The 118,686-nt window shown below is 38.5% G+C and overlaps 1 protein-coding gene across 1 annotated transcript; it reads left to right on the forward strand.

Moving 5' to 3' along the window:
• The first annotated feature begins 18,125 nt into the window (after positions 1–18,125).
• LOC124125291 (deleted in malignant brain tumors 1 protein-like) lies at positions 18,126–105,173 on the forward strand. Its single transcript, XM_048398135.1, has 6 exons — positions 18,126–18,549; positions 59,901–60,067; positions 61,214–61,355; positions 83,309–83,641; positions 103,338–103,504; positions 104,614–105,173. Exons 1-6 carry the CDS (start codon positions 18,162–18,164, stop codon positions 104,761–104,763), a joined length of 1,347 nt encoding a protein of 448 aa, XP_048254092.1. The 5' UTR covers positions 18,126–18,161; the 3' UTR covers positions 104,764–105,173.
• The last annotated feature ends 13,513 nt before the right edge of the window (positions 105,174–118,686 follow it).

Below are 118,686 nucleotides of genomic sequence, written 5' to 3' on the forward strand. Positions count from 1 at the left end.
TTGTACAACTCTGTAAGACTGACTGTACACCCCTGTAAGACTGACTGTACAACCCTGTAAGACTGACTGTGCATCCCTGTAAGGCTGACTGTACACCCTTATAAGACTGACTGTACAGCCCTTAAGACTGACTGTACACCCCTTAAAACTGACTGTACACCCCTTAAGACTGACTGTACAACCCTGTAAGACTGACTGTACAACCCTTAAGACTGACTGTACATCCCTTAAGACTCGCTGAATACCCCTTAAGACTGACTATACAACTTTGTAAGACTAACAATACACCCCAGTAAGGCTGACTGTATACCCTTATAAGACTTACTGTACAACCCCGTAAGACTGACTGTACAACTCTGTAAGACTGACTGTACAACCCTGTAAGACTGAGTGTACAACCCTGTGAGACTGAATGTACAACCCTGTAAGACTGTCTATACGTCTCTGGAAGACTGTCTGTACAACCCTTAAGACAGACTTACACCATGTAAGACTGACTGTACAACTCTGTAAGACTGACTGCTCAACCCTTAAGAATGACTGCATACCCCTTAAGAGTGACTATGCCCATGTATTATTGGCTATACAACCATGTAAGACTGACTGTACATCCCTGTAAGGCTGACTGTACACTCTATAAGACTGACTGTACATCCCTGTAAGGTTGACTGTCCACCCATAAAAGACTGACTGTACACCCCTTAAGACTGAATGTACATCCCTTAAGACTCGCTGAACACCCCTTAAGACTGACTGTTCAACTTTGTAAGACTAACAATATACCCCTGTAAGGCTGACTGTACACCCCTTAAGACTGGATGTACACCCTTAAGACTGACAATACACCCCCGTAAGGCTGACTGTACACCCCTTAAGACTGGCTGTACAACCCTTTAAGACTGACTGTACGCCCTTAAGACTGACTGTACAATCCTGTAAAACTGACTGTACAACTCTGTAAGACTGACTGTACGCCCATAAAAGACTGACTGTACACCCCTTAAGACTGACTGTACATCCCTTATGACTCGTTGAACACCCCTTAAGACTGATTGTACAACCCTGTAAGAATATGCAAACCTGTAAGACTGACTGTACGCCCCTGTAAGACTGACTGTACAACCCTGTAAGACTGACTGTGCACTGTGTAAGGCTGACTGTACACCCTTATAAGACTGACTGCACACCCCTGTAATATTGACTGTACAGCCCTGTAAGACTGTGCAAATCTGTAAGACTGACTGTACACCCTTATGAGACTGACTGTACACCCCTTAGGACTGACTGTACACCCCTTAAAACTGACTGTACACCCCTTAAGACTGACTGTACAACCCTGTAAGACTGACAATACACCCCTGTAGGGCTGACTGTACACCCCTTAAGACTGACTGTACACCCTTATAAGATTTGACTGTACAGCCCTGTAATATTGACTGTACAACCCCGTAAGACTGACTGTACACCCTTGTAAACCTGAATGCTCAACCCTTAAGATTGACTGCATACCCCTTAAGAGTGACTATGCCCATGTAATATTGGCTATACAACCATGTAAGACTGACTGTACATCCCTGTAAGGCTGACTGTACACCCTATAAGACTGACTGAACATCCCTGTAAGGTTGACTGTACATCCCTGTAAGGTTGACTGTACACCCCTATAAGACTGACTGTACACCCATAAAAGACTGACTGTACACCCCTTAAGACTGACAGTACATCCCTTAAAACTCGCTGAACACCCCTTAAGACTGACTGTACAACTTTGTAAGACTGACAATACACCCCCGTAAGGCTGCCTGTACACCCCTTAAGACTGGCTGTACACCTATGTAAGACTGATTGTACAACCCTGTAAGACTGACAATACACCCCTGTAGGGCTGACTGTACACCCCTTAAGACTGACTGTACACCCTTATAAGATTTGACTGTACAGCCCTGTAATATTGACTGTACAACCCCGTAAGACTGACTGTACACCCTTGTAAACCTGAATGCTCAACCCTTAAGATTGACTGCATACCCCTTAAGAGTGACTATGCCCATGTAATATTGGCTATACAACCATGTAAGACTGACTGTACATCCCTGTAAGGCTGACTGTACATCCCTGTAAGGTTGACTGTACACCCCTATAAGACTGACTGTACACCCATAAAAGACTGACTGTACACCCCTTAAGACTGACAGTACATCCCTTAAAACTCGCTGAACACCCCTTAAGACTGACTGTACAACTTTGTAAGACTGACAATACACCCCCGTAAGGCTGCCTGTACACCCCTTAAGACTGGCTGTACACCTATGTAAGACTGATTGTACAACCCTGTAAGACTGACCGTACACCCTTGAGACTGACTGTACAATTCTGTAAAACTGACTGTACAACTCTGTAAGAGTGACTGTACGCTACCTTTAAGACTGTCTGCACAACCCTGTAAGACTGTACACCTCTGTAAGACTGACTGTACACCCTTAGCACTGACTGCTCAACCCTTAAGAATGACTGCACACCCCTTAAGACTGACTATACCCATGTAATATTGGCTATACAACCATGTTAGACTGACTGTACACCCTTAAGGCTGACTGTACAACCCCATAAGACTGACTGTACATCCCTGTAAGGCTGACTGTAACCTTATAAGACTGACTGTACATCCCTGTAAGGTTGACTGTACACCCCTTGAAGACTGTACACCTCTGTAAGACTGACTGTACACCTCTGTAAGGGGTCTGTACAACCCTTAAGACTGACTTAGACCATGTAATATTGACTATACAACCATGTAAGACTGACTGTACACCCTTAGCACTGACTGCTCAACCCTTAAGAATGACTGCACACCCCTTAAGAGGGACTATACCCATGTAATATTGGCTATACAATCATGTAACACTGACTGTACATCCCTGTAGGACTGACTGAACACCCATCACAAGGGTCTGTCCGGTTTGGAAAAAAACCGAGGCTCAGACCAGGCGCCGGAACGGACCAATCAGGGACTGTAGATCCCTTAGGACTGACTGTACAACCCCGTAAGACTGACTGTACACCCTTGTAAGCCTGACTGTACAACCCTATAAGACTGACTGTACACCCTTTAGACTGTCTACACATCCCTGGAAGACTGTACATCTCTGTATGACTGTCTGTACATCCCTGTAAGACTGACTGTACACCTCTGTAAGACAGACTGTACATCCCTGTAAGACTGACTGTACATCCCTGTAGGACTGACTGAACACCCATCACAAGGGTCTGTCCGGTTTGGAAAAAAACCGAGGCTCAGACCAGGCGCCGGAACGGACCAATCAGGGAGCAGGGTTTCAGTGCCTCTCCTATAAAAAAAGGCACCAAGCCACGCACACCGTCACAGTCCTAGCACTGAATGAGAGATCAACCATGTCGTCTCGATACACCTGTCTGAAGTGCCAGACCATCAGTCTCAGTTACCTGTACTGTCCTGAAGTGACATGTACCGATTGCCTCACTCAACAATGTCCGTGGCTTACGTGTCAACAATGTCCGTGAATGAGTAAAGTCTATTCGTGGACAATAGTGGCCTACCCACCTAATGAATCGGAGACGATCATATCACAGATCCCGTACTGGTTTAAGAACAAGTTTGAGGCTATTGCAGCATTACAAAGAAATATACAACGCGGAATTGACGTACCCAACTGTTGGAGTGGACCGTATTATTATCTAGTATCTAGATCAATGAAAGTAATGTAAAACAGAGACAAGCCTTGTCCAGTTTGTATCCAGTTTGTTCCCAACGGGCCTTTCCAGGGCCACACATCTCTCCCGAAAGAACGCTTTCATCATTGCTTTACCTACCCACCACAACAAAAAAGAACCCTCCTCCTCCTCCAGACCAATCAGCGTGCCGCATGTTGGACTATCAGCGTGCAGCAATGTTCGATCCGCTCCCTGCATTCATACCCAACGTCCATGTCTGTCCATGTCGGTTCACCTTTAGAATTCAGGCGTCCGTTCCACAACATGATCGTAGCGCTAAGGTGATCGCAACTCACAAACTTTAACTTAGACGAACGACTGTCATTGTGTTACAATACAATCGCCTTGTGGAACGAGACTTTGCACCTCAAAGTTTACAATCACGTCATAATACCCGATGACGTCATTTGTGGAATTTTCTTGCAAGATCTGGTCTCAGTGATCTATCATCTCCACACGCAATCGGCACACACCCTGCACACTCCTCCCTCCTCCCTCCCTCCCTCCCTCCCTCTTGGAGGCGCACGCCTCCCGGAACCGGAAGTGCCGTCCTCTTGGAGGCGCACGCCCTCCAGGACCCGGAAGTGCCGCCCTCTTGGAGGCGCACGCCTACCGGAACCGGAAGTGTCGCCATCTTGGACCCAGATGACGGCATTTCCGGCTACCAGAATCTCAGGGATCCAAGATGGCGGCACTTCCGATACCAAAGAGGGGCCCTTAACTACTACCGTACTCACTCACTCAAAGGTATTTTTATCTGTCCATGGAAATCAACTGTATAGTCTGGAAGGTAATTGAAGGTACCGACGTTTACTACAATATCCGAAAAACTATTGGACCTACTCCAGTCAAAGCTGGTATGAGATTATTAAACATTCATACATAACTGGATATTACATTTAAAGACAATCGGTGCATGAATAAAAAATCTGTCTATTTTAGCTATCACTATATTTCATCAACAAACAGACCTGTTCGTCACGGTTGGAACGAGCATTCATTGAAACAGCCATCTGCATAATGCTACCCCTGCGTCACAGGGCCATATGACACAGTTGAACCAATCAACTCAACTCGAAAGGGTGCACGGGAATCACGCACGCACGAATACGGTGTTAGCGTTGGGCGTCTCAACGTGCGTGATTCCCGTGTCAAATGGCCCTGTGACGCAGGGGTAGCATTATGCAGATGGCTGTTTCAATAAATGCTCGTTCTGTCGTAACTGCTCTCGGGCGTCCAGTGCGACCCTAATACAGTTACTAAATGTACTGCCGTTCCTGGTCCTCGTGGTCAATTACGCCCTGACATTGCCACTCCCCTTGTCCGCCGCGGCTCGGCTCCGTCAAGGAGTGATTGGTCTAACGACGCTTACTCCAAGTTGTCTCTATCAGCATTCACACTCGCATACTAAAGAAACGCAACACCAGCTTATACTCACATAGTTTTACTTACTCTCAGCCCATCTATCAATACAGGACAGGATCAGACCGGCCAGACTCGTCACTAAATTTGGAAAACTTAGAACGATCAGGATTCGACTCGATCGATTGCAAACCGCGCTCTCCTCTCCTAATGTTTAAGGTATCATTTTATAGTGTTCGGGCCTGTCCTGTCTTTGTCACATGTCACAATAGCTCATTTTCATTCGTTAAAAGTTAGATCTGACCATGAACTTATGTGTGTCGTCATCGGAAAAAATACCAAAGCCTACGTGCCAGATTGAGCATCTCTCTATTGATTTCGTGACTTACTCCGGACGTTACAAATAAAAATTGTCCTGCCTCTCTCTGTTTGTTTCATTAACTAATGCACGATAACCTGGAACCATTCCAATGATAAATATGAAATGTCCAGAACACCTTGTGATAAATGTGAAATGTCTTTTATCTATTGATTCCTCTCGAACTAAAAGTTCTGTCACAAACTACATCTAATGCAACTCCTCATTGCAGCTATGACGGTTTTATTTGTTACCATTTTCTAATGTTTTTTAGATGCATTTTTAACCTTATAACAGTTCCACCCCTTAAACTGCGACATGGAATCTCAGTGTACTAGCCATATAAACCGGCATCAGTTCGGACTAGTACAAACAGCCACACAAATACTCACACGTGCATGCATGTCGCTATATAAGTGCAATAATCTTGGACGCGACGTTAAACCCAATTTCACCTCACCTTAAATATATATTTACGTGTACATACATAACAACTTTCATTCGTTGACAGACCAAACTGAAACCGGTTGCAAAATCTGGTTGCACATGAATATTAATATATGCCCAAATATGGGCATTGTTGACATTTCTCTGCATATGCATTAACAACATGCGCCTGCAGTTATGTTTGCAAACAAAACAGCACCGACGCTAAAGATCCTTTTGGAAGATTTTCTTCAAATTATGGTAATCCAAGCGCCATGTTGTTAGTACGCAGGACACCTATAAGAAAATTTGGAAAGTCACATAAGTGCAGAGCTTTGAGTATCGGACCAAAAGTCGGTCACTCGCATGCGACTGCTGGGGTCCCGGCTGTGCAATCAAAATGGTTCAGTTTCCATGATCTATCAGCCGATTTAATATGTCCGTACCATTTTGGAAGAGGGAAATCAGAGAGTTCGCCAAAGACATTCATGTTAACTGTACCACCCTATACTGAAGACGTGAAAATCAACAAACTGTAATCTGCTTGCATGTCATTGACAGCTTCGAACGATCGAAGGGCAAGGCCACCACCGGAATAAGAAAAGACAACCGTGATCTACTCACAGCGTTTTACGTTAGAGTGAGTGAGTGAGTGAGTTGGGTTTAACGCCGCTTTTAACAATATTCCAGTTATATTAAGGCGTGTCAGCTTAATGTGGGGGGTAAGCCCGAAGTGATGCAGGTCTCAGACGTTGACCACTTCGGTGAAACCCACGAGCACGGGTATGGTGCTGACAAACCTAGAAACATAATCGGGGCGAACCGGGATTTGAACCCACAATCATATGTTTCTGGCGTGCCCAAGGGACGCAACTCTGCACAGCGAATCGCGGCGCCTTAGACGACTGGCCACCCGTGCCCCCGTTTTACGTTAGAGATAGGGAATGTTATTGTTCACATTTGGGATATTTGGGGCCACATAATCAGAAGTCAGGCTCACTTCTACGGAGTTTTCGAATGATTTGTATCGGAAATGTTCACTTTGAGTGATCTGGTCGTGCAGTCGTGAACAAACAACTCCCGAAACAGTGCCACAAAATACGTTTCGAAGGGGACACTGAAGGCACAACCGTCCACATAAGTAAGTCTAGATATCTGACCAGATAGTTTAAACTAACTTCATTTCACCACGCTTATCCTTTTATGTTAAATCAAATTGTAAGTAGCGAAAGTGGTCAGGTGCGTCACGATCATGGGGACCCTCGATCTATTGATTGGTAGTCGTACATTGTAAAAGGATATAGCTCGATTATATAATGTCTGTAGAAGCTCTATGCATAACTTATATAGAATGCAAACCGAATTTGATGCGTGTGACTATCTTGTTTTGTTTAATAAAGTGTTTGTAAATATCTCTCGCTCTCATGAGATTGCTTCAGTTCTGCCTTGTAGTTGCAAAATGAATGACGTCTCGCGTTTTTTTTATGAATGAAAAAAGTAGTCTCGGTGTGACAGAGGTCACGGTTATCCAATCAAAACGAATAATACAAGGTCAACCTTGTAGGACACACGTGTGACGTTCGGATTTAGTATCTTACCACCTGTATCTTCACCACATGGGTAATAATGCTGATTACAAACTCAGGTCTTGTTACATCCACTGAGTCTACATAACCTACTGAGGATTCCAGATATGATTTGTTCCTGATATGATTGTTCATGAATAAATCTAACGCCTTTAACTGTTGGAATGCTCAGAATGTATATTAAAATCATCCCCGGTGGCCTTTATGGTATATGGTACTTCAGGTAGTTACCCAAAAGTATCAAATAATCAAAACTGTGAGGAAGAAACATATTCTCAATCAAGTCATGCATGTCATTATTTTGGTTAATGTAGCTGCATTCAGCAATATTACAGCTAAATGACGGGTCCATTGTATCAAGTAATCGAAACTTAGTCGGGTTGATTGATCATAATTGTCAAGCACTGGATTGTCTGGCCCAGACTAGATTATTTACAGAATGCTTTCATATACCTAGAATCCTACCGAGTATGGCGTTAATTCCAACACCTTCACTCTGATGTCAAGGATTCAAATCAAATTGATGAGTATGGACGATCTGAAATCAACGTACTTAACTTTACAGCAGTTATAGCCAAGGTCAAATCTGATCAAATGAAAAATTTATTTTTTGAAGCTTCATAACATGAATATGTCTTAATCACACAAGAACTATTTTCCAATTAACATGATACATGGTAATACTAGTTGCTGATAGTAAACAGAAAAGCTTCATAGTTACCATTTTTGCAAATTGACTGCCTCATTACCCTTTCAAATAATCATACTCTTCTGAAGCATGTTATGTTGTCTATGATGCAATGGGCGATCCTTTTTCTTCCAAAGGGCAATAACTCTCATTTTGAAATGATATAAGCAACGGTCCAACCTGTCGCTTCCGGTCTGGTTCCCGGATAAATGCGCGCTGCGACAACTAGTGACATGTAGAGACGGAGCCAAGCTGAAGAGTTACCCTGCACTTTCGTTCAAAAACGGTCGTTTACTACTGCATTTTTTTAACTAGCAGATATTTTGTAGTGATTATTAGTTTATAATATCAACATTTGTTGAGTCTTCAACTACAAGACGAATTTTCACTATGGAAGATAGCGGGACAAACGTCATGAAAAACAGTATATTGCCACGGTATTTACCACGTCAGAAAACAGCGAGGCATTCTGTCAGTCTGGGCTAACATATTGCATCGATGAAATAATGCAGACTCATTTTATTTATCAGCCTTTGTGTTATTTCCCACCACAATTCGAAGCATTCAAATCTCAACAAATACCACCATGGACTCCAATTTAATAAAATTAGTGATACGCCTACATTTGCAGCACACAGACATCTTTGACAGGCCTTTACCAGTGATCTATAAAGTAAGTATACATCCGTGCCTTTACAAATATTTTGTTCAAAATAATAAAACAACTGATTTTGAATGTTACTTTTTATATCAAAATCAAAGTTTCATCTGAATATTTAAATTTATATATTATTTTTTAGAAATATGCCAAATGAAAATCTACCATGCATCTATTTAGCACTCAGTTACTCAGTTGCAATATACATATTAGTAATTATACTTTGAAATAAGAGATTTACCCATATTATTCTGCCCCTTATAACGTGTCCCACCATTAAGTGCCATTGAGTCATCATAGGTGTTAATTAATTCATGGATCCATCATTTCTTACAGAATTCTGATACTCATTCACTTAAAATTGTAGTAAATTACAGAGATTTGTCCCAACAAACAACAAATTATACTGACTACCCCCACAAGATGTGTATGATGCATAAATAGATTTGCTTGGTTCTTGGTTCTGCCTATAGCTTCAATAACCAAGAAACGTGGCCAATAGTCGGATCGAATTGGCGTAGTAGTTTCGTCAGATTCTACGAGCGAACAAATCATCTCGATGGGTGCTTTTTAAAACTGAAGAGACTTGGACATGGCCATCCAAATCCCCTACAGTTAAACAAACACAGTGGGGATTACTCCTTGGCCAGCTTCTGGACGTGCGTGCGTGCGTGCGTGCGTGCATGCGTGCGTGCGTGCGTGCGTGCGTGACTTTCAAACAGTGGACGTTTGGAATTCAAGTATGGCTGTCAGGTGTATCATTGATTAAAAACATGTAGAATTCTAAACTCTTCTCAAAAACATAAAGGCCTAAAGGCCTGAAACTTCGTCGATGAGATGGACACCTTATGCAATAGTCACTTTGTTCAAAACCTCTTGATCGGAAATGTTAAATGCCATGGCAGTGAAAAACAAATTGGCAACTTCTCATACATTTTTGTTTAAAATGCCATTATTAAGTGTCGATTCCCAAATTGAAACAATATGTTAACCCAGAAATCTGTTTGTAAAAGAACTTAGTGTGAAACCAACAAACAAACAACAAATGCTATACGATCAACAAAATCACTAAGTGTGACAGTTTTAAATATGAGATGTGGCCATTAGTAAATACAAAAATACAGTCGTGTAGCCAAATTCAGTGATAATAGTTTATTCACCCAGTTGAGACAGTGGTCAAGCTTCCGAGATGGGCGAGGCAGGGATAATGAGCGATCCTCACATGAAAGCTGGTTCTGAAGCGAGGAAAAGTGTGACAGGACAAATGTGTAAGAGATCCCTAAACACGCTCTAACAAGATACTGGAAATTGCAACATATTTTATCACACACTATCACCGTCCGTGGGAACCAGAAGTTTACACAGAAGTGCCTTGAGTACTGACAATAGCGCCCTATGTCAAGTAAATGGCAGGAAATTCAAACTAAAACTGTTATGTTTCTGTGTTATGGGTCTAAAGAGAAGCGGAACGTGACGACTGACTTTCGGTCTGTGATGTTGTCATTTGCAGAATGCACAAACTGAAAAAGATGAAACGGAATTGGAATAAGCCCATTCTGTCCCAGCCAGTTGTCATCCAAAGTCTGGCCTTCCTTCATGACAACTTTGTAGTTGTTCCCACTGACAAGGCTTCAAATAACATAACCATTATATGTGAGCATCCCTACATTTTCTGTTTGATCAAAGAACTTGGTACAAATGAAATATCAAATAATACCACGTATAAGGCCAGTATGTGAACTGAGGAAATTTGCCATAACCATAAATCAGTTCTATCAACTTTTGACTTGACTCTAAAATCGGAAGACTTGTCCATTCCTCTTTTGTACTTGATTCCAAAGCTCAATAAAAATCTGTACAAAGAGAGATATATTGCTAGGACCAGCAAATGTACCACAAAATCCCAGTTTTAAAGATTAACCATAATCCTTAATACAATCAAGGAAGGACTATCTTTATATTCACAGAAAGTTTTTGACGTGTTCGCTCGGCACGCCGAAGACCCAGGTTCAAATCCTGACATTGGTACAATGCGTAAAGCCCATTTCTGGTTCCCCCTGCTGTGATATTGCTAGAATATTGCTAAAAGCGACGTAAAACCATACTCACTAATACCATTTGGATTCTCAAAAACTCAAAGGATTTGCTTGACCTTTGCAATCTCAGAAAAAAAGTTCAATTCTGTCAAAACATTTTTCAACTTTGTACACCACTATCCCACATGACAAACTTAAGGAAAAACTTCATTCCTTGATCCATTGGGATTTTGTTACAAACCGTTGTGACCACACATACAGTTACATATACACTGCTCAAAAAAAGATTTGTGTGAGGGAGAAAAATACATTTATAGGAGGATCCGTACAAGGTATTGAGCCAAAATGTTGTGGAGAGAACACTTGGTGATCGTAGTCATCTCAGTTATTGGTAAATAGGAAAAGTCGAAGGTGAAGGTCAGCTACCATCAATAACACGTATGTCCCCCGATAACGGCCTGAAATCTCCTGCCCAGGGAAGAGACGAGTATGCGAATCACATCCTGGGAAGCCAACTGCTGCAACATCTGGGATGTGGTTGACATCAGCGTAGTCGTCTATCCAATTCATTCCACAGGTGCTCTATTGGGTTCAAATCAGGGGATCTGGAGGGCAAGGGGAGAACATCCACGTTGTTGTTGTGTAAACAGGCTCTTGTGATCAGAACTGTATGCGGGTTGTCCTGCTGGAATACACCGTTGCCGTTGGCTGCAATTGGGAGGACGTGCTGTAGGAGAATTTCGTTGATGTACCATTGAGCCGTAAGATTGCTCCATATATGGACCAAATCTGTCCTGCCATGATGAGTGATATCCGACCACATCATAACGCTAACCCCACCAAACCTGTCAACTTCCTGTACGCAGTTTCCGGCGTAACGTTCTTTCCGAAATCTTAATTCGTAGCTGAACCAGACATCAATGCAGTCGTTGTTGACGATGTTGTCGACTCAATATGACGCTTCGAACAGGACGTCTTGCTCGTGGACCTGCTGCTCTTAAAAGGTTTCGTACGGTCTGGTCAGAGATTCTGCGCAGTCCGGATATTTGGGATACGGTTGAGGTGGCTGTGTCGTCCTTTCACGTAGGTGGCGCAGTCGGATGTAGCAATCTTAGGCGGGGGTGGTTACTCTTGGTCATCCCGACCTTGGCCGAACACTTGTTGACCTGTGCAGTTGAAACCGATCATAGACTTGTGATGGTGCTGGTCGCTACATTGAAAAACGTTGGCTACAGCTGATCGGGATTCCCCTGCCTGCAAGTGGCCTTTGACATTGTTCCTTTGCGCTTCTGTTAATCTTGACATGTTGTTGAAATGTCACTGTTCGATTGACGCAGATACAAGGCAATCAAAAACCCTGCACTTTAGTACCATTCAAAGTGCTGCTGCACGTGCAGTGGGTGCAGCTCCATGGCCCTTTTGTTAATGCACTGGGTGCATTTTTTCGAATCGTACGTGTTTCCGACTAATGGTTTGCATGTCCTTGTTGTGATCATTTTGATCCGGGAAATTTGTCACTGACACTATTACACATTCAACCTCTTCATTTTGCACCTCTTGGTCCACTAATTTTGCTTTTATGGCCAAAGATATCCGTATTGCGTTTCTTTTTTGGAAGAGTATATATATATTGTCACGAATTAACAATGTATATATATATATATATATATATATATATATATATATATATATATATACATTGTTAATTCGTGAAAAATGAAAGCAGTTGCTTTGTGAAGTTTCATATTAAGATATATGCATAACGATTCAGAGTAATAAAACACTATCCACAAGCCTTTTTGACAATAGGGATGACTAGTCAATTTTCCCTTCGTGTCGAGTTATATTCCAGCAGCTCCATCCTTTGGTGTTTACATTTCACACCTTTTGAGATACATTCGAGGATCTCAAAAAGCGTCATACGTCTGTTGCTCAGAAGTTGTTTGATTAAGGTTACAACATTCAAGGCCTCAATAAAGCTTTCAAAATGTTTTATGGTAGACATGTTGGGGACAGTTCCAAATATGATGCATCAGTGACAAACTGATGTTCGATGCACTTCTCTGTTTTGATTTGTACCATATGTTCCCGTGTTTTTTCAGGTGAACAATTGACTTGGGCAGGATACGCTCACCTTTTCGCGAACACCTGGTGTCATCACTATTTGATAGTGAGTCATAAAGACATGCTCATGATATAATCGGAATCGTACAATCGACTCTGCATTAAGCAGAGATTTCTATTGGATATGGAATGGGTTTTGTCGCTTTATTCAGATTTCCAGGTACTGTCAAAATGTAAGCGAACGTTCGGCCATCGCAACGTGAATCGATCGTTCCACATGGCACTGCAAACACGAAAACGTCGGTTTTTATGCCATATTTCGGCACTGAACGAGCTGCTCTCACAACGACTTGTCCTTTTGGCAACTACACCCGGCAATGATCTAACTTGAAAGTGGAACCATATTCCCTTGGCATCAACCCAGGCGCTTATTGGGAGCATGAGACGATGGTTCCAGGCTCTGATCGCATCACATGGATCACATACATACGCTTTTAAGTTTTGGTCAGATACTCTTATTTTGACAGGTGATCTAACTGATTATTTGTCACATGTTGTTTGTTGGCATTGTTTGGCGCGTGAAAACGGACTTTTGTTCATGAAACACGTCTTCACGCAATATTGTCTTTGGTTGTTTCAACAGATGTACACAAGTATACTTACTACCTTTTCAAGTGGTGATCCTTAGCAAACTTTGAGTAGTGTTTGAGTTACCAAACTGTATGAATGTCGGAGATTGTTTTTGTTTGTTTGTTTCTCAGCTATTTGAAATAGATTGATAGATTTAGCTGAAATTGTGTCTATGTTTGTTGATATAAGAGGCTTAAAGTTTGTTCAAGGCATCAGAAATTGAAATTTCACTATGTAGCCATCTTTGAGTAAAAACTTGTAAGATTAAAAGGTCTTCTTCTTAAATGCTTATAGGACCAGAGGCGTGAAACGTTTGTCAGGACATCCGGTAATGTAATCCCGAGATTGGTTATTTCGTCGCAAAGACAAGTTGTAGGCCAACCCATCTTTCCATGAATAACATAGCATCCCCGTATAAAACATTGAAAACATGTAATTTATTCTTGAGGCATTTATTGAATGAAGCACAGGTTGTTGTCTCCGTGTTCATGTTTTCTCACACCTTGCTGGAAAAAAGACGATGGCTGCTTTTCTCCAGCAGCTTCAGCTTTGGAAGGATTAGATCGTTATTGTCTTCCTAAAGTAGGGAAGATCAGCAGTTGACAAATAGAATCATGCTTAACCCCCTGCATGCCACAGGGACATATAAACTACATTTCCAAAGTTCCTTACCCTGTATCGTGAAAATAGTTTTGCGATACGTTCGCAAAAGTGCCGTGAATGTATCTCGAAAATGGCTAGAAAGTGCCGCGATAATACCGCGAAAGTTTCTAGAAAATGCTGCGAAAGTGGCGCATAAATGGCGCGAAGTATCGCGTTAGTGGCCCAGAAGTAGAGCGACAGTGGCGACATATTGTAATACAAAACTTTAGATATAATATCGTGTATTGCTTCCACCCATGTCGGATGCGAAGATGCAGATATATATGCAGTTCAACATGGAGATATATTAAGCATGTTGAAAATCATTTTACATTGTATGTGTGTTTCTCATGTTTAGAAAGGTGTAACTGGTCACATCTATTAACAGTATCTTGAAAAATTGTCACAGACTTAGCACGGTTGCGCTTAGTTTAAAGGACGTATTCTGATGTGTGTATTTGTAACAACCAAAATGAATCTAAAAAGCGCTAACGAGGTGGCGTGGCTTAATTAGCCTGTAAGCTGATTTGGCATTGGACATTGGTACAGAATATATCTGGATCGTTTCATTTGTTGTTCGGACACCTGTGTTGTATATATAGTACCGGTATGGATTAATTATGGGTCAAGAGTATGGCTATTGGGGGCGTGACAAGTTACCTTGATTTAACGTCAGTTATAAAATTTGAACATTGTAAGGTTTGTTTTTCAATTTTAGGGGCGTGGGTCCCTTCTCAAACCTTGCTCTTTCAAAGATAAACAGCGAATGATCTTCAGAGACAATTCGTGCTAATTAACCAAAGAAATTGTCCATTTTCTCACCTGCAGTCACTCATCTCACTACAACTGCATGTACCTGCAGTAGATTGTTGCATAATGTATTCCAGCAGTCCATGTATCATTAATCACTCAGCCATGTGTGTTGAGTAATGTTACACGTTAGCAAGTGACACGGATTCACAGAGTTTTTGACATGTCACTTCTTGCCGTAAAAGGCGACTATGCTTATCATAAAAGGCGACTAACGGCATCGGGTGGTCAGGCTCGCTGACGTGGTTGATGCATGTCATCTATCCAAATTGCGTGGATCGATGCTCATGATGTCAAACAATTGATTGTCTGGTCCAGACTCGATTATTTACAGACCGCCGTCATATAGCTGGAATATTGCTGAGTGCCTCTTACGACAAGCACAGTCGGTAGCCTTTAACGACAAGCATGGGTTGCTGAATACCTATTCCACCCCGAATCTTCACGGGCCAAGTGAATTTTAAGTAATGCTCAACTTTGAGATACGCTGACAGCATTGTATTTAATTTTACAAGACTATATGATTTAAGTATGTACATTTTAATCACAATTCATGTTCAAAATAAATAAAATGTAATAAAAAAAATTCTAAATAAGAATAACGATAAAAAAAGAAATGTTTACATGAACGAAAGATTTCGTTTATATATATTGAGAAGTGTTCTTGATACGATTAGTTGAATATAATATTTCTCATTGCATTAATTAACTGATCCTTTTCGTTAAGATTTCTACAATGTGGAATACTATTACTTGCTTCCAAAATTAATTCTTCTTTCAAATCAAAATACAAAAGACAACCAATTAAAAAGAGCCTCTCATCTTCAACAGAGTGAATGTTAAAAGAGTTAAAACAATGTGTACAAATCATATCTGCTGAAAGGCAAGAGGCAGGAAATCACATCTAAACATTGCTAAAACTCGGGGCTGGTCTCTAAAATATATATGCAATACATTAGGTTCAATGGTATTAAAAGATTTAAACTGTCTTTATGTTCTTAGTTTGTTGCCAATTACTGACCTGCGATAATCCCATTAATCATTTATCCAGTTATTAACGTCGTAAAAGCGTTGTTTAACCAAAATATTTTTTTGCAAATTTTGAAATATAAAATATTTTTGAATTGCAGCTGTTTGCTTTTTGTCTACTCTCCTGGCTGAATAATTACAGTCATTTTAGACCAATTAAAAACCATAGAGCAAATTCTGCCTCATGAATCTTCTCTTAAAACATTAGTATGATCTATATGAATAAGTAAGGCAAGCCCAATGCACCATTAACATAAAGATTGGAGGTGGTGTTATGTACACTTAGATATTTTCTGTGATATTAACTTGCAAACATTTGTTTATACCCCATATTTCTGATCCATAACACACGACTGGTTCAACCAGAGACTTATAGTGTTTCCTAACAGTCTTGCCTACATCTTAGAAGTAATTGAACCATAAGCCAAGATGTCTTTAACATTCAACATTCTGTAATGTGACATCATCACAATTCAATTGAATTCTGGTCGTGTTACAGAAGGACATCTAAAGTGCACAATATTTATCTTGCTACCATCTATAGTTAATTGCCAACGTTTGCACCAATCATTTAAGACATTAAGCATAGATTGTAGAGACGCTTCATCTGGAGCAATGAGCGCGACATCAGCAGCATGCAACAACAATGATAATATTACATCGTCTATTTGAACCTCACAATTGAGATTATTAATACATTCAACCAAATCGTGAATGTACACAGAAGATAAAGTAGGGGAGAATTTACAGCCGTGTTTTATTCCTTGATAAGCAGGGAAACGTTCAGTGAAATATCCATTCAATTTGACAAAACAATTTACATCACGATATAGAGATTGTATGGCGTCTAGTATTTTAACTTTTACACCCGCAGATTGAACTGCATATTATCTCTTTTAACAGTATCAAATGCCTTTTTTCAATCATTAAAACTAGCAAAAGTTGATTGTTTTCAGGTTTTTCTATTTTGAATTAAAGTAGATAAAACCTATAGATTTTATCTCTCTTTCGGAAACCATTTTGTTCATCAGCTTACATAGTATTGCTCTCCAACCAACCAGACAGTCGAGTATTTAATAAAACTGCATATATTGGAGGCTTTGTATATCCTTTGGTGTCCTACGTCAGTCCGTTTTTAGTCTAGTTTCTAGCTTTGTGTTTTCATTTGTTTTCTGAGTCCCTAAAATCTCATATGTGAATCCTGTTGAAAGTGGTTTGATCCCGAACGGGCCAATATTGGAGTCCTTGGTATGAGAAGTAAATAAGACTAAAACACCTTGATAGTATGATAGATGTCTCTTGTGAAAAAATCAATTCTAATCTCAATGAAAAAAACCTAGTGTATTTAATCAACCAATATTATACCATTATCTTTCTTCTATGCCATTGTGTTCTGTCAGTAGTGAGCACATTTTGCACATTTATCACTCTCCACTTTCATATGATCATAAGAAATCCACTTTCATATGATCATACGAAATAAGATCCTAGTTATATCAAATAAAATATCAATAGATATTGCCTGTCCAGCTGTTCATCTCTAATGGGGAATGAAAATCAATAAATTTTCAATGACCCCAAAATCTGCCTAATTTAACACCAGTACCCTTTGGGATGTCTAAGAAAAGAGAGGAGTTAAGAGTTGTGTGCAATTCTAAACATTCAGGGTAGGATAGATATGGTCACAGAAAGAAACAAGAAACTGAACAGGATATGATGTGTTTAGAATATAACGTGAATATATACAAATAAGCATGAACATATTCTATCTCCAGTTGTAACATAGTAAAATAAATACTAGTTTAACTATTTGAGAATATTTGGTGTTAACATGTTGTTTATACTGTGTAAACCCAGATGACGAGGGTGATCTGATTAGATGAAATATACGAAGATTGATAGAAGGTCCAAAGCCACCAAGAAACTGAAAGCAATTTGCAGTCATCAAATATAACAATTTCGAATCTTTCTGAACAACTTGACGGAAATTGTGAGAAAGTGTCTATGTTGAAAAATAAAGTACTGAAGTATGTATTTGTGTTTGTTGTTTGTATATTTATAATCTGGTGTCACTAAAAGTTACATTGAAAAACAGCAAAATGAGACAAACCGATTAATTTTGATGGTCAGTTGGTTGATTAACCAGTTCCCAAAAGTACAGACGCTGTGTTGTGTTTCAGCTGCTGCAGTGGTATATGCTCGCCAAGGAAGTAATGCAACCTTGTCCTGGAGACTACCCCAGCCTGCTGTCAGGGAGTTTACAGTGAGACGTTATTCATCAGATATTGTGATCCATGTGACAAACTACAACAAGGTGGACATCACTAGCACGTACAGGACAAGAGCAGAGTTTACTGGGAACATTGACTCGTCAGGATCTGGTGTGTTCAGTTTCCTGCTGTATGATGTTGTGTGGAATTCTGACCATGGTGTCTACAGTTGTTACAGGGGTTCACCAGGCTCTAGAGGGGATCAGATGTCTGACTGTGGACAGGTGCTTGATGTCATACGTGAGTATATGGCCCCACTGATTGTACAATACTATTTGTAAAAATGTCATTATAATGTATTTGGAATCCATAAACTGATACGTTCTTTCAATCACATTTCCTCAAACAGTTTTCATTTCACAAACAAAACAGGATTAACTCTGTGCTTATAATTGTCTAACAGAATTTGGAAATATTGATAAGCGCAAGTTTTGAAAAACGAACAGTTAAATCAGGTACAGTGGTGACAGTTAAGTGAATCTGAATATCAATATATATATATATATATATATACTGAACAACAAAAGTTCCTGTGACATTGAAAAAGATTTAATGCAAAGTTATGTTGTTTACCAAATCTGAAACAATTTCGGTTTGCTACAGATAAAAGGCTCCTGTAAGTGTTCAAATGGTTTAATTTGCCATACTAACTTCAGAAAATGCGTGATTACATTAAAAAACATGAACATGCCAAAATGTCAATTTACAAATCAATAGCGTGTGTGTCCATATCTGGTTGCGATGCAAGCAACACATCTTCGTCTCATGGAATGGACCAGGCATTGCACAAAGTCCTGTGGGATATCTGTCCATATCTACTGGAGCATGTTTCGAAGTTCCTGGAGTGTCTGTGGAACACGTCAAAGGCTCCGATCCATCTCATCCCACATGTGCTCGATTGGTGAGAGATCAGGGGAACAAGCCGGCCAGGGGATGACATTCATGTTATTTTGTTGAAGAGAATCCTGAACAAGTCGAGCAATATGAGGCTGGGCGTTGTCATGTTGAAAGGTAATGTCTGGGCCATGACGACGCAAAAACGGTATAACAACAGGGCCGATGATCTCGTCGCGGTAGCGCTGTCCATTGAGATTTCCCTCTACCACTATCAAACAGGTCCTCTGTCTTGCTGTAATCCCATCCCATACAATAACGCTGCCGCCCCAGATCCGATCTTCCATGACCCAATGATTGACTTAACGTTCACCTCGACGTCGGTACACTCGAATCCGTCCATCGCTGTGGCTGAGGTGAAAACGAGATTCGTCAGTGAATAGAGCTTGTCCCCACTGCATGGCCGTCCAGCGAAGATCCTGTCTGCACCACTGTAGACGTGCTAGACGGTGGTGTCCTGTCAAAATGGGACGTCTGGCGGGTTTTCTGGCGACAATTCCTGCACATATCATGCAGCGACGTACGGTTTGTGAAGATTTATGTCGAAGGACAGGGATGCTTCTTGCAGTCACTGTTGCTGGCTGGAATCAATTTCTTGGGTGTGTTGTTCGAATCCAGTTGTCTTGTCGATTATTGGTTACGTGTGGCCTGCCACTTCGAGGATGGTCTCTGACCGCATTCGTCTATTGCCAACGTTGCCACAAACACCAAATGGTGTTTTTGTGGATGTTAAATTGTCTTGCAACATCACGTTGACTCGATCCTGCTTCAAGCATACCAATGGCTCGCAGACGCTCATTTTCGGACAGGCGTGGCATTTCGTAATGTTGAATAATTGCGTAATTTTGTTGTTTTTCTGACTGGTTGTTGTCAGCACAATGCTAAACAATGCATATGGAATCCCGTTAATGCACATGTTTTATACCCATTCTTGGGTAGTGAAATGCATGGGGCTTGCATAAAAGTCGAACTTTTGCATGGAATACATGCTTTTCTGTTGCAGTTGCGTTTTTGTGACTTGATTCCATACATGTACTACAATATTGAAAACCAAACTTGCTTGTTTGAAAAATACACTAAAATATTGGTGTCACAGGAACTTTTGTTGTTGAGTATATTTCACTGAAAAGACGCATTATCAGAATTAATGAAACCAAAAAAACAAACTTTACTGTGCAACACACACAAACGTTTTTATGCAAATCATGTGAGTGGCCCATGCTACCGGTAGGGTAGGATATGCTTACCTTTTTTGTGAACAGTTTCCGTGATCCACTCATATTATTTTCACCCCTGTGTTGCATTTCACACACAATGAAATGTGTTTCGGTGGATAATCGAGACTTGTTATTCTCTGGCGTTGACGTTTTATGCTTTACCACAAACGCCATTGTTAGTTCTTAGTATAAATACCTGGCTTCATCTGTGCACAAAACAGACTAGTCTTCGGGATGGGAAGGATCACCTGTTTTTTGTAACTGATTTACTAATTTTAAGTTTTGAACATCTGACCTCTTTTTCTTATAAAGAAAAACATAAAATAACGATCAGAAAGTATTTCTATAAAATACATGAAAAGGCAGTGACGTAAAATGTGGAATTCACTATCACATATTACTCAGAAGCACAAGTCTATTGTTTCAGTTATAGATGTAAAAGTGTATTGTCATAATTACAAGTGTCTACTGGGAAAGGTGTTTCATATGTGAATGTGGCCAGTGCATGTCAGTGTGATCTTAATACATTGCATTCTTCACCAAAATATTGCTAACACTAGACTGTCATGTTATTGATGGTATTACCATTGCCAGTACACACTGCATGTGTCCAATAACTAGGATACCTGTGAAATGCAATCTCTCTTAGCTCTTAAAAAATGTTGACAAGAAAATATGTTCATTTTGTGACATTTGTTTTCCATTTGCTAGAATGCTTCTCAAAGAGATAAATAAAACAGTCGTGTAATCATTGTCTAAATAAACATTATATCCTGAACTTATAGACACGCAACAGTATCAGCTGTTTGTTGTGGAATATTATTATTCCATGAGTATTAGTCTCTATCACATAAATTCATGACGTGTGCCAGAAAATGTTTTTAGAAGTCACGTTTAGGTGATTATCTCAATTTTGATTAATTTATTGTTATATTGTTGAAATATTCCAAAATAGCATTAAAAGGCATCTATAGCAAATGTGGGACTGAGGCTATATTTAGGTCATGTGACTTCACAACTACACCGATCTATTTAATTCACTTTGACATTAACCGGAATTGAATGTCGGTCATATCATGGGTATTTCAAACGTAAGGAAACTTTGTATTACTTTCTTTTGGACACCATAACGAAACAAATAAACTTTCTTCAGGGATTATACAAGTGTAATGAGGGACAAATTATCTCATTTAGAAACAGGTTAATTGTTAACAGTTTTTGCACTTGCACCGACAAGAACATTGAGAATTTATTCTTCTGTCCTCCAGTTGACCCGGTTCAGACGAGTTGTTACTGTTGGTCACTCATGCGTTAAAGTCTCAAAAGGAAAAAAACCAAAGTGACAATCCTTATTTTCATGAAAGTAAAAAGTGGAATCCAATGGAGAAATATGCGTGGCCATCATAACGATTCCTTACAAAGAGAGGTACTTTTCTGGGTATGCAGACACTGTATTTTCACATGGTGTGGTAACTGAAGTGACAGCGCTTTTTACAGTTTATCTAACATACTATACACAAAGGAATAAAAGACATTTAATATGGTATGATGTATTTGGTGCTTGTTGTGAACTCAGCCATCAGCATAATAAATTTGTTTTATTATGTTCCATAACCTAATCTGAAGTTGTCAACTGTTTTAAATTCAAAATGAAATAAGTGAGAAAAACTAAGGATGTCATAGAGAGAGCATTACGTGTATAGATTGTATGGTTATAACGATTTGAAAGGTGTGTTTGATTTATGAAGCATGATCTATGCCAGTATTTATGTTATATTTGATGTACCAGATAATAGGTTACAAGGTAATGTGCAATATCTTGAATTTATCAGGATAATTATTTTTTTCTGTGGTACAGCATGTGAGTTACACATCGGTGTGTGTTGATAAAAGGGATCAAATCATGTTCATGGTCATAAGTAATATCAGCTAATAACACTGCCCACTGTAGGATGCCAATCATATCATAAACATGTGGCACCCATCACAAACACATGAAAAGGAAGGTCAATTGTTCACCTGAAAAACACGGGAACATATGGTGCAAGTCAAAAAGGGAATTGCACACTCACATACAAATACCAAACAATGTGTTTGGTTATACCGAATACAAAATTGGAAACTGGGACAAACAGTATTTTAGACAGTATAACAGCTGTTGTCTAATATGGAAGACATTCACAAGTACGGGTATCCAGGCAGACACTCTTTCCACTACACCACGGTGCCAGTCCGGTCCATCATTGTACGACCTTTTAAGAGCAGATTTCGAATTGCCAAAAGTTTTTTACACCAAAAATCAGGTCTGATGTAATAAATTATTATTTTGATAATAGTCATAGATTTAATTATTGTTTTCCTCGTTCAAAATGGAAATGATTAGATAATATATATCAACTTTCCAAGTGTATGTATATTTAGTTGATAATATGAGGGAAAGGTACAATATGCCTGTATCAATACTCTCTTGTATTGCATTCTATGTAAAAATATATGGGGGTGGCAGATGTTGGGGCTAGGATTTATTTGTATGTTTATGGAAACACACTAATATGAACCATTTCCTTAAAACATAAACATACAAGTTCATAACACAACTAAATAGTTATTAGATTATGTAAAAAGGTCTGTAGTAAAGTGGATCTCCTCCCATATTAACTCATATTAACTGACGTGGTTGTTGCACTATCAAGCCAATGTTGGCAACATCATGCAGTTATATTACATGACCATTGAAATATGAAACATGGGATCAATCTTAACCCTGTCATACCGCTGGCATTGTTAATCAAAATCAACTACACGCTTGGATGTTACTTGCTATTTTCTATGGCTTATGGGTTGCAGCATAATCAGCCACCTTTTTCCAGGATCAGTGCTACCATTGGTTTTACAGTTTTACAGTTTTACAGTCTGAGACTTCTATGCCAATGACATCATCTACACCGGCCGCACCTTCTTTCCCAGAAGCTGATGTGAACCTCAGTTCTCCTGCAAGGTCTGTTTTGGAGATTGTGAATGACAAGGCACTTATGGCCATCGCTTAGGACTTGTTATCAGCATCCTTTCAGGTAGCTGCATATATTGTGAACATGTCTAATATTTTGAACATGACCTTTGACCATGGCCATGTCCATGTCTGCCACTACTTCAAGGATCATGCCATCCTGTTGGCCACCTACATCGCCATTCTTCTCGGAAAGTAAGTGGCATGAGAAAATGCTCTGGGCCAGCTTACGCCAGGCTATTTCTCTAGGGTATTGCTTGTTTCCAAGAATTTCAACAGGATGTGAATGGATTACAAGTTATAGATTTTTCAGCCAGCTGTTCTTCCATACTTCAGGATGTTATCTCTCGCTAACCATACATCTGGTGGATTTCATGGCATCATTGAAGCACAGGAAGCATACCGGCACCTCCCTATTTATTGTGAAAACCAGCCATTTCTCACAGACTCTAAGGCAAGACTTTTGCACATAAGCAGCCACGAGTCCTTGGTTGGGATATTGCTAGAAATCACTGAACACAAAGCCATAAGGACGCCAGACTCCTGATCCCCACAGCCAATTTCAGTGGTTGATTACATAAACAAGGTGAGATCAACACACTCCAGTTGTCCGTTGGACAGAAGTTTTCAGTTCTTCAAGTTTGTTGTCAGCTTGCCACTGACTATAGGATTGGCTACTGCAGCTGGTATTGGCGAAATACTTACTTTAGACAGTAACCCAGATAAAATGTGATAGAGGACCAGATGCCGAATTTCACATGGGTCTCATTTGGGATTCTGTGGACAAAAATCAACAACATTGAGAAGATTGGATGTTCATGATATCTTGAGTTTTTGACTCCATTGCGTGCTCTAAGACTTGAAAGTGACAAGAACTTCCTGGAGACAGAGCAAGAGGTTGTATATAGCTGAGGTCACAAAGAATGCGATTGCGTTTTGGTTTAGGGCGACAATTCTGCAGGTGTATCAACATGCAGGTTTAGATCTGCCTCATGCACACAATCAATACGAAATCAGGTCTCTGGTGTCCTTGATGGCACAACAAACCAAATGTTTAGTGGGTGACTTCCGGTTGCACATGATTGGCTGCTAACTTGTTTTTCGCTGTCTCACAGAGGACACATGGATAAATCCGAACAAACTAAATACTACCTACAAACATCAGAATACACAGGAAGTGGGGTCAACAATTTACTTTGGTATCTATTTCTGTGATTTTGCTAAATCTTATGACTTTTGATATTTCTGTAAAACAAAATACATGTCGGTTACACAGCGCCTTACAGTAATGTGGCTAGCATGAAAAGAATGTTCATGCTTCTGAAAAGAGACTTGCTGGGCTAATAAGAAGTACAAAAGAACTTGACGATTCCAATAACTCTTTAAAATGGGAAGTTTTTGACATGAAAGAAAATGTGAGGGGAATTGAACATCACCTTGCAAATCACGATAGCGTAATCAAGGAACAATGTGAAAAGCTATCAGCCGAAAGAAGCCATCATATTCAGCTAGACAAACAAGTTACCCTCAAGGAAATCCATAACAAGAAGCCAAACTTGCTCATCTATGGTATTCTAATATGCTGAGCAGAAAAGTACAAAACGGGTGGTTCGGGCTCTCCTCGTCAATAAAATAAAATATACTTTCAGGTGATACATCGTCTCCCCGCATCGGATTATCAGAAAAAAACCACCACCCTATATCATCCCATACAATTATGCAGAGATTGGGAATGTGTCTTTTGAGCCAGGACACTAGCAGAGAAACCGGGATCAGGATTCAAACTGATCTGCCAGTCATGCTAAAGAAGAGACATACAATTCTGAGTAGGGAGGCTGCATCAATTCGTGACGCTGATAACAAGATCCATCTTCCCGAGGCAAGAGAGTAAACTGACTTTATAAGTCCAGTTTCCACCCTTGACTGTAATTCCTGTGCTCTATCGTAGCGCCACCAGTGGCTATTACGAGTTATGTCCCTTCTAAGCCTCTCCTTTAGACCAGTCAGATTCCACCTCTCGCATCACTTGCATTTTCTTCAAACAAAACAGTGGCGCCCAGCCAAGATGATCTGATAGATAATCAAGGTCTATATTGTCATACAACCAGTATTACAGCGCGAAATAAAGTCACGTGAGCACCTTGATTAAAAACATGAAAAGATTTGGAAAATATCTGTTGACAACGAGTTGACGGTGCACATGCTTTGCAAATCCTGTAATCGATCGAAATCTGCACAACAGTTTACGAACCGGATTTCGAATTCCTTGCGCGATTTTGATTGGACTATGCATAGACTCGTAAGCTGAGCCAAAATGTAACTCCATAATACCAGCCTAGACCAGCAAGGGTGGAAACTGGACTTTTATAGTAAGTTAACTCTCTTGCCGCGGGAAGATGAACAAGATCTGGACAAGGATGAAAGTGAGTTTCAGCCGAAAGAATCCTGGACACCAAAGACACCAAGGAACCAGGATCCTCATGGTGCAAGGGTGACCAGAAGACTGCTACATTAATAGGACGTGAACACAGGATGACTCTCTGTTTACATGTAATCACTACTGATAATGTTATTACGCAGACTGTAAATAAACTAAAACCTCAGGTTATTATTTTCATGGCATATATAAACTGTACAATGTGTACTATATATGGACTAAATTATTCTTTACATGTTTAGTTTAATTGTGAATTAATTAATTCAAAAGATAACATGAGGCACACTAAGTGGCAAAATACAGGCGCAGCTTTATTACATAACAATACAGGCGGAGGTCGTGACAAGCAGTATTACACAGTACACAAAATACGCATTGGAGAAACTACAAAATCATTACCAGATCGGTCGGAAAAATACACATCATGACCAAATGGGCTGGGACAATACACATTGTTACCAAATGGCCTGCAATATACACGTCATGACCATGGAACATACACGGTACAGTTCGTCTGTGGCTTAACACAACATGAGGCGTGAGTGAGTGTGTGAGTATGATTTTACGCCGCTTTTAGCAATATTCCAGCAATATCCCAGCAATATCACGGCGGGGGACACCAGAAATGGGCTTCACACATTGTACCAATGTCGGGAATTGAACCCGGGTCTTCGGCGTGACGAGCGAACGCTTTAACATGAGGCGTGAGCTCCAGTCCATCCTGTGTAATTACACACACTGCCATCCTCTGTGGTTTTGGTACACTTTATTTGCAGTATGTACGTTGAGGACCAACCACTCCCAGTTTATGAGAAACCTACCAAGACCTCCGCCACTGATCTTGCTTTATGGTAAGCTCTTTCCCCTGTGGATTAAGGATTAGATCAGAAATGCAAAATGACACAAGATTGGAAATGATCGACGCTGCGTCCAAACGCGGACAAACCAGCAAATACCTAATGACCCTCCTCAAATGGGTAAACAAAAATGTCATTGCCAATGTCTGACATGTGGGTGCCAAACTGAAAAAAATTGTCGGCTGTGTTAATTATATTGTGCCCGTGAACACGCCCTCCAAGGTCTAGGACACCTTTCTTCCGAATTGGTTAAATCTCTTCCTTTGCACTCTATCACTCTGCCGTCTGGTATACCCCATCATGTGAGTCTATGCAGAACATCTAACCATATGATGTGCATGTGGGCATCATGTGAAGTTTAGTAAGATCCCAACTCACCATTTGTAGCACATCCAAGAGGGCATTACCTCTCAAATGAAGGAGGGACCAAGCTGGTAGATGACTGCGTCTTCACTTTTGGTGTAGGGATGGCAGCAATGAGCTCAACTTCTATTGTCTCATTTCGTACTATTTTAAGCTGAGTCAATACTTCTGAAGATTCAGGTCCAATCCCTCTGGCCTCAAAACGGTTCTCCGGTGAGCCCCGTAGATCAGACTGGAGCTGACTAACCATAGTTCTGTCAGAAATGAGCTGTTAGAACATATTTCTGCGAATGTACTTACCATATACAGATATTTCCAGCTACCCCATGTGCAAAGTATGTTATGTGGTATTCCCTGTGTTACCGCATATGTAGCGGCTCCAATCCTAAATTAGTGTGTGTTGTAGGTACTGATATCTTATGACAGGTTTACCATTCATACGGATGAAGAACTGGCCTGGTTGGGCTGAGCCTAAAGACAGATGTGTGGTTAGTGACGTGACTTGGCAAATTGGCAGTAAAGAAGATTGATAACCTGATGTACACACAAACTTGAGGGCAGCAGGTAGTCTCTTTAACATGTCAGTTATGATTGGGTGTCTAGCGTTGGGCGTCGTCATCAAAGCTGCTGTATTTCTGTATCCCCGCATGCATTTGCAAACTAAAAAGTTGTCTGAAGGACAGTATTAATTTTGTGATGTCTGGCAAGAGCTGAGCGGTGCAAAGCTGGAGATAACCGTCCTTGACATACTAGCTATGAAATATTTTATGTTGGTGACAAACTTTGTCAAATAACCTTAAGGCAGCTGCGTAGGTATGTTGAGATTAAATTAAATTAATGTTGAGACAATGAAGGACAGACTGCCCAACAAACTGCATAGTCTTCTCACATGCAGTTCACTGCTTGTTCAGTATGGAAAAAGCTGCCTGGTTATCACTGTATATTATTATTTTTTGGCTCCTGAGCTCATCAGCCCAAATGTTGTGCGCAACTTAGACTGAAGTGGGATGGTACCAGGTTAGTCCTATATTCTTCCAATGCTCCGCCTATGAACCGTCAGTTCAGCGTCCTGGAAAGTATGCTCCGAACCCACGTCATGTCTTCTGATGTCTGTCTGTTTAGAGCTGTATTGCTTCGTTTGTAATACAGCATTGATCCAGGAATAATGACATTCCACTGAGATTGTCTAGGAATGGAAGCCAAATCAGAAAGTCATCCTTCATATTTCTTGTAACCAAAACCTTATGATGATATGATGAGGCTTCTTAATATCACAAAATCGATTTTGTGGATCTCCGAAGGAAGGCCCTGCCTATGGGAATAGCCTTACCTATGTAATATAGAGAACCAAGAAGACTTTCGACTTCTGCTATGGTTCACTCTATTCTGACTGTCGAGCTGAATTCCAAGGGAATTCATAAATGGGGTTGGTGTTACTATTTTGTGGCTGGCTATTGGGATTCGTTATTCATCGCAAGCTGCTAATAATATAGACAGGACTTATTGACATTCAGAATTATCCATTCCAGATCCTCAGCATAGAAAGTCGTCCGAGTAATGCATTAACTCCCCTTGGGAATGTACCTTTCTTTGCACACTATCAACTTGATGAAGGTGGATTTTGTTTTCCAAATATTGAGCTACCACATGCAAATTGTAATGCTTTGCTGATAAAATATGTGTGCAAGAACTTGATTCCAGGCAAGTGAATATCATAAGGATTTACCATGCATAACCGGAAAGCGTCAAAGAGTTTGTTATGATATGGACTGGCCATTCTGCCTAAACTTTACTTCATTGACATTTTCTCAAGTACAGTTTGTTCCATATTGCGCTGATTCTAGCAAACAAACTAAACTGGCCTCTCTGGGACCCGTCTTATGTAAGTGAATCCTTCCGCTTTAGTTAACAATAGATAGGAATCCGGGTATCCTCACAGCGTATCTTCTTTGAAAATTGTGTGGCACAATGATTTCAGGTTTGGGGAAGATTCTATTTCAAAACTGAAAAATATTAACGTCTGGGGCAAGTTGATTTCCTCCAGCTGATTTGTTCAATCAACACTTTGGGAATCGGTGGCTCCAAATACACTGATAACAAACATGAGGAAAGTGGTTATACTGCCTGTGACAAAATTGTCCAGGGAAGGGTTAGGAGTAAACTCAAAAGCTTTACAAGACTGAGTAAAGATAAAGTGCCTTTTTAATGTTAAAACAAAGGGGAAATCTGGAAATATGTACCAGCCCACAGGGATTTGTACTAGCCTTGTACTAGTGGGCTAGTGTTAAGTTCAAACTCTTCTAATCCAAACAAAAACCAACGTTTGGTGTGATTGCTGTTAGAGATTTTGAAGGCTGCTTTAAAGTTTTGAAACTGTATTTTATGGGTCGAGGATTGAGATTCATGTATAGCATCCACAATTCCGCGTTGATTGTGTCCCATGCCTTGTCTGTTGATGTACCCATATACAACCTGAACCCTGCTGGTGGCCAATCTAATTGTGTACAAATATTTAAGGATTTGCTGCCTGCTTTCAGTGAATTTCTCCAGATATGTCTCTCTTGCATGGATGATAAACACTTGTTGCCTTGAGGGACTAACACAGTACCGTGACACAGACAAGACATATGTTTGTAGCACTGGTATTTATCAGTGTATATTAGTGATTATATTATGGACTGCTTATTCACTGGCACAATATGTAAGTTAAATTGTGAAACAATTTATCTGTAGACTGATTGATTTTCACCTTGTTTGGTTTAATTTGGAATACATATTGAGTACTGATATATGTCCATTCACATGTGAATATGTTCTGGCATCCTTGTGCACGTATGTATTGATGTGTACACGTATGGATATATGTATAGGTGTGTATGTGCATGTAGGTATATGTAGGGGTGTATATGGGTAAATGTGTTAATTGTGACTATACTGCTTATCCACGTGAAGCTCGTTGCGTTCAACCCCAAAAGCCAGAGCTTTTGGCAACAAGAGATGTTTTTTTGTGTTTATTCTTTTTATCCTCTTCTATCATACAAAACTAAAAATCATTCCAGTGTGTACATTACACTTCGTTATTTCAAGATAAACATGGTATAAATAATACCATGATGTTGATAACATTGATAACTGATAAAATACATATAGTGTCAGCCAAATGTAGAGAAATAGCTGAAAAGACGAAACGAAATGAAGTCATGAATTTATATAGAAAAAAGAAATTCTCTATTATTTGTTTGCAGGATGTCCATATTTCCAAAGATAACGCAGATGTTATATAAAACGAAAAGGTCCTTGATAGTGTTGTAAATGAAGAATATAAAACAAACAAGACTTATGTCAACGATAATGGTAATTGTGTTATTTTAGACATGATGGTTGATGGTTTAAAGTTAACCCTCACCATAGTGTATAACTGCTAACCCTTTACTTTACAGTAACCTGAGTAGCTATAAAAATAATTAGGTCTTTGAAAGGCATTGAGAAGTGAAACACATAAGGAAGAGAATATATGGATGTCAACTTCTTTATTATGAGGAACAGAACGTTTCGGAGTATATGCTTACTCCTTCATCAGGTGAATGAATGCCTTACGTACTTATATTGGAGATTTTACGTGCGCTTTCCGACTGCAGCGTATTTCGCACACCCGGGCCCGGCCAAGCCATTTAATGTGTTTCCGAAAAGGGAAACAAGTTGTTTGGCAATCCAGTAGGAGTGTTTTAGTGGTTGCTCATATAGAATTTTGGAAATTTTGAAATTTTGAAAAAATGCCAAGAGGGTTTGGGGGACGAACTAAGGGACCTGAGTATGGAAGTTTGTTAGTTTGATTATGTTGTCTGGTTTTGGTAGTTTATTGGGGTTTTAAATGCGATTTATTAGTCCTGTTTTGATTAAGTATACGCCTAAGGCTTTGTATTTATCTATTTTATTTTGTGGGTTTAGGATTGCTTCTAGAGTAAGAGCCTTATTTAGATTTAGGGTGGTTTGTAGTGTAGTTCGGTGTGTTAGGTAGTGGGTGCAGTGTATGAGTGCGTGTTCTGGGGTTTCTTGTTGTTTGCAATGTGGGCAGGTTCCTGTTGCGTGTTTTCTTATTATTTTGAGGTGGTTATTTAGGTTGGTATGTCCTGTTTGGAGTTTAGTAATTACTCTGTCGATTTTTTTGGACGGATGTAGAATTTTTGGTTTGGTTAGGGTTTTTTTTAGAACCTTTTTGATTTGGCTATTTGAGTTTTGATATAGGTTATGCCATTTTTTGGTGATTTTTTGTTTGTTAACACTTTTAATTTCTGATTTGGAGCTCGAGATGGGCAGTTTTAAGCTTATTTCTGGGATTTTAAGGGCTTTATCGGCGTTTTCATTGCCGTATATTCCTACGAGGGCGGGGATCCAAATGAATACTATTTGTTTGCCTGCCTTAGTTAAATCGTTTGAGCTTTTTAGTATCTGATTTATTAGTTCAGGGTGGTTTTTGGTGTTTTTATTTTGGAGGGCTTGTAGTCCACTGAGCGAGTCGGTAAGTATTAGGATTTTTTGTTGTTTTTTAGATTGTTGATTATGAAAGGCTGAGGCCATGCCCATTAGTTCTGCCGTGAATATTGATTGATTGTTTGGGAGTCGGTAGGATTGTGTGGCTTTAGTTGGTTGTGTGATGTGGACTCCGAAACCTGTGTGTTTGGAGATCGGATCTGAGGATCCGTCTGTGTAAATGTGACACCAATTTGGCCAATTTTCATGTATGTATGCTAGTGTGGTGGTTTTGGCTATGTTTGGGTCGGTTTGTTTATTTATTGTGCTAGCTAGTGTTATGTCTATTTTGGGTGTTTTAAGTTTTGGGGTGAAGATATTCGATTTTTTACAGTTTTGTTTAAGATTGTTTATTTGGTGTTCATTTAAGTAATTGGTTATTCTTTGGGATATTGGAGTAAGTAGAGGGTGTTTTCGCGCTAGGGCTTGGTTTTTTGGGCTTAAATTTTTGTTTATTAGGCTTTGAATTAGGGGGTTGGATTGAGACGCGGCCCAGAAATTTAGGGTTAATTGTTCCCTACGTAGACTTAGTGGCATTTCTCCTGTTAAGGCCTGGAGTGAAGTGTAGGAGGTGCCATGTTGAGTGCGTGTTATTAGTTTTAGAGCCTGATATTGGATTGAGTCTAGTTTTTTGCTTAGGGATTGGTTTAGGGTGTCGTATATGGCACATCCGTAGTCTATTTTAGATCTAATTAGTGATATATAGAGTGAGAGGAGGGTGTCTTTGGAGGCCCCCCAGTTTGAGCCAGTGAGGCATCTTAGCGTATTTAGATCTTTGCTACATTTAGTTATTAGATTATTTATGTGCGCGTCCCAGGAGAGATGTTCATCGAAAATTAGTCCTAAGAATTTGGTTTGTTTTAGGAATTGGATTGGTTTGTTGTTTAGCTGGAGTTTTGGGGAGGCGGGTTTCATGTTTTTGTGTTTAAGTACTATTCCTGTAGTTTTTTCCGAATGAATGCCATGAGGCAGAGAGCATATATATGTACATGTAAGGACAACACAGTTAATAAGATAACAAAAGGTGGAAAATACGAAGGGTAGAAACTAACAAGGGAAGCCAACAGATTATTGGCGCTGATAGGTGATTAGCAATAGACAATGGAAGCCAACACTTTACAGTCATTAGTGCCTAAGGTATGGAAACCAGTACTTAAGTTATCATAGATAAGTAATGGGTAATGGACACTGGGCAAACGGGAATCCGGGGGTAATTAGCACTGATAGGTGAAAGAATGGACATAGCAAAGGGCAAATTGAAGCCAGCTGGGTAATTAGCACCGACAAAGATCAAAGCAATAAGTTCAAAGCACCAGGCAGATAGATCCCCTGGTCACGGTTCATGGCTGGCTGGTGTCTCCTGATGTCAATTGCTTCTTGTAGTTTTCTTTGTCGCAAGTTGTTGTTGTTGGAACACAGGACATTTGTGGCTTCCCACATGATGTTATGGTTTTGGTTCTTCAGGATGTGTTCAGAAATAGCGGATTTCAGGTCGAGTTTTGTTAACAGACGTTCGATGTTCTTTGAGTCTGGTGTTAAGGGGTCTAAGGGTTTCTCCAATGTAATGGTGGCCACAGTTGCAGGGTGTCTGGTATATACATCCTCGGGGGTTGGGACGTGCGCTGCTTATGCCCCTGCCATTGGCTTGTAGATGGGTATTGATGGACTTGCTGCTAGAGAAGGTGACATCTATGTTGGCTTTGTTCTTGATGAGGCGGGAAATCTGATGAGTGACAGGGCCTTGGTAGGGTATGGTGATTCTGATGGGCAATGGACCTGGTTTGGGCCTGGGGTTCTTGAGGGTCTTGCGGGTGGTTTTGGAGACTAGGTGGGTAAGTCCATCAAGACCTATCTACAAGCAAATATTATTTATTCTCTGTTTTTAAGAATGGTGGAAAGCTTGTACATAATGAAATCTGGTTCTACAAAGGGGGAAATCGAGAAACTATATACTACCTTTAAAAAAGTGACCTGATGAAATGAGAGTGAAGGTGTAATGAAGATAAAGGTCTGTGAAATTGATTTCGGGCATGTTGATCAATATCCAGTGTGTCCACCATGTTGGGTGATACATGCACGACACCTTGATGACATTCTGCTGATTAACTTGAATATGGTTGCCTTTGGTATTATCCCCATTCTACCTATTCTTAGGTATCAGCGTTAATAACGTTAGTATTATTGGTTTCACACAAGTTATTCAATATTTGTAACAATTTCTCAAGTCATTTTCAGATTCTGCTAATAAGATAATATCATCAGCATAGGCTATGGCAGAAATAATATTACCATCAATATTAATGCCAAGTTTGGAATCAGTCATAACATTCCGCAAGTCATTGATGAAAAACAATTAACATTACAGGAGACAGTAAACACCCTTGTTTCAAGCTACGGTTAATATCAAACCAGGATGTAAACGTACCATTTACTCTCACATTTCACTTAACATTGCAAAAAAGTCACTGAAGCACTACAAGCATGTTTCCATTTACACCAACATTGTAAAGTTTATGACATAGCAGATTTCTGTTAACAGAAATCATAAGTTTTTTAAAAATCTATAAGAGCAGTAAACCATGATTTTTTCATACTTTTTCTTGTTTCTATAATTGAACATACTGTATGAATATGGTCCTTATAGGACCTCTTTTTTCTGAAACAATTTTGGGCATCATTCAAAACACCGATAGATTCTGTCCAAGATTGTAATCTTTGATTAAGGACATTACAGTACATCTTATCAATTGCATTTGTGAGGGTTGACCCTGTAAGGGATCTGTAGGGTTCAATGTACAGCTCTTTTGTATAAGGTGAATTATTCCCATCGACCACTTTGTTGGAATATTACTAAAACACAAAATAAATATTTTATGCATTGCTGATATAACATTTTGAGACTTTAAACATTCAGTAGGAATACCGTCCATGCCAGGCGCCTTGCCACGGAGACTTCTGTCTATAGCTCTAGCTACTTCAAACATTGTAATATTGGCATTAAAAGGACATGAACATCTTCATCATTTTGTCTGTCATTATGCGCAATTTCACTGTAAGTACCAGCATCCACATTCAGCAACTGACAGTAATCTCTCTTCCATATCCATGTATCTAGCACTATATTCCATTCCTCACTCACTGTACCATCCTCTAACACAACTTTCATTGTAATCTGCTTCTAATTCTCACCGATTTTACCCTCACCGATTTTACCTATCTTCATTCAAAACTCCTGGTCATGGCTTTCACAGCTTTTCCAGCCGTTTGCTACTCTCATTCACATATGCGCGTTTAGCTGTTTGAACAGGCTTATCAAACTCCTTTCTCCTCATAACAAAACTATGCTTAAGATTCACTCTGCGGGGTCCATGCTTACATTTACACCACTTTCTTTCCGCCTTACATGTTGCATTCCAAAACAAACATAGGCCATCATTCCACCATGGCTTTCCACCTCGCCTCTTTTTATTACTCCTCTTCCCAAAAACAACATATGAGCGAGAACTTAACTTCTCATGCATTTCATTCTGAACTAACCCACTCAACCTGTCAGATCAAGTATCGAGATCAATCTGGGAGTGAGTAGGAGCCTCTTGTTGTAAAATGATATCATTCAATTGGTTACGACAATCATTAGATGTAACAAAATCACCTCGTACATTCGAAGTACAGTACTTAGTTGCATAAACAACATCCTTCTCCCTAACAGCAACATTGTTGGTGCTATCAAGCATGACTGTCCACTCTAATAACGAGTCCCTTGGGCACGCCAGAAACCTATGATTGTGGGCTCGAATTCCGGTTCGCCCCAATTATGTTTTCTAGCACAGACATGCCATGTCGAATTTTCTGGGGGAAGCTAACAAACACAAATATAAAATTTACTGTTACTGTGGTCTGAGAGCTCTATCCAAAGTATACCTTCCTCGGATTTATTTTCAATACCGACACTCTTAAAACTATCAAGAAAAGGGTTCCTAATGAGAAATCCTACTCCTCCAGATCCATGTTTAGCACGGTTATGCAATAGAGTTCTGTTATGTCCGAACCATGTATATCAATTTATTGTCAATTCGTCGTCTTGATGTAGGTAAGTTTCGGCTACACCAATTATATCTAAATCACGGGATTCTAACAGTTCGCGGCGTAATATGTGACTATTGTTCAGAATGTCAGGTGTCCAGCCAACAACATTCGTGAACCCACAGAATGCAAATCTTCTACTATCCGGCCTCCATGGATTAGAGTCCCTGGTCTGTGTTGTAGGTGATCTCCTGTCCCCTCCATTCCTGTTGGATTCTCTTGGTCTCCTGTCCCCATCAAGCCAGTCTCGTCTGTCCCTGTTGTGTCGTCTGCTCTCTGTCTACCGACGGTCATGTGCTCGTGCACTGTTGTCTCTATCGTGGTTGTCAATATCACTGTCACCTCCATCCGCTCTGTCCGTGTTTGTTATCATCACGTGATCGTGTTAGCTGCAACGGTGAGCTTGTCACCCCCAACCACAGTAGCTACTGTTCTCAGATTTGATTTGTACTGGCGTTGTTGCCGGGTTTTATCGGCCATCACATAGACGTTACTTTAGTTCCACGTATCTCCCAGCTTTCAAGATTTCAATTTTATCCTCATTTGACTTGCAACTATCTCCCCTGGGTGGCGAGTATCTGTCGATAGTTTTCCCAAAGCTTTGTCTATCACTTTTCCTCTCAGTTTCAACCCGTCCTTGATCATGGCATTGACGTTATTTCTAACATTCTCACCCTCTGTTTCTGCAACATTTCTGAGCACAATATTTAGTTTTATGACGTCTTCCTCTCTACCAACAGCTCTGTTTCTCAGCTCATTGATCTCTCTATTGAGCACGTCTTTCTCTGTGCACTGTATATGCTCAATACTGTCTCGTCTGTCTTTCCTCGTCACATCTTCCAGAATCTCTATCAGTTTTGCATTAAACGTCTGTTCTAGCTTTTTTAAAACATTGTCTTCAAATCTGCCCATACTCTCCTCGAATCTATCCATTTGTGAAGTGAGAGCGTGCGATAAAACATTCATGGCTTTCATGTAATCGGTAAGTTGTGCATCATGCTTCACGAGAGGTTGACAAAGAGACCCAACCATCATAAAGTAATTAGGGTCCAATAGAAACAATGCTCCGTCAAACCTCATAAACATGATCACTGAAAGTCGTACTACAGACGTTAAATGTCAAAATTTAAAAAAAAGCCCTTGAATACCAATAACATTTACCAGGATCATGTATACTCATTATCGCAAAACATCATGTAGAAGCCACAACAGTACTCATATTTTCCGACACTATCACATCTAAAAATGAGACATCAGCAAGTACATATGATACAATGTGTATTGACATTTTTCGTCAGGATATCAAAAATTTCTCTCCTTGTTACCACCTCCAAGTTCAGCTTAACATGGGTCCTCCTTCGGTCAAAAGCTTGTTTCCCCTGTAATGAGTATGTCACGCGTTGCACTCGAGTGACGAACGGGGTGCACACCCATGTTCAATGCGTTGCGCATGGATGTCACAGGCGTGGCGGACGGGTCCCTCACAAGTGGTCAACAGGGTGCACATGGGTTGCGTAACGCTGTGCCCATGCAAGAAAGGGGAATGAACTTTTAGGGAGTAGTGTAGTTATATATGTATGAGAAGAGTGTAATGTAGAATACCAGTTTTTTTAAAAATTATCAAGAAGTCTTAAATAATCTGATAAAAATGTCCTGGCTAATCCATACAAAACCAAACCCAAATTGAAATAGAATGTTTGATTTGGTAGCCAGCATCATCAAGAGACTTCAACATTAAATAACGTTGATGAGGTTGCCTATATCTATCTGGAGTGATTAATATACACCAGTACTTAACTGCCCTTGACATGTATGTAAGCTGAAGTAGAGCCCGAAGGGCCTGTCACACACTACTGATGTACCTCATGAGCACTAAACCAGAGCAAAAAATTAACAACGGTGAGAAAATTGTCGGAGCTCTGGCGGGAAAGCACTTGAAAAATCAAAATTGACCCTAGCAATACCGATGTAGTACCGGCGTTCCCGTTGTAATACCGTTGTTATCGTTGTCGTACCGATGTGTCCAAGGGCGTTTGTTTCGGCCCTCGGATGGTAGCTCAGGGTGATGACAGAACACAAAACTCAGTGGTGAAGTTTAGACGACAGCAGCCCTATTTATTGATGCAGGTTAGAATGAGTCGAAAAGGTACATGTTGATAATAACGTGACAGAACGCACACTGGGACCGAGTGGCCAATCTTCCCGGGTGGGGGAACTGTTCTGTCACTTACACGAGTCGACCCCTGAACGTCGTGGAGCTTTTGTCCCCAAAAGCTTTTTAAAAATTATGACAATATGGAGTACAAGTACAAGTACAGATCAATGCAAATGACATCGACAGGTTGACAAGTAGTTACTTCATGCACTTCACTTGACTGAGATGAATGAAATGACAGTAGATAAGATGTACAGGCGTGTAAAAGTAAATAAGTGAATAACAACATTGTCAATATAGATGAAACCACTATACATAACAGTAATAAGTTGAGCGGAGGTGCTGGCTCATACACGCAAAATACAGGTGAGCGGAGATTCCGGTTCATACACAAAGAACATTGGACGAATTTCCACCGAGCAGCACATCCTGCTCGCGGTCGCCCTTGCAGTCGGAATACCAGACTGCTAGATCACAGGTATCACATTGAAACAGACAATAAACATTGTTGAAGTAAAGTAGACTGATGACGTAAGGACAAAAACATAATGTGCGTAAAGCGTTGTCGTTTGCATATGAAAGTAATATTTTCATGATAACAGTAAGATCTTTGAAATTGGGAGTCTTATATTGTGAGCCTAGACTCGACAAGGCTAGCAGATGTGAAGTGTGATCTGCGCTAAAAAGTTGAATGTGTATGCAAAACCTAACCAACTTCAAAAGTCTAAACTTGAATGTAATGAAAAATTCAATCATTTGAAATTGTCTTGAAGATATATGAGCGAATCGTATTTTGTGTGCCAGAGACCATTAACGGTTGATCGCACGAATAAACATAATTTTCGCCGGTATCATAATTAAGCACAAAATCACGTTGGCAAAACGAAGAAGTAGGATATAGACTGTATACACAGTCTCCACTGAATAAGCTTGGCAAGCAACGAGGCTCCCTTACTTATTATAATTCTACAATCGCTGCTACTACATCGATTTTATCAGTTTTATCAGAATCAAATACTTTAATAATAATTTGGAAACAATATTTGGAATACATATGAACTATATTAAAATATTTAAATATATCGTTTTTAAACGTTATTTAAATGTATCGAATATTATAACCCGTGTTTGTTTCTTAACTGATCACTTAGTTTGTTTCAGTTGTTTCACATATGTGCCAAGTTAGCTGAGAAAGCCCACGTGACAACTATTTTTATAATGTCCACGGTTCTTAAAAACATACATTGAGTTAGATAACAATGAACAACCAGTCAGTGTATTATCGGTTACCCTTTGAACAAAGTATGTTGTTTTTACATCTGTACTTCACGCCATGATATGAGTGTATTCCCTAGGTTTAGTAAACCTACCTTCACATGTAAACACTTACTTTTGACATATCCACTGTGCAAGATAACAGTAATTATTCAATCAACGTATTTCCTGTTGATCCTATGATGTCTGGGAATGATCAGTTGATTTACCAAAAAAGGTAAAGCAACTGATCATACATCTCTTGCTGGGCTGCCACGTGCATATCACATAACTCACATTCCACCTCACTTCAAACCTGGATTTAGATTGAATAATTACCCTAGGTACAAGAAAGACCAAATTTGAACCTTTACCGGGTAATCTGAGTGGTGCTACAACTAAGTAAACATGTTATAAATTCATTAACTGAGCAGCAAGTGAATTACGACAAATACACAAGTGTAGGATTATACCAGAAAATGTGGATGACAACAAGGGAGTAGTAATTGTATCATCCACGCAATCCGAAATCCGCAAATGCTTTCACTCAGGGATACTTTTTTATTATTAAACTGTAACTATCAGGGGTATTTCCAAATAACGACATCCGATGAGCTTTCGCCGTCATTTGTCTGTTTGTTAAGGCTGAAGAAATCAATTACCATGCGCCCTTTGTCGAAATTTTCATAGATCACGGGTAACCAATCAGTTTTCAAAAATGCATAAGTTTATTTAGCTGTCCTTGCAGACTGGTAGCCCAGTCTCTTGTCACCCTCGGTTGCGTTAACGAGCAAATTGACTCACGGCAGCTGGTAATCCCAAGCGGAAATCCAAAGGTCGTATTACCTGAAGAATCAACCTTCATTTGAGAAATATCTACTGCTCTCAAAATCAATATTTCTCCCAATACTAAAAGTCAGAACTTTCTAACCAAGGATTATCAGTTCAAACTGGTCGATGGCTGAACATTCCCAGGGAAGACAGCCAGTGTCCACTCTGTGATTCTATCGCTGTGGGAGATTAATTGCATTATTTATTCCGATGTGAAGCTTTTCACCAACGGCGATATGAACTCTTAAATAAGCAATATCTTAAGTTTCCAAACATTTAAGAAAATTATGACCACTAACAGTGTAAGAAATCTAAAAGGTCTATCTAAATTCCTTAACAATGTGTACAATACAATTGGTAAATTGTATTAGTAACCACGAATCCTATTTTTATTATTTTTGTTAAATTGTACATATTAAAAATTGTAGATAATTGTATGTCATGTTATTCACCCGAGAAGAAGCCAGAGATTAGTGCCCCTTTTTGAATAGTTTACAATCATGTGTTTTAGTGTTAGCTGTGTTGGCTTAAACGCATTTTTATTTCAAAAGAAATCTGGATCGATAAACAAGCAAAACTTGCTTATGTAATACCTCTCCAGGTAACAACTAACAACAGCTGGATATATATAAGAGAGTGATGAACATAAACATACAAAATGCACAAATGAAATACACGAAGCCAATACACTGAAGCAAGTGGTGTCTGTGAAATAAGGTAATGCAGTTTTCCTTTACAACATGCATAAAATTAAGCAACTCAAATCTTTTGCTTTTGACAATGATGTCGTGAACTGATTTAAGAAGAGTCATGTTTGTAGAACTGCTTAACTACTGCCATGTAATATCATTTTTAGACCATACACATGTGTGTAGAAATACACAGTGTTTCTGATATTATCGTATTTTTTGACAGTTATAGAAAAAGTGAATTGCTTCTTCAAGGTGATATCCACAAGTGCAGTCTAGTATGTCTGATCCATGTCGTCTAAACTTATCAGCGTTTAAGTCACTGCAGCCGAGCCTAAGGCGACACTGGACAATTTGGCATGATCTATGAAAATATTTGAAGTAAAAATTATAAATAATTGCATCAGAACCATTAATTAAGGATTTGATGTCTTTTAATGAGCGAGCATTAGTTACTTTATCGGATGGAGGGTTCAGCAGGTTGATCATATCCAGAAGAAATGATTAAGCATAGGTCTGTGTTCTACATTCGATTGTTTGTATGTTGAATCTATTTCTAAGGTTATATTTGCTGTTATCAGAGAATTGAATGTACACTTTTCAAATATTTTGGCTAAGCAACTTGTGAGTGCTACAGGTCTATAATTTGAGCATTCATGTTCATTGCTGACACTGACACCACATCAGCCCGAAAGTGGACTTGACACAGTTATTTGCGCACCGATTATATAACTCCTACAGACAGGGTGGGGTGGTTGTTTAAAGCGAAACGGACGACCCCGTCTGTTATCTAATGAACGCTGTGCGGCGCCTTTGATCTTGCCTCCAACCATACACCTAATAGTAGTAAACGACGATCAGGATGGCCTGGAAATAAACACAATTCTGTCTGCCCAGTGTATCCACAATTAACTAGAATGCTTCATATCCACAAATATATATATAAAATAGATATTTGCTCACAGCAAATATTCATTTGCTTAATTGCATCAGTGTGGTTTATCAGAACATGTACAATGCTTTCTTACGCTTGGTGAGGCAGACTGAAATTGAACATCAGGATAACGTCAGCAGGGATAAAAGAGGTCACACCAAAGAACTTTATTTACTAGTGGAAAAGTCAGACATTCCGATCAACCACTACAAGGCCCGGCCGGATCTCAAGGTTGACCAGGTCAACACCCCAAAGGAACAGCTCTACGCCAAACAAGGAGTCGTCATGGTGCACAAGAAGGGGGGACAGGACATCGAGTACGACATCACAAACTACACAGATTTGTACCACTTCTTCCAGAGTAGTGGCGTACCGACCTCAAACCATTTCGTCGCCAATACACCCGCCCTCCTTGCCAAGAGTCTCTACCAGAATCCCGACCCCCAGGATGAGAAGCTGACCAAGAGACAACTACAAGGATACCGCCGCTAGACTTCTAGCCACACATGCTCGCCAGCCGACGCCGTGCCTTCCCACGCTTGACACCCCCCCCCCCCCCCCCTCCCAGGCCTAAACTTTTCCATATTATTGAATAAATATGCCAAATCACATTCCCCTTAACTTTATTAGAATAGGCTGTAAACTTATAAAAAAAATATTTTTTTTGGGGGGGGGGGGGGGAGAGAGAGAGGGGGTTGCACTTCTTTATTTGATCATTACGCTTTTTTACCCTAATAGTATAAGTGCTTCCCCGTGTGCGAGATAGGCTTACGTCGGAAAGCGCACGAGGTACCTATCTACCAAAACTTTATTTGCTGTTCTGGTCATACATAAATATATGTAAGTTACGTACATGGGGAGGCTAGATTATTTACAGCTTACAGCAATATAGTGCAAATATAATGTTCAATAAAAGAAAACGTTGATAGATCTATAACACATTTTTTGTACTATTAAACAAACTGTGGACTTTTAAGACATTTTCGCTTATTGTAATAACATCTAGCTAACAAATCATGTCTATCTCAGAATCCACAAGCATAGTTGCTGTCAAACCTAAAAAAACATATTCGCCTTAAGGTGAGTTTATTTTTAAACTGTCAAAAGCGATTGTCCCTTCAATACTAGTATATGGCTGGAAGCTGTCTCTCAGACTATTATGAGTTATGATGTATTTTATGATATTACTGGGGAATGTTCAAATTAGTTACTGTCATTTAATCCAACATTCTGTCAACTGTCTCAACAGGACCATAGGTTCGGTTATATATGTCCTCCCTGTCTCTATGTCTTAAGTTGTTAATCGGTAACTGCGGTCCAAATGTATCAACTTATTCATCTATTGTTGCAAACTTGACTGATTTAAACATATCTAATTGATCATGAACTACTCAGTCAGTCAAGCACCTGTATCAGAAATGTAAAACCAGCCATGTTTCATGTAGTCCCAATATCACTGAAAAATGCCGATGTAACGTGACATATAAATTTACTCACAGACAATATATTTTTCGTGAGAGTGAAGCACAATTTTTTAAAGTTTTATTAACAATTTCATAAACTATAATAATATTAATATTAAAATTCATCATCACTTGCCAAGTTTATGAATATGTCCCCATATAAACAAGGATTCGAACTAAGTTTGATCGTCTTTGACACTGAGGTTTATCCCCATTTTGCCAGCAAACTGCAGAAGATTAACAGTGAGTGAGCATCGTTTCTATGTTTATACAAGAAAAGATGTCATGCCAAAAACGCTCACAGTAGTTAGTGAGTAAACTCACGACCTGTCATGACCTGGTTGAGTGACTTCCTCCAATCAACGTGAAAGAATTACCCACAGAGAAAGAAAGGATTGAAGTCACCCATAAATCTTATCCTAACGTAGTACTCCAACTTCTAAATGCCTCTCAAAGAAGGATTACAATCCTAAAGATATCCTATCTACGTGGTATAGGTACTCACAACCTCTAATAATAAACTGTTACGTTTGGTATCCCCAGCAATACTCACTATGGTCATTGGGCAAATGTAAAAATCACAAACCCTAACGAGATTCTGTCTACATGGTCACACCCGGTGATTGTGAAGATCTCAAATTCTATCAACAGTCAGACAGCATGGCTGTTCATATTCATTTACAACATCCTCTTATAATTAGCATAAAAGTGTCCCACACAAAACCTTCTTTTATTTATTCTTTCAAAATACAAAACAGAAAGTGGGGTGTGGGGAAATGGGACATATTCCTACATGAAAAAATGAGACATTAGTAGTGGTGACGGCTATATCATAATTGCACTGTCTAAAGCATAAATTAGGCGAACGCAAAACGTTATATTTGCAATCAAATGGAATGACTCGTGTGGGCAAATGAATATGTGCGCAATCCACAAACAATCATTTTATTAATGGCGAACATTTACCAACCCGCGACAATCGTGTCAACACGGGGGTTCCCCTAGCAATAAACTCGCATCTAAATTCACTACTGTTCTGCTGTCGGCTAGCCACAATGGCTAGACTGGATCCTAGTGGAATGGTTCATGCCATAAAAGTCTAGCAACCAAACACTAATTAAGACGGGCCGACCTTGCATTTACGGTCTGGTGAACACAGCTCAATGGCCGCTCATTAACTCAAATTTCACATCTCACTGTTTTGTTTTATCTCACTATTCATTTGATAAATTTGTCAACTTCAACTGGAACCCGGTCCCGTGTTACACGCGTGTGCAACGGGTTGCACACGCGCTTCACACCCGTGTCCAACTGGTGCTCACCCCGTGTGCAACCCGTTGAGCACCCGTGTCACATGCGTGTTACACGCGTTCTCAACGCGTGTTATGGGAATGAACTTTTAGGCAGTAGTGTAGGTATGTTGAGTATTGCTCGTCATTGGTGTTTTTATTGCCTCAGAGGCCTCAGATATTAGACAAGCCACAGATTCCTGGGAACTGGTGTTTGTTTGGTTCTGGCTTCTGATTTCAGCTGACGAAACATCAGATAAGGAACATATTTGTTTTTGTTTTTTAAAAAAGGTATTTATACTAACCTTTGACAAATAAATTAATGTTGGGACAATGAAGGACAGACTGCCCAAAAAACTGCCCTGTCTTCTCACATGTAGTTCACTGCTTGTTCAATATGGAAACAACTTCCTGGTTATCACTGTTTACAGCTAAAATGGATCGAATTATCATTTAACTGCCCGCATGTTATCAAATGAGCAGGCCACTGTAACTTGATAATGCCCTCATATTGCATGACGATGGGCCATTATCACGCCCGTTGTTAGGTGACGTCACGTTCAATAGTGACGTCATCTTTTTTTGTTCTATGACTTTACCGTATTTGTAAAAGTGGGTCAGTGACATTCGTATTTATTGGAGTAAATGTTTCAAACCCGATATTATTGTTGTTTCTTTTTATTTGATAAAACATTCCATCCATTTTAGCTATAATAACGGTAACGCTATTTTTCAGGGCATTATCATTTGCAGAAGCCCTCGGGCAAATGATAATGCCCTGAAAAATAGCGTTACCCTTATATCATTATTATTTTTTTGCTCCTGAGCGCAATTTAGACTGAAGTGGGATGGTTCCATGTTAGTCCTATATTCTTCCAATGCTCCGCCCATGAACCATTAGTCCAGCGTCCTGGAAAGTATGCTCCAAACCCATGTGCTGTCTCCTGATGTCTGTCTGTTTAGAGCTGTAATGCTTCGTTTGTAATCCAGCATTGATCCAGGAATAATGACATTCCTTTGAGGTTGTCTAGGAATGGAAGCCAAATCAGAAAGGCATCCTTCATATTTCTTGTAACCCAAACCTTATGATGATATGATGAGGCTTCTTAATATCACAAAATCGAATCAGTGGATCTCCGAAGGAAGGCCCTGCCTATTGGAATGGTCTGACCTATGTAATTTAGAGAACCAAGAAGACTTTCGACTGCTGTTATGGTTCACGCGATTCTGACTGTGTCGAGCTGAATTCCAAGGGAATTTATAAATGGGGTTGGTGTTACTATTTTGTGGCTGGCTATTGGGATTCGTAATTCATTGCAAGTTGCTAATAATATAGACAGGACTTATTGGCATTCAGAATTATCCATTCCAGATCCTCAGCATAGAAAGTCGTCCGAGTAATGCATTAAGTCCCCTTGGGAATGTACCTTTCTTTGCACTATCCAGTTGATGAAGGTGGATTTTGTTTTCCAAATATTGAGCTACTTATACAACAAGCAAATTGTAATGCTTTGCTGATATGATATGTTTGCAAGAACTTGATTCCAGGCAAGTGAATATCATAAGGATTTACCATGCATAACCGGGAAGTGTTAAGAGCGTGTTATGATTTGGACCAGCCATTCTGTCTAATCTTTGCTTCATTGACATTTTCTCAAGTACAGGTTGTTCCATATTGCGCTGAATCTAGCAAACAAACTAAACTGGCCTCTTTGGGACCCGTCTTATGTAAGTGAATCCTTCTGTAAAACAATAACAAAAAATACTGGCTTTATTTAACAATAGATAGGAATCCTGGTATTCTAACAGCTTATCTTCTTTGATAGGTGTGTGGTTCAATGATTTCAGGTTTGGGGAAGATTCTATTGTAAAACTGAAAAATATTAACATCTGGGGCTAGTTGATTTCCTCCAGCTGATTTGTTCAATTAGCACTTTGAGAATCGGTGGCTCCAAAAACACTGATAATAAACATGAGGAAAGTGGTAATGCTGTCTGTGACAAAATTTTCCAGGGAAGGGTTAGGAGTAAACTCAAAAGCTTTACTAGACTGAGTAAAGATAAAGTGCCTTTTAATGTTAAAACAAGGAGGAAATTTGGAAATCTGGACTAGCCCACAGGGATTTGTACTAGCCAAGTTCAAACCCTTCTAATCCAAACAAAAACCAAAGTTTTGGTGTGATTGCTGTTAGAGATTGTGAAGGCTGCTTGAAATTGTTGAAACTGTAGTTCATGGGTCGAGAATTGACATTCATGTATAACATCCACAATTCCGCGTTGATTGTGTCTTGTGCCTTGTCTGTTGATGTACCCATGCACAACCTGAAGTAACCTAATTGTTAACAAATATTTAAGGATTTGCTGCCTGCTTTCAGTGAATTTCTCCAGATATTTCTCTCTGGCATGTTTGATAAAGACTGTGTATCTTTTGACTGGTGTGACATTTTCAGTTGACCCATTAAGTTTATCTTTATAGTACTATTCACTTGTACCTTATCTAATCCCTTAACTAAGGTGGCTAGATTTATATTTCTATATTTATATTCTCCATTGTGTATTTATCCCTTATTGGTTGGGATGTAAGAACCTCATTGTCATTGATAAAGAAACCATTACTGCATGCTAGATTGGGCATCGGGCGGAACGCTGCCCGTGGCAACGGATAAAAGAATGTGTATTTGGAGGGAATTTGGGGAATCTAAGCCTATCACTACGAATGCATGAGGTAATACATCACCATCATCGACCTGGCAACTTCGTTATCTGTTGATCTGTTGACTCGAGGCGATTTCCAAGTATCACGTGACCGATTTGTGATTCCAGCCACAAACTGGTGTAAGGGAGGCAACTCCACTGAGCTGTGGTAAATAAATAGATTTATTTTATCCTGGCTTTCAGAAATTAGATTAGTTCGTGCTATATATTTTTACTAATAGGCTATATATGTTGAATTAAACTCATCGATCTAATGGGTATTTATGTCATGCACGCGCAGGAGGTGGCCATGTTGCCTTGAGGGACTATCACAGTTATGTGACACAGACAAGCGACTGATATTTATCAGTGTATATCCGTGATTACATTATGGACTGCTTATTCACCGGCACAGTATATAAGTTCAATTGTGAAACAATTTATCTGTAGACGGAATGATTTACACCTTATTTGGTTTAATTTGGAATGCATATTGAGTACTGTTATATGTACATGCACATGTGAATGTTCTGGCATCCGTGTGCACGTATGTATATGTATATATGTTTATACGTATGGGTATATGTGTGTATGTATATGTAGGGGTGTATATGGGGAAACATGTTTATTGTGACTATACTGCTTATCCACGGGAAGCTCGTTGCCTTCATCCCCAAAAGTCAGAGCTTGTGGCAACAAGGTATATTTCTTTGTGTTCATTCTTTTTATCCTCTTCTATCATTATACAAAACTAAAAATCATTCCAGTGTGTACATTACACTTCGTTATTGGAAGATAAACATGGTATAAATAATACCATGATATTGACAACATTGATAATTGATAAAATACATATAGTGTCAGCCAAATGTAGAGAAATAGCTGAAAAGACGAAACGAAATGAAGTCATGAATAAAACGAAAAGGTTCTTGATAGCATTATAAAATGAAGAATATGAAATACACAGGACATATTTCAACGATAATGGTAATTGTGTTATTTAAGACATGATGGTTGATTGTTTAAAGTTTACCCTCACCATAGTGTATAATTGATAACCCTTTATTTAACAGTTAACTGAGTAACTAATTAGTTCTTTGAAAGGCTTTGAGAAGTGATACACATAAGGAAGAGAATATATGGATGTCAACTTCTTTATTATGAGGAACGCCCCGTGAAGATTCCGGGGTAGAATAGGTCTTCAGTAACCCATGCTTGCCGTAAAAGGCGACTATGCTTGTTGTTAAAAGCGACTCACAGGATCGGGTGGTCAGGCTCGCTGACTTTGTTGATGCATTCCATTGAACCCAATTGCGTGGATCGATGCTCATGATATCAATCACAGGATTGTCTGGTCCAGACTCGATTACAGACCGCAGTCATAAAGCTGGAATATTGCTAAGAGCGGCGTTGAACAACAACCCAACCCAACCAACTATACTGAGTCAAATTAAAAACTTCACATTTTAAAAAGTTATCCCATATATGATATGCAATAGACAGATGTATCAGAGAAGGTACTTTTTAATCATTAATGTCCAAAGAAGGATTTTAAAAAGATCAAAGCAATAAGTCCAAAGCACTAGGCAGATAGGTTCCCTGGTCACGGTTCATGGCTGGCTGGTGTCACCTGATGCCAATGGCTTCTTGTAGTCTTCATTGTCGCCAGTTGTTTTTGTTGGAACACAGGACATTGGTGGCTTCCCACATGATGTTATGGTTTTAGTTCTTCAGGATTTGTTCAGAAATAACGGATTTCAGAGTTTGTTAACATAGGTTCAATGTTCTTTGAGTCTGGTGTTGAGGGGTCTAAAGGTTTCTCCAATGTACTGGTGGCCACGGTTGCAGGGTATCTGGTATATACATCTTCGGGGGTTGGGACTTGCGCTGATTGTGCCTCTGCCATAGGCTTGTAGAATGGTCTTGATGGACTTGTCGCTAGAGAAGGTGACATCTATGTTGGCTTTGTTCTTGATGAGGCCGAAAATCTGATGAGTGACAGGGCCTTGGTAAGGTATGGTCATTCTGACGGGCGATGGAGCTGGTTTAGGCCTGGGGTTCTTGAGGTTCTTGCGGATGGTTTTGGAGACCAGGTGGGCTGGGCAAGTCCATCAAGACCCATCTACAAGCCAATATTCTTGATTCTCTGTTTTTAAGAATGGTGAAAAGCTTGCACATAATGTAATCTGGTCCTACAAAGGGGATAATCGTCGCCTCAAAACCAGAATAGGCAGCCCTTTTTTACAGCTCAGGGGGCTGGAATCCATGGCGTATTCGCCAGTGCTACACATCGATATACCTCTGATCAACCACGTAGGACAAATCATTCCTAATTTATTCAAGATGGAGTTTGTGAATATAAACATTTATTCGAGATATGCTTTACGTCCCTTCAAGGCACAGTCTTAGGCACTGCCGCACTTCCACATAGTCCTGATTACCCGGCTTTGTGTGATCATTCGCCCTGAGAATTATATAGTCAACCTTGATTTACAAGATACAACTTTGACTTCGAATTCTCAGTCAACTACTTCGGACAAGCACATGATTTTAGCAGGTAGTGGTATGGACCCATTTACAGTATTACATCCGAATAATGATGCAGTAAAAACTCTAGACCATCAGTTGGATGTTATTTATAGTCGATTTCTCGGGATAGCATAGTTTGACCTGACGTCTTCCTGTCTCCTTTCTTCAGGTTACACTGGTTTTATCCACCATGGCTACTGTTGACTCTTCTGTACCATTTCAACATCACCTGCTGGTTATTGTAGAGGTAGAGAATGTTCCCAACAGGAGGCAGATGATTGACAGGAAAAAGGATCTATCTTCCAAGGGTCATCATATCGGTTGACAGAAAAGTATGAGACCACACTGTATGAGCTCTTTTTGACACTGATCTCGGGAAGATGTCCTCCGGACAGATGGAAAAAAGATACAATGGCATTAACACTTTGAGAGCCCTTAATCTTCAAGTGAATTTGCCACCTTTACCATTGCCCAGAGATCGACCTTTTCTCCACCAGGTTCAACACACAGATTTGTCTCTCAAATTCCACTTCAAAAGGCGTTGGAGTTTGACGCTCTGGCCATATCGTGGGAAAATCTCAATACCAACGCATTTCCACCAACAGCGCTTCTACCATGGGTAATCCAGTAGATCGTAACGGCAAAACATATACAACTGATTTTGATCGCGCTTTACTGGCCAGCTTGCAGCTTGTTCTCCGTGCTGGTAGACCTCGCAAAAAGAAGCTATCAACCTCTTCCCTTGCGAAGAGATCTTCTCCTTCAACCTACCTCCATCTCTGGACATCCTACCTCAAAGCGCCTGGCTCATTTACAGAAGTCCTTTGTCACTTAAGGTTATCCATCATGGAGGCTCATTGTGCTTCAACATAAGTGTTGTCCGATAATAAATTGCTATACTGCGATAGATCAATCGATACCTTCAGCATCTTCACTCCACTCGGAAGTTGAAATTTTCTACATTATCAACAAATATAGCAGGTCTTAATGTGGTCATCACCACCACAACACGCGTAAAGATTGCAGTAGTCCCCGAACTCCAAATGATTCTCTGCTCTTATAAACTCGCCAACCAATCATCCAGATTTCGTCCACCCAAATGGGACTTGAATGTAATACTACCACACCTGATGTCAGCAGAATATGAACGCTTTGCGGAAAAGACTTTGAACAAATCCCGATCCTGTCAACCCGACAGGCTATTCACCATCCCGGCTTTGGCCTCGATTCTACGTTCTGAGGATCTTGAGGACATATCGCTATGTCTAGTTTGAGCTCTACGCATTTACTTGCAAGCCTCATCGACCCTGCGATGATCCCAGAAGAGATTGTTTCTTCCCATCTCTCTGATGGTTACCTCTGAATTCTCCCGAACACTGGTCTCCTTTTGGTTATGATCTAAAATACTCTGTGCCTACAACTTTGCATGACTGCCTCCACGCCAGACATCAAATCCTCATGAGACGAGAGCTGTCACATCTACTATGGCTCTACATAGCTCCTCAGTGCTATCATTGAAGGATGCTTCTGGAAGTCCGACACGGCCGTCACTATTTACGAGATATGTTCGTAACCAATGTCCTAGGGCTACACCACTTCAGTCCGCTAGTCCTTGCTCAACAATAAACGACAGCGCATCAACGCAGATAAATTGCGAGTACACTCACTGTAGTCATGCAATCATATCATGTCCAGCATAAATATATAATTGAGACCCACTTCCTTTCATTCATTATTATTATGCGGGTTCCCAGAATGAGGCTCATATGGAGAGGCACAAAAGAATCATCTGTAGAGACTGTTAAAATGTCTATCATCACAAAGTCGCTGCAACGCGTGTTCACTGTGGCCAGAGGTGGTGTAGGCAAGTGGGCTCATGGTGACCGGCACAGTAAACAGAAAGCCAGTGAACCCTATTAATTGTGGGGATACACCCTCCAAACATCAGGAAACCCCCGACGGCTATATTGAAGAGTTTCCTGTTCTGGTGACCTAATGGTCCGATTGGACAGTTTCTGACTGACAAACGCCGCTAGCTGCTTGATGACCCTGATGAATGAAGTTGTGTTTTGACTCTCCACTAACCTAGTGGTCATGATTGGGCAGTTAATGACTGATAACTGTCACCAGCTGATTGATGAATCGTGATACAGGTTGTTGAAATCGTGATGCAAGCAGGCGTTGGGCCCCGACTGGCCAGCCAGGCAATCCACATTTAAGCCAGTCTGTCAGTGAAGTTTCCTCATCTGTATGTATAATTCGATCCTGCAGTAGGATCGGTGACTTCGACAAAGCGTCAAATGGGATGCCAAACAAATAATGCCTGGGTTTGTTTATAGAACTATTTGACTGGAGACCCCTTCCGAATTTGATAAAAGTCGTGGTCGAAAAGGGTTTTAAAGATCCCTCTATGGCAGTGATTCAGCCAAAAACGGTAGAACAACAGGGCCGATCATCTCGTCACGGTAGCACTGTCCATTGAGATTTCCCTCTACCACTATCAAATGGTTCCTCTGTCTTGCTGTAATCTCACCCAATACCATGACGTTGCCGCCCCCGAACCGATCTTCTTCCATGGCACAATGATTGACGTAACATTCACCTCGACGTCGGTACACTCGAATCCGTCCATCACTGTGGCTGAGGTGAAACCGATACTCGTCAGCTAATAGAACTTGTCCCCACTGCATGGCCGTCAAGCGTAGACACTGTCTGCACCACTGTAGAGGTTCTTGACGGTGGTTTCCTGTCAAAATGGGACGTCTGGCGGGTCTTCTGGCGACAATCTCTGCACATCTTAGGCGGCGACGTACGGTTTGTGAAGATATTCGTCGAAGGCCAGGGATGCTTCTTGCAGTCACTTTTGCTGTCTGGAATCGATTTCGTAGGTGTGTTGTTGGAATCCAGTTGTCTTGTAGATTATTGGTTACGCGTGGCCTGCCACTCCGAGGATGGTCTCTGACTGCATTCGTCTGTTGCCAACGTTGCCATAAACACCAAATGGTGTTTCTGTGGACGTTAAATTGTCTTGCAACATCACGTTGACACGATCCTGCTTCAAGCATACCAATGGCTCGCAGACGCTCATTTTCGGACTGTCATGGCATTTCGTAATGTTGAATAATTGCGTAATTGTGTTTATTTTTTGAGTGGTTGTTGTCAGCATGATGCTAAACAATGCATTTGGAATCCCGTTAATGGACATGTTTTATACACATTCTTGGGTTGTGAAATGCATGGGGCTTGATAAAAGTCAACTTTTGCATGGAATACATGCTTTTCTGTAGCAGTTGCTGTTTTGTGACTTGATTCCATACATGTACTACAATATTGAAAACCAAACTTTACTTGTTTGAAAAATACACTGAAATATTGGTGTCACAGGAACTTTTGTTGTTGAGTATATTTACTCAGAGGCATTATCAGAATTAATGTTAGCAATATGGCGTGTTTACATACCTAGTGGGAAGGAATAGTTTCAAACGCTATACAAATGCAGTAACTATCATTGAAACTGCGGTTATCGTTTGAATCATTATTGGAACTGACAGCACTGGCAACAGAACACATTCGATCATCTGTTAAATTCCGCATTTCGCCATACTACAACAACATTTACTGTCGCAACAGCTCGCTAACCATGTCTGACAGTAGCCGAAAAGAGAAACGGGGAAGTGTTTTCATCAACATTTGTTTCCAGAGGATGTTATTCTTTGTAAGAAGTTGATGCACATTAAACGTAAATTATAATTCCCCTTCGTCACAGATGATTCATTTTCTTCAAAAATGTATTTTGTTTGCATTCTCGTAATTTGATGGGAGTCAAATGGAAAGCTTATAAGTCATAGAGCTAATTTCATTCACTGGATAGATCTAGTATTTGCCTAATAATTTATATAACAGGGCCAAAAAAATATTTTGTAGGTCAATATCAACAGAAAGGATTCGTTTGTGGCTGAGTGACACTTAAACAAAAATATCATTGTGAATGTATTTTATTAACATATAGCATTACCAGATCCCGATGTGTGTGTTTTAGCTACCACTAGTTAACAAGATTGCTGGGATTTGATGGGCAGATTCAATGAAAATTCAATGTACCTGTCATCGAAGGTGATGCAATTAGCTGTGCCAGAAACCTGTGATTGTGGGTTTGAATCCCCGTTTGTCAGCACCACACCTGAGTTCATTGGCTTCACCAAACCTGGCACGTTTCACTATGACTGAAATGCAAACTCATTTCATATTTGTTGTGTATATATTATATAATATGGATCTTTGAATGCAATTGGGTTGGATCTAGTTTTTGATCAGATGTATCTACTCTGGTTTATGTGACACGTTTTTTGGAAACATGCAAATCGATCAGAAGTTTGGGCAAAACAAAGCATTAGTGGATATTATAATAATAACAAAGCGACAAAGCCCTTTCCATATCCAATAGAAATCTCTGCATAAATGAGAGTCGGTTGTATAATTCCGACTATATCATGAGCATGTGTTTATGAATCAATATCAAATAGTAATGAGACCAGGTGTTCGCAAAAAGGTGGGCGTATGCTGCCCCTCCTGTGGCATCAGTCACAAAGGCAAGTCAACTGTTCACCTGAAAAAACATGGGAACATATGGTACAAGTCAAAATTTGGAATCGTTTTTGTCACTGATGCGTCAAATTTGGAAATGTCCTCCACATGTCTACCATAAAACTTTAAAAAAGTTTTCCTGAGGCCTTGAATATTGTATTAACCCTGATAAAACACATTCTGAGCAAGAGTCGTATGACGCGCTTTGAAATCTTGGTAGAAAGAGCATGCTTGATTGTATCTTAAAAGTTGCATAATGTAAACACCAAAGGCTGGAGCTGCTGGAGTATTGATCGACATGATGGGAAAGCTGACTATTCGAAAGTTGAAGTCATCCCTGTTGTCATACAGTCTTGTGGAGTGTGTTTTCTCTCTCTGAATCGTCATGTATTGATCTAAATAAGAAACAGTTCAGGTTGGTAAATCACTGGAAGGGAAGTGGCTGTTTGATTGTTATCAAACGATATCAAAGTATTGGGGCAGATGCTCGTTTAGACAGCAGTGGTCGTGCAGATCAATAACTCATATAACTCATTAGCGGTTAATAAAAACAGGGAACAGTTGTCTAAGACATCGCAGGGGTGCACGTGTTGCCCAGTCGTCTAAGGCGCCGCGATTCGCTGCGCAGAGTTGTGCCCCTTAGGCACGCCAGAAACCTATGATTGTGGGTTGGAATCCCAGTTCGCCCTGATTATGTTTCTAGGTTTGTCAGCACCATACCCGTGCTCGTGGGTTTAACCGAAGTGGTTAACGTCTGAGACCTGCCTCACTTCGGGCTTTCCTCCCACATTAAGCTGACACGCCGTGATATGACTGGAATACTGTTAAAAGCTGCGTTAAACTCAACTCACTCACTAGTGCACCGCAATTCGCTGTACAGAATTGAGTTTTTTAGGTGTTATTCATCTTCCCAAGGGCGTTAACTGAATATCAAAGTCCAATTTCCACCCTTGCCAAGCTAGGCTTGAATTCCAGAGTTACTGTTCGGCTGGACTAACGGGTCTATGCAAAGTCCAGTCAAAACCTAGACATCCGGTTCGCAGACAACGTGGATTTCAATGTGCAGATTTCGGCCAACTGCAGGATTTGCAAAGCATGTGTATTCGGAAACTGGGTGTCGACAGACATTTTGCAAATCTGTTCATGTTTTAATCAAGGTGCTCAAGTGATATGATGCACTTCGCGAGGTAAGACCCATTTAATTTCAATATAGATCTTGAACATCGATCAGATCGTTTTGACATGGCATAAACAATTTTTTTGAAGCAAGTGCAAATCATATGAGGTGGAATCTCATTGTTATTAGAAAGGAGACAGAAGGGACATACCTCGCAATCGCCACTGGTGGCACTTGCCTGGTTTGGGAAGGGTGGAAATTGGACTTTCATCGTCAGTAAACGCCCTTGCCTCGGGAAGATGGGCATGATTGTGTTTCTTAGTTTGTCACTGCATCATGCCGATACTGGTCTCTTCTTCTTTTATCAAAGTGGTAATTATCTTAGAGCTACATCCTTTCCAGCTTTCCTCCCATATCAAGTGAGTGAGCGAATGAGTATGGTTTTACACTGCTTTTAGCAATATACAAGCAATATCACGGTGGGGGACACCATAAATTAGCTTCACACATTTTACCCATATGGGGAATCGAACCCAGGTCTTCAGCGTGACGAGCGAACGCTGAAGCCACTAGGCTACCCCACCGCCCCCTCGCACTTACAACTGACATGCAGTAATAAATTACCTCAACACTGGACCGAGAGCGAAGGCTACGGAAATGTCCGAGCTATCTTCAAGTCAGGTTGAAATCGGTTATGGAGATGTCTGATTCGAATCAGGATTTTGTTGCATGTCATAAACTGGTGGTCTACCCTGTCCGGTATGGTCCCTTACATCGAGGATATGTTGTCAATATGCTGAAGTTCCAAATGACGTGAGGATGTTTAGTGGATCTTGCTTCCAGTGTCCTATAGCAGCTATAGAGCATCTAGGAGTAGACCTTGTATAACAGAAGTCGAAGAATAAAGTTTCCATTTGTTGCAAAAGTTCAGTGAGTGGGAAATAGTCAAACATTTGCTTCCTAAAAAATAAATTCAGAAATATTGTTATTGTCTATTTGGCATTAAATATCCCTGAAATGAATTGTCTGATTGTACAAATGTTGTGAGTAATTAACGTATTCATGTTGATTGTCACAGAGCCTGAAAAACACATGCTATGTACAAGTGACAGTCGGCATGTGAGCACGAACCCACATGTCTATATTTTCACAATTCATGATAACATCAATGGGTTGGTTGGTTTGTTGTTTTACGCTGCACTCAGCAATATTTCAGCTAGATACATGTGAAAATGATAATGATAAAGCCGAATAGAACTTGTACAGTTTTACATCATTAAGAACAGTAACTGATATTAGTTACCTTATACCTTTATCATCTTGGCCTAAAACAAAATAAATCTGAATCCAAGAAATTGTTAATAGCAAGAGCAGTGACACGTCATCTGAAGCTGATGACTCCAAATATGTCATTACTACCCAATCCATTCTTTTCTGTATGCCGAATTCGCCATGGCAAATACCTTTAATAGTTTGACAAGATAATCAGGTGTAATGATGTTTAAAATGCTTCTTACTTAGAGAAAGAAGCGATCGCGATATCGCCCTTCACTTGCAGCATTGACATTCCAGTAAGAGGACATTCCCTTCACTCGGCCATTATACTAAAGTGAAAGCTTTAATTTCCACTTTAAATATCAACTCTGACCTTTACCTCAGTGTTTCTACTTTTGCATCTGTACAAACAAGCGTTCCTGGATAATTTTAGACGTAGATAATTGTGTGTTTCGTATTATGAATAATGCCACATTCAAGCAAGTCCATACAGCAAGTCTTTACTGCAAAACAAATCAACCTGTCACTATATTATCTTCCAATAAGTGCCAATGTTTTAGTAGCTGTTATTACACAGCAAAATCACTTGATGCAAATTGTCAACAACCATCAATAATTCACCGATTAATTCTTAAAATGTCTGAAATATTTTCCATGGATCAGTAAAGTTGGTGTATGGACCTATGGAATCCACCTTTTTTGCGGGTCACCCCATCTCCTTCATAAAAGGTTCCAAAGCAATGCAAGACACTTCCGTATCCACAAATAAGTAACGGTGACAATAATTAAACACACTTACTCTCTCTTTTACACCACTCACATCACGGAATAGTGTTTTATTTCACGTACATTAAGTATTTGACTACAATCTAAAAATTTACTTGTATTCAACAGACGAAGGAATTCCTATATACTTACTCAAGGTATAATAAACAAAATGGAATGCTTAAACAATTTTTAAAATGACAAGTCACAAAATGTAACGTAGATCTGTTATTAATTTTCTGGAATCGGCTCCATGGTAACTTTTAACCGGGCATAATTTTCATTGGTCTAAATCGACCATAGCTGGATACGTTGAATCTTTTGATCTTTAGAAATAAAGTAGACAAAGGCTACATGGCACGTGACAATTTAAAGGATTAAGCAAAATATATACTTTGACACTGAGCACATGCCTACAATGTGTGTAAGGTTTTGGAAGTCTATCTCACAAAATGTATCGACATATAAATACTTTCCTTTTTGTCAAGTAATATTTCCCCAAGAAACATGTTGTTTTTAAAAACTCCTTCATTCAGAACATATAGCCAAACATTTCCGTATTGTTGGCACTGCTCAGTGACTCACTCATGGATTGACGGGTTTACGCTCTGCTTTTGACATTGCTCACAGTTTAACTTAGTTCTAAAAATATATAAGTATATGGGTGGCCGCCTTCACGGCTCATTGAACAAAGATGTTTTGCAAATTGGATGGGCCAAAGCAGGACACATCCAACTTACCACAACCAGCAAAATAATGGGTTGACAATTGCTCAAAGAATGTTATGGAAATTATTCGAAACATATAATCTTTTAAATTTGTTAATGGTGGTAGAATATCTAAACCTCATCAGGACTACCTAATTTTGGTATACCAGATTGTCCATCCGTCTGCTGTTGTTTTTATTCTAATGTCCGTCAATGCTGTTACAGGTTATTACATTTTAAGACATCAGTTATCCATGTTTTTACATTTGCAATAAATGTTTCAACACTCATCTGAAATGTCCGTTTCTGTTTAGGACACATGTCTCAAAAAAACTTTTTAGCAGTTGAGCCACTGCACTGCATGGATTTTATTCAAATGTTTTGAAAAGGTCCAAGAATTAAAGTGGCAACCTTTACCTCATTTAGTCTACAGACCACACTATATTAATTTAATATTGACCTATATTTTCAAGCTCTCAGTGAGCATTTTCAATGGGTTTTTTATATATATTTTGTACATATTTGGTAGTGAAGATGATTTAGAAACCTGCATATCCTAATTTTATGATGACTATTTAAATCAAAGAAACCTGAATTTCAAATTAGGAAAAGAAAAAGTAAATGTTTCCGTTATGGTGATGTCAACCCAGCGTGTTACATACAATTCCCTCTCGTTCGCAGAGAGTAGATTTTAATAGTATCTACTTTCACAAATTTGCGAGGTAGATGACTAGGCCACATTGCCGATGAACACTTAGTTTCATTTCAGTATGCATTCTAGAAACTAAACTGTATTGCTAATATTAAATTTCTGGTTATATCCAGATGTAATTTTGCGTAAGTGTGAAACAATTTAGAATCAGAATCAGCATTTAGTGTCGAAAGTGAACCAGGTCATAAACGGTGCCTTTGTTACTTTGTAACATCACAAATACCAGTATGGTGCTAATCGAGGTTCATATTGAATTCAAATCTCTGATTCAAAATTGTGATTAGCAGATCCTTGCACAACTAAGGGATGCAAGACTGCGAAACTTCTCCCAGTGACACAGGTCACCTGTTCTTCCTTTTTTATAACTGTAATTATTGCAAAAGGTTATTTCTGGTCACTGCTAACAACATACATCTTATTGACTGTTCAGAGTTCCTTACTTGGTGAAGTAACTGATAAATTGTTGTTTAATTTCCGTCGTGTAAATTGACAGATTTTAGATATGACAGACTTACTTTTTTTTCTCATTTTGAGGCCATAGAACCATAATGTATCCACCATCTAGGTGCAACATCAGCATTGGTTTATGGTGCAACATATATGTTTAAATTATTTATAAAGGAGATAGTATCAGTAAACCTTTTTTCTTTGGTGATATAAGGACAAATCCTTTCAGCAAAAGTTACATTACCTTTCAACATTTACATAAAGCTTAAACTCTAGTTATGCATTGATTGGCAGAGAAAGATATCTTTCCACATTTTAAAGTGATGTTGTTACCTTTTGGATTAACTTTTTAACCTGTCCCTTATTCACAAACAACTGTCATTTGTTTTCAGTTTCTTGGATTTCAGTAATTTCTTGATCTAAGGCAATGCTTTTGTAGACAAGCCATACACACAAGAGAACCAGAGAAGATTCCGAGGTAGAATAGGTCTTCAGCAACCTATGCTTGCCGTAAAAGGTGACTAATGCTTGTCGTAAAAGGCGACTAACGGGATCGGGTGGTCAGGCTCGCTGACTTGGTTGATGCATGTCATCGATCCCAATTGCGTGGATCGATGCTCATGATAATAATCACTGGATTGTCTGGTTCAGACTCGATTATTAACAGACCGCCGTCATATAGCAGTAATATTGCTGAGTGCGGCGTTAAACAAGAAACAAGCCAAACCATACACACAAGTCTTATTGTATCTACTTCAGGATGCGGTGGGCGCTACACAGGCTCGTCTGGCTCTATCTCATCACCTAACTACCCTGGCAATTACAACAACAACCTGTACTGTACCTATATCATTGATGCCGGAGAAACATTGATCACTCTCGTGTTTGAAGAGTTCATTACGCAGCCATGGTACGATGTTGTCAAGGTATGTATAGTTGTTATTTTGTTAAGACGTATACAAGGTAGTGTGCAATGTTTCTATAAGTCAATTAGAACCAAGAAGGAATAGAGCATGGAAGTATAATTGTACCAGTAGTTGTCAGTGACATTGTCGATTTCACAGCTCGTGTGTTGATAGTCATGTTAAACACATCATACGAAGGTCCATTTATAAGGTACCGAGAACTTGAGAGCTAAATGCAACGTACCAAATTCCTCAAATAATGTGCTCTGTCCCTTTTTCTTGAGATAGTCACGTCGAATTTGGAAGATGCATTGTGCGATTCTTTCCTACTTACTTGAATAATGTTCGCCTGTTTTTCTAATATTACATCATCCATATGGCTAGAGAACCGTTTCATGGACATCTTGACTGACAGGTAGCTGACGACATAACCAATCGAGTGATCACCAATGTATTACAATCGGATATGCTCTGTTAAGTTAGCTAAACTACATTAAATAGGTGTTCAGTTTGGATATATAATCATATAATTGTATTCCCGTTGGTTAGAGTAAGGGAGCTCGACATTTCCCAGTGGGGTATATGAAATTTGTACCTTATCTGTCAGAAGGGACATGGTGAAATAAAGGCCCATTCAGTAACCAATCAGAAACGAGTATCGTAATGCAAGGTAGGGCATATTCTGAAATACGTCAGTTTCCATTGATGACACAAGAAGACATCGATGCAGTGCATCAATGTTTCCCCGCCAAAGTTTGAGATGTAGAGCGGTTCTCTGAGTGATATCAAATTTGCGTGGCCAGATTTTGGGCAGAAGGAAAGGATGCAAAAACATCGTGGCTATGTGATGCAGGCTAACATCCACTATACTGTATATACAGGGGTTTAAAAAATCCATATATCTGGTCTCTTTTATTTCCATCAAAGGCGGGTAAATCAGTGAAAGTGAATTGGATATGTAGCAATATATTTAACGATTTCAGATAATTTATAAACTTGAACCTCAAGTTTGATTTTGCTGATCTGAGCATAAATTCTGGCTCTTATGCATGATAAAACAGATAAGCGAGGAGGCGAGCACAATTGGTGACCAAGGGAATGACTATTTTTGGAGGCAAATTGGGGTGTCGGCAAAACGGTACTCACCCCTCCATTTATAAACTGCAGGTGTATGACGCCTCCAACAACCTCCTTGTTCATCTAAGTGGAAATAGAGGGGGCTACACTGTCCAGTCAGCCGTCTACTACCGTGTTGTGTTTACTACGGATAGTGGGACTGTCATGAAGGGATTCAAGGCTGTATGGACAGGTATGTAGATGTGTACTTATATGACATCTCGTCACCTTGCAGCTGATGCTCGTTTGTTCACTGCACAAAAAGTCCAGCTGTACACGCTTGTAAATGCTTTGTATTGATGAGATATACAAAGTCTAAACAATTTTGTATTGATGAGATATACACAGCAAAACAACTTTGTAAGGATGATGTTTACGTACAAAATTGTTTTTCTTTGAATATGTTCGTGAAGAGAGATTATTGCCATGTATTGTTATATAATTGTTCTGGATGTCCAACATGCAGTGTTTCTAAGTCATCCAATGTTTTTAGTTGTATGCATTTGAAAAGGGGGATAATTGCTATGTATTGTTTTATAATTGTTCAATATGTGCAAAATGCAGTGTTTTTAAGTCGACTAAAATCATTAGCAAATTTCAAAATATAACTTATTTAGTTCATTACTGAAATTTGACCTTTAATTTTAATCAGTACTCCACTGTGTTAGCGGGATTATGTACTCTCCTCGCACTGATATTGACAGGTAAGTGATTGAGGCATCTGGTACTTTTCCTGGAGTGTTGCACGGGGTGTCAGTAGACAATATGGTCTAATGCACATAACGGATTAGCAGACGGAGGTGATTGCATTTGTGGTGATATCTACATTATAATCACTGGAAATTGGTTTGTTCTGAGCTGTCGGTCTGTACGGTATGCCGCTATGTGGATAGTAACATGCTGTAGTGCACATAGCAGATTAGCAAACAGAGTGGATTACTCAGGCGGTGAAAGCTTTATTATAATCACTTGAAAGTTTGGAAATTGGTTTGTGCTGAGCTGTCGGTCTGTACGGTATAGATGAATAGTCATCATATTCTGATGCAATGGACGTGGAATTTCGCTTATTATTACCATATTGAAATAAATTTGAGCTCAGCTTAGTGTTGTTCAACAAGCTACGATCGTAAATTTAACGTACAACAGACACATGAAAATATATAGAAATGTTACAAATACAAATTATTAACAAGGGAAAAATGAAGATGTTTAAATAGAGGCTCTTTGGAACACGAAATTAATTCTAGACAAATTGAGATGTTACTGATATTTTTTACTTGTAATATTAAATGTCAGTATTCCGGTTATGAAAATAATTTCAACCACAAGAATATATAAATATGCAAAGATTAGATATCATCACAAGTATTATACTTGAAGCAACTGTTTTTGTTTTATTCCAAGTTAAGTTTACAGTGCCAGATTGGCAAACAAGCCTGGCTTGGTTAAATTAATGCCGCTCTGGGTTATAAAAAACATATAATATGCATACATATATATGGTTTGGTTCGAAACGTGAATAAAAATAGCATAATAATAGCTAACGTTGTTGTGGTCATTCGATGATGCACACGATAGGATGTTACAGTAATGTGTGCTGATGTAAACAAATTAAATATTTTAGGTTTGGTGAAGTACCACTGTGATCTAGAGTGTGTGGTTGTTGTTTACGCCCGCACTCAACAATATTTCATCTGTATGACGGCAGTTTCTAAATAATCGAGTCTTGACCAGACAATCCAGTGACTGACATCATGTGCATCGATCAACGCAATTGGGAACGATGACATGTATCAACCAAGTTACTCGCCTCTTACGACAAGCATAGTCGCCTATTACGACAAACATGTGTTGCTGAAGACCTATTCTTCCCTGGATCTTCACGGGTCCTGTGGTAAAGAATCATGTGGTGTTTGTGTTGCCAAGGGACAGATATATGTAATGGTTTAAATATATGGCCTCTGTTTGATTGTAATGCGGAAATATTATATTGCTTAATTCCAAAAATTGTCATATATCCATATTTGTAAAAAAGCCTTTATACATTTTATTGCATTTATTGTATCATCATGGTACAAAACTACTCGTGAACTAATTGTATACTAATTGTATATATAGATGTTCTTATTTGTAAAAAAGCTGGCTTACACTGTATGTCAATGTTTTATCAATGTACAAAATATGTTGTATCATTTAACAGCAGTTACACATTGTATTATATTGTAATAATTGAATTTTAGTTGTGTTCCTTGAAATTCCTGCATTCTGATTCACGTGGTATTGCATTCATTTCTAAATGAATTTACAAAATTAAGCCACGCCCACCGAGGCGCACTACTTTTATAACTGCGGAATGTCGGGGAATCCCAAAATAATAGTCTAGGGAATTCCCTTTCTGCTCAAGTGTATCGTCATGCACAGGACATTTAGCGACTTTCATGCATATTCATAGTCCAAACTATCCTTTGAAACCAAAGGCCGAGAATGAATGAAACAGCAAACGTGCAGGCTCGCTCGCCTGTTTTTTCCCGCTCGCCTCGGTTCAACTTTCATGTCCTCGGGTTTCATTTCTAGCATTTTTCCAGCTGTGTTTTACCGTAATCAGGGAAGTAATGTTTGAATCTTGCGGTAACTGACCATGTTATTTGAAACAGCCGCCTTCTCCTTGACATATTTCTTCCGGTTCGTTACAGTCTGACTCTTGCAGTTCTTTTCGCCTCTTGCCTTAGAGGTCCAATGAACATTGTTATGACCCTTTACTCCGTTGACTGGCAACTGACTGTGTAGGCGTGTCAAGTTGTGTGGATAAATTAAACAATCTACTGATTTATGTCACGTCACAGTATGTTTTCCAACACCTCGAATGTTTATCAATCTCGTCATTTTTGTCTGTTTTGATATATACAACTGTTTCTGGTAAAACTCTTGTCGATAAAACAATTTTTGTTGTTGTCAAATTTAATTAAAAGCATTGACTGTGTATTTTTTCGGTTCATTGAGATATGAATAGAAAAAAACGATGTGCAAACTTAATGAATCCGCATAGCGAATTCTTACAAAAGTTTGGACATGCCTCAATGAACCGAAAAAAATACACAGTCACTCCTTAATTATCTTTGAAATGTGAAGCTGCAGCTGGTGCCTTGAAATCAACGAATGCTTTTGTATAATATTGCACTCGTGAACATATGTTATTATTGATGTTTCCGTTAATAAAGTCTGCTCAAATGTTCTATTTCTTTATTTTGTTAAATGCTATCAACATAAATTAATACAAATTATTTCATAATCCTTCAAATATAGTGATCATTATGAAAGTATTATTAAAATTTTATTGTCACATACACATGAATACTGTCCCGTACATAATCATTGGTGATGTTTTCAATGAAGTTATTTATAAGAAAAAACAATCAACAACATACTCTATGTAGTTAACGTAAGCCTTACTAAAGTCCAAAAAGAAAGAAAAAGAAACTGAATAAAGAAGTGCTAAAATATGTCCACATATACAGACAATAAACAATATTTGTATAGGCTGCATCAACAAATGTGTTCTGTTGGCTACACAAAATAAACATTGTATGTACAAAATATATTTTGTATTGGAATTTCCCCTTGTTGTTGTCGTAGTTGTTGATGTACACCTCGCTCTGTGAAGTCATGCTGTATATTGTGATATTCCAAAGAGTCTATATCTTATGCAGCCTGACATGGTTAACCTTAGACTGCAGTAGATCTCTGGCATGCTCTCATTTTTGTCTGTGACCAAATTTTCATAGATGAGCTTCACATAAGTTTAGGAAATCAAACCAGGGACCAGGAAAAGGGAGAATCATTCTGGAAACAGAATGCATTCTGTCTGGTACCTCCTTTTAGAACATGCTTATGTAAGACTGGACTGGTTATATGAAATGTGAAGAAATGTATAACCCTGCTTTATGAGAACTGGTTACTTCGAATAATATAACTTATTTATTCGTGAAAAATTCTTCATGTTCTGAGAGCCAGCTAGGAGAAGACTTTGCATTTACAAGTAACCCGGTTATCCTATCCAAGTACTTTTGGGAGATTTATAGAGGATTTACGTAAGTGGTGAATTGGTCTTTACTGGGTTTGTTTGGGTTTTGGGTACCTTCATTTACTTATTATTTATCCAATTTTGTATTAACAGAACATTGCACATATGTGTGAGCGCTTTCTTTGGTTGAGCAAGTTAATAACTTGGACAATAACTGTCAAAACAATGTTGCCTTTGATAAATGGAGATATATGTAATCATGGTTACAGTAAATCAAAACAATTTGTTATGTGTCCCTGTTTGTGTTGCTGTAACAAGACACTAATGAGGGCTTTATCGATTACTATTACTATTCTAACTGAACACTGTTTAATAGACTTTGATGATAGCACCCCACTTACCTGTTCTATGAAAACTTTTTTGCATAAGCATACATCGCATTCTTCAATCTTTCATTTGACCTTTTCATAATACTTATGCTTAACATCGATTATAATACAAATGTAATCATGGGTTGATGGACTGATGGCCGATAACATATACTTACGAAATGAACTGAATTAAAAATAACAGAATCTGTTTTGGGTGTGTATACGGAGTTTGTAGCAGGAGAGTCTGAATGCTTCTTGGGTGGCTAGTCATTGAAGAACAAATGCAGGTTTAAAAGTAAATTTTCCACGCAATCTCAATAAAATCAGATCTTAGTGCGTGCTGCCGCTACACAAATATCTGAAGATATCCCATTACAGGTAGAGTCAGATAAATGAACAGGAATGCAGGAAGTCAGCATTAATAAATCAGAAAGTAGCTTTCTCGAGCTTAACGATTCCAGTTTCAAGACTATGTTTTTAAAAATATATTGACAAAGTTTTCAATTCCATATTTGAAAACTGAACAAAAGCAAATTCTGTAATGTCCAACAAATGGCCAGAATTGTATGACAGTACTTCCCACAGACTATGGAAAGTCTCTATGCAGCAAGAGATAAAAGATGTCTGGCATTCAGAATCAGTCGTCCAGCCCATAACCGTCGTTTGGAATACCCGGGGTTTAGCTTTTTGAGGTTGCATAATTAGAAAACACATTCCGACTGTCAGTGTCCCAATCTGGTAAGGTCCTTCTGACGTGACACCTTATGGGATGTCCTTATGGGATGATTTTCCACCTCCTCGAAATTTGAAAGTGCACATGTTAAAAACAACATAAGCCTGTGTGCTTAACACTAAGGCAAAAAAAGAGTTTAATAGGAAACTTTTTAAGATATTCACTTCAAAACTCTTAAATACTTCCTGTTCATCACATTCGCCATCAGTAGCAACGCCGGCCGGTAGTATACCACATGCGACATAAATCACAATATGTTCGTCAAAAGGAGAAATTTACAGTAACATTGATTTGTAGATACATTGATAATTAACTAAAATTTACTGATAATTGACTGGTGAGTGAGTTAGTAAGAGAGTTGGGTTTAACGCTACTTTGAACAGTATTCAAGTTACATATATATGTCACCTTAAGTGGGAAGAAGGCCCGAGTCGATGCATGTCTCAGATGTTTACCACTTTGGTGAAACATTTGGTTCGTAAAGCCCCGCGCAGATTTCGGTGGATTGTAGGATTTTCAAAGCATGTGTACTGCCAACTCGGCATCAACAGATATTGTCCAAACTTTTCATGTTTTTAATCAAGATGCTCACGTGATTTGATGCACTTTGCGAAGTAAGACCCGTTTTATTACAAAATAGATTTTGATTATCGATCAGATTGTCTAGACTGGGCGCCACCATTTTCTTTAAAGCAAATGCAAGTGAAAGGAGTGGTGGAATCTGATTTGTAAACAGGAGGGTCATAGAAGAGACATAACTCGTAATCGCCACTGGTGGCGGTACTAGCGAGTCCAGAAATTTCAGCCTTGTTCGGCAAGGGTGGAAACTGGACTTTTTAAGTCAATTAACAACGATGCCTCGGGAAAATGAGGAACGGTGCTAAAAAAAACAGAAACGTAATTGGGCACAGCAAATATGCAGCACCTCAATGCTTGGATGCCGAGTTATTTTTTCTGACGCAATTTTTTATAAGATCTGAAAAGTGAAAGCTGTGCGATAATTTCGCTAGCGTGGCACTCGATCTACATCCCTCCGACTGTAAAATAATGTAGAGATGTGGAATATTAAATTTCCTTTCTGATGGTGTAAATTTAACTGCAAATATTAAACTGGTTTGAAAAAAAGACTCTGCTAAGTGTTGGTCGACGTATTGTTCTGCAAATTTCTCCGCTTTTTATCGTACACTGATAAAACTATTGTGCGATGATTGATTTTCATTCAGAAGCATTATGGAAACTGTGAGTGAACAAAATACTGCCTTATGTCTGATCGACATAAATATATATATATCAAATGGATTTGTATGCTTATGTATAGCATTATACATTAAAAACAAAAAATAGCTTGCCTTAAATGAATTAAAGTGATTTTCCTCGAAGACGTCAAAGGACGACAGAGAGGTTACACACGCACAAAGAAAAGGGGGCATAAGTCTGGTATGCGCTGTGCTTGTTCATTGTAACTAATGTCATTTTGTTACAATTTGATGTGGCTAAGGGTAATATATGTTCGTGATGTTTTGATTACAAGAAACCAAACTCAAAAACCGATATTGAAACTTCATACGTTAGGTATAAAACATAACATAAGAAATGGAGAAATCTTACTTCATAAAAAAAGAAGTAATAGCGAAATGGAAGGCCCTATCTAACATATACACTCTTCAAAAAAAGAAATGCACAGGTAGTGTGTAGTTCATTGAATCTGACTACACAAAAAATCTGCTATATAAATTGGATATACGCTATTGGAAAATGTTGGTGGCCTGATATTTGACAAACGGTGCGTCAAAGCACATCCATTGTCAATTTGCAATGTTTTCACACTTATCCAAAAATTACATGGAGGAAAACAGTAAAGCAAAATGCAAGCGTAAGTCAATAATTTGTCATTCAATTGTCAATATTTTTCAAGTTCGAAAAAGCCGAGACTCAGCGCTGCCGATCAGAACATCGCTATAGGATGTATCCATGCAAAGAGGGGAATCGCAGTCTTCTGTTGCATGCCCACGCCACAGCACCGCAGCATCATTCGCCTTGGTGACCGATACACACAGTGTTCAATTCCACTGCAGACCGTCCGAAAACCGGCCGACCAAGAGTTACCACCCCTGCACAGGATCGCTACATTGACTGTTCCACCTGCGTCAACGCAATGCCACAGCTACGAAGACTGCAGGACGCATCCCTGGTTTGAGGAGGATATCAGACCCGACTGTCAGGAACCATTTTCGTGAGGCTTGAATCTGACCGAGAAGACCAATTATCATGGGCGTGGGCATATCTACACCACGAGATCTGACTTGGTTGTTGTTCAGGGAAATTTGACAGCAGATCGCTAAATGAATCATATTCTTCAATCTCACCTTCTTCCTATCATTGACCGCCAGAGGGAGCTGTTTCAACAGGACAGCTTGTGTCACGGCAGACTACCTTCATAAGGCCAACATCAACGACTTGTCCTGGCCGTCGAGATCTCCAGATATCAACCCAATTGAACATCTCCTGGGATGAATTCGATCGACGTGTACGTCAACGTCAGAACACGCCGCAGACACTCCCACAACTGGCCAACGTGTTACAAGCAGAATGGTGCAGAATTCCACGGGACAGAATTCGTACACTTATCCAGTCAGTGCTGAGGAGATGGAGAGCTGTGATTGCTGCCCGGGGCAGTCACACGAGATACTGAGTTCAGTGCAACCTTGTGGCCTTAGGTGACATGACAATGAACAGTTTTCAATGCCTTTGTTCAACAACATGTGACTATCGAGCTCCAAAATTTCATATTTGTATCTATGATATTAAATTTAATATTTAGATGTTATTAGGTACAATAATCTACCCGTGCATTTCTTGTTTTGAAGACTGTAGATAAGTCCTTAGATTCCAACACTCTCCTGACTGCTAATGTGAAATTCGACTAATGTTGGACCTTTAATAATAGAGCGCCAACCTCATCATCAAATGTAATGAATTACTAAAGAAATGACATAATTTCGTTCGACCAACAGGTTACATCGCATGGTTTATATTTTTCATATTTTTACAATTCTTGAAGAAATAAAGTAAACAGTTTAATATCCTGTTATCACAATATTATTAAAATTGATTCAATAATATAAAACGAGAGAAATAATTCATGAATCATTTGTTACTAACGCGCACCTGGCGAATCCCCGGTCTGTTTATCAAACTACAAAAAAAGACTCAGACAATTCTTCTAAAAATGTGTGCATATATATTTAACAAAACATATGATCCATTTTGTTAAATTAATATATTCAGTTTTATTTGAAAAATAAAATGAAAAGGCTATTCACATACCTGTTTAAAGGAAAATACCATATTGACTATTACACACCAAATAAATACGTATATGTTGCAGTTACATTTACATTTCATCTTCAAACACTTGTCGAAAGGACAGAAATATCGTGTATGACACAATAAACTTGTCAATTTGTTACGTAAACAGTATTCAAACTTCCTTGATAACTATCCTAAGTGCAATTAATTGTGTGAAAATATGTGTTAAAGATACGCATACGTTAATTGAACAATGATCATGTGTACTTTCATTCACCGACCTTGACCACAAAGAAAATGCCAATATGTACAACAATGTTGACGTATGACATCACTACCATTGACCGACTTTTACAACATGGCATGTTCACGGACAACAGTATGCAGGATTTTACGAGGGTCTTTCGTTGATACAGGGATCGTAAATACATAAATGTGACATGTAAGTAATCCGAAACATTCTGATAATCTGTGTACTGTAATTTATTTTTAATTTTTTCATTGTAACCAAGAGAAATAGTCAGAAATTCAGATAAATCCCACTGTCGTTGTGCGTGATTTTGCGCCAGGCATGGCGTCACGAATGAGGGAAACTTTGACAATTTCTGTTGAATTTACCAAATCTTTGCAATGTATCTAATTTTGATTCTCTAATTCTTGCAACAATTCTCTTCCCATGCATATTCTGAACATGTTGATCCATAGTACACTACAACGCAAAATTCCTTCACTTTATTTCGCAAAATTGTTTGTTAACCTTTTGCGTAGCTACTCGGGAACTACGCAGAATGTTTGTAAAACTTTTGCGTAGCTACGCGAGAACTACGCAGAAAGTTTGTAAAATGTCTGCGTAGTTACGCAAACACTCCGCGGAATTACTGCGTTTTTTTTGTAAAAAACTAATTGCCCCTTTTATGGCACCAATTAGTTTTATGACCCCCGGGCGTTATCACAAGCGTGGCTTTGGAAGACAAGTTATACATGTACATCCCATATTGGTGACTGAATAGGTCTTCAGCAACCCATGCTTGCTGTAAAAGGCGACTAATGCTTGCTGTAAAAGGCGACTAATGCTTGTCGTAAGAAGCGACTACAGGGATCGGGTGGTCAGGCTTGCCGTTTGGTTGATGCATGTCATCGTATCCCAATTGCGTTGATCGATGCTAATGATGTCAATCACTGGATTGTCTGGTCTGACTCCATTATTTACAGACATATAGCTGGAATATTGCAGAGTGCATTAAACAACAAACCACACCGTACTGTCGCAGCAATGGTTAATGATTAGGACTACGCATTCTCCTTGTGATTTAGTATTTGTAAAAGGGAAGAACAAATAAGATGTTTTTAAACATAGAACTTTAAACATTGATCATTTTACGGATAATATTATATTTCCATATCGAAACCATTTCGTAATCTAACCTACTCGCTGTACTTTGGCGACAAGCGTTTATAACGCTGACAAATGACTGGTCCGTAAACAGTGTTAAATATTCCGTGCATGAATAACCATCTTGAACAAAAGAAATTTCGCAACCGTCCTCACCTGTCAGACGGCGGGGTGAAGAGGTTACGCTAGTTATTAACCGAATAGATATGATGATGACACCATATGGGTTATGTCAGAGGTAAAAGAAAAGCAACATAAAAACACCTGTCGTGGAGCCAAGTTACTTAAATTCGTCCAGAAATATATATAGACTGTGTCTGGGTTTGAATTTCCAAATTTGGGCTATCAAACAATAAGTAGTAAGTAAAGAATACTTGCTGAATACGAAAATGTTGAGTACAATTATTCGAAATAATGTGTATCGTTTTCATAGAGTGTGAAATGAGGCCAAAATCAACTTGAAATTTCTTTGTCGTTTCTTCGGATTTCACTAAAAAACTTTATTATGAATTTAGAAATGTGAGAAAGGTGAGAGGCTGTAAACTTTCAAATTGTTTAATATGAACGAATGAGTATTCCGACAGAAATAAGAGATTATGTGGGTATGATTTTGAAGCAGTTGTCTTTTTTTCTCATGTCTATGTCGAATTCATACAGTTTCAAAACACAGTGACAAGGAATTTGTAATATTCAAATCCGACACGTTGGACGCTTCTCAATGCGACCTTTGCACGTTAGTTTTTATATCAAGTAAAACAATTGAGCCTGGTTCTCTTCAGAGAGTCATTGAACGCAGCCCATTTAATCAGAATTTAAGATCACACAAGGATTTAATTTCTTGTGCGACTCGAGTGAACAAAGCATGTGTACATGTGAGTGCTGTTTTTGGCTTTGGACGATGACAAAATGGACAGTGTTTTTTGTGTTTACCTTAACATGTTTGAAAATACCTAGTAGAACATTCTGTAAACTGCTCTTTTGCTTCCAAAACAGCGAGATAATCCGTTAAATTCATAACCTGACTGACATTCGCACTTGATTAATTAATTGGTAAGCCAAACGAAGTAATGCGATAAAATACATCAAGGAGAGTGGAATGAGTCTGGATAGGAACAATAAGCAAAATTAAAATTGAATCTGAAGTCCGTGAAAAGTGTGTTCCCGATAATAACAACCTGGATCCTAATGTGCAATGTGAAACAACAGATATTCTGCGTTGAGACGTTTGTGAATCATGTTTAAATGTTTCTTTACTTCCGAAACAGTGAGAATCGTTGATGAACTAGTTGTGGTATGCCTAAATACATTTCTTCAATTTCTTGTCGAACAGTAGTTAAGAAAGTAAGGCAGTCAGACAATATTTTCCACCTAATAAAAACAAGGATGAAATACTCACATCCCCCGCCATTATGACATGTCGGGTGTGTGCAATGCATTAGTTCCTGTGAACTATGTTCAGTGGGCCTTTTTGTAAAGAAATATAGTATGTTTTTAAAGATCTGCTCCGGAAACGAGGACTACCGCCATTTTCAGTCTAAATCAAAGTCGTTGCCATGGAAACTCGAAAAATGACTTTAAAAAAAATTCCTAAACTATCATTTGTCTTACGAACAATCGTCACAAGTTGGTAACGGTAATCTCACACTAATAAACGTGCGAGTAAGCAACATCCAATTATTGTAAAAAATATGTATCAATATGTATCATCACAACGTTTTCCTTATTAATCATATATTTGTATCTGTACCACCTAACCATGAAACCTTCCGTTCTCATTGCTGTATTTCCATTCTCCTTATTGTATTTCACTTCACTATATTTGTAAGGATATCGTGAATTTTGCGTCTCGGAGTCGTCATATCTCGTATAGTGTAATTCATTTCATCTCTCATATACACACGCGAAGAGAACATGTTTTTTAATAGCCCGCGAAATATTTACAACGCCCCAGAAGGACTCTGCGGCCGTCAACTTCCTGTACAAGTAGTAGTAGAATGGATATATGCAACCTGACCAAACCATTAGTTTTGTCAGAAACCTCTGAATATGAATTGCATTTTTCAATTTAAACCAACACATGACTACGTAATCTTAGTAATCTGAATATTCGCAACGCAACATTTGACAATAACAATACTTATTCTCAACAAATATGCACGATTGTATTTTCCTGTAACCTTGTGCCAATTGAATCATCTGACACCGTAGTAAATAATCTATAGCATTGACTGATATGGGCCCATCTCCATGCATATAGCATAATACAATGATAAACCTGAAATAAAACACATGCCAAAATCATTATTCGAGTGTGCCTCTCCAAAAAGACATCTGAAGTGTCATAACTGAAAAAGAAATGAAATATAACAGTTAATGTGAAACCACATTTGAAATATATGAGAATGTATTCAGATTTCTAATGCTTACCCTTTTTCCTTAACAACTTCGAATCTGTATCATGTATATAGAATCTCACCCTCGTGTCTTTTGATATCAAATACATCAACACGAGTTGGTAAAAGTGGAATTTTTCCACTTGTATCAACGAGTGTTGATATATTTGATATCAAAAGACACGAGGGTGAGATTTTATTTATCATCCGACATCATTCTTCCAACTTTTTCAGTTTGTAGACAGTAATTAGCAGTATCTTAAGTGTAAAACGTACTACTTACAGATTCAGTAGCAGAGCCATTAGTGATGTCATTTGATTGTGACGTCATGTCGTCACATTGGTCTGCAAAGCATTGTGATGCAATTTCATTGCAGCAATATCTACAATATAGAATGTGTCTATCGGCCCTTACTCACATTTATCAACACAACACATGGGTTATACTCACATATGTTTGATACGTTCAGTCCATCGCTCAAACAAGACAGGCTAGACTCGACACAGAGTGAGTTGGGTTTAACGCCGCTTTTAACAGTATTCCAGTTATATCACGGCGTGCCAGCTTAATGTGGGAGGAAAGCCCTAAGTGATGCAGGTCGCAGACATTTACCACTTCAGTGAAACCCACGAGCACGGGTATGGGTCTGACAAACCTAGAAACATAATCGGGGCGTACCGGGATTCGAACCCACAATCATAGGTTTCTGGCGTGCCCAAGGGACGCAACTCTGCACTACGAATCGCGGCGCCTTGAAGGACTGGGCCACCCGTGCCCCCGAAATGGAACGGACATTTAACAGATCATTGTACAGTCCTAAACCGGACTAAATCCAGAGATTCTCCCATATACCACAATGCATATTGACAAACTGACAATGGATAATATCACAATCATTTTATGACATTGAAAACTTCAATATTGATTTTGTCTCTGTAAACAGGGTTTTAAAATATGCCTAATTTATATCATGCATGAACGCGAAAATGTCCCTCCCTTGCAGTGTATTCGTTGTTTTTCACACGTTTGTTTCCCGGTATCTACATACAACAATAACGTTCACAATATCTATACACATAATCATAGAATGAAAAACACTTACACGGTCCATATCGGACTTACACATAGAATTGGTCTGATGAAACGGATTGTGACTATATGGCATTTCTAGGAGATGCTAGGCGTTGACGATTTAAGAAATGCAAATTAATGAAATTGATACATGACTAATAAAAACATGGTTTTCATCCTCTACTAAATAAAAGTCACATTCATTACATATAGATTCTATATGAGGTATATTTAACAATGATCTTTTACGAAAAATGTTGAAGTTGTGAAGAGATACGCGAAATTTACACATTGCTTTAACTAATCGTTTGTCTGTTATGTATAATTCGGGTTGCAGAAGAGATTTTATATCAGCATAATGCACTAAAAAATAGATGTGGTACCATGATTGTAAATAAATATCTCTTAAGCGTCTTCTAAATGCAGATAAAAACATGTTCTTATCATCAACATCTTTGAATAACCACACATACGCAAAACCGCTATTAAATAACATTTGCCTCATATACGATGCCCAATTGACTTTTCCATTCTCATCTAATACTTTAAGCATAACATAACTTTGGAAGGATTATCGACTTGCATTCATTCGCAACAGCTTAATCCAGTAAATAATTACCCTTATTTGCGTATTTATAAACATACAATGACGTCCAGTTTCACCCAGAATAGCTTTGTTTGATGCAAATTTACCCACACCAAGAACACGTTTAAAATAGCATGTTTGTATCTTTCTGATCGTATCATAATATTTTATACCCCACATTTCCGAACCAAACGTCATATTTTACAAGCAGTCGAGAAATCTATAAATCTGTTATTACTAAACAAATGAAAAACTGGCCCTATTGTCTTCCGTGCTTGCAAGGCAAGGGTTTCACATGCTTTAGACCATATTAACCGTGAGGAGAACATTATTCCAAGATATTTATAGTACGTTACCGTCTTTATCTTTACATTATCCAGTGTCCATGCTTCATACTTGCTTATTATCCCTCCATTCCTAAATACAATAACATTTAATTTATCAAGATTTACACACAATCCCCATTTCAAACAATATGTATTTAGCTGTCTCTGCAAGCCCCGAACAGTATACGAGAAAAGTACAATGTTATCGGCAAATAAGACTAACGCAGCCTTGTCTTACCCCACTAGAGGTGTTAAAAAAAGAAGTTTTAAAGCAACCAATCTTTACACCTGCTTTTAAAGATGCATACATACTTTTAAACAAATTGTACATTTTACCATGGCATTCTTTTTGTAGGTGTAAATATAGCATTTTCTTCCTGTCAACATAATCAAACGCCTTTCTAAAATGAATGAATGAATGAATGAATGAATGAACAATAAAATCAGCCTTTTGGCTGACAGGGATATTTGGAACATAATGCATGCAGCATAAAGATATGATCAGTGGTAGAATATTGAGAACGAAAACCTGCTTGGGATTCTGAAATAGGCTCATTTACTTCTGTCCAGATTCTAAGGTGGTTTCTAGAATAGACATAAAAACCTTCCCTGATATGTTCAAAAGAGAAATGCCCCTGTGGTTGTTAGTATCCGTTTTAACTCCACTTTTGTATAATGGTATTATCATCCCTAGATTCCACACCTCAGGAAACACTCCGTTATGAGGAACTTTGTTAAAAAACAAGACTTGAAGTGGTAGAAAATAATTATTAGAAAGTTTTAACAATTCAGGGGGTATACCGTCCTCTCCTGGTGCCTTTCCCAACTTTAAGTCTGCAATAGTGTCCTGGATTTCTTCCGTAGTAATACGACTAGATAACAATTCGTAAGTAAATGGCAATTGGTAACAATCGTGACATGAATGGCTTTCAATAAAATCTGAAACGGATTGATCAAACAGCAAATGATCAGTTCGTTGATCCAGGTTTAAAAAATTCTTAAAATAGGAATACCACACTTCTGGGGGTAATAGATGATTTCAGGTGGTATACCGTCCTCTCCTGGTGCTTTTCCCAACTCTAAGTCCGCAATAGTGTCCTGAATTTCTTTCTCAGTAATACGACTAGAAACAAATTCTTAAAATAGGAATACCACACTTCTGGGGTAATAGATGATTTGCCTTTATCACTATAGAGAAGGTGATTTAATGATTTCCAGTTACTCTGGGAGGCGGCATCTTTTATATCATCAGCTGCTTTACAGTCATAGAAACTCTTTTTTTGCTTACAGCAATGTTTAAATTTGGATTTGGCCGATATACAATCATTGATGTTTTTTTAGCACTCAAATTTCCTTAACTTATATAGACATTTGTACTTTTCAGCCTTGCGATTATTACATTCTTCATCAAACAATGGTGGTTGATTATCTGTGCTCTGTGCCAAATTGTAGCTGTCATAACCAACTTGTGAGCAACAAAGTCCAAGAATTTCAGTTGATTTAACTACTGCAGCATTGACATCCTCATTTTATAAGATTACATATTCTTCCGTCATCAAACCCAAAGAGTTGGTTGAAATTAAGATATCAAACTTCAAGAGAGAATCATTTCGCAGTCTAAATCATGAGATTCTCTCAACAGGAATATTCACTAAATTGCAATCCGAACTTTGAAAAGCAGAAATGTTTTCTAACCTACATTCCAGTGGCAAATGATCAGACTCAGTTTGCGACAATACTGTCATATCATGGAGATGAGTAAATAACGCAGTACTAATGATAAAATAGTCAACAACACTAGTTCCTATAGTTGAAATAAAAGTAAGTTTACTTGGAGTGTCGCCGTTTGTATGACCATTAAAAATATTCATATTCATGGCTTTGCACAAAGCAAGAAGTTGTTTTCCATAATTGTTTACTACATTATCACAAGATAATCTTGGTCTAACAAAAAATCTTCATGATATAATTCTTCGTCAACATAGGTACATATTTGGGGTCATCGTCCAGAATATAATCTGGTTCAGAGGCTGTTCTAGCCTTAAAATCTCAATATATATGATAAACGAAGAATCAACTACATATTCATGTTTTAACTCTTCAAGTTTATCTTCTAATAGGTCGAGACCACTATCTTCCGAATTGTCATACTCTGCCGACCCCGAAGTTTGCCTGTTTGAGTCCTTGTGTCACTTATTTGCACAGATTATCTACAGACACCGAACACACCACTGTCAACACTGCTGGTCCCGTGCTGGTCACGTATGCGTTGCTAAGTGACACATGATTTCCTACCCATGTCTCCCCTGGCGGCAACATTTGACGCATTACATCTAAGGCCAAGGAAAAATTTAGTGTTTAACTTTTTATGTTCATAAAAACCCAGATGAAAGCCCCACATTGCATAATAGGCGTAACCAAGTCCTTATACAATTTAGTATAAATCGCATAAAGTAAAACCTCCAGCATCAAAACATTTTGTACATAAAACACAAAAAGCCTTGACTTGCCGATTTAGCCAGTTGATTAATTGTGAAGTTCAAGTCCATGTGTTCATTGAGCCACAAACCAAGATATTTATAACTGTTACTGTACTTCAAAAGTGTTTCACCAATTGAAAAGTTGGTTGTGGAGCAATTTGTGTTTGTAGGCCTAAAATGAACAATCTAAGTTTTTTGTCGGATTAACTGCAAGTCTCCACTTTGACACAATTCATTGACCCCGTTTAACATATTTTGCTGTTTATCCAATAATAAAATATCATCAGCATTTAACATATTACCAATATTTAAATCATTTACGTCAACACCACAATTCATGCTTTTTATATTGGCCGCCATGTCGTTTAAGTAAATAGAGAACAATAACGGAGAGACAAGGCATCCTTGCTGAAGTCCCCATGGAGTCTTAAACCAGGGTGAAAGCAAACCAATTACTCTCACAGCGCACTTCACATTGGTATATGAACTTTTAACAGCTTCAAACATTTTTCCGTTTGTGCCATTTATTAATATTTTCGACCATAAACAATCTCTGTTTAAATTATCGAACACCTTTTTCATGTCAATAAAACAGCTTATTGTACAACTGATGTACAGGTGATCCAAACAGCTCCTTTTTTCTGAAGCCATTTTGCTTCTCCATTAAAATATTATTTCTTTCGCACCACTCACTCAATCTCGCATTTAAAATGTCACAATAAATATTACAGGGTACAGAAATAAGAGAGATACCTCTGTATGACAGAGGATATCGGTAAACATCGGTGTCAGGTTTAGCAATAGGATTAATGATACTCTGTTGCAATGCATCAGGTACTACACCATTATTAAAACAATGAGTCATCATTTTCAGCAATATGTCAACACAGACAGGATTTTTCAGACACTCAAATTATCAATACCCGCCGCCTTTGTGGATTTAGCGCGCTCCATTGCTTTCACTACTTCCACCAACAAAATAGGACGTTCAAGGTATCACAGTTTGTTTTATCTTCCTTTGTTATAACAAAAATTTGATAATTCTAGCACTATATTTTCCGGGTGTTCAGTATCAAACTTAATATCAGGGTGTAGGTATTGCGCTTTTATTAAGCTCATGATGAATAAGAGATGTGAATCTGTCGTAAGCTTCATTAAGAAGATTGTGTGCATTCAAACTGGATTCAATGCGTTTGATACATTCATGTGAACGTATCACATCATCCTGTGATATAAAGAAATCGTAAGGAATATCTGGTCAACGAGCGGGTCTCCCATGACGATCTGGGGCAATACCAACAGTGTACCGATCAAAAACATTGATAGCAAATTTGAATTTGAGCACAGAATGATTTTATCAGGCACTGGAATATTAAGCGTAGAGGTAATGCTTGACATAGATTGAACTTTAAAATCTGTGTAGTGACAAATGGCTCGTGCGATACTACAACATAGTCAACGACCGACCGCCCTGTAGTACACAAATATGTAAATCGTCACTGTCATCAAAATTTGACATCACAAAGAAAGTCGAGAAAGCATAGCTCCATAGATATTTCCATTGCAATCAATGACTGACCTGGGATGTATTTTGTCAACACCCTCGATGTTATCCATTTCAATTCCACATCTAGCTTTCCCTTTAAAAATACTGCTGCCTTTGAGATAGAATTTGTCTAGTTCTTTTACAAGGGTCAAAAGACTGGACTGTGTCCTCAACTCGACAAGAGACATGTTATCAATGTAGATATTTTTAAAACCAGAACCTTGTTCCTCAGATGTGCGTCGTCTGCTACTAATCTCCTCCAACTCTCTTTTTCTAGAGAGAATCTCAGAAACTGATGTTTACTCGACACGAGTTGTCGACATGGCAGGCTTATTTGTGAGGGTTCTCGCTCACTCAAACATGTTAACTGATGTTAAACTTTTTTTGAAGCAATTTCGTGAACAATTTATCTGTTTTACCAGGAAACTCTAGAAAACACTTCAAGGTATGACTTGTATAGAACTAATAAGAGTCCTATTCAACCAGATAAATACTTATCTACATTAACAACAAGAACCCTTTGACGTCCATTTATTCAATTTAGAGTCGGATTGTTAGATCCCATGATAAATGAAGAAAGAAAAATGTCCAATGAAAAGTCGATGAGGTTGTGCCCATTATGTCAATCAGCTATAAAAAATGAAATTCATTTTACTTTTGTGTGTCCTTATTATTGTGATCTAAGAAACAAGTTCATACCCAAACGCTATCTGTCAAACTATCGTGTTCCTGCTTTTATATCTCTTCTTTCTTCAAAAGATGATGCTGTCATATTACAAACTGCCAATATATTTTTAAGAAAAATGTGCCGCAGAAACAAATTGTTAACCACGAGTACATATCCAAATATGTAAAACTACTTTTTTGTATATGGGCCAGAAGCCTTAAATGAAATAAATATCTTTGACTTTGACTTGACTTTGGCACATGTCATAGTGTACTAAAGATTCATAACGCCCTAAAACATATACTTCATAACAAATATTCACATCCCTAGATATGTAAGGATGAAATCATCTATGTATACATTTACAACGTCACTCGGAAGATAGCATAGCTATAAAGCAGAACTCATGTATTTACATTCAAGGATGCAGATAACTGTATGCATGTATGATTGTATTATATACAAAACTACAATCATACCCTGTGAGGCGCGTAGTGGCTGCGGCAAATGCTGATTATACGGTACGATGACTATGGTGACTGCATCCAAATAAAAACATTCCATATCAAGGAAAATCAGGTGGGGTAGCAAACAGGCATACTCAAGTAATACTCATAATTAATAGCTATGAGCACTTCACATTACACATAAACAACACAGATACCTGTAAACAAACATACACGTATACAAATATGCATTCACTCATTCTGAAATAAAGGGTATAGAGTGGGTAAAGATAGATAGTGCTTGAATTACTAGATGTTTTAACTATTTGCAGACTCACTGACCTATGAACTGTGTGATACGTACTACTAAGAAGTTGAAGGACGACAAAATAGAGAACACAACTTCTTTATTTACTGCAAAGGCGACGTTTCTGCATACATCCTTATACTGTTGTCAAACAAGGCTGAATAATGAACTTGGTTCAGAATAAATATAGCTGGCGGAGAATTGACAACAATTGCATACATCAGAGCGATTAACGTGAGTAGGTTAAACAATGACAACAGAAGGATAATACTGAAACATGGTGGACAGAGAACACATGATGAGGAAGCCAATAAGACAATAAGCCAATTACACAGGATTATGTGTACATAGGTGGGGTGATTATTGCTGGTCTTGATCTCTACCGATTGATGACTTGTGGTGGCGAATGTGCACTACAGTTCGTTTTTGATAAGTGAAGTCATGGAGGTTATTGGAGAGGATTTGGAGTTTTTTTCCAGTTGATGTTGTGATTGGGACAGTTGGTAATATGGTCTGATTTGATGGTTGAAGTATTGTGCTCTTTGATTCTGGTTTTGATGTTTGATGCGGCGGGATGTTTCACCTACGTAGGGTTGCCCACAGTTCAATTTTATAAACTACTCCTTAAGGTTATTAGCGTTTGGTTGTGTTTCTGCAGTTGGCTCTAAGTAGGGTATTGAGGGAGGTGAACTGGTGAAGTAGGTGTCAATATTGGCTTGCTCTTGGAGGAGGCGGTTTATCATGTGGGAAGATTTTCCTATGAATTGGCGGGCGATGTGGACGGGTCTCAAGTTTAGAGGTTGCAGATCTGGATGTGGGATAGGGTACAGAGGATCTGACTTTGTCGACGACTTTGGGTGGATAATTGGTAAAGACTTTGCGGAGGTGTTCGATCTCAGGTTTGGGGTGAGCAGAAGAACGGTTGATAGCTTGTTTGGCTAATAAAGAAGATTTTATCCATAAATTGTCTCTACTTTGTCTTACTGACCTCAAAAAATATAAACTTACAATTTTGACAAATATTTAAACAGTGCGATAATATAACTAATTACATACTGTGTTCAATGGCAGTGTATATTTTTGTGTAACTGTGTGACGTTGTTTGTGTTGTTACTCGCTGGACAGTGATTAGTTGTCAGAAATGTAGTACTGTTTAATGTAAGCAGTTATGCGGAAGATACTATATTTAGATGATAGCGTCATGTGTAAACTTCCGGAATACCGTGGACTGTGATAGTGTGTTATAAAAATATGTGGAATATTATATGTTGTGAGGGCAATGCGTGGAAATTTCCAGTATCTGGTAGACTGTACATAAGGGGACAAGAGCGTGTCTCCGTATCTCTCTCACACATTTCATAACATCAAGACCAGCTTTCTTGTGAATATCATCATCCCTGTTTCCCTGCCTTGACCTCTCTCGGAAGCTCGACCACTGTCACCGCTGAGTGCATATACTATTATCATTGACTTTGCTATCACCACTGAATTTTTGTATTTGATTCTGGCCAGTGCCATCATATCATCTACTGTCATTCAATTTTGTACTGCCACTCTGTTGTGTACTGCCATTGTATTTGCTGTACAGTAATTTGTATTGATTTGTAAACCTAGGTAATTTTGTAATACATTTGTTGATTGTACTCCATTTGTTGGTTGCTTGTTGGTTTCACACTAAGTTCTTGTACGTACATATTTCTGTGTTAACATAATGTTTCAATTTGGGAATCGACACATAACAACTGACAATTTAGATAAATATTAAAACAGTGTCGTAAGGTAACTGAATACATAAATTCAAATACATAATAATGCGTATATAATATATCACTAACTTGTAAGGATGATCTCATTGATCAACTTTAAATCCACGCAAAGGACGGTTGTGGTCACTCAACATGGTGAGGTGTAATGGTTGGTGTGAATGGGAAATGCTGATTGCTAGGTTGTAGACTGGAACAATCAGGTGTAAGCTGACTTAACAAAGAAACAACAGAAACAAATCCAGAATGACCCAGCCTACCTATCATACACCACAGCTTATTATTGTTGAAGATAAGGCTTAAATGTACAGTCGATTAAAAAAAAGCTCATAGGATAAGTTCATATTCTGCTGAAATAAACATTGTAGAGTACAACAGCTGTATTCTTTAACTACATTAAAAGGCCAATACATCAATTCAATATAATATTTACAAATATGCAAAATACAGGGAGTATCTGTATACACAACATTGCCACATGAAAAGACTATTCACGTGTTTATGACTATGTCTTTTATGTAAGCTCTGACATTGTTTTAGTTTATATGATGTTGTACAGTAATCAGTTGGATGTTACATGTATACAGGGTACACTACTAGAGCATTGACTTAATGTGATATTTTGCGTTTTCTGTTTTCAATCAAACTTTTATAAATAAGTCACACTCTTCGTTAGTGATACATGTTTGCAAGTCTACCTCTGTCAATCTTTCATAAATCTTCTCTTTTCCAGTGCCCACAACTGAGCATGTCAGGTTTGGCAGCTATGCCACGTTGTCATGGACTCTCCCGGTGCCTGGGACCAGGGAGTTCAGTGTCTGTAAAAGTGAGACAAAGACATGCCTTCTTCACATCACAGGATATAATGATGTCAGAGCTGCCAGTGACAAGTTCACATCTAGAGTGAGATTCATTGGACACGTGTCATCATCAGGAACCGGTCTGTTCAGATTCGTGCTCTCTGATGTAACTTGGGAAGACGCAGGTCATTACAAGTGTTACAGAGGCTCACCAGGATCAAGGGGACAAATCATTCCTGACTGTGGACAGAAGCTGGAAGTGCAGGGTAAGTAATATTCAGAAAGTTCCGTCTACTATGTGATACATATATGTTGCCTACCAAATGCCTGAAATATCACTTTGATATTCATACTGTTTGATAATGTTGACATCTTGATAAATGTCATGATGTTAATGTTAAATACCATGACTAACACAAATATGGATATATTTTTTGATTTATTGGAAATGTAGTTCCAATGTACATGTGGTGTTGTTCAAATAGAGACAACCTTCTGCATAGCTCTGACACTGTTATTGAATGTGTTTACTTTTCGTTGGTCAAGTAACAATCGTTGCCAATATAATTGTTACACCCTGAATGGTTGTGCTTGTAAATGTCACTTTTGACTGCTCTACAACAATGACGTACGTCATGATAAGGATTTAGAAAGATATAAGAATCCACAATCATGTTTTTTCTTGAATTTGCTTGTAATACTGACATGTCAGTAAAACTTCTCACTTCAATATTTTTGTTTCATTCAAAAAATCCTGAAATGAGTTCCATGAAATCATTTTATATACACATTCACACCGACTGCCGTCATTAGGTAAAACAAACAACAAGAGGACAGTCACTAATCTTTAATGTTAAACATGATTATGAACAATTCTGAACCATGAGATACTCTTGGTTTAACTATACCCCTTTTCACATGACATAAGATCCTGCCAGCATAAACACCAGAGATGTATCTGTAAAACAAGAAAATCTTTCTGTGCATTCCTTAATTATCGAATACAGATCCTGCAGCACCGCGACAGGGCAACAGCTATTCTTATCAGATCCTTCCATAGCAGCAAGTCACAAGCCATGGCAGTCAGCCTGCCTCTCCCAGTCAGTTGTCGACTTCAAGTGATTTTAACATGCTCATTCTCGTATGTAACAACATGACTGCAGCACGTACAACACAACCTCTTGTGATGCTTTTTTATCAACTGGGCCCACTTGCACAGATCATCATTAGTTACCATCGACCATAGGTGCTTACAATCCACTTTACAAAATACATGGCTGAGTCATATCCCACTTGCACAAACGGATCTTCGCGCTGTTGTAAGACAGTTGGGATTTTAAATCGCGATCTTGATTCAGATTGAAACCTTCAACAGTGGAAATACGAATACCTTTGATTTGATTTCTGTCTTGAAGTGGCTGCAAAAGCGCATAGCTTGCTGCATATATCAATATTGGAACTGGTTAGGTGCCTTCCATCGCACTTTGCACCTTGTTGTAACAAAGTTTTCAAAGAGGATGATGGACTATTCTCTTTCTTTTTTCTTCCTGGATCGACACTTTCATGATTTAAGTATTATGATTTTTGTAACAGCAGCAAGACATATACCCCAACCATGTTTTATAAAACTATTGAAATTCGAAGGAACACCTCCATAAAGTTGGCTCTAGATTTACAACTGTTTGGCATTCTAGAAGTTATGGAGTTAATAAGGAGTACATATGTGAAGTAAAATCATAATACTTATGTCACCAAACTAGATAAGGAAACAATACTATATGAGTTCCATATCTTGATGTAGTAAAATAAATATTATGAAGATAAACATAAACAATAACAGCAATATTTTCTCATGACCTAACATGAAGATGTATAACCGTCCGGTGGTTGTTATTAGAATTACCTTTCCCTGTCGCAGGCAGCTGCACATCGGCAGTGGGTCTCAAGTCAAACTAGCAATTAGAATCAAGCTACCTAAAGGCAACATTTTCACCAGTTGTTCACACTGCAAACACAAAAAAACGTCGTTTCTTTCCGTATATGGTCATTGGACGGAAAAACGACGTTATTTGGGCGTTTTCTAACCATCGTTTTTCCGTCCAAATAACGCCGTTATTTGACATCGGAATTTACTGGGAGAGAACCATATCATCAAGCTCCTCCCTTTCTTGATTGACATTGTCAATCAAACAACAGCCTCTACCGGTATTCCTACTTTTTAGATTTCATTGGTCAGTTCTCGCGTGTTAGATTAAAGGCCCGAGTTTGACGCTGTACTCGAAGCGCTTAGCGGAAGTACTTAAATCAATCGTTCTGCGCATGCGCATTGGTAATGCCTTGTGCAAATTTTCCGTTCCGTGCATGCGCGACTTTGCATAGTTTTTCCTAGATTTGATGTCACCAGTATTATCCCCCGCCACGAAGTTGAAGGGGGATATAGGAATAGGTGCCGTCCGTCCGTCCGTCCGTCCTTCGCATTTCGTTTCCGGAGCAGAACACAAAATCCGTGAGAGATATCTTAACCAAACGTGGCACATAGATGGGTCTTGTGGTGAACTGGTGCCTTTTGATAGTTTGGGATTTTTGAAAACATCATTTTTCGAGATTCCATGGCAACGACTTTGACTTAGACTGGAAATAGTGGTAATCCTCGTTTCCGGAGCAAATCTTGAGAACCGTACAATATTTCTTCACCAAATTTGGCACAAAGATAGGTCTAGTGGTGAACTGGTGCCTTTTGATAGCTTGGGATTTTTGAGAAAATTTCATTTTTGGAGTTTCCGAGACACCGTCTTTGACCTAGACTGAAATAGCGATAGTCCTCGTTTCCGGAGCAGAACTTGAAAACCGTACAATATTTCTTTACCAAACTAGGCAAATAGATAGGTCTAGTGGTGAACTGGGGCCTTTTGATAGTTTGGGATTTTTGAAAACATCATTTTTCGAGTTTCCATGGTAACGACTTTGACTTTGACTGGAAATGGTGGTAATCCTCGTTTCCGGAGCAGATCTTGAGAACCGTACAATATTTCTTCACCAAACTTGGCAAATAGATAGGTCTAGTGGTGAACTGGGGCCTTTTGATTGTTTAGGATTTTTGAACAAAATATTTTTCGATTTTCCGAGACAACGACTTTGACCTAGACTGAAATAGCGATAGTCCTCGTTTCCGGAGCAGAACTTGAAAACCGTACAATATTTCTTCACCAAACTTGGCAAATAGATGGGTCTAGTGGTAAACTGTTGCCTTTTGATGGTTTGGGGTTTTTAAACAAAATATTTTTCGAGTTTCCAAGACAACGACTTTTACTTAGGCTAAAAATGGCGATAGTCCTCGTTGCCGGAGCAGATCTTGAGAACCGTACAATATTTCTTCACCAAACTTGGCAAATAGATAGGTCTAGTGGAAAACTGGGGCCTTTTGATTGTTTAGGATTTTTGAACAAAATATTTTTCGATTTTCCGAGACAACGACTTTGACCTAGACTGAAATAGCGATAGTCCTCGTTTCCGGAGCAGAACTTGAAAACCGTACAATATTTCTTCACCAAACTTGGCAAATAGATGGGTCTAGTGGTAAACTGTTGCCTTTTGATGGTTTTGGTTTTTTAAACAAAATATTTTTCGAGTTTCAATGGCAACGACTTTTACTTAGGCTAAAAATGGCGATAGTCCTCGTTGCCGGAGCAGATCTTGAGAACCGTACAATATTTCTTCACCAAACTTGGCAAATAGATAGGTCTAGTGGAAAACTGGGGCCTTTTGATTGTTTAGGATTTTTGAACAAAATATTTTTCGATTTTCCGAGACAACGACTTTGACCTAGACTGAAATAGCGATAGTCCTCGTTTCCGGAGCAGAACTTGAAAACCGTACAATATTTCTTTTACCAAACTTGGCAAATAGATAGGTCTAGTGGTGAACTGGGGCCTTTTGATAGTTTAGGATTTTTGAACAAAATATTTTTCGAGTTTCAATGGCAACGACTTTTACTTAGGCTAAAAATGGCGATAGTCCTCGTTGCCGGAGCAGATCTTGAGAACCGTACAATATTTCTTCACCAAACTTGGCAAATAGATAGGTCTAGTGGAAAACTGGGGCCTTTTGATTGTTTAGGATTTTTGAACAAAATATTTTTCGATTTTCCGAGACAACGACTTTGACCTAGACTGAAATAGCGATAGTCCTCGTTTCCGGAGCAGAACTTGAAAACCGTACAATATATCTTTTACCAAACTTGGCAAATAGATAGGTCTAGTGGTGAACTGGGGCCTTTTGATAGTTTAGGATTTTTGAACAAAATATTTTTCGATTTTCCGAGACAACGACTTTGACCTAGACTGAAATAGCGATAGTCCTCGTTTCCGGAGCAGAACTTGAAAACCGTACAATATTTCTTCACCAAACTTGGCAAATAGATAGGTCTAGTGGTAAACTGTTGCCTTTTGATAGTTTGGGATTTTTGAAAACATCATTTTTCGAGTTTCCATGGTAACGACTTTGACTTTGACTGGAAATGGTGGTAATCCTCGTTTCCGGAGCAGATCTTGAGAACCGTACAATATTTCTTCACCAAATTTGGCAAATAGATAGGTCTAGTGGTGAACTGGGGCCTTTTGATTGTTTAGGATTTTTGAACAAAATATTTTTCGATTTTCCGAGACAACGACTTTGACCTAGACTGAAATAGCGATAGTCCTCGTTTCCGGAGCAGAACTTGAAAACCGTACAATATTTCTTCACCAAACTTGGCAAATAGATGGGTCTAGTGGTAAACTGTTGCCTTTTGATGGTTTGGGGTTTTTAAACAAAATATTTTTCGAGTTTCCATGGCAACGACTTTTACTTAGGCTAAAAATGACGATAGTCCTCGTTGCCGGAGCAGATCTTGAGAACCGTACAATATTTCTTCACCAAACTTGGCAAATAGATAGGTCTAGTGGAAAACTGGGGCCTTTTGATTGTTTAGGATTTTTGAACAAAATGTTTTTCGATTTTCCGAGACAACGACTTTGACCTAGACTGAAATAGCGATAGTCCTCGTTTCCGGAGCAGAACTTGAAAACCATACAATATTTCTTCACCAAACTTGGCAAATAGATGGGTCTAGTGGTAAACTGTTGCCTTTTGATGGTTTGGGATTTTAAAAAATAATATTTTTCGAGTTTCCATGGCAACGACTTTTACTTAGGCTAAAAATGGCGATAGTCCTCGTTTCCGGAGCAGATCTTGAAAACCATGCCTTTTGATAGTTTGGGAGTCTTTACAAATGTTTCCTTAGCAAGAGCATAACTCAGAAACCGTTTACATATTCTACAAAAAAACATCTACACATGGTTGTCTGAGAACCGTTACCATAATAACCTAATTGAGATGTATACCACTTGACAAAGGGACTTTGACAAGGTATATTGTGAATTATTGTGAAAACACAATTTACAAGTGGCACCCGAACCAGCCTAGTTCATCACAGTGCATTGTGGTAACATGAACAGTGGCACCTGAACCAACCTACTTCCTCACAGTGGGTACCGGAACATGAAACGGGACACCCGTACCATCCCATTTCCTCTCAAAGCCTTGATGCAAGAAAGCGAAGTCCAGTCAATTTGAAACATGCAGTACCAATTACTGCTGTAACAGCCTTGTTCTGTGTCAGACAATGCTAAATCTGTCATGGTTGAAAGAAAACAGTATCCAGGAACTTTAGCATGGGCCCTCACAATCCACAAGTCACAAGGTTGGGCCTATGAGCCGATGATTGGGAACATGACAGTTGTACAAGGAAGTAAATTTAAAGCCCAGCCTGGTCAAGTGTATACGATGCTCAGTAGGGCCAAATCAATGAAAGGCCTAAAGCTTGTAGGTTTTGATGAACAAAAAATTGTAGTAAACAAAAAAGGATTGGATGAGATGACTAGATTGCGGAATGAAAGACTGTCCACCTCGACACACCCTGTAGAGAACATTCATGGTTATGGACTCAAGGTAGCTTACTTGAATGTTCGATCCCTCATTTCGAAGATGTGTAGAAGGACAAGTTTGTTGGTGTGCTTGATGTTTTGTGTTTCACAGAAACACACATCAATGAGTACAATGTAAGAGACCTGCCAGGATATAAAGTCTATCCAGGAGACACAACACATGGTATTGCTGTGTATGTTTCAAAAAGTTTCAAGAACAGTGTCCTGCTATGTGATGTAATGTCATCTCGCAGTATTGAATACATTTCCTTTCTTGTTGGCAAGTTCTGCATTGCTTATGTGTAGGTTCCTCCAAAAGTGTCATGGACACGGCTGTCGCATTCACTTTCTCATTTCATGAAGAAACTCTCCAAGCAGCATGAATGTGAACATGTCCTAGTTACGTGGGATTTCAACTGTGATCTGAGTGAAAAACTCAAACTTGAAGATTCTTTCATGTGCGGAAAATGACTCAACTCATTCACTCTTCAACTCACTGTCTAGGAGCTACACTGGACTTGTTGTTTACTGATCATGCCAGTGCTGTAGCATTCAAGACTCCAGTCTACTACTCAGATCATCAGATGATTGGTGCTGTACTTCTCAGTATACCTCATGGTGACCCCTGCTCTCAATGATATCTAAGTAAAGCAAGAACTCCCTTACTTCTCTGATTATTGTTTAAGTTATAACACATCTCATTACAAATACAACTGTGAATGCATCTTAAACCTACTCAACTGTATAAACACTGCATTGCATCCTATCCTGTATATATTCTTGTCAACCATATTCTGTACTTCACTTGCTTGATAACAGTGTTAGAACCTACACCGAAATGACACTCCTAATTGTTATAAAGAAGTTGTTCGTCCATATGTCTCATCCTTACTCATTACGAATACAGTTACGTATTCTATCATAAACTGCAGATGGCAAAACAAGACCAGTACTAACTATTTTAGTGCTGCAATTAGACCATTACTTAAAGGTCCAGTGAACATAGTTCACAGGCGCTAATGCATTTCAACCAGCTTTTAAAACTTATTTTGGTAGAAGGTGATCTTGTTGTATATTGCCAGATATTATGTGCATATACATTTTCGGATATTGCTTATTTTAATGTTTATAAAAAGTTTTAAGGTTCGTCCGGCTATTTGACGTGATTCTCCTTTCCCCTTTGTACATGCCATTTAAGCAGTGTCCTGTTACTGTAAACAGATTAGAAGTAACAGCTGGGTATTCTTCCAGTGAACTCAATAAAAAATACAGCAAAATCTCGACCCCATTTTGTCTATCTCTGTTATCATACCAGGGCAATCTCTCCGGCTGGACATATGTAAACACACAAAACACCGCAAACACAAAAACGTCGTTTTGACGGAAAAATGACGTTATTTGGACATTAATTGACTGGATTCTACTTTTTCATTTGTACATAACACGTAAGCAGTGTCCTGAAAATGTAAACAGATTAGTTTCAAATTCCAAACTGGTGATGTCTATTCAAACTAATGCTTAGTCTCTGAAACTGTATAGTTTTGAAGCAAACAGGTAACTCCATTTAAATTGAACTACTCATTGTTCTAATTATATGTCATCCTATAAAAACATCATATATACATTTACGCATGTTACCGTTCTAAAGTCATACTTTCATATAACCTTCTATTGTTCATAGTATCAAAGTTTAATAAACAATATCAAGAGCAGCAGTTTCAACAACTGAAACACCCACAAACAAGGTTGTTATTCAAGCGCTGATGCTGACATGATGCATCATAAAAACTGTATTGTGATGTCTTCAGAAATATTTATACTACGAGATAGTAAGGCAATCGCTTACGCAGCGGTGGAGCGTAGACAATATCGCTAATACAGATATAACGTATTTGAATGTTAATACTAAAGACAAACACACATTATTTTTGCAGTGACGATATAACACTTATACACGTTTATTGGTAACTTTTATCAGTTTTGCTCTTCATTTAAATAACTTTGTTTTCACATATACATGTTATACCCGACTAGCCTGTCATACATAATTATGGGGCAGTTTTCAATCTTGTACTGACTTACGCTGGTGTTCCTGCTCGACGCTTATTATCCCCCGCCGCGCGAAAGCGCGAAGCGGGGGATATAGTATTCACGACCGTCCGTACGTCCGTCCGTCCGTCCGTACGTCCGTCCGTACGTCCCACCTGTTTGTTGCCGCGATATCTCAACAACTAAACACTGGATTGTCTTCATATTTGGAACTATGGTGTATATACAGACTCCGCAGACACCAGTCGGTTTTGGTGACCTTGATCCAATTTTCAAGGTCACAGCAGACAATCTGCTTTTAGAGTTGGAAAACGATGTTGCCGCGATATCTCAAGAACTAAACACTGGATTGTCTTCATATTTTGAACTATGGTGTATATACAGACACCGCAGACACCAGTCGGTTTTGGTGACCTTGACCCCATTTTCAAGGTCACAGCAGGCAAATCTGCTTTTGGAGTTGGAAAACGGTGTTGCCGCGATATCTCAAGAACTAAACCTCTCGATTGTCTTCATATTTGGAACTATGGTGTATATACAGACACCGCAGACACCTGTCAGATTTGGTGACCTTGACTCCATTTTCAAGGTCACAGCAGGCAAATCTGTTTTTGGAGCTGGAAAACGGTGTTGCCACAATATCTCAAGAACTAATCGCTGGATTGTCTTCATATTTGGTACTATGGTGTATATGGCGGGGATATTTCGTCACTCTGTGACAAATACTTGTTGGATCTGACTCTGCGACTATCCATAACAATTAAGATGAACATTCAATACAAGTAAATGAATGAGTTTGTTTTGACGCCACAGTCAGTCAAAGACCAATGCTGTGAGGTTTGATTACTGCTGATGGCCTCTGGTCAACTCCTCTGCTCCACCGCAGAATGTTCGTCCTACTCTGCAGGGGGCATTCTCAGTAACTTCAAACGCACTGAAATGTTTTCGCCTTGCATCCATAATGGTGGACAAGTGAAATTGTATGATATTTGGCTATTTTAGGTCACTATCTCTTCTTGGATTACCCAATAAAGTCAATTCATAGTTTCACGGTTGTGAAGAAGTTTACTACTTTATAAACGCTTATTCAACTCACTCCAATAGAGCTACTCGTGCTCACATAAAGTTGAAGTTATTAGTCAGTGTTTTATTTCTTTAAAAATATATTACGTGTTTATCAAAAACAATTAGGTTGAACATTCAATTTCCAATAAAAGTAAATGAATAAGTGTGTTTTACCCCACAATCAGTCAAAGACCAACGTTGTCTGGTCTGATGACTACGAGGTGTTCACCCGATCCCCTTTTAAGTCTCCCCTGTGGATATTCCTGGTTAACATGCTTAGTTAACATGCTTATCCAACTCGAACCACCATCCCGTTATATATATACACACACACAATAGACCCACATTGACACACACACACACACACACACACACACACACACACACACACACACACACACACACACACACACATTTTGAGTGTGTGCGTTGCAAAGCTCCACCAAATCGTCATCAATGTCCGTAAATGTCTGGGATAATACTTTCTGAGTAAAGTACAGGTTCTCGTACTTTTTTAGGTTGAGTCCCGTCACGGCTCCCATGGCCGAAGTCTTTGAACACCTAATGCCATTAGGAAAGTGTTCAATTGTATGACGCGACCGGGGATCGAACCCCGAACCTTCCGCTCTCCGGGCGGATGCTCTACCACTAGACCACAGAGGCGGTCCTGCAGGAATGAAGTACACTTTATAGCAAGCTGTGATCTTTATTATTTAGATATTCGTAATGGAGATCTTTAACTGAAGTTTAGCGTAATTTTCGTAAACTCTCACCACCTGACCAGTTGAACTTCTTAGTGCATTCTGATGCCATTGTAAAATTCCAGGCTGCCCTTCTTCCTGTGATGTTTTGACGGATTTAATCTATTGCGTTATAATATTCTCTGTTTGCTGATATTTGATATGTACATTTTGTAAAACATTTACGATATTTCAAACGTGTAATTCGATGCATGCAATGCAATGTGAACATTAGTGCGGATGGATAAAGGTGGTTATAGTTATAGTTATAGTGCGATGGATGTAGGGGAATGGTAGGATGGTGTATGTATGTAAGCGCGAATACTGATACATGAGGGCGGATATAGTTATCATTCGATGGATGTTGGGGAATGGTGGGAGGATCCATTATGTATGTAAGCATGCGTATAGATCTATGATGGCTGACATAGACATAATAAGATGACTGAAGGGATATGGTGGGAAAAGATGAATGCGATGTGTGTTTGCGTGCGTGCGTGCAATTTGATACGAGGGTTGGCGAACATGCAGTGAGATGATTGTGAAGTAAGTTACGTGGTTGAGGATGTGGCAGGTTTGAGTATTGATACATGCAGACTTTGGGTTGGGGGACTTGGTGTGCCGGTACTGATGTCTTTTGTTTCACTCACTTAATGTGTTTTTGTACTCAATAAATGGTTTATCGCAATTTAATGACTGGAAATGTAGTGTCTCAAAGGTCATACTGGCCTGGCATTCTACATATCTACCTGAACTACGTAGTCATTTTTATGCTGTATAATTCTTCTTTATCTTCACCCGCACACACACATGCACGCACGCACGCATGCACGCACGCACGCACGTACGCACGCACGCACGCACACAAACACACACACATTTATTGTTTTCTTAAATGTATCCTCGAGAGTCATGAGAAACTAGAAATAACTGCCTTTGCCCTGTAAATCTCACCAAGTTTCAGCTTTCGCCTCTTCCTTTGTGGCAAGAAAATTCACATTTGTAAAATGATCCTCTCTTATCTGTCTGTACCATCAACTTAACTCCCCTCACCCCCTGCAGTGTTCCCGTCCCATATTGCCTAGCAGGAGGACCCACACGGAGGAATACCGCCCTCCCTCAGTCAAGCACAACATAAATAATGATGATATCATTATGATATTATTGTCATTATTATTTCTTCAGATTATTAAAAATAGCTATTATGATTTCATATTATTCATAGAGAAAGAGGTATGGAGATTGTGGAGATTATTTTTTAGCATCAACATTGTTAACATAATTCTTTAAGATATTATGTTTTGTTTGTTTGTTGTTTAATGCCGCACTCAGCAACTAAAGAATCATACCAAATACATACATTTAGGTTCACTTGTATTATTAAACCTGATAAAGTGATATAAATATGTATAGTAGCTATTCTTAAAAGTAAGCACATGTTAGATTTATCAACCAGAAATATTGCACACCAAAGGATAATCATATATCATGGCACTATTCTTTGTCGAAGTCAACGATATTTGTGTATGCTATTGCTACATGATTGGTTATGACAGGGATACGTCATGATTAAGTTATGAGAAATTGACATTTAATGATATAAGACAGCTATGCCATAAATCAAAGAGAACAATTTATTGCCGATAAACAGAATATGCACACTTTCTGACAGTAATGGTTGATAAGTCACGCACCAAACATAAACTCTCGATATACATGTTGCCCTTACTTAAAAAAAAACTATTGGGCTAACAAGATACGTATATTAAAGTACCATGCCTTCCTGATGTGCTATCATTCTAATTTGAAATTATGACATAAAAAGTTACCACTCATCCTTTAATATTTTTCAAGGTCGGTTAATCACAAACATATTTGAATATATACAACAGCTATACTTCCTTATCTTTATACTTAAAAGCATTAGGTTCGTCTGTCATACAGTCCCCGAAACAAATATGTCCAATACAGCCCAAAATTTGGCAAAATGAAGAAAGTCTCTTGGCTCCTTTTATCATATTTTATAACTATTGTTTAACAACTGGGTTTTTTACTGTAAAATATGTTCATTTCAGAGATTAGATGTTATTCTAGCATCAGGTCCATAGTACGTTCACTGCATCAGCGTTGACATTAATACAATATTTACATATATAAATACATATAGAGGAAATGCTTAGCATTTATCTTTTAAGGAAGAATGTGGGACTTGCTTAATACATATATATTTTGTAGATACATATTTTTAACTACAAATTTTTTACTGACACCGGTACTGTCCCTGTTGAAGCTATTTATAGCTGGAATAAGAATTTCGAATTATCGTCCATTGTGAGGATATCATATAGTAATCGTTGATGATGTGCTTACTATAAGAAACATTATAATCAAGTTGACTAGTATGTACATTACTACAGTGAACATGTACACGATCATGCCCTTTGTACTATCAAATCCTAATACGTTATTGTGTGATAAATTTAACTGGATCATTGGTGACATGCGATATAAATATTCCATCAGTTTCTTTCCTCGTTGATCTATCCATGTCTACAAAATAAAAATAATTAAATTAAAAAGGAGTACAGAACAATTCTTAATTTCAGGCTAGAGCTGTGGAAATCTAGACTTTCCCAATCATTTTAGCCCTGCGTTGGCCTCATGTTTTACTTTATTCTCTTGGGCCTATGTCACAGCTCATACCACACAATAACAAGACCAGTTTGCCCCCCACCGGAGCTCCTGGATTTTGGTTTTATCATCTAACATGGCCAACTCTGCTCCTAAATAAACAAGAACCTAATCAGTGAGGGGTCCTTCGTCATCCCTAATTGACTGCTTAATAAAATCTTATATCTCTCCTCACACCTGGTTGATATATATTTTTGCTGCTAAATATTCGAAACAGAGTGATTGCGTTGGTACTACACATGTATATGGTTCTATTTCAAATGACTGCAGCGCTCCATTATGAAAACAAATTGTGTTAACGCCGCTTCCAGCAGTAATCCAGTAATATATGACGGCGTTCTGTTGTATATGAAATAAATGCAAATTGAATCTTGAATCTTGAAAGTTGTAACTTTTCCACAAATCAGTATCACATGCAGTATACAGTATATCAAGTGCAATTTACTGTATACAACATGCAGTATACAGTGTGTTGCGAGCTCCGCCCTGGGCTGGAGCACACATTTCCTACCCCTCTTCTTTCGGCAAACACCTCATGGGGGTGTAACGAGGTCACAGGTCAGGCTTGCACTTGTCAGTCTTATGTGGTCAAGAGTAAGATCTTCCGGACGATCACTGCACTGGAGGTATGTGGATTGTTGATGAGGTACAATGTGTTTGGAACTTGGAGTTGAACACCAAGCTCACAATAAAACGTTATGGACTCGCGGACGGACTTGTGTTTTCAATTCAAGAATTACATGTATCAGGTTGAACTTCTACGACAGATGTAACTTGGTAACCGCTCCCTAACTGTAACCTTAACTGAACTTTACGCCTTTTATACACCTTTGTGATGGGGTGACAGTGCAACAACGAGACATATTTTGACATTGAAAATCTCGCCCTTTTAGCCCTTTTGTAAAATATAGAAAAAGATTATTCAAAGAGCGACAATGCGACAACGCGGCAATGCGACAAATGGCCAAAATGTTGCGTTCTCGAATAGTCGCGCTTTGGTTAATTTTGACATGTTTTGCTTGTTTTTGTAAGGGTGTCAATGAAATAGAAGTCTAACATGCCAATTAAAAGATAAAGTGTAAAAATGCGCTATAGCAGCTTCTGATTTCATAGCTCTTCAAGAAGGATTATCATGGGTGGGTGATGAGTTCATCTGCATGCCGAGATTATATGCTGTGGTTAACAATGATGCGCTGAGTTAATACATTTTGTCAAATGTATGACATGTATTACCTGTAGGAACATATTGTTTATGATCGTCCATGTTTTTGACGGACAATATAATTTACATGCTCGGTAATAGTGAGGACGGGCATCAATGTGTGTTTCCGTGATTTGTTCAGGTGAACATTTTACTTGTTCTTGCATGTGTTTGTGACGGGTGCCACCTGTGTGGCAGGATACGCTCATCTTTTCGCGAACACCCATTGGATGGCCTGAACCACTCTTTGGGGGGATTTTTATCCCACATTAGTCTGATATACCGTATATACTTTTCAAAGTGGTGTTTAATGCGATCACCGTAGTGTTTGACTGTAACTGTCCAAATTTTGTGTTGTGATATTATGTAATATGTAAAATAAACATATTCAATTATCCACTTGATTTGATTATAATATACTTGCGTCAGTGTATTTTATTAACACCCCAAACCATATTTGTTAAACACATATAATAACAGATGATATACACGCATGGTGCCTTGACTTACTATTAGCTGTGATAGTCCATTCCGGAATAAAATAGTTCCCCCAAAAGTGAGGAACATCTGTTTTAGTTTGTTTACATGGATTGTATTCCAAAAAAATATCCTCATTGGATGAGAAGGTCTGTTAAGAATTACTTCAGTAAGTCAATCACAATGACAGAGTGTCGTGATACTTTTACATCAAGTACAATCCGTAAAAATGGCTGACATGATAAACGTTGTTTGGTTGGTTGGTTTGTTGTTTAAGGCTGCACTAAGCAATATTCCAGCTATATGACGGCGGTCTGTAAATATTCGAGTCTAGACCAGACAATCCAGTGATTAATATTATGAGCATCGATCCACGCAATTGGGATTGATGACATGCATCAACTAAGTCAGTGAGCCTGACCACCCGATCCCGTTAGTCGCCTTTTACAACAAGCAAAAGTCGCCTTTTACGGCAAGCCTGGGTTGCTGAAGACCTATTCTACCACGGAATCTTCACGGGTCAGACGATAAACGTGACGGGAGATCTTTCCGAAGTTGTTAATTAACCTGTAGCGATTTCAAGCCTTTGTCATCACTGATCAATTGGTCCATCATTGAAAGGTGATTGTAAAGATGTGCCAAATATATACTAAGGTAAATTCATAGATTGCTGTAGATTGTCACTACGATAGTTTGGATTTTGGGGATTTTTTCTTCTTTTTTTTCTCTCTAGGATGGGTTATTCATGGATGCTACGTTTAAAAGTAAAGGGTCTAAATGATGAGAAAAAACGCTTGTGTGTGATTTAGCACCAGGGAATTCCCAGGGTTTTCCCCAGGAATGTGAAAGTAGTCAGTGTTCACGTCATTTCAAGAATGCAGTCACGTGAAAAACGTCATGTGACCCACCGCTCGTCCTATGGAAAAGCGGTATATATCATGTAAACTTCACATTACAAAATTAGTTACTGTTATAACTAAATGAAACACAAACCATTATCCGATAGAGGTAACTGTGCATAGCGGAGGGATATGTTATCTCAATAAACTTGGTAACGTGGTTTGGGTTGATTTCTTGGCGCGGGTCCGAATCCAATTAACATGTTACATATCCTAAAACTGACTAATCAGCAAATCTCGCTGCACTGCGCGCGACAGATTCAAGAGCAAGGCATGCCAGAAATACGAAACATTAAGTTATGCTTCCGAAAGGAAGCCTTGGGCATTTGTCAACTCAATTCAAAATCTAAGCTTTATAGTGGTATGATTCGTTAAAGAAATTTTGTAATTAACATGGATATTATATGAATGGTGGTCGTTGAAAATCTATCATCTAATAAATGCGCACGTCATCATCCTTATGATAACAGAATGCGAAGTCGATCTCCATATACAGATTACAACAATGCATGTGCTCTGCAAATCGCATCTAGCGTCGAAGAATCGGTGAAGCCTCAATCAGGTACTGACAAATAAGGGTGTGGCCATTCCCAACATTTCAGCCAACTGTATGACTTATATTTGACCTTGTTGTTTTTATCCCCCGGCATATAATGCGGGGGATATAGCGATCAGCCAGTCTGTCTGTCCGTCCGTCTGTCTGTCTGTCCGTCTGTCCGTCCGTAACCATTTCCTTTTCCGGGGCAAAATTCGAACCCCATTCAGTGTATTTGATTGAAACTTGGCAAATCTATCAGGCACATACTGAAGTAGTGCCTTTTGATATTTGGGGATTTTTCTAATTTATATTTTTTAAAATTTTTATGGAATGAAGTTGGACCTAGACTCAATTGGGGATGGGGTTCGTTTCGGGGCAGAATTCGAAAACCATTCAGTGTATTTGATCGAAACTTGGCAAATCTATCAGGCACATACTGAAGTGGTGCCTTTTGATATATTTTTTTACGAATTTTTATTTTTTACAATTTTTATGGAAAGAAGTTGGACCTAGACTCCATTGGGGAACGGGTTAATTTCCGGGCCAGGATTCGAAAACCATTCAGTGGGTAAACAATGTATGCTTCTTAAAGAACATTCAACTGTTGACTCATTACATACAGAATTGCACATTTACTAGTTGTTACTTTTCAGACAGCTGCCGGGCACAGTATAACGTCATCAGTTTAATAAAAATTTGGATTGATGATTTTGACCATTTTCTTTATGTTTTTGGATATACAATTTACACTTGGTTCTAGGATATCAACAAATTGAGGGCTTTATGGTGGCGTAATGGTGTGTATAAATCATTATTTGAATAAACCTTGATGAAGTTAAGAAAAATATGAGATTATTAAATACTACTACTATGATATTATTGATAAATTAGTAGGATGATAAGGATGTCTTTTTAGCATTTATTTACGTTAATCCTATAGGATCTACATGGTATCATACCAAATCTTGCAAATATGGAATTACGTTTTTGTTGCCAGTTCTGATAAATATTGGTGATGTTTATATCATGATGAGGGGTTTCATGAACGCCAGAACAAGTGCAAAGGATGATAGCATTGAATATAGTGCATGAAAAGTTTGTTCGTCTTTATTAACCAGAAGCATCGTTTGTATGATAAAATCATCTACAAATATGTCATATCTTACTTGAGATAGATGCAACACTAAGCTGGTTTATTATGAACGGTCGCAGTGTTTCAGTGTTTTCCTCAGGCAAAAGCGTGATTGACTGTATAATTTTTTCCTCTGTATTTTTCCCAATATGTCTAGTTTTGACATTCTTTTGAGGTCGTACTCAGAGCATTGTCCATTATCATGAACATTCATTTGATTCAGGTCGCTTCCCCATCCAACATGTGCAACCACGCACACCACATGTCCAAAACGAGTATTTCCGTTATGTGTTGAATGTAAGTCATGAAGACAATTTACTTTTAGGTAGTGTCATATGAATGGTTGTTTGACCATTGTTGATGGTGCTATACAAGCATTTATTGGTGTTTTGTGTGAAGCCACTGATCGTATGACAAAAGAAAGTAAAGTTAATGAAGCATAATGTCAATGGTTTGATAGTGAGTGTAATATCTTTCGTTTTTTGTGAAATATACTTCTTTCAGTTCTAAGAACAACTGGATCTGATTTAAGCCTCGAATATTACCTAGTTACCTTGAGAAAAAAATAATATATAAGGACAAGGTGATTAACAAGTTAATTAATCATGTACACGACAGTGACGATTTTTTGTTCACATTTGATAGAGAATGATGTTAAGCTCTCAACACATCATCAAATATATAAATCCACCAGTCGTTTTGTTATTTTGGTAATATGTGTAAAGGGAGTAAGTAGTATTGATTGAAATCACTTGAAGGACAGAATGATAATGACCATAGTTGTGATACTGATGGTCTTACTGAAGCTATTCTAGATTCTCCTATTTCACTTGATTTCAAAGTGAGTAAGGCTTTAGATAAGTTCGAGGTTTGCAGACACTGATAAGGTTTTTAGTTGATTATTTTTTAAACAGTCAAAGGATCGTCTATTAGCTTATAGTACCATTGTGTTAAGGGCACTTTTATTCAAGGTATTATTTTTCTAGTTTTTCTAATGGTGATGTTTCCGAATATACGTTGAATATATTTGCAATGTTATTGCAATGTGTACAAAAGTTCTGTAAAGTTAAATGTGAATTGTATGATCATTTGAAGTTGAAAGTCATATGTGATTATATTACCCATATTATGCAGTAGACTATACAGCTAATTTTAATTCCATAGTGGCTGCAGCAAACTTCAAATACACAAAATGTTTGTAAAAAGTTCTTTGTATCAAAGGGGATATTAAACTGCACCTGTAAATGTTAGATATGTTTAATATACTATGGGTCAGATGGCCTTGAATTCTGAATGAACTGAATCTAAACCTGAATCTGAAAAATGGTGATTTCATGGTCTCACATGAAATGTTTAGGTTATTTAGACTGATAAAAAAATAATGGTGTTGAATTGTTTAACCCGGTCACTGGGAATTATGCCTAACTACCTCTGATGTTCTTTGGAAGTATACAACAAACAATAAACAAGAATAAGAAACTAATGGAACACATTGAGTGGTTATGGTCGGCTTGGCTGCTCTTTCGGTTGCTGCACTCATTGAATGGCCTAACAGGGAGTCAACTGTACTATGTCAGAAAAATAGTTGGTGAGCTACTGCTCGTAATCTGTTCAGTATCCGTAACAATTGATCTATTAATGTTGTTTATTTTGGTGGACTACATAAACCTCACCAGGACTACCTCATGTGGTATACCTTTTAGTCTGACAGACTACTGTTGTTATATTCCGGTACCCTTAAATGTTGTTCACACTTTTAAGCATTGACTATCCATATTTGTACATTTTGAAAACTGTCCCAACGCTCACCTCAAATTCATTAAAGGCTAGGTATGTTTATGTCCCAAACGTCCCATAGAAATAGATGCACTGTATGGATTTTCTTTAGAAAGTCCAACATTTAAATGACCTTTATATTATTTTTGAGAGTCTGCTGACCGTTCATTGTTATTGTGATATCGACCTAATTTTCTCAGTCCTTTTTTGGATTTTGTACATATTGTGTAGTTAATATAATAAGGACACCTACAGATCCTATCTTATTATTATGATGACTATTTAATTTTAAAGAAACCTGAATTTTATTTAGGAAAAGAGACAGTAAATGTTCCAGTACGGAAAAAAGTAGTAGTTAACATGTAGTAGTTTAGTAGTACACATAAATTGTAATCCAACGTTACAAGTTATTCTTCCCTGTTTTCGTCATGTGACTTGAAACTAAACTGTACTGCTAATATAACATTATCAGGTTGGAAAATCTCGATGTGCTTTTGTGTAAGCGGAAACAATTGAGAACGACGGAAAAGCGTCTAATGTTTAAATAGTTAAATTTGGCACAATCATATTAACATGGGGAGTGTGTGAGTTGGTACCTACGCTGGTTAGAACAGTATTTATTTACACCACTGTGTGTCAAAAGTGAACCTGGTCATAAACGTCATATTACATTTTTCAAACTAGAGTTGATCGATCATGGCTTATATTGAGTTCAAATCTTGGATTCAAATTCATGATCAGCAGATCCTAGGACAACTAAGAGATCCAACTCTGAACAACGACTACAGGTGTCACTGCTACCTACATAGAGTTGTTCATTTTGGCCATTAACTGATAAATTGGTATCATTTACTGTTTATCCGCCAGGTACTTTGACTGATTTTTATTTTTTGACAGACATACATTTTCTTCATATGAGAGGTCATAGTCCCATAATACATGAACCGTGCAGGTACTACATCTGTATATGTTTATGGTCACAGATGGACAGACAGGCAGACAGACAGAAACTGTTGTTACTCAGTGTTACTCAAATATAGGCAATTGTGATATAGCAATATCTTCAGAGGTGATGGTATAAGTAGCGCATTTCACAGAGTTTGCTTTGAGATATGTGTGCAAGTTGGACAGTTTATCTGTCACACATAAGTATGATGTATAATTCATCCTCAAAAAAGTTATTTCTTTTTAGTGAGATAAGGACAAAACCTTTCTTACACTTTGAGTAACATATTCTTTATTATCTTAATTATGCTGAATTTGGCAGAGGAAAATATCTTTCCACATATAAAGTGATTTTGTTACGATTTGGACCAAAGTTTTCACCTTTTACCCATTCGCACACGACAGTTTTTGATTTCACTGATTTCTTGATCAGAAGATGCATGATAAACAAGCACATGTACACACGCCTTATTGTTTCTACTACAGGATGCGGTGAGCGCTACACGGGTTCGTCTGGCTTTTTCTCCTCACCAAACTACCCTGGCAATTACAACAACGGCCTGTACTGTACCTACATCATTGATGCAGGAGAGACATTGGTCTCTCTCGTGTTTGAAGATTTCAATACGGAAGTAGGGTATGATGTTGTCAAGGTATGTAAACATTGTGTTCTTTGTGAAACAATTAGAACCAATATTGAATGAAGCATGCAAGTAAATGTACCAGATTAAAGAATATTTTAGAAGATACTTTTACAAGCAGAAAACAGGAAGAATTTTGAAGGGCTCACGATTACACAATCACTATGGCAAACATTATGGCAGCAAACAGTCACTGAACATCCATACGCATTTTTTATACTCAACCATCTATATCACAAATACCATGATTTTAGTTATTTCCATACATAATAATATGTCGTTGATGACATAATTTGTCAGGCCAAGTTCCTTCACAATTTCATGAATATTGTTGTCTTTCAGTATTATTCCTACTAAATACTTGTGTTGCTGTCCAAAATCACTCTTGTCCGACAAACTTTACATGCAGCGATAATACGACGTACCCATGGGTACGTACACAACTAAACTATATAATTTGTCTTAAATCGTGAAATGTAAAAATCAGGAAAAACACTAATAATCCCGACTGCAAAACCGGAAAGAACTGAACATGAACGATCACCTGAAAACATCGCTCACGTTGAACGTTACCAATAAAGGTGAGGGCTGCACTGGTTAACCATCTTTAAGTGTTAAAGAATCACGTACTGCTTGCAAGTGTGCCACATGCGCTGTGGGTTTAAGTTTTGGAAGGGCTTGGCCAGTGGGCCTTAAGGGTAGATTAATTGGCAAAAAATCTTCCATTGCATGTGTAAACATTTGTTCAAATGTTGTGATTGTAGATGTGTTTACTGGTGCTGTGTGGATGGGTACATTATGTGATTATGTTGTTATCAATCTGAGTGTGTATAACTTTTGGTTATTTAGAACAATAACTGCTACTGTAAAAACAAAGGTAAAATTGACATGTTTCCAATAACTTAGTCTTCAGTAGTTACACACATGGCATACATTATAATGTTAATATTTAATTCAAACATTCTATTTTGATTTTTGATCATTATAGTAATCACACATGTAAGAGTCATGCTCATTATCTCTGTAGGAGTGTTTGTCAATCCAAATTTGCCTACAATTAGTTTTTAGGCAAATTGGGATGTCGTCAAAATTGGACTCAACCCTTCATTTATAAATTGCAGGTTTATGATGCCTCCAACAACCTCCTTGTCCAGCTAAGTGGAAACAGACGGGGCTACATTGTCCAGGCAGCTGCCTACTACCGGGTTGTCTTTACTACGGATGGTCGGGATGTTAAGGAAGGATTTAAGGCCGTGTGGACAGGTATGTAGACATGTACTCCTTTGTTTTTTTGTTTACTTCGTACTTGTCTCCTTTCACTTCTTTTCACTACTACCTTATTTTTGACATTTGGTTGTCGTTGTCACAGTTGCCTATGTACACATTGTTTGTAAAAACATGTTGTGCATTGTGCTCTTTCAAAACGTCTGCGGCTCATGCAAATTGACATGGGTAATCTTACGTTGCAAGGTATCTTCAGCATACTCGCTTTATTGTCTATGGCCAAGAGATGATCGGAACATAAGTTTGCGAAATCAAGCCTGGAAAAAGTGGAATCCTTTCAGTGTTTGCATGCAAATGCGTACTGTCTGGTGTATCTTTTTGGTACATACTTATATCAGAGCGGACTGCTGAAGTGTGAAGACATATGCAACCCGACTTTCTAAAAACTATTTACTTCTACAACAAATGCTATTTTGGGTTGCGTTTTCTCAGTACAGTACACATTTGAGTACTTTTGGGGTTGAGCCCCATCCAGGTTTTGAACCCACACTCTCAGAATGAGGCACCTTATTGCTAGCGCATAAAAGTCAGCAATCTAGCCCACTCAACCACCGAGAATTCCACTTGAAATGGAAGTCCGACACCTGGTAGTCTAGATCACATACTTTGTGTACCCCTCAGACGCCGCACTCAGCAATATTCCAGCTACATGACGGCGGTCTGTAAAAATTCGAGTCTGAGCCAGACAATCCAGTGATTGATATCATGAGCATCGATCCACGCAATAGGGAACGATGACATGCATCAACCAAGTCAGCGAGCCTGACCACCCGATCCCGTTTGTCGCCTTTTACGACAAGCATAGTCACCTTTTACGGCAAGCATGGGTTGCTGAAGACCTATTCTAACCCGGAAACGTCACGGGTTAATCAGAGAGAGAATTTAGGAATGTCAACTTCTATCATATGAGATTTAGGAATGTCAACTTCTTTCATATGAGGAACAAACCATTTCGGAGTATTTGCCTACTCATTTATCACGTGAATGAATGATAGGATGAGAGAGCATATGTATATATATATATATTGCATGTTGTTGATTTTTGAGATGCAATATGTGGCAGTTGTTCACTTGATTGTCATAGGATGCCCAGCTTTGGCACAAACACAGTATCTTAAGCAAAATTATGGAGTGGCTCGATCACTTTTTTATTGTAGTTTGGACACAGAGGTCCATGCATGGTAGGACCCAGATTATGTACTGAACAACTAAAGTTCCTCTGACATTGAATAAGATTTAATGCAAAGTTATGTTTTTTACCAAATCTGAAACAATTTCGGTTTGCAACAGATAAAGATTCCCTGTAAAAATTCAAATGGTTTACTTTGCCATACTGACTTCAGAAAATGCAACACATCTTCGTCTCATGGAATGGACCAGGCGTCGCACAAAGTCCTGTGGGATATCTGTCCATATCTGCTGGAGCATGTTTCGAGGTTCCTGAAGTGTCTGTGGAACACGTTGTTGACGTCGAAAACGCCGATCCATCTCATCCCACATGTGCTCGATTGGTGAGAGATCAGGGGAGCGAGCCAGCCAGGAGATGACATTCACGTTGTTTTGTTGAAGAGAATCCTGAACAAGTCGAGCAATATGAGGCCGGGCGTTGTCATGTTGAAAGGTAATGCCTGGGCTATGACAACGCAAAAACGGTAGAACAACAGGGCCTATGATCTCGTCGCGGTAGAGCTGTCCATTGAGATTCCCCTCTTCCACTATCAAACGGGTCGAACCGATCTTCTTCCATGACACAATGATTGACGTAACGTTCACCTCGACGTCGGTACACTCGAATCCGTCCATCACTGTGGCTGAGGTGAAAATGAGACCCGTCAGTGAATAGAACTTGTCCCCATAGCATGGCCGTCCAGCGTAGATGCTGTCTGCACCACTGTAGACGTGCTTGACGGTGGTTTCTTGTCAATATGGGACGTCTGGCGGGTCTTCTGGCGAAAATCCCTGCACATCTGAGGCGGCGACGTACGGTTTGTGAAGATATTCGTCGAAGGCCAGGGATGCTGCAGTCACTGTTGCTGGCTGGAATCGATTTCGTTGGTGTGTTGTTCGAATCCAGTTGTCTTGTCGATTATTGGTTACGCGTGGCCTGCCACTCCGAGGATGGTCTCTGACTGCATTCGTCTGTTGCCAATCTTGCCATAAACACGAATTGTGTTTCTGTTGACGTTCAAGTGGCTTGCAACATCACGTTGACTCGATCCTGATTCAAGCATACCAATGGCTCGCAGACGCTCATTTTCGGACAGGCGTGGCATTTTGTAATTTTTTTTCTGTTTTTCTGAGTGATTGTTGCATATGGAATCCCGTTAACTCACATGTTTTATACCCATCCTTGGGTAGTGAAATGCATGGGGCTTGCATAAAAGTCAACTTTTGCATGGAATGCATGCTTTTCTGTAGCAGTTACGTTTTTGTGACTTGACTCCGTGCATGTACCACAATATTAAAAACCAAACTTTACTTGTTTGTGAAATATACTAAAATATTGGTGTCACAGGAACTTTTTTTGTGGAGCATATATTTGGCGTCATGGAAAATGACAAATTAAAAATTCCTTTGAATAGGCTCGTATACAGCCTCTGACTTTCAAGGACATTTAACCTGATCTTGTCCTGTTTGATAAAACCAATGAAATCACATGTCCCTTTAGACACTAATGTGCTCGACAAGATTCAGGAAAAAACATGGCAAATATTACAAATGTCACGCTCACGATATTGACAGGTAAGTGATTGAGGCATCTGGTACTTATTATGGTCTAATGCACTTAGCGGATTAGAAGGGTGACTGCACTGACGGTAACATCTGTATTAAAGTCACTTTGAAGTGTTGAAATTGGTTTGTGCTGAGCTTGGCTTGGTTTGTACGGTATGCGGCTATGTGATTCGTAACATCCTCTGGTGCATATAGCAGACTAGCCAAAGATGTGGATTGCACAGGCCTGGGAGTTAAAAGCTTTATCATAATCAATATCATAAGTGTTGAATTTGTTTTGTGCTGAGCTGTCGGTTTTAAGATTGAATATGTACAGTATATACACATGAATAATGGCAGTGGATTTTGTTTATTATTACTAAACTGACGTCCAAAAGAAACTTTACAAGAGTTTGAAATCACTCTTGCTCAAAAACAACAAAACATACATGCATGAAGTAAAGTGTATTGAGAAGATCAATATATAAACATAATCAACACTGAAAATGACAATCATACCACGACCGAGAATGACGTCAGAGCCCCCCAAAGTTGATTGTGGTACAAAACTCGAGCTTTCAGAATCATGGAAAATAGGCAGAGAACAGACACAATCACTCACGTTCAATAACAAGTCATTTTTATTAAAGGGTTTATGATCCCTAACCCCTTTAACTGATTTCTATCAAAGTTCGATACTCTGCAAGGTAACCTCATTTCCGTTACTATCCTTATACCATACCGACTGAAAGGATGACTCAGACGAAGCATATCAGACGAAGTCGTAGATGGTGGTGGGTTGTTATTATGGCCCATTAACAGAGTTTTAGAAATAAAATAATGGACATTTTGAAGCAGTATTACGGATGTGACAGTTGAACATACACCAGAACCATTTGATATTACAAACGACAGGAATTCCAAATGCAATGATGTTTTTGTGTGTTGAAAACAACCAGCCCGTCGGTTTTCCAAGTACCGTGTCAAGTCAAAAATATCCATGAAAAGTTTTTCGGATATGAAGTCAATACCTTTTCTGTAGCAGTTTAGCATATCCTGTAGTAAGACCATTGTTGATTGAAAACAGGGAACAAAGAACATTACACATACGACCTGTAGAGTATTTAATGTCAGCTAGGTAACGACCATTAGATCTTCTGGTGGACCTGACATAAGCTGACCAGGTGAGCTGTAAGTGCTATCTTTCAACATAATTCATGAATAAATCGTATTTGATTGTGAATAGTTTTCGCATGACGGATGACGCACGCCGTACAAAGACGGACGGCAATACGTGGCATAAGCCTTTCGAACACGTTGCATGTGTGGATAAAAATTAAGCTAACTAGACCTGTCCTATCGGGAATTAAATACTTCCCGCAGACATATGATAATGTTAACATGAATATTCAAACGTCCCCCTGCAATCATATTGGACGACATGATTGCAACCTCTGTTTTTTGAAGATTATACGAAATAGGGGTAGAGTACTGAAAGGAGAAATCAGATGCTTCCTTTCTATTGACACGGTAAAAACAAAACCTATGTGGTTGAGTTCGGAGATCCGTAACATGTCAATATACCATATTTGAACAAAATCGGACAATTACTAAATTTCGACAAATCAGAGGCCTCCGTTCCGATGCCATGGTACCACAATGGTAATGGAAATGAAGGCATGTCGTACAGTGTCCGTAGCTGCATCTACGTAAATATCTGATCGAAATCGATGTAGTAGTTTAGAAGTTGTTCAGACAAATTGAAACGACGAAGTAATAAAAGGCAACAACTCCGCCGAAATGAAGAAACAATTGCAATGTGCCCAACAACATGTTGAAGTGGACACTTATACAAACTTTAATTGAAATCAGTCAGTTAGTTTAGAAGGAATTATCCAGAAAGTTATATTCTGCAGAGAGACCGACAGACAGGCGGACACGCTGATTACATTTTACCCCCTAACTTCGTAGGGGGTACAAAACACTAATAATCTAATGAAATGATATTCATAAATAGATATTTACTCATTGAGATGTTTTAGACATTTAAATTACAAAATGCCGACTGTGAGACCAACTTGGATTTCTGAATGAGGTTATGTTACTGGATATTGTGCTGATCATTCACACCTAGTTTCATAAAGAGCACTTATTAGTATGGGAAAATAGTCCTCAATATGGTTCTAAACTACCTAAATTTGACCAAGCGGAGGATTCATTCCGTTGCTATTGTAATAAATTGTGCTTTGTGTGCAAACATATATCTAAATATTTTTTAACGAAGTCGAACAACTATATTTTGACCAATAAGATGCCTCGGTTACGTTGTCATGATGGTAAGAAAACCTATTCGGTTGAGTCATGACATTCTTTGTACTTAAACACCAAATTTGAACGAAATTTCTGAATATCAATCAATCAGCTCTGCAGATGCCACTTTCAGTTGCCATGGAATCAAGGTAGAAACGCAAATAAAGTCATATTGTATGGTGTCCTTTGACACAGTATTTGACAGCAGTGTATTAAACTTCAGAACATTAGGATATATGTAAATTTAAATTTAATGTTACTTTGCCAATGGCGGCTATAACATGGACACATTTACAAAAAGTGATACTCAAAGTTGGAGTATTTGTGTTCTTTCAGCATTGGCGATGACAGCAGTGTATTAAACTGCAGAACATTAGGAAAGATATAAATTTAGATTTAATGTTACTTTGCCAATGGCGGCTATAACATGGACACATTTACAAAAAGTGATACTCATTTTGGATACTGTGTAGGTTACAAACTTTACGTTTTCTAAATTCACGAGGAATATTGAAATGTCGTCCACGTTCAATTTCTAAATTGTGAGAACTGAGCCGAAAATGAGTCAATGCGGTCTTGAAATTACATACAGTTATACTACTCAAATAGTTCTTATATAAAATGGATGTTTTTAACTGTGCATAATTAGCCATTTTGGATCTTTTGGATAGATCACTGTGATAAACCTAAAAGAACAACTATATTTTGACCAATAAGATGCCTCGGTTACGTTGCCAAGATGGTAAGAAAACCTATTCGGTTGAGTCCTGACATTCTTTGTACTTAAACACCAAATTTGAACGAAATTTCTGAATATCAATCAATCAGCTCTGCAGATGCCGCTTTCCGTTGCCATGGAATCAAGGTAGTAACGCAAATAAAGTCATATTGTATGGTGTCCTTTGACACACCTCTGTACCAAGAATTAACAAAATCGGTTGAATGACACGTCATTAATGACCCATAAACGAAACCTGTAAATAACGACCAGGTTGTCGTTGTTGAGAGGTTGTTGGAATATGAATGCAGTGCACTTACACAAGTTCCATGGCTCTACTATATGTTGTTCCTGAGAAAACGCACAAAGTTGAAGGAAGAATATAGTCTATTACGAATAATTGGTCTTCATTTTATTCAGTACTTGTAGGCCACGGCAATTTTTGTACAAACGAAATACAATTCAGGTGCAAACAGTATAAAATACAACACATTCCTTTGCTTCTTTTTTTTGAAAAAGCTGTTTCAACGTAATTGCATATTATCAAAGTTGGAGTATTTGTGTTCTTTCAGCATTGGCGATGACAGCAGTGTATTAAACTTCAGAACATTAGGAAAGATATAAATTTAGATTTAATGTTACTTTGCCAATGGCGGCTATAACGTGGACACATTTACAAAAAGTGATATTCATTTTGGATACTGTGTAGGTTACAAACTTTACGTTTTCTAAATTCACGAGGAATATTAAAATGTCGTCCACGTTCAATTTCTAAATTGTAAGAACTGAGCTGAAAATGAGTCAATGCGGTCTTGAAATTACATACAGTTATACTACTCAAATAGTTCTCATATAAAATGGATGTTTTTAACTGTGCATAATTAGCCATTTTGGATCTTTTGGATAGATCACTGTGATAAACCTAAAAGAACAACTATATTTTGACCAATAAGATGCCTCGGTTACGTTGCCAAAATGGTAAGAAAACCTATTCGGTTGAGTCCTGACATTCTTTGTACTTGAACACCAAATTTGAACGAAATTTCTGAATATCAATCAATCAGCTCTGCAGATGCCGCTTTCCGTTGCCATGGAATCAAGGTAGTAACGCAAATAAAGTCATATTGTATGGTGTCCTTTGACACACCTTTGTACCAAGAATTAACAAAATCGGTTGAATGACACGTCATTAATGACCCATAAACGAAACCTGTAAATAACGACCAGGTTGTCGTTGTTGAGAGGTTGTTGGAATATGAATGCAGTGCACTTACACAAGTTCCATGGCTCTACTATATGTTGTTCCTGAGAAAACGCACAAAGTTGAAGGAAGAATATAGTCTATTACGAATAATTGGTCTTCATTTTATTCAGTACTTGTAGGCCACGGCAATTTTTGTAAAAACGAAATACAATTCAGGTGCAAACAGTATAAAATACAACACATTCCTTTGCTTCTTTTTTTGAAAAAGCTGTTTCAACGTACGCGTAATTGCATATTATCAAAGTTGGAGTATTTGTGTTCTTTCAGCATTGGCGATGACAGCAGTGCATTAAACTTCAGAACATTAGGAAAGATGTAAATTTAGATTTAATGTTACTTTGCCAATGGCGGCTATAACATGGACACATTAACAAAAAGTGATACTCATTTTTGATACTGTGTAGGTTACAAACTTTACGTTTTCTAAATTCACGAGGAATATTGAAATGTCGTCCACGTTCAATTTCTAAACTGTGAGAACTGAGCCGAAAATGAGTCAATGCGGTCTTGAAATTACATACAGTTATACTACTCAAATAGTTCTTATATAAAATGGATGTTTTTAACTGTGCATAATTAGCCATTTTGGATCTTTTGGATAGATCACTGTGATAAACCTAAAAGAACAACTATATTTTGACCAATAAGATGCCTCGGTTACGTTGCCAAGATGGTAAGAAAACCTATTCGGTTGAGTCCTGACATTCTTTGTACTTAAACACCAAATTTGAACGAAATTTCTGAATGTCAATCAATCAGCTCTGCAGATGCCGCTTTCCGTTGCCATGGAATCAAGGTAGTAACGCAAATAAAGTCATATTGTATGGTGTCCTTTGACACAACTTTGTACCAAGAATTAACAAAATCGGTTGAATGACACGTCATTAATGACCCATAAACGAAACCTGTAAATAACGACCAGGTTCTCGTTGTTGAGAGGTTGTTTGAATATGAATGCAGTGCACTTACACAAGTTCCATGGCTCTACTATATGTTGTTCCTGAGAAAACGCTCAAAGTTGAAGGAAGAATAAAGTCTATTACGCATAATTGCTCTTCATTTTATTCAGTACTTGTAGGCCACGGCAATTTTTGTACAAACGAAATACAATTCAGGTGCAAACAGTATAAAATACAACACATTCCTTTGCTTCTTTTTTTTGAAAAAGCTGTTTCAACGTAATTGCATATTATCAAAGTTTGAGTATTTATGTTCTTACAGCACTGGCGATGACAGCAGTGTATTAAACTTCAGAACATTAGGAAAGATGTACATTTAGATTTAATGTTACTTTGCCAATGGCGGCTATAACATGGACACATTAACAAAAAGTGATACTCATTTTCGAAACTGTGTAGGTTTCAAACTTTACGTTTTCTAAATTCACGAGGAATATTGAAATGTCGTCCACGTTCAATTTCTAAATTGTGAGAACTGAGCCGAAAACGAGTCAATGCGGTCTTGAAATTACATACAGTTATACTACTCAAATAGTTCTTATATAAAATGGATGTTTTTAACTGTGCATAATTAGCCACTTTGGATCTTTTGGATAGATCACTATGATAAACCTGAAAGAAGTTGTCTCCTAACCGCTAACATATTGAAACATATGGTTTTATTAACACATGTTTGAAGTACCAGACATCACCAAATCCTATTCTGAAAATAACAGTTTCGTTACCGAAGTTACGTGGCCTTACGTTAACCGTACAATCGCAACATATTGTAACATTTTTTTGAGTAGAAGAGATTCCTGGATATTGAAAAGAGCCAATTAATTGCAACATTTAATAACTTTTTTAAAAGACGCTTACAGGCGTACAATTGAACTTTTTCTGATGGTTCTGTGTCACTGAAGCCCCAAATTTCAGCCCTGTATGAAAGTATTGGTGTTATCTTTGTATAAAATAATTTTAAGTAAATGTGAGGCGAGTATGCTTTCAAGGAATGTATACTACTTAACTACTTGACTTACTTGCCTGAATTGCAGTTTCATTTAAAACATTCGACCTCAGTAATATATTGCAAAAATACAAGCCAAGATCACTGTACCCTTTAACTACTTCAACCGCATTTCCATCATAATACCATTTTTAATAACGTGATAAACCTCACAAATATTTAAAAACAACTATTTTTGTTTTCGATAGTTTGATTGACATTTCCAGTTTACAGCAGTAATCATGCAATATATCCAACTTCATTTGTAAGTTATTGACAGTATTGCCTTACACAATAAGGTCATCCGCAAATATAAGCAGAAAAGTATGAATAAATTCCGGATATAACTGAACAACAAAACGACAATTTTGTTCCATTTCTGTAGTCAATTGGTTTATAAAAATCTGTAAACAAAAAGGGACCAAGCAAACCCCCTTGAAGCAATCAAATGTACCAGATACTCTGTTGTTTGAACGAACACAAGCATTTACATTACTGTAGATGGATTGTAAGTTTTTAGCACTCAAGCCATTTTTGTATAATTGCTTCCACAGATGACCCTGAATGGAGTCGAATGCTTTAGAGGAATCAATCAATACTACATAATATTTACCTCATTTACGTGAAAGATAACGCGGAACGACAGAGTTTAATACAAAACAGTTATCAATAGTTGAATAACCTTTTCGAAAACCCGACTGCCATTCAGATATATTATCAAGGGTTGCAGCCCAATACACTAGTCTTTTGTTTAAAATAGATGTAAAAACTTTACTAAGGATACTCAGGAGGCTTATAGCCCTATAATTATCGGAAACAGAGGCCTCCGCTTTCTTTTGCAATGGGATAATTATCCCAGTAGCCCAACACTCAGGGAAACACCGTTTTGATAAATGCTGTTGAATATGATTTCCAAATTAGGTATTATAACAGCGGACGAATATTTGAGATATTTGCTGAGAAGGTTGTCAAAACCAGCTGATTTATTATTTTTCTTGGCACTGATGCCTCAAAAGGTTCGGATCTGGTGATTGGGGAATCTAATATGTCAATTGTCAGTTCTTGCACATAACCTTGACTTGTCACCGTCCTCCACCTCACCAAGATGATCTTGAATACCCATAATGGCACTGTTCACGTATTGTTACAGAGACATTCATCACTCGATGCTAAAACATAATCTATCACACTACAACCTAGCAATATACATCAAGGGGAGTAGGATTAGTCTGGATAGGAACAATAAGCGAAATTAAAATTGAATCTGAAGTCCTTGAATAGTAAGTCCCCAAAAATGTACCGTACCCGATTTGATAGTCAGTTCCAAATCTTCCATTCACAATATATATGTTAAGAATGGAACACATTTCCAAAAGATGTTTTATCATATGAATATATTTCCATCTCAAATTGTGTAAAAAAATCTACTAAGTAATCATTACTTTCAACATGGTGATAACATCGTTCTCCGTAATTATAGTCCAGCATCACATCGGGTCTACTGTTCATGTCTCTAAGTACAATGGACCCGTGAAGATCCGGGTGAGAATAGATCTTCAGCAACCCATGCTTGCCGTAGAAGGCGACTATGCTTGTCGTAAGAGGCAACTGACGGGATCGGGTGGTCAGGCTCGCTGACTTGGTTGATGCATGTCATCGTATCCCAAATGCGTGGGTCGATGATCATGACGTCAGTCACAGGATTGTCTGATGCAGACTCGATTATTTACAGACCGCCGTCATATAGCTGGAATATTGCTGAGTGTGGCATGAAACAACAAACAAACCACAAAAAATCCAAGTACAATGATAGTAACAGCTGAGTACTCTTCCAGTGTACTCAATAAAAATACAGCAAAATCTCTACCCCATTTTGTCTATCTTTGTTATCATGCCAGGTCTATCTCTCCGGTTGGATATAAGTAAACACACAGAATGTATCTCTACTGAAACCAAACATAATTTTATCCAACAGAATAGTAATAGCGTTTTCTCTGTATCGAACATCAATAGCACATCTTACCAGTGAATATTTTATCAAAGCAAGTATTCCATCCGAATACCTCCCGAACCTTTTTGTTGCTGGTAAAGAAAAAAGTTTATATTCTGGAAAATTGTCACACTACCAGAGTAGTCGCTGGCATGTCCTCAATAACGAGCCCGCTATTCTAATAATAGCCCCTCTTATTTCTCCGATCTGAGCAAAGTCAGTTTCTCACGCTGTAGCTTATTACGAATAATTACAGGAAACCGAGCAAAAACAATGAAAAATGTGAAAATAGCAAAACGTACCCTATATTTCCAATCAAACTTTGTTTATAAGAATCTTGTACAATAAGGGGCAATATGTACATTTAGGGTTGCGGGTTGTTACTTTTAATGTATTTTTTTACATTAAGAGTTAACATGTAACCCTTAACGTAAAAAAATACATTAAGAGTAATTTTTACATTAAGGTTTGTAACATAGCCTTGTGATGGTGCTGGGCGCTACTTTGAAAACCCTGGCTACAGTTTGTTGTTTTTATTTCGTGAATACACCGATTGCGTAACACTGTCCCTGAGCACAAACACAAACGGCTTATCCCTTGTTACAGGTGGTAATTGGAGAATGCATTGCTTAATTTATCCCAGCAAGAGTTCAATTTTATGACATGTAATAAACCTTCATAAGTCGGTACATGAATCAACAACTTTTACATAATCCATGTTACATAATTTTACGTATTTTGTATTTATTCGAAAAGTGATTGAAAAAAAGGTTTGAATATAATTGTGCCTTTGTGGACAACAGTGCAACTTTTGTTTGGAGATGAAATTATCAAAATATACACTTAAAACTATAGGATCAAAGAATTTCATAGTCAACTGTTTTTCAGTATTTATGCCAGACTACACACAAACTGAAAAAGGATACATATATTTATACAGCTTATCCTCAATAGCTATATGGTAATAAGAAGGAATAAACATTCGCCTTGTGCTTCTGTATTTGTATCTTTAAAACATAGAACTTTGAAGATGGAGCATTTTAAGGATAATAATATTTTTTCCATATCGAAACCATATCCATATCCATATCGTAATATACTCGCTGTATCTTGGCGACAAGAGTTTATAACGCTGACAAATGACTGGTCCGTAAACGGTGTTAAAACAAAGGCATGTCATTACTAAATATTACGTGCATGAATAACCATCTTGAACAAAGGGTATTTCGCAACGGTCCTCACCAACCAGATAGCGGGGTGGAGAGGTTACGCAAGTTATTTACAATAGGTATGATGGTGCCCACCATATGGGTTATGTCAGAGGTAAAAGAAAAGTTACAAAAAAAATGTAATTTAAATGCTTTCATCCAAGTTACTGCAATTCGTCTAGAAATATATATATATCTATATATCTATATATATATATAGACTTGTGTCAGGGTTCGAATTTGCAAATTGGGGCTATCAAACAATAAGTAGTAAGTAAAGGATACTTGTTGAATACAAAAATGTGTTAAAGGAGTTAAATTATTCGAAATAATCTGTGCCATTTTCCTATGCTGTGAAATAGGGCATAAATCAAATTAAAATTCTTTGTCGTTTCTACGCTTTTCTCATTAATAAATGTGGGATCTTAAAAGTAGAATCCCCAAAGAAGAGGTTGTAAACTTCTTAATTGTTTTAATATGAACGAATGAAAATATTCTGATAGAAATAAGAGATTATGTGTGTATGATTTTGAAGCAGTTGTCTTTCTTCTCACAAATATGAATTATCATGTCTATGTCGAATTCATCCAATTTTAAACATGCAGGGACAAGGAATTTTTATATACAAATCCGACACGCTGGATGCTTCTCATTCCACTTTTTTTTTATATCAATTAAAAGAATTGTACCTGGTTCTATTTCTCAAGTCTATGAACACAGCCCATTTAATCGGAATTTATATATCACACAAGGATTTGATTTCTTGTGCGACTTGAGTGAACAAAGCAAGTGTACATGTGAGTGCTGTTTTTGGCTTTGGACTATGACAAATTGTACTGTTTTTTTCGTGTTAAACTGTAACATGTTTGAAAATACCCAGTAGAAAATTCAGTAAACTGATCTTTTGCTTCCGAAACAGCGAGGTAATCCGGTAAATTCATAACCTGATAAGTCAAGATTTTGCTCAGCACAGTGGACAAATGGCTGCGTGATCGTGACTGGAATTGCTTTTAGCTGGGGGAGGGGGAAACCTGATTGATATCTAGTCCTGTATTCTACTTGGAAATGCCCAATTTTCTGAATGATTGAGAAAAAAACATACTTACCACCACATCTATATCACATGAGCTGTCCTGGGGTGGAGGTAAACCGGTGTCTTCGTTTGCCCAGATACGACTGGGGCTGAAATTCATTTCGTGGTGGTCGCCACGGCCGAGTAGGGTACATTGAGTATTGTATCGGGGAATGGGGATCTTAATTCTGACAGGGATAGCCTACGACCCCCGAAAGATTCTAAAAGGGCCCATCAGTATGTGGGGTTGGAGAATTTGTCCATAAACATTTTCTTTATCTCGTCAAAAATGATGATTTCGTCCTCACCAACTGTATAAGGTCTTTGTACCAGCTATACGCCAAATTCTTCAATAACAGTGGGAAAACATCAACTTTGTGTGCATCATTCCACTTTTGAAAGTTGAAATGAAGGAAACGGTCAAGCCATTCCGCAGCATGAGACGTGTCTGCTGTCTACTGACGACGAACCTGACCAGGAAATATCAGGGAGACCGGAATAATGCAAAAGACCCCAAGTGATAACTCTAAATCCTGCTCAGAAATAGGGGGAGAAGGGTCAAAGGGGAGAAAAGGATTGCTGGAGTGGCTGGAACGGCGGTTGAGGGGTCAATCTGTGTGAATTTGTGAAAATCGTACCTGAAAGGACAAGAGATGGGACAGGACAGTTCACGGACTTGGATGTATCAGAAC

Source organism: Haliotis rufescens, unplaced genomic scaffold, assembly GCF_023055435.1.
Source record: "Haliotis rufescens isolate VD_foot unplaced genomic scaffold, xgHalRufe1.0.p SCAF_18, whole genome shotgun sequence".
NCBI lineage: Eukaryota > Metazoa > Mollusca > Gastropoda > Lepetellida > Haliotidae > Haliotis > Haliotis rufescens.

Coding starts and splice junctions, on each gene's coding strand:
- LOC124125291 (XM_048398135.1), top strand. CDS start 18,162: ATGGTCAGTTGGTTGATTAACCAGTTCCCAAAAGTACAGACGCTGTGT. Junction 61,356..83,308: donor ATTCAAGGCTGTATGGACAG/GTATGTAGATGT, acceptor TCTCTTTTCCAG/TGCCCACAACTGAGCATGTC. Junction 103,505..104,613: donor TAGGGTATGATGTTGTCAAG/GTATGTAAACAT, acceptor TATAAATTGCAG/GTTTATGATGCCTCCAACAA.